The sequence below is a fragment of the Dryobates pubescens genome, chromosome Z, assembly GCF_014839835.1.
Source record: "Dryobates pubescens isolate bDryPub1 chromosome Z, bDryPub1.pri, whole genome shotgun sequence".
Classification (NCBI taxonomy): Eukaryota; Metazoa; Chordata; class Aves; order Piciformes; family Picidae; genus Dryobates; species Dryobates pubescens.
In genome coordinates, this window is record NC_071657.1 from 64,884,868 (window position 1) to 64,995,766 (window position 110,899).

At 47.5% G+C, this 110,899-nt stretch overlaps 2 protein-coding genes across 2 annotated transcripts; one reads left to right on the forward strand and one right to left on the reverse strand.

Moving 5' to 3' along the window:
* Positions 1-6,067: 6,067 nt before the first annotated feature.
* SIGLEC15 (sialic acid binding Ig like lectin 15) lies at positions 6,068-22,187 on the forward strand. The gene is made up of 5 exons (XM_054178850.1): positions 6,068-6,119; positions 11,359-11,742; positions 16,750-17,109; positions 18,062-18,092; positions 22,091-22,187. Exons 1-5 carry the CDS (start codon positions 6,068-6,070, stop codon positions 22,185-22,187), a joined length of 924 nt encoding a protein of 307 aa, XP_054034825.1.
* A 7,091-nt stretch (positions 22,188-29,278) lies between these two features.
* On the reverse strand, positions 29,279-104,736 carry EPG5 (ectopic P-granules 5 autophagy tethering factor). The gene is made up of 44 exons (XM_054178110.1): positions 104,683-104,736; positions 99,182-100,111; positions 97,176-97,419; positions 96,233-96,369; positions 95,590-95,697; positions 94,427-94,500; positions 91,435-91,543; positions 90,024-90,138; positions 89,293-89,443; positions 87,541-87,696; positions 86,070-86,227; positions 80,930-81,084; positions 79,552-79,692; positions 79,199-79,363; positions 77,201-77,320; positions 75,354-75,613; positions 73,359-73,499; positions 72,004-72,148; positions 71,024-71,221; positions 69,495-69,605; positions 68,136-68,255; positions 66,252-66,418; positions 65,825-66,052; positions 59,175-59,298; positions 58,161-58,302; positions 56,732-56,903; positions 54,878-55,040; positions 53,245-53,387; positions 51,020-51,176; positions 49,643-49,837; positions 48,420-48,633; positions 47,166-47,323; positions 46,038-46,245; positions 44,069-44,144; positions 42,692-42,795; positions 41,215-41,390; positions 40,341-40,526; positions 37,449-37,658; positions 37,171-37,315; positions 35,573-35,815; positions 34,917-35,136; positions 31,715-31,930; positions 30,686-30,800; positions 29,279-29,461 (listed from the first exon to the last, which is right to left on the reverse strand). The coding sequence occupies exons 1-44, from the start codon at positions 104,734-104,736 to the stop codon at positions 29,279-29,281; spliced, it is 7,737 nt and encodes a 2,578-aa protein (XP_054034085.1).
* Between the last annotated feature and the right edge of the window lie 6,163 nt (positions 104,737-110,899).

Genomic DNA, 110,899 nt, shown 5'->3' on the forward strand with positions numbered 1-110,899 from the left:
ACTCCAACCTGTCACCACAGACCTCATGACTAGACCATGGCACCAAGTGCCACATCCAATCCCCTCTTGAACTCCTCCAGTGATGGTGACTCCACCACCTCCCTGGGCAGCACATTCCAATGGCCAATCTCGCTGGGAAGAACTTCCTAACCTCCAGCCTAAACCTCCCCTGGCACAGCTTAAGACTGTGCCCTCTTGTTCTGCTGCTGGTTGCCTGGGAGAAGAGACCAACCCCAACCTGGCTACAACCTCCCTTCAGGGAGCTGTAGACAGCAAGAAGGTCTCCCCTGAGCCTCCTCTTCTGCAGGCTAAGCAACCCCAGCTCCCTCAGCCTCTCCTCATAGGGCTGTGCTCCAGATCCCTCCCCAGCTTTGTTCCCCTTCTCTGGACACCTTCAAGTCTCTCAAAGTCCTTCTTAAACTGAGGGGCCCAGAACTGGACACAGGACTCGAGGTGTGGCCTAACCAGTGCTGAGCACAGGGCAGAATGACCTCCCTGCTGCTGCTGGCCACACTGTTCCTGACGCAGGCCAGGATGCTCTTGGCCTTCTTGGCCACCTGGGCACACTGCTGGTGTTCCAGTTGCAGCTCGCTGGATCAGGGCAAGGAAGGCTGCTGCCTTCATCTCTTCTCATTCCTGTCCCAGCTGGAAAGGAGCTGATCTTGCACTGATAGGCTTTGCCAAGAATTCTTTCCATAATATCTGCAGTTCCTGCCCTTCATACTGGTCATGAGCCACCTCCAGAAATTATTTCAGTGGTCCCCTTAAAGGCAAAGGTGTCTATAAAGTCTTTAAAATACATTTCCCTCTGCCTGTGATTCACATGTAGCTTTAGAAAATCCTGGGACAGTAAAATCAAGGCCAAGAATGTTGCTCCTGGGCAAAATTAATTAGAAAGAGTGATCTCTCAGCCTTGCCTTTTCTATTACTTTAACAATTTGGCTTCATGCCTGCAACTCACCTTTCCCCCAACACTTGCCCAGTGTACATGAGAAGGGGATGCAGCTATTCTGCCTTCCCTCACTCCTTCCCCCCACACATGGCAAATTGGTATCTATGTCATATCCCAGTTTTGGAATTCAGTTCAGGAGCAAAAGGATGGAAATAATCTGTGTTAAAGTATAAGTGACATTCTAGGAAGGGACCTCCAGAGATCCATGCCAAAGCAGGATCCCCTAGGGTGGTCCACACAGAAATGCATCCAGATGGGTTCTGACTGTGTCCAGAGGAGACTCCACAACCTCTCTGGGCAGCCTGCTCCAGGGCTCTGTCACCCTCACTGTACAGAAGTTTCTCCTCATGTTGAGCTGAAATCTTCCATGTTCGAGCTTGAACCTGTTGTTCCTTGTCTCACTAGAGCCCAATACTGAAAAGAGCTTGGCCCCCTCCACTTGACACCCACCCCTCAGGTATTGATAGACATTGATCAGATCCCCTCTCAGCCTTCTCTTTTCCAGACACAACAGCCCCAGGGCTCTCAGTCTCTCTTCACAGGGGAGATGCTCAAGTCCCATAAGCATCCTCATGGCTCTCCATTGGATTGTCTCCAGCAGGCCTCTGTCTCTCTGGAACTGGGGAGCCCCAAACTGGACACAGGATTCCAGGTGTGGTCTCAGCAGGGCAGAGCAGAAGGGGAGAAGAACCTCCCCAGCCCTGCTGGCCACACTTTTCTTGCTGCACCCCAGGATGCCATTGGCTCTCTTGGCCACAAGGGCACATTGCTGTCCCATGCAGAACTTGCTGCCCACCAGCACTCCAAGGTCTTTCTCTGTGGAGCTGCTTTCCAGCAGGGCAGCCTCTAACCTGTCCTGGTGCCTGCTGTTATTCCTCCCCAGATGCAGGACCCTGCACTTGTCCTTATTAATAACTCCATGAGGTTTGCTTGCAGCCAGCTCTCAGCCTGTCCAGACCCCACTGGATATCAGCACAGCCTGAGGGGTGTCAGCCACCCCCCAGTTTTGTATCATCAGGGAACTTGCTGAGGGTACTCTCAATCCCCTCACCCAGATCATTGATGAAGACATTGAACAAAACTGGACCCAGTACTGATCCCTGGGGAACACTACACACTATCAGACATTATTATCTTCTTGTTCTCTACAACTACCCAAAAGAAGGTTGTAGAGAGGCAGGCACTTGTCTCTCCTCACAAGTAACTAATGACAGAATACATAGAATACATAGAATAAACCAGGTTGGAAGAGACCTTCAAGATCATCGCGTCCAACCCATCAACCAATCCAACACCACCTAAACAACTAACCCATGGCACCAAGCACCCCATCAAGTCTCCTCCTGAACACCTCCAATGACGGTGACTCCACCACCTCCCCCGGCAGCCCATTCCAAAGGGCAATCACTCTCTCTGTGTAGAACTTCTTCCTAACATCCAACCTAAACCTCCCTGGCACAGCCTGAGACTGTGTCCTCTTGTGCTGGTACTGGCTGCCTAGGAGAAGAGACCAACCTCTGCCTGTCTACAACCTCCCTTCAGGTAGCTGTAGAGAGCAATAAGGTCACCCCTGAGTCTCCTCTTCTCCAGGCTAAGCAATCTCAGCTCCCTCAGTCTCTCCTCACAGGGCTGTGCTCCAAACCCCTCACCAACTTTGTTGCCCTTCTCTGGACTCGTTCCAGCAAGTCAACCTCCTTCCTAAACTGAGGGGCCCAGAACTGGACACAATGGAATTCCCTCTCATTCACTGGAATGAGAGGGAATGGCCTCAAGCTGCACCAGGGGAGGCTTGGTCCAGGCAATAGGGGGAAAAATGCCACAGAAGGGGTTGCCAGGCACTGGGACAGGCTGCCCAGGGAAATGGTTGGTTGATCTGGTGCTTGAGGACATGGTGTAGCAAGAGACTTGGTGAAGTGGGGGAAATGGCTGGACTTGATGACCCCAGAGAATCAGGCTGGATGAATCTGTGATTAGGAAGGACAAAAGACAAGATAATGGTTTGTCTTCTCTTTCTTAGAGACCACAACACAATAAACTTCACCATAGAGAGGCAGGGCTCAGGCAAGACAGGGTGTGAGTGAAAACAGGAGGTAGAGAAAATTCTTTTACAATGAGGGTGGTGAAACATTGGAGCAGGTTGCCCAGAGAAGGTGTGGATGCCCCATCACTGAAAATGTTGAAGGTCAAGTTCACAGAAGCACAGAATTATTGAGGCTGGAGTAGACCTCCCAGATCATCAAGTCCAGCCTGTGGCCTAACCACCAAAACACCACAAGCAAGAAACTGAGCCTGTAGACTTTCAAACTAATCAGCAGGAGGTCAGCACAATGGTGACCACATTCTGCAACACTATCCAATGTCAGGAAGCAGGATCAGGGAGGTCATTGTGCCCTGTACACTGCACTGGTTAGGCCACACCTTGAGTCCTGTGTCCAGTTCTGGGCTCCTCAGTTTAGGAAGGAGGTTGACTTGCTGGAGCATGTCCAGAGAAGGGCAACAAAGCTGGGGAGGGGTCTGGAGCACAGCCCTGTGAGGAGAGGCTGAGGGAGCTGGGGTTGCTTAGCCTGCAGAAGAGGAGGCTCAGGGGAGACCTTCTTGCTCTCTCCAACTCCCTGAAGGGAGGTTGTAGCCAGGTGGGGGTTGGTCTCTTCTCCCAGGCAACCAGCAGCAGAACAAGAGGACACAGTCTCAAGCTGTGCCAGGGGAGGTTTAGGCTGGAGGTTAGAAATAAATTCTTCCCAGCAAGAGAGACTGGCCATTGGGATGTGCTGCCCAGGGAGGTGGTGGAGTCACCATCTCTGGAGGTGTTCAAGAGGAGATTGGACATGGCACTTGGTGCCATGGTCTAGTCATGAGGTCTGTGGTGACAGGTTGGGCTTGATGATCCTTGGGGTCTCTTCCAACCTTAGTTATACTGTGATACTGTGATACTTGGTACCATTGTTAAGGACAGTTTAGAAAGCAGTTAGAGCAGTGATCCTCCTGCTCAAAGAGGACATGCACAGGGGCTGAGCAGGGCTCTGAGTCATTAGCTGAAGTAATGCCACCCTCTGCTGTGCAGCAGGTTCAGGCCAGCATAAATCACAGAATAACCAGGATAAATCAGAGAATTATAGAACCATAGAACACCACATTGGAAAGGAACTCAAAGGCCATCTGGTCCACGTTTCTGGGGTAAAACCATAGTCTAGACAACATAGTCTAGCACCTTGTGCAGCTGAATCTTAACTGTCCAGTGTTGGGGAAATAGGTATCTAGGTACTCTCAGAGCCTCCTGCAAATGGGTTTCTGGGGGTGGGGGGGTGGAGGGGATGGAGGGGAAGGAAGCTGGAAATAATCCCTCCCTTCACAGACACTCTGACCTGACCAAAGCAAGCAGCAAACACACTCAATAACACCAACTCTCCAGCCTCCTTATCTGGGAGCTACTGCACAAGTTAATAGGAGAAGATCATCTTAAACATCATTTAGTTCCAGATGCAGTGGAGAGTTGAAAAAGCAAAAGGGCACACTGGAGCCCTGGCATTTCTGCTGGCTCTTGGCACAGCAAAAGTGGCAGCAATGACTAAACAGCTTGTTCATACATTGGTTCTGGGAGCCCTCCAGTGGCTGCACACCCACTGATGTCTGGAGCAGGATGCCTTGCAGGGTACAGCATCACAGCTGCTGAGATGAGAAGAGGGAGTCAGCTATCAGCCCTCCCTCCACTCTGCAGCAAAAGCAGGGAAACTCAAGCTAGCCCTGATAGGGAATACTCATGTCAAGGTTAAATTCAGCATCATGGGGTTACCAGCAGGAAGATCATAGAACAGAATCAATAAGGTTGGAAAAGACCTCCGAGATCATTAAGTCCAACCTATTACCCAATACCTCCTGACAAATAAACCACGGCTCCAAGTGCCACATCCACTCCCCTCTTGAATACCTCCAGTGATGGTGACTCCACCACCTCCCTGGGCAGCACATTCCAATGGCCAATCTCTCTTGCTGGGAAGAACTTCTTCCTAACCTCCAGCCTAAACCTGCCTGGCTGCTCTCCAGCCACTCTGACCCCAGCCTGTAGCACTGCCTTGGGTTGCTATGGCCAATGTGCAGAACCTGGCACTTGGATGTGTTCAATCTACTGCCCTTGGACTCTGCCCATCTGTCCAGCCTGGCAAGGTCCCTCTGCAGAGCTCTCCTACGCTCTAACAGATCAACTCCTGCCCCCAGCTTGGTGTCACCTGCAAATTTACTGATGATGGACTCAATGCCCTCCTCCAGATCATCAATAAAGACATTGAACAGGATGGGGCCCAGCACTGGTCCCTGGGGGACACCACTAATGCCTGGCTGGCAGTGGCACCATTCACCACCACTCTGTGGTAGGGAGCATGCTCAGCTTGTCCCAAGCCCCATGTTCTCCAGATCAGCAAACTGCACAGCAAGTCTGCTAAAGCTAAACCCAGAAGGAAAGCAAAAGCATTTGGCCAAAAGCTTCCTTTGAATGCAGATTAACAGGAGGAGAACAACTCATGACTTATCAGGTTCATGGGAAACCAGACAAGAACAAGGTGCCATAGGACATCAGAGCCCTGTTCCACTGCTGAACCTTGTGACAAGTACTCATATGATTTCCAAAGAGAAGGGTATTGGGTTTGTTAACACCTAGGGATGACAACAACCAATGAGCACAGGGGGCAAATGTGGTTACCTTGCAAGCTCCAGGTTCAAGAGGAGAAACCTCCTCAAGCCAGGAGAACAAGGGTGCTGCTTGCTGCCTCCTGAAGCAGCTCGCAAGGACTTCCTCTAGAATGATGAGCTGCTAGCACTTGAGAGCCCCATCACACACATGGAGCAGATGTTTAAAGCCCAAATATGCAGTGCCCTTCCTCTAGCTGGAAAATGATAACACTCTGATTCCCTCTGGTATATTCTGCACATGACTGACCACAAATCTATTAATATCTGAATCCAGACATGGCTCAGCCAGACTACTCATTCCCTCCAAAGACAGGAAAACCACAGCTTCTTCCATCCCTGGGAAAATCTTTTGTGACTGCAAGAGCAGAAGCTCAGATGCAGCAGGCACCATTCTGGTTTGATGATACACCTCAGTGGAGATTGCCAATCAGCATGAGGGAGTTCAGCTTGCTGCTTCTGTGCCTCCTTCGCGTGTCCAGGAAGGGTGAGTGCTGAGCTTGCTGCAAATCACTCTCTGACCCAGGATTTTCTTCTCACTCTAGTCAGAGTGCCAGGGGAACTACCTGGCACAGCATATGCTCCAGGAACAGCACCACTCGTTGTGTGCCTCAAAAGGATCTCAAAAAACCCAAAGGTTTGACTCTGCAGTTGTCAGAGAAGTCTTTGGGGGTTTTGGTTGGTTTGGGGTTTTCTTGTTGTTTGGGGGTGGGGGTTGTTTGGTTGGGTTTGGAGTTGAGCTTTTTTCGTTGGGGTTTTTCTTTCTTTGGTTGGTTTGGGTTTTTGCTTCTTTACCTTGTGCAGGAGGACAGGACAACTGCATTGTCAGTTGGACATGGAGTTTCCAGCACCACCCCATTTTGCATTCCTAGGAGGTATTACAAATGAGACACAATTTGCTCCAGCTTCACTGAGCTGTTAAGCTCACATCTTACCTCAAGGATGCACATAATTGCCATGAAGCTCAGTGTGTTTTGTTTAGATACATTGTCAAATTGCTTAGCCTGGAGAAGAGGAGGCTCAGGGGAGACCTTGTGGTCTGCAACTCCCTGAAGGCAGGGTGTAGCCAGGTAGCGGTTGGTCTCTTCTCCCAGGCAACCAGCACCAGAACAAGAGGACACAGTCTCAAGCTGTGCCAGGGGAAGTTCAGGCTGGATGTTAGGAAGACGTTCTTCCCAGCAAGAGAGATTGGCCATTGGGATGTGCTGCCCAGGGAGGTGGTGGAGGCACCATTACTGGAGGTGCTTAGGAAGAGCCTGGGTGAGGCACTTGGTGCCATGGTTTAGTTGATCAGATGGTGTTCGGTGATAGGTTGGACTTGATGATCTCTGAGGTCATTTCCAACCTGGTTACTTCTCTTCTTTTCTATTCTTATTCCTAATCCTATTCTATTCTATTCTAATAACATTTCCTAGAGCAAGGTTAGTGTCTGTGTTGGTCTCCAACTCTTGTTGGTGTTACTTTCATGACCCTTCCATTCACGAGTAGCAGATACCCTGACCTGACAGCTCCTTTCAGGAGTTACCTCGTGTAAGGTGTGTAGGCTACTTGCCTATGACTTTCTGTTTCTTGTGAGAGTTTCCATTCCAGGAACAAATGGAGGCTGGATAACAGCAAAAGACCTACTGTGTTGAAGCTGACATGCTGACCACTCCTGCCACTCATAACATAGGCAAACTGTGTTTGGATCGATATGTGTGGAGCTGGTAACAGTAGAAGAACTTATTTTTAATGTTATTTCTCATGCTGAAAGCAAGATCTTTATATATCATGGAACTGCAGAGTCATTCAGGTTGGAAAAGACTCTTGAGATCATCAGGTCCACCTCCTCAACCAAGTTCACCACTGTGTGCTAAAAAGAATGTGCTTCACTTAGGACTTTTTTTAATGAAAACAAAAAAAGGTAGCAGAGAAAAGCAAATCATGTACTCAAAGGCACGTGATCTGCACTGCTCCAAAAGCAAGGGCTACAGCAAGGTGCTGTAAAACAACCAAAATAACAGGAAAACAACTAGAAAGCAATAGAATTTTCTGTTTTCACTGCCAGGTCCTTGTGCTCAGAGTCCATGAGCTTCCTGTGGCCAGGTAGATTTGTGTATTAGGACAGGACAGGACAGGACAGGACAGGACAGGACAGGACAGGACAGGACAGGATAGAATAGAATAGAATAGAATAGAATAGAATAGAATAGAATAGAATAGAATAGAATAGAATAGAATAGAATAGAATAGAATAGAATAGAATAGAATAGAATAGAATAGAATAGGATAGAAATAGGATAGAAATAGGATAGAAATAGGATAGAAATAGAATAGGGTAGGGAAGGGTAGGGTAGGATAGGATAGAATAGAATAGAAATAGGATAGAAATAGAATAGGGTAGGGTAGGATAGGATAGAATAGAATAGAATAGAATAGAATAGGGAAGGGTAGGATAGGATAGAATAGAATAGAATAGGGTAGGGAAGGGTAGGATAGGATAGGACAGGATAGGATAGGATAGGATAGGATAGGATAGGATAGGATAGGATAGGATAGGATAGATGGAATGGAATGGAATGGAATGGAATGGAATGGAATGAACCAGGTTGGAAGAGACCTTCAAGATCATCGTATCCAACCTATCACCCAGCACCATCTGATCAACTAAACCATGGCACCAATTGCCTCCGCCAGGCTCTTCCTAAACACCTCCAGGGATGGTGACTCCACTACCTCCCTGGGCAGCACATCCCAATGGCCAATCTCTCTTGCTGGGAAGAACTTCTTCCTAACATCCAGCCTGAACCTCCCCTGGCACAGCTTGAGACTGTGTCCTCTTGTTCTGCTGCTGGTTGCCTGGGAGAAGAGACCAACCCCCACCTGTCCACAGAAAGCTACCTAGGCTGCAGAAAGCACTCATACTGTTATAATAAATGACAAGGAGCATGATCTCAGAATACTGTTTTGGCATCACTTCCAGATAAATAATAGTAGAGAACCAGATCTGTGTTGGCCTTTGTCGGTAGTGCAGTGCACAATGGATTAAAGAGCTGCACTGCCACCGAGGTGTTAGTCAAATCTCATGAAGAACAGATACATGAACAGGCAACAAACCTTGTCTTAAAGGCTATATGAGTCACCCCCCAGCTGAATGGCCACAGACCAGAGTGAAGCCTGATACACCAGGAATGGGCAGCAATTACTCAACACAACACCCTCATAATTTTTTGCAGTTATTCTCAGCTATTGAGGGGCAAGTTCCTAATATAATGAAGCTATCAAGCCAGTTTATAAGGCTGGGTTGTAGCCACAGATGTTCCCAAAGCCACAATCTGCTGCTACAGCTGTTGTAATTAACAAGACAGTGGGTAGGCACACATATCTATATGGAAAGAACTGCCTACAGACACTGATGATGCTCTTGGTTCCTGGAGAAGGAAAATGGGTGAGAGATTGAGTTTTCCTCATATAATTCAAAGGTAGGGAACACTCCTTCAGGTGTGAGGAGGTTTTCTTCACTGGGTCTGGTGGCAGTGAGGTTCAGCTCCTCCGACTGCCCTAGGATTTACTGTGACCAATTTTGGCCAAGAGAGCCAAATCCCAATTGTTTGTGACATCTCAGCTGGAGAAGTCCAGATTTTCCCCACCATGACACTGTGACAAGACTTGTTTGAGAAGACACTATCAGCTAGGCTCCACACAGACACAACCTGCTCTGCTCACAGGGAGATGCTTTCGGGAGTGTCAAGGGCATCCTCATTGCTACAGCAGGAGCAGTCAGGGAACTTGCCTGCTCCCACCAGCATTCATAAGATAGAATAGAATGGAATGAATTCACCAGGCTGGAAAAGACCTCAGAGATCATCAAGTCCAACCTACCACCCAACACCATCTCATCAATTAAACCCATGGCACCAAGGGCCTCATCCAGGCTCTTCCTAAACACCTCCAGGGATGGTGACTCCACCACCTCCCTGGGCAGCACATTCCAATGGCCAATCTCTCTTGCTGGGAAGAACTTCTTCCTAACATCCAGCCTGAACCTCCCCTGGCACAGCTTAAGACTGTGTCCTCTTGTTCTGCTGCTGGCTGCCTGGGAGAAGAGAACAACCCCCACCTGGCTACAACCTCCCTTCAGGGAGTTGGAGAGAGCAAGAAGGTCTCCCCTGAGCCTCCTCTTCTGCAGGCTAAGCAACCCCAGCTCCCTCAGCCTCTCCTCACAGGGCTGTACTCCAGACCCCTCCCCAGCTTTGTTGCCCTTCTCTGGACACCTTCCAGCAACTCAACATCTTTCCTAAACTGAGGAGCCCAGAACTGGACACAGTGCTCAAGCTGTGGCCTAATCAGTGCTGAGCACAGGGCACAATGACCTCCCTGCTCCTGCTGGCCACACTATTCCTGATACAGGCCAGGATGCCCTTGGACTTCTTGGCCACCTGGGCACACACATGTTCAGCTGCTGTCACCAGCACCCCCAGGTCCCTCTCTATCTGGCTGCTCTCCAGCCACTCTGACCCCAGCCTGTAGCTCTGCATGGGGTTGCTGTGGCCAATGTGCAGAACCTGGCACTTGGATGTGTTCAATCTCATCTCCTGCCCTTGGACTCTGCCCATCTGTCCAGCCTGTCCAGTATCTTCCAATCTTCAGATCTTGTCAGAGCTTACAAGATGCCTCTTTGTGATAACAGCAGCATTGATCACTAGAAACATCATCTGTTACTACTGTCCCCAGGGGTAGTGCCACCACCAGCTGATGTGTGTAACAAATGCTATAGTGTAGGAGTGCACACAAATGCTGCTACACTGACTGCACTCCAGTGCCTAAAGCCAGAACCATGCATGCAAAACTTTGATTCTTTGCTTTTTCTTTTAATAAGGAAAGGGGAAAAAACTGTTCTGCTCCTCCAAGCAAGTAAATGCCTGTTAACTGCAACGGCCTGCTAAACACAGTTTAACGTGCTATTGTTCACTTGACAAACAAGACGCCTTCTTAGGAGTGAAATCACATTCTGCATGAGCTAGTCCATCCCCTGGGCTCTGCCCCAAACTGCAGCCAAACCCAGCCACAGCAACTGGGCTGCATGATCATCTGCAAGCCCTCAGCAAGATCATCAAGCAGCACAGGCCCCAGCCCAGGAACACAGCACTGGCTTTCTGACCAACAGCAGCACAGATGTGGGAAGGATATCCAGCTCCAGGGAATCACAGAATGGTTTCAGCTGGAAGGGACCCTCGTTTTCACCCCCTAGCCATGAGTAGACATCCTCCATTTGAGCAGGTTGCTCAAAGTCCTGTCCAGCCTGGCCTTGAGCGTGGGTGGGGTATCCACAGCTTCTCTGGGCAGCTGGTTCCAGTGCCTCACCAGCCGCACAGTAAAGGATTTTTTCCAAATACCTAATTTAAATCTCCCCTCTTTCAGTTTACCTCTCACTCTATCACCACACTCCCTGATAAAAAGTCCCTCCCCATCTTTTCTGCAGACCCCCTTCAGATACTGGAAGGCCACAGTAAGGTCTCCCCAGAACCTTCCCTTCTCCAGGCTGAACAACCCCAGCTGCATCAGTCTGTCCTTCCTGGAGAGAGGCTCTGGCTCCTGATCATCTTCATGGTCTCCTCTGGACATGCTTTACTGTGGGGTTTTTAAAGCTGTGGCACCCAGGTCTGAACACAGTGCTCCAGGTGGGGACAAGTTTCCCCCTCAAACGTCCCAGATAACTGAGTCTTGACCATCTCTTTGTGCTGTAGGTGTGCAGTGCAACGGCTGGTCCGTCCATGTCCCGGCTGATGTCACTGGTGAGCTGGGGAAGACGGCTGTCCTGCCCTGCACTTTCACACACCCCTACAAAACGTTTGACCGCGCCCTCACTGCCATCTGGAGGATCAAGGAACCTTACAACGGCACAGTAGTGTTCAAGTGCGTTAGCCAGAGCGCCAGTGAGCTCTGCAAGACTGCCATCAGCCACAAGAACAAGTACAAGCTGCTTGGCAACCCCCGGCACAAGGACCTCTCCATCAGGATCGACAACCTGACCTGGAGTGACAGCGAGAGGTACTTCTGCCGGGTGGAGCTCGCGGGAGACCTCCACGACAAGTACGAGAGCAGGAACGGCATCAAGCTGCACTTGATAGGTGAGAGGGCATGAGAGCCAAAGGAGGTGGGAAGGTCAGAGCCACAAGGTGTGCAAGCTGATGGGATGGTACCAGGGGATGACCCGAGGTGGTCCCCCAAGGGGCTGGCTTTCCCAGTGCTGTATATAAAATAGAATAGAATAGAGTACATACATACGTACATAGAATAAACCAGGTTGGAGGAGACCTTCAAGATCATCGTGTCCAACCCATCAACCAATCCAACACCACCTAAACAACTAACCCATGGCACCAAGCACCCCATCAAGTCTCCTCCTGAACACCTCCAGTGATGGTGACTCCACCACCTCCCCCGGCAGCCCAATCCAATAGGCAATCACTCTCTCTGTGTAGAACTTCTTCCTCACATCCAGAGTAGAGTAGAATAGACTAGAGGTAGAATAGAATAGAATAGAATAGAATAGAGTAGAGTAGAGTAGAGTATCACACACACAGTATCACCAAGGTTGGAAGAGACCTCAAAGATCATCAAGTCCAACCTGTCACCACAGACCTCATGACTAAACCATGGCACCAAGTGCCACAGTAGAATAGAATAGAATAGAATAGAATAGAATAGAATAGAATAGAACATAACAGAATAGAATAGAATAGAATAGAATAGAATAGAATAGAATAGAATAGAATAGAATAGAATAGAATAGAATAGAATAGAATAGAATAGAATAGAATTAACCAGGTTGGAAAAGACTTTCAAGATCATCAAGTCCAACCTATCATCCAATACCATCTAATCAACTAAACCATGGCACCAAGTGCCTCATCCACTCTCTTAGTATCATAGTATCAGTCAGGGTTGGAAGGGACCACAAGGATCAGCTAGTTCAAATCCCCCTGCCATGGGCAGGGACACCCCACACTACATCAGGCTGGCCACAGCCTCATCCAGCCTGCTCTTAAGCACCCCCAGGGATGGGGCCCCAACCACCTCCCTGGACAACCCATTCCAGGGCTTCACCACTCTCATGGGGAAGAACTTCCTCCTCACCTCCAGCCTGAATCTCCCTACCTCCAGCTTCATTCCATTCCCCCTAGTCCTAGCACTACCTGAGAGCCTGAGAAGTCCCTCCCCAGCCTTCTTGTAGCCCCCTTCAGATACTGGAAGGCCACAATGAGGTCACCTCAGAGCCTTCTCTTCTCCAGACTGAACAGCCCCAACTCCTTCAGTCTGTCCTCATAGCAGAGGTGCTCCAGCCCTCTTCCTAAACACCTCCAGTGGTGGTGACTCCACCACCTCCCTGGGCAGCACATCCCAATGGCCAATCTCTCTTGCTGGGAAGAACTTCTTCCTACCATCCAGCCTGAACCTCTCCTGGTATAGCTCATAAGATTCACAGCAGTCACTACATTGCACAGTTTTCCAGCATGAAGTGGTGAGTGCAATGCAAGGAAAAGAGCAGAAACATAACTGGGAAGCTGGGCTAAGAGCCAGCTACATCCTGCACACTCCACCTGGTCCCTCCAGTGCAGGATCACAGACCACAGGATGTTAACAGAGACCTCTGCAGATAATCAAGTCCAACCTCCCTGCCCGAGCAGCACCATATGACCATATAACCTAGTGCAGGTCACAAGGAGTGCATCCAGACAGGTCTTGAAAGTCTCCAGAGAAGAAGGCTCCACAACCTCTCTGGAGAGCTTGTTCTAGTGCTCTGTGACCCTTACAGTAAAGAAGTTCTTCCTCATGTTGAGGTGGAACCTCCTGCGCTGTAGTTTGCTTCCATTGCCCCTTGTCCTATCACAGGGCACAAGTGAGAAGAAGCTGTCCCTTCCTTCCTGACACCCAGCCCTCAGATATTCATTATCATTCATTAGATCCCCTTCTCAGACCTCTTCTCTCCAGACTAAACAGCCCCAGGTCTCTCAGTCTTTCCTCATAAGGCAGTGCTCCAGTCCCTTAATCATCCTTGCAGCCCTCTGTTGGACTCTCTCAATAGATCCTTGTGCCCCTTGAACTGGGGAGCTCAGAACTGGACACAATATTCCAGGTGAGGTCTCAATAAGGCAGAGCAGTGCAGGGAGGAGAACCTCCCTGGAACTGCTGGACACACTCTTCTTAATGCCCCCTAGGATCCCATTCACCCTCTTGGCCACCAGGGCACATTGCTGTCCCATGGATAACTTCTTATCCACCAGGACTCCCAGGTCCTCCATGAGGCTGCTGCCCTCCCATCCTGTACTGCTGCAGTGTATTCTTCCTGCCCAGCTGCAGAACTCTGCACTTGTCCTTGTTGAACCTCATTAGGTTCCTCTCTGCCAAGCTCTCAGACTGTCCAAGTCTCTGAATGGCCTCACAGCCTTCAGGTGTCTCAGCCAAGCCTCTCAGTTTAGTGTCACCAGCAAACCTGCTGAGCAGACTCTGTCTGTCTGTCTGTCCCCTCACCAATGTCACTGATGAAGATATTGAACAGGACTGGGCCCAGAACTGATCCCTCCACTAGTTACAGCTCTCCAGCTGGACCTGGCACCACTGACCACTACTCTTTTGGACTCTATTGTGTAACCAGTTCCTAACCCATCTCACTGTCTGCTCTTCTGTCCCACACCTCCTGAGCTTGCTCACAAGGATGTTATGGGAGACAGTGTCAAAAGCCTTGCTAAGGTCAAAGTAGAGCACATCCACTGCTCTCCCTGCAGCTCCCCATTCAGTTAGGGCATCACAGGATGCTATCAGATTAGTCAGGCAGGATTTCCTCTTGGTGAATCCATGATGACTACCCCATCTGTGCAGAGGCAAGCTGGGGCCAGCAGCCCATGGGGTGGGGTTAAAGACATGATCTTCATCAGAATCTAAACCAGAGAGCCTGGGCACTGAGCACATAGAATCACAGAATGGTAGGGGGGTTGGAAGGAACTTCTGGAGCTCATCCTGTCAAAGCAGGATCACCTAGGGCCAGTCACACAGGAATGCATCCAGACTGGCCTTGACAGCCTCTAAAGAAGGAGATCCAAAAGGTCTCTGGGCAGCCTGTTCCAGTGCTCTGTCACCCTTACAGTAAAAATGGTTTTCCTCATACTGTGGTGGAACTTCCTGTGCTCCCACATGTTAGCCAATGTAAGTGCAAGAGTTCCTGCGTGGTGCCAGGGGATGTTACCCACTTGCCACAGGTCCAAACCCCTCTGGAGCAGGAGACCTCAAGTACAAACAACTTGAAAAACCAACTCAGATCAAGAAATGTCAGATGCTGATCCTGTCTCCCAGGGTGCACTCACAGATCAAGGGAGGGCTATGAGACCCAGGTGGCCTCAGAAACAGGCTCAGGTCTTACCCATGAGGGCAAAGTTGCCATGTGTTGGATGATTTTGCTCGTGAAGCACAGCTGCCTCACACCAGCTGGGCACTGTGCGCATTCAGATGGGACACAAGGATGAGTATTGGTACCTTCTGGGATGCTCCACACAGTCAGAGCTCTCTTTCACTTGGAGAGGCTCCTAAGCACACACACACAGAGCGTGACCAAGGCTCTCTTTCACTTGGAGCAGCTCCTGAACACCCATACTTACAGCATGACCAAGGCAGGATGGCAGCAAGATCTGTCTCTCAGAGGCTGCTTGGATTTCAACACCTGAGGAATCACATACACAGGTATGGCACCCAGGCTGCACCCTGCTTTGGGAAGGGACCTTGGCAGTACAAGCTGGAAGAGTTCAATGGAGAGTGATTGATTGCCCATTGGAATGTGCTGCCCAGGGAGGTGGTGGAGTCACCATCACTGGAGGTGTTCAGAAGGAGACTTGATGGAGTGCTTGGTGCCATGGTTTAGTTGATTAGGTGGTGTTGGATGATAGGTTGGACTCGATGATCTTGAAGGCCTCTTCCAACCTGGTTAATTCTATTCTGTTCTATTCTAATAAAGCTTCAGAGGTTAAACACAGAAGCACACAGACAAATGACACAACTCATGCATCAGTCCTCCAGCCTCAGCCTCCTCCTGCATTACACAGACATGTAGGTGGCTGCAATCTATACAGTTGTTGTCTAGCCTGACAGAGAGTGAAATCAATATTGAACTCCTGCTTTTCCTCTGTGAGGACACTCATATGGTTTTCTTCACCATGCCTTTAGGAACCAAATGCATTAAATAGGTCAACAGGCCTAGGACAAGGAGGACCAATGGCTAAGACAAGATTTGTCATATCAGCTCTGCTTCCCTAGCAGGCTGGGTAGAGGATGACATGTTCCACAGTGCATCTCTTCACTTTTTGCATCCCCCAAGTGATCTTTGCTGTTATTCACTCAGTCACAGAATCCTGTGTGCCACAGCTGCAGAACACAAAATTAGTGACCTTGTCTTGGTATTGGTGTGCAGGAACCTGCACCAGCTGCTGTGTGGTCACTACAAGGTTGGGGAAAGACAGCAGGAAGAGGTGGTGTCAAGGACTGTATATGTTCCCTGACAATATGTTTGCCAAATCTGGCAAGTCTCAGGCACCATGCAAGAGGCTCACACAAATGGATCCATCCTTTCGTGGTCTGGAGGTCAGAGACCACAGGAGACTTGCAGGAGAGCTCTATGGTTGCCTTGTTCTGGACCACATGCACATGCAGCCACACCAGGAAGGTCACTGGCTGCATGCTGCCTACTTTATGGACAGCACTGGGCTGCACTTCATGGTGCAACTGCAGAAGGTAATCCATCTTCACAGTGCCTCTGCCTTCTGCCACTGTGCAAGGTAACAACACCTGAAGCTGACCAAAGCTCAGGAAACTGTGTAAGGTATTACAGGGAACAAGCACAAAGTTCAGGTCCTTGCACCCAGGCTTTCCTGGGTGAATTCTTTGTACTCCTCCATACAACACAGGCAGGGTGGGGAAACCTAGGGAAAGAAAGTGCCAAGAAACATGAGGAAAGGGATGTCTTGTCCCAGCATTACCCTGTTGTTAACACACTGTGGGTCCACCAAGCCCTCATTCCAGGTGCTTTGTGTTAGAACTGCCTTTGAAGCCTGCGGCACTCTCCTCCTCCTCTGTTGTGACCCCTGTAGCTGCCCCCAGGATCATCAACATCACTGTCAGCTCCAATGGGGATCGCACATTCCAGGCCCGCTGCACTGCCGAGGGGGAGCCTGCACCTGCCCTCACCTGGACTGGACCACCCTACAGCAACCTCACCTCCACCACCAGCATGAACCATCGTGTCACCAAGGAGCTCCAGTACCTGACCCATGATGGGAAATACACCTGTACTGCCATCAACAGCCATGGAAGAGCTGAAGGGGCTGTGTACTTCTACAAATTCAAAGCCTCCAGCAGCAACTTCTTCCTGATCCTGATCTTTGTGCCACTAGGAATTAAAGTGCTCATTCTGCTGGTGATGCTGAGCTTCATTGTTTTCTCAAGAGGAGGTGAGCATCACTGCTTGCCTCAGTAGTCTTGCACTACTCAGGCTCATAACCACAGGTAGGATGCAGCAGGTAAAGCCAGGTAGGAAGTGCCGGATTTGGTTTGGGTTTTTTAAACATCATTTTATGGTTTTCCACTGGAGAACTGCATTTCTAGTGGGCATTCTCAGAAGAGGGAAGAGAGTCCTTCTGGCTGGCTGAACACAGCCTGCATACAGAAGGCCTCATTCAGGAAAAGACAGAGAGGGAGGAAAGGTGCTCAAGAGGGCAATCAATGGAGATGCTGCTGCCTACACAACCCAGCTTTTTCTTGTTTTGTTTTTCTTGAAGGGGTCTAATTGCTGCCTCTCCCTCTGTAGCCTATGGGCAGGGGGTTATTTTCATTTCTATTTCATTTATTTCCACACAAAAGTTTGACCTCCTGTGGGTGGGCATCCTCACTTTGCAGGCCATCTCAGTCAGCACCCTGAGCCTGGATACTGAGCCAGGTGCTTCCCCATCATGAGTGCTTCCCCATCACCTCTCAGCCACACCAGCTCCACGAAAGCAGGAAACCCCCAGCTCATAGGCTAGGAGATCAGACCTCCCTAGAAGCCTGCTGGCCACCCCTGCCATGTGATGACATGGGGAGGAGGGAGCTATGAGGGACTCTGGGCTCTGACTCTCGCACTGGAGGACATAGTGAATCACCATGACTCATCTGCAGAGACAGCCTGGTGTCAACACCCCGAGAAAGCCACCACTCAAACTGTAAGAGCTGTAAGAGCTACCAGAAATTATTCATTCCTTGTATTCCAGTGTCTCATTCCCACACCCATGAGGAGGACCACTCCCCAGTCACTGGAGTGTTGTAACCATCCTTTAGCACAGCTTCCCAACAGCTCCAGGTCAGTCCTGGCTCCCCAGCTTGCTCTGACCTCCACTGCTAACCCACATCTTCCTTCTCAATTCACAGGTCCCTCCTCTGCCCCATCCAGCCTGGCTTGGTAAGGATTGCTTGCTTTCTACTCATGTTATCCAGCAGGAGGGTGGCAATGGCTAAGGACAAAAGTGCAGTGTGTCCTTGATCTTGGCAGCAACCTTCTGGCCTGAGAGCAGGCTCATGGAACAGGAACAGGGTTGAGCTGATGTCCTGGAGAGCAAGTGGGAGAGATCAAAGCTTGGGACTGTTGGTAGGAGGCTCTGGCCTGGGTACACTGAAGAAAAGACCCCAGTGATGTGAGGACAAGGAACTGGAGCTGCAGGTTGAAGAGCCCCTGGCACATGATGCTGCAGCTGCACAGGGCTACAAGATGCTTAGGTGGGCTACAGGCCTACCACAGGGTAGGAAGCCTTATTAAAGCAGCAAAACAATCACCCTCCTGGGCTCCCCAGACGAGAGGAACAGGCTGGAATGGGGTCTGTGCCAGGCTGAGGCATGATGGATGTGGGAGGGGAAACTCTGCAGCAGGAACCTCCTCCTCTGTCTGCACACCAGTCCTTACTGGAGCAGAGAAAGTGCCCATACCAAAGCTGATGAACTCTGCCAAGGCTGGCAGAAGGTACAGAGACACCCAGCAGCCCAACTCAGAGCCAGCTCAGGTGTGGCAGGGCCTGATACTTTGGGTGGCATCCACACAATGATCTGATGGTATCCTTGGCACTTACCATTACTCTCTTGGACACTGTTGACAGCTGTGGAGGGCAACCCAGAAAGAGATGGGGGAAAAATGGTCCTCATACTAAGAACCAGAAACAAACCTTAGGCTAAACCTAAACAAGCAGTGTCTGAGGCCAGTGGAACTACCTGTGCATGGGACTGCTCCCTTCCAACCAGTTATCCCTGTGTGATGTTTTTTATAAGAAATACAAATTACTTAAGGGGAAAAGGATACCTAGAGTCAAATGCTGAACTCCATCATACAGAATTAACAAGGTTGGAAAAGATCTTGAGATCACCAAGTCCAACCTATCATCCAACACTACCTAATCAACTAAACCATGGCACCAAGTGCCTCCTCCAGTCTCTCTTTAAATACTTCCAGTGATAGTGACTCTACCACCCCCCCGGGCAGCACATTCCAATGGCCAAGCTCTCTCTCTGTGAAGAATTTCTTCCTAACATCCAGCCTAAACCTCCCCTGGCACAGCTTGAGACTGTGTCCTCTTGTTCTGTCATAGGTTACCTGCGAGAAGAGACCAACCCCCACCCTAAAAAGTCCCTCCCCAGCCTTCTTGTAGCCCCCTTCAGATACTGGAAGGCCACGATGAGGTCTCCCTCAGAGACCTTCTCTTCTCCAGACTGAACAGCCCCAACTCCCTCAGTCTGTCCTCACAGGAGAGGTGCTCCAGCCCTCTGCTCATCCTTGGGGCCCTTCTCTGGACACCTTCCAGCACCTCCAGATCCCTCTGGTAATAGAGGCTCCAGAACTGGAGGCAGTACTCCAGGTGGGGTCTCACCAGAGCTGAGTAGAGGGGGAGAATCACCTCCCTTGACCTGCTGGCCACACTTCTCTTGCTGCAGCCCAGGCTCTGCTTGGCTCTCTGGGCTGCAAGTGCTCACTGCTGGCTCCTGTTGAGCTTCTCCTCCCCCAGCACCCCCAAGTCCTTTTCTTCAGGGCTGCTCTCAAGCCAGTTGCTGCCCAGCCTATATTGGTGCTTGGGATTGCCCCAAACCAGATGCAGGACCTTGCACTTGGTCTTGTTGAAACTCATGAGGTTGGCTTGGGCCCAGCTCTCCAGCCTGTTAAGGTCCCACTGGATGGCCTCCCTTTCCTCCATCTTAAGAAATTATACAGGAGAATCCACTTTTTTCTTCCCTTGCCTTACCCAAGCAAGGTGGCCAGATCAGCAGGACAGTCAAGTGCACAGCATTAGGAGACAGCCAAAGAGGCAACTGGAAATTGAATCCCACAGGTGAATTTGTGTGAAGCATTTGCAAAAGCACAGTCCTGATGATTTATCAGTGTCTAAACCAGACTGCACTCTGGAATGCATTTGTGCAAATACACAGATGAACGTGTACAAACCCAAGATCCTCCACACTCCACAGGAGATCCTTCTCAGAAGAGATCTCTCACACCTTCCTGAGACTCTGAGCAGCAGGACAGTAGTAGCAGGTAATGCTAAATGTGTAGGAGATCATCCTGAATGTTTAAAGGTGTAAAGTGTTTGATGTAAAGCAGACACTGAAAAACTACCTGCTGCAGAGGAGAGGATCTGTACCAAAAACTGTTATGCAGAAAGTGATTCTGACACTCCTTAACTACTAGCTGAAGCCACCTAAGTCCAGATGGTGACAGTGGTGTCCCTCAGGGGTCCATACTGAGACCAGTGCTGTGCAACATCTCTACCAACCACATACAGTAGGATCAAGAGCTCCCTCCCCAGTTTGCAGACAACACCATGCTGAGTGGTGCAGCTGATACATCTGAGGGACAGGATGCCATCCAGAAGGACCTGGACAAGCTGGATCAGTAGGCCTGTGCAAGGTCCTGCACCTGAGTCAGAGCAACAGCAAGGATGTGTACAGGCTGCAGCATCAAGGGCAGCCCTGCCATACAAGACTTGGAGGCAGTGGTGGATAAAAACCTCAACAGGAGCCAGCAGTGTGAAGCTGCAGGCTGCAAGACCAAAGGTATCTTGGGCTTCATCAAAAGCAGCATGGCCAGCAGGCTAAGGGACAGGATTCTCCCCCTCTGCTCCACCTTGGTGAGCAGCTCTGGGGCCCTCACCACATGAAAGACATGGGCCTGTTGGAATGGCTCCAGAGGAAGCCACAATGCAGAGCAGACAGCTGAAACACCTCTCCTGTGAGGACAGGCTGAGAGCTTGGGCTGGTAAACCAGAAGAGAATGAGAGACCTTGCTGGGTCTTTCAACACTTAAAGGGGGTAGATGGGGACAATCTTTGTAGCTGGGCCTCTTGCAACAGGACAAGAGGTGATCAAGACCAAGGGGTTCAACAAGACCAAGTGCAGGGTCCTGCATCTGGGTGGAGGCAATCCCAGGCACAACTCTAGGCTGGGCAGGGACTGGCTGGAAAGCAGCCCTGAGGAGAGAGACTTGGGGATGCTGGGGGAGGAGAAGCTCAACAGGAGCTCTCAGTGTGCACTTGCAGCCCGGAAAGCCAATCAGATCCTGGGCTGCAGCAAGAGAAGTGTGGCCAGCAGGGCAAGGGAGGTGATTCTCCCCCTCTGCTCAGCTCTGCTGAGACCCCACCTGGAGTACTGCCTCCAGTTCTGGAGCCCCTATTACAAGAGGGATCTGGAGGTGCTGGAAGGTGTCCAGAGAAGGGCCACGAGGATGAGCAGAGGGCTGGAGCATCTCTCCTATGAGGACAGACTGAAGGAGTTGGGGCTGTTCAGTCTGGAGAAGAGAAGGCTCTCATTGTGGCCTTCCAGTATCTGAAGGGGGCTACAAGAAGGCTGGGGAGGGACTGCTCAGGCTCTCAGGTAGTGCTAGGACTAGGGGGAATGGAATGAAGCTGGAGGTGGGGAGATTCAGGCTGGAGGTGAGGAGGAAGTTCTTCCCCATGAGAGTGGTGAAGCCCTGGAATGGGTTGTCCAGGGAGGTGGTTGGGGCGCCGTCCCTGGAGGTGTTTAAGCCCAGGCTGGATGAGGCTCTGGCCAGCCTGATCTAGTGTGGGGTGTCCCTGCCCATGGCAGGGGGGTTGGAACTAGGTGATCCTTGTGGTCCCTTCCAACCCTGACTGATACTATGATCATTTGAAGATAAAAGAGGGGAGATTAAGACTAGGCAGAAGGGAGAAATGCTTTATGCTGAGGGTGGTGAAATGCTGGCACAAGTTTCTACCCAGAGAGGTAGAGAGGCTCCATCCCTGGTCATGCTGCACGGGGCTCTGAACTACCTGATCTTGTTAAAGATGTCCCTGCCCACAGCAGTGGGGTTGGACTAGATGGCCATTACAGGTCCCTTCCAACCCAAGCCATTCTGTGATGCTATAAAGTCTGAAAGGTCTTCACCGTACTCACTTCTCCTGCCAGGCCACAGCTGCAAGACTCCACCTACGAGAACTGTGACCGCAGGCACGGCAGCAGCCAGACTTTGCCAGCAGAAAGAAGGGCATCAAGGCACAGCTGAGGGCCTGGGTGATCCCATCTGCACACACTTGCACATCCCAGATGTCTGTCTGCTCTGTACAAGGGTACTTTTTCCCCAGTGATCTGATTGACTGATATTGACTGATCCACAGAAAGCCAAAGAGGCCTTGCAGGAGCAGGACTTCCATTCGTGCTGCTGCTTACAAGCAAGACAAGTCCTTAAAGGTAAAGCAGGAAGAAGGACAAAGCAAAGAAGGATGGAGCTGGAAGAGCAGGAGAGGACCTACATGCTGAACAGCCTTTGCATGGTTAGCCCATACCATAGTGTTTAGCCAGCAGACAGCAGTCTGCCACTGCCTCACATCTTTTTGCTTTGCCTTTTTTCAAGGCTACTTCAAAAAGCTGTTTTGAGCACTCCTCTGGCACACCACATGCAGCCTCTCAGAGCCAGCAAGGGAACTACTTTCATGTTTCCAATACCAGCTGTGGGAGAAAAAAACACTATTGGAATTTCTGCTGGTTTAGGGCTGTGGTGGTTGCTTTGTTTTTTAATTACCACTATTATTATTCCTCAAATTCCAGAAGAGTTTATTTAAGAGTCTAAAGAAAATTTTAACTTTCAAGAATAGACTAGAATAGAATAAACCAGGTTGGCAGAGACCTTCGAGATCATCGAGTCCAACCTATCATCCAACACCACCTAGTCAACTAACCCACGGCACCAAGCACCCCATCAAGTCTCCTCCTGAACACCTCCAGTGCTGGTGACTCCACCACCTCCCCAGGCAGCCCATTCCAATGGGCAATCACTCTGTATAGAATTTCTTCCTCACCTCCAGCCTAAACCTCTCCTGGCACAGCCTGAGACTGTGTCCTCTTGTTCTGGTACTGGCTGCCTGGGAGAAGAGACCAACCCCCACCTGGCTACAACCTCCCTTCAGGGAGTTGCAGAGAGCAATGAGGTCTCCCCTGAGCCTCCTCTTCTCCAGGCTAAGCAACCCCAGCTCCCTCAGCCTCTCCTCACAGGGCTGTGCTCCAGACCCCTCCCCAGCTTTGTTGCCCTTCTCTGGACACCTTCCAGCAACTCAGCCTCCTTCCTAAACTGAGGAGCCCAGAACTGGACACAGGACTCAAGGTGTGGCCTAACCAGGGCTGAGCACAGGACAGAATGACCTCCCTGCTCCTGCTGGCCACACTGTTCCTGATGCAGGCCAGGATGCCATTGGCCTTCTTCGCTGCCTGGACACACTGCTGGCTCATGTTCAGCCTACTCTCAACCAGTACTCCCAGGTCCCTCTCTGCCTGGCTGCTCTCAGCCACTCTGACCCCAGCCTGTAGCACTGCATGGGGTTGTTGTGGCCAATGTGCAGCACCCGGCACTTGGATGTGTTCAATCTCCTGCCCTTGGACTCTGCCCATCTGTCCAGCCTGTTGAGGTCCCTCTGCAGAGCCTCTCTACCCTCCAGCATGACCCGGCCAAAAAGGAAAAGCTTTTCAAAAGCTGCTAGAGCTGAAAGCAAGACAGACAAGAGGTCTGCACTGTAACTCTACTGCAATTCCTAGTGCCCAAGAGCACACTCAAGCATAGTATCAGAGCTCTGTGATAAATATGCTGTGAAAATGTTCCAATAAAACAAATTGTCTGTGGGGAGCTGTGGTTTGGGGTTTTTTTAAGAAAAAAAAAAAGGCCAAGGAAAATTATTCCTGAGCAGTTTCCCTCTCTGTGTTACATGAAGTTCCTCTGATGCTTTTGAGATAAAGTCACCAGTACAAAGTCACTGGCCATCCACTGACAAGTCTCTAACCCAATTATGAACAGGCTCCAAGACCATAGTATCATAGTATCAGTCAGGGTTGGAAGGGACCACAAGGATCATCTAGTTCCAACCCCCCTGCCATGGGCAGGGACACCCCACACTACATCAGGCTGGCCAGAGCCTCATCCAGCCTGGGCTTAAACACCTCCAGGGACAAGGCCTCAACCACCTCCCTGGACAACTCATTCCAGGGCTTCACCACTCTCATGGGTAAGAACTTCCTCCCCACCTCCAGCTTCATTCCATTCCCCCTAGTCCTATCACTCCCTGAGATCCTGAGCAGTCCCTCCCCTGCCGTCTTGTAGCCCCCTTCAGATACTGGAAGGCCACAATGAGGTCACCTCAGAGCCTTCTCTTCTCCACACTGAACAGCCTCAACTCCTTCAGTCTGTCCTCACAGGAGAGGTGCTCCAGCCCTCTGATCATCCTCGTGGCCCTTCTCTGGACACCTTCCAGCACCTCCAGACCCCTCTGGTAATAGGGGCTCCAGAACTGGAGGCAGTACTCCAGGTGGGGTCTCAGCAGAGCTGAGCAGAGGGGGAGAATCACCTCCCTTGCCCTGCTGGCCACACTTCTCTTGCTGCAGCCCAGGATCTGATTGGCTTTCCAGGCTGCAAGTGCACACTGAGAGCTCCTGTTGAGCTTCTTGTCTACCAGCACCCCCAAATCTCTCTCCTCAGGGCTGCTTTCCAGCCAGTCACTGCCCAGAGTAATAGATTCAGCTCATGGTACAGGATACTGCAAGTCAACCTAGAGTCTTTGTCAAGCTCAGGAAAGAGCTGTGGAGAGCAACAGGTTGGCACAGGGGAGGAAAATTAATTAGACAAAGGTGATGAGGAACTACTTTCAGGTTTGTATCACTGGACTGCATGCTCTGTGCAGTCACCCCAATGCAGCAGCTCCAAAACTCTTTCTTTACCAATCCAGCTTCTAGTAACAACATTTGCTGGCAAGGAGTCCAAGCTGCCACTGAACTACCATCAATCCTGTGGCCCTGCTTGCAAGCTCACACCCATCTGTTACCTCTTTGTAACATCCATTCTGGGAAGGTTGAGTATAACTTGCTGTGACTTAGCCGAGTTAACAACACAAAAAGGTGGAGGGTGAGGGAGCAGGGATAGGCAGGAGGGGGAAAAAAGTGAATGGAATGGAATGGAATAGAATGGAACAGAACAAGGTGGGAAGAGACCATCAACCTATCACCCAACACCATCTGATCAGCTCAACCATGGCACCAAGGGCCTCACCCAGGCTCTTCCTAAACTCCTCCAGGGATGGTGACTCCACCACCTCCCTGGCCAGCACATTCCAATAGCCAATCTCTCTTGTTGGGAAGAACTTCTTCCTAACATCCAGTCTGAACCTCCCCTGGCACAACTTGAGACTGTGTCCTCTTGTTCTGGTGCTGGCTGCCTGGGAGAAGAGACCAACCCCCACCTGGCTACAACCTCCCTTCAGGGAGTTGCAGAGAGCAAGGTCTCCCCTGAGCTTCCTCTTCTCCAGGCTAAGCAACCCCAGCTCCCTCAGCCTCTCCTCACAGGGCTGTGCCCCAGACCCCTCCCCAGCTTTGCTGCCCTTCTCTGGACACCTTCCAGCAACTCAACATCTTTCCAAATACCTGAAATACCTGAACCTAGAACAGGACATACATAGTACAAACCCTATTTGGGCCAACTACCATATTCCACCTCCTTCCCTGTCTTCCCCTCCAAGTTTATGCACAGTCAGGGTTTGGGAGCACTTGGCTATTGCTCTGTTGAGCTTTTCAACTTCCAGAGTAAACAGTAATGAATCTCATCACCAGCACAGGCCCTGTGAGAGTCTGTAGCTTCAGGCTGCATAGGAAGTGCTATCCACACATATCAGCTTGCTGCTTGACTTCTAGTTTTCCACTCAACTGATTTAAGGTAGAGCCACACTCAGTAGTTTTGCTCCTTTCCCTATCTGGCCATATTTCCTTAATAAACATGTTAAGATGGCATCCACTGGCAGCAGTCCATCCCAGGGCAACATTCAAACAGCCAGAGATGTTCACTCTCCAACTAAACTGTGCAACTCACTCCAAAGGCACACCTGTCAGGTAGCTGACACTCCAATTTCACCTCTTTCCACTGCAATCTACATTGTCATAAACAACACAAAACTCATTTCTCTTTCTGAGAATTCCTGGTTACATTTGTGATGTCAACAGGAACATTGCTCTTCAGGAGAGGCAGAGTGGAACATGCTTTGAAAGTCTTTGAGAGGCTGAGGGAGCTGGAGTTGCTCAGCCTGGAGAAGGAGGCTCAGGGGAGACCTTCTTGCTCTCTACAACTCCCTGAAGGGAGGTTGTAGCCTGGAGGGGCTTGGTCTCTTCTCCCAGGCACCCAGCACCAGAACAAGAGGACACAGTCTCCAGCTGTGCCAGGGGAGGTTTAGGCTCAAGGTGAGGAGAAAGTTCTTTCCAGAAAAAGAGCTTGGCCATTGGAATGTGCTGCCCAGGGAGGTGGTGGAGTCACCATTGCTGGAGGTGTTCAAGAAAGGCTTGGATGTGGCACTTGAAGCCATGGTTCAGTTAGTCATGAGGTGTTGGGCAACAGGTTAGACTTGGTGTCTGAGGTCTTTTCCAACCTTATTGATTCAATGAAAGCTTATATTGTAATATTTTTTACATGTAGTATTTCCTGGTGGTGCTATCCTCAAGCACCACTGCAACTTGCTTACAAACTGTATTTACAGGTTCTGTTGGGTTGGAACAATGCATTCCACATGTAAAGATAGTTAAATGAACCAAGAAGTTCCAATACATTGATTCAAATTGGAAATAAAGGTTCTGCAGTTTCCCACAAAAGGGGTTTTGCAGCAGGTAAGCTGAGGACTTAAGGCTTGCCCTGTTGTCTGGTACCTTCCCAGATGCTGTGACTGTAGTTCAAGTTGCCCTTGGCTCAACAAGGGCTAGGGAGCCTCTCTCATACCCAGTTCATGGTCTGGAGCTTTCCCTTGGCTTGGAGAGGGCTCTTGGAGAGGGCTCTGTGGCTCTTCTGGGATTCAGTTCTCTTGGAGCTTTCCCCTTTCTGCCTTGGTCCAGGTGCAAGGCCTGGGTGTAGCTGTTAGGATAGGTTCTTCAGCTGCTCCTGTGCCAACATTTGGCTCTTGTTGCTGTCTGGTGAGAACAAGGCAAATTGCCTGACTTCTCACCTGGTTTAAATACTGTCCCAAGACAATTAATGCCCTTTGGTAACAGAAACTTGATAAATGAACCTATGGGATAGGTCACACCCAAACATGGCCAGGGGCACACACAGTTCACAGCCTTCCTAAACTGAGGGGCCCAGAACTGGACACAGGACTCAAGGTGTGGCCTACCCAGTGCTGAGCACAGGGCGGAATGATCTCCCTGCTCCTGCTGGCCACACTGTTCCTGATACAGGCCAGGATGCCACTGGCTTTCTTGGCCACCTGGGCACACTGATGGCTCATGTTCAGTTGCTGTCTACCAGTACCCCCAGATCCCTTTCTGCCTGGCTGCTCTGACCCCAGCCTGCAACACTGCATGGGAAGCCAGAACTGTACACACAAAAACGCCGGCCACCAATCACTTGAGTTTTCATGTTTATTTTGCATGGTCTTTGCAGACTAAGCATGTTATAAATACAAGATCTGTAAAACAAAACAGCTGAAACAATACCCCAGCTCGAAAGTGCATGTCAAACACATCTCTTTCTTCACATTTTTATGCAACTGATCAGTAACATTGCATCTAACAAAAACAGTGCTTTTCAGTCTTATGGGGGGGGGGGGGGGGGGGGGAAGCAACAGAACATATTCTTCCAGACATGAATTTCCCAAAAGTCTGTCAAAAACACATGCTGCACCAACACCTGGCTAATACACAGAGGGATGTACATGTGTGTGTATGTGTTATAGGCTCACAGACAGAGCAAAGAACTGTAAGACCACACTAAGATGAAGGTGATCATATGATCCAGTTGGCACATTCAGCAGACTCTGTCAAGAAGGGAAAGGTGATTTGCTCTGCAGCACTGGAACTGCAGTTAAGAGCAACACTTCAAAGCACTATTGGCCAAACAGTAGGTAGCACATTTCCTTCCCCTAGTGACCAGAACTAATGCTTTAATATGTAACCATGTTTGAAACAAAGGCACAATTATGGAGGAAGAAAAGAAGTGATTATTGTTCCTTCATAGAGGTGTACAGATTGGGACTGCAGGACCTTGGGCCACCTCAAACAGATGGGTGATAAAAGGGACAGCATTAGACTAGCAACTGGCAAGACTCGCCTCCTGTCTCCCTGAACAAAGGTGCATCAGACAAGGCAACGAGAATAGTGATCACTAAGCTGAAACAACAGATTTACAGGCTCCAGGTCATGCTTTGGCAATAGAACTGTAACAAGGGATCACCAAATTTAACACAAGGAATATCTTTTCACAGTGCAGAAAAGATTGAACTTCAGAAGTGGGTGTCCAGTATCTCCTAAACAAAGAGCTTTCCAAAACTAAGGAATCCTAAGTGAGATGGACACAAATGACTGCCCCCCTTCCCAGGCACTGGGGATCCAGGAAATCCATCTCTGGATTCAAATCACCTGAAAAGAACTTGACTAGAAGTTACTTGTGTGCAATCAAGCAATGCTGATGCAGACCCACTAGTATTTAGAAAGCAGGAAAATCCAAGGTGGTTTTTTAACTCAGATTTCAGTTTGCATTTACAGCAGTGGGGAAAAGATTGCAGGTGAGTCTTCCACCTGCCAACTTCTGTGGGACAGTAATAATAATAATTTTAAAAAAGTAATCAAAATATATTCTCATTCCAAACAGAGACTTCCCAAGTCTGCAGACACATGCTCACCAAAGATCCAGAGGTATCTTGATTAAGAGAAGCAAAACATCATCTACACACAGCCCTCCGCTCACTTCGAACTGGCCTGAGTGACAACACACTGGAACACAAAAAAGGCACAAAGCAGAAACCTAGGACGCTACAGGATGAACTCTGCTGTGTGATGATTTGTATGTACAATTATCCCCAGGTATCTCCTCTCAGATGTGCACCACACATAGGAAGAGATTCAAGTGTTTTCAATTAACAAGAACTAAGCAACTTCACAGACCTCAAAAAAAAACCCAAAAAAATCAAAAGAACAGAAAGAAAAGCTCAGAGAGGAGAAGAACTTGTCAGTGTGCAGTTCCCATTCACACTTCTAACTTAATTAAAGCAGAACTCCAAGGGTAAAAATTACTTGTGCAATAACAACATCATTTGTAAACCAGAGTGATCAGCCTTGCTCGGTGATCCTGCAAGCTCAGTGGTGCTACCGGATGATGTCCAAATAATGCACTTCCGGGTAGAGAGTGTTAATAAGCAGAGCCAGGAGGTTATTGCCGTCTCGAAGACAGTGCTCTGGGTGCTGGATGAACAGAGAAGCCTGGGACAGCTGCCCTTGATAATCCATGTATTGTTTGTTTGATGCCATAGCCTCAAGAGCGTTCAGTGCCTACAGATACAAGGAACAATTCTGTTAGCTGAGGGCACTTTGGTCTGTGACAAACCAGTTCATCAGCCACCATGTGTGCAATTCTACTAGGAGACTATGATCCACTAGAGAACCCAGAGTGTTTGGAACAAAGTATTTGTACAACACAATCCTCTAAGAGCAATTCCAGTCAACTGATCTATTTCAAGCTTGTTCTCTCCCCAAGATCAACAACAACTGTCCTGTCAAGGTTTGCTAGGACTCTGTGACTCAAATATTTACTTGGTGAAGTCCAGGTAAGGTTTCAAGGAGATTATCCTGAACTACAAACTGCAGCACATGTAACTATTCACTTGTTCTTACAAATAATCTTGGCTATCTTAAACGCATTATTTTGATTATTATTGAGTATTATTTGACTTATTTAATATCCTATTAATAACATTACAGAGAAAATGTCAAGTTAGAAATTACACATAGAAAAGTCTATGCTGATCAGTTTCATTCATTTCTTCAACATAAAAAAGTTGTACTAAGTAAGTTACTTTGCTGTGGTTTCTAATCAACTCCTCCTTCCTCTTCTCATACACTTAATGAAACATGGTCCATGCACACACTACAGAAGGAATGTTTGTCACAGGGCCTTTAAACCCTGGTCTCGTACAAACAAACATTTACCACTCAAAAGCAGAGCAGTTACAGCAGCATTATTTTCTCCTGTTTGTTTTGAAGTCCTTCTATTATAGGACTGCTACATTCTGAAGGTTCTGAACTCAGGGTGTGCAGATGTACATTCATCTGCACCTTTTCAGTGTGTAAGACTAGAAACTGATACCCATGCAGAAAGCTGCATGAGCAGTTTTACAGAGGATCACTTTAGGCTGGGCTCAGACACACAGTCTGAGTGCCACGGTTCAGCAAACTCTCATCACCACTTGGCCTGTGCTGCACCTGGCCTTATCTCCAGCAGATTCCAAGGTGGTGTTCTGATGCACAGCAAAAGAGTGAGGAGACAAATGGGAGCAACAAGCTACTTCTGAAATTCAGAACCTGGAGCCAAATTAAAGCAGGAGCAACAAAGCTTTGAGAGCACTCAACACTGAATGGGAAAAAAGTCAACAAGTTAAGAGCAGGATTTGTTTTGAAGAAATGCTTGCAGGGACTCTTTCAAATAAGCTGCACCCCACAAGCTGAGCAGGCATGCAAGGAGGGCAGGTCAAACAGGAAGCAAGTGGCAGACACTACCTGCTGGGCCCTCTGTGACAGCTTGGGCTCTGCCCCTGCTTTCAGGCGGACTTGACCCTCCGCAGGAATCTGCACCAGGAGGAAGGCAGACAGGCTGCGGGCAACCACTCGAAACCTGGCACGGGGAGAAGGACACAGAGAAGGTGACAGCAAATTTACAAGTCCTCAACAGCAGCTAAACAGAACTTCTGTGTCTCCTGCACCTCACGAGGAACGCAGTGAAGGATTTAGAGAACCCGTTCCAATGAAATGGATCACTGCAGTACACAGCTAATAGGACACCACACACAGCAGAGGGTGATGTCACACCTTGCCGGTGAGATGCTGCATCTGTTCCAAGCTAAGCCAAAACCTTGAGGTCGTACCTGCAATGCTGTTTAATTGCACAGCCATTGAAATATGGCCCCAAAGCATGAGCTGAACAAAAGTAAGATTTCAGGGCAGCAATCCTTCGACAGCATTACACTCCAGGTGGTCTTTAGAGGCACGTTTAGGTGCTTTGTTAAATTGGGGTTCCAACACAAACATTTATCTTTTTTTTTTTCCCCCTTGGCTTTCTTTCCATGATGAGCTTTATTTTAGTATCTAACAACCAAACCTGGCATCTCTCTTTAGAAGGCAAAGGGAGCAACAAGCAAACAAATACTTCTTGGAGCTTCTTTTAACACTTCCAACACACTAACAACGTTGAAATGGAGAAGGCAATGTCCATGTGATCACATAACACTCTTGTGAGGTCAGATGGAACAGTCTTCCACAGACCAGGTCAAAGGATTTTCCTCTAAGAGTCTCCCTTCAAACTGCATTTTCTTTCAGCACGAGAAACTGTGCAGAAGTTCCCCTTCACATCTTAGCCAGATTAAAACACTTGATGCTTCTTTTGCCATAATGGGTCCAAACAACATTACAGATCTGGTAACAGCATGGATTCAAAACATCTTTCCACACTGCACTGTACAGTCTGGATCCAGGCTGCACTTTGTTTAAACAGGATGACTCCAATTGATTTACTGCCGTTTCAATCCTTACCTGGGTGACAAAGACGACCTCCTGCCTAGCCCAATAGCACCAAGTATTCCAGAAGTCAATCTCTCTTCAGCCAGTTGACTCTGCCTGCTCTGGATTGACAGCAGTGTCCGACTGACAGATTCGACCAGCACAGCGTCATCTTGCTCCATCTGAACCAAGGATAACTGCATGGCTTTATGCCACCACAGGAACAGCTTTGCCTCCTCCTTTGCTGAGCTTTAGACAAGATTTACAGAAAACATCAAAGTGTCAGATGAGTAGGTTCAGAAGTTTGTATCCCTCCCCATTAGCCCCATGAAGAACTCAGAGAGGTAATTAATGACAGCTGATCTTACTATACAAGAACAGCACAACCACACTACCCCACCAGCTATCACACCCCTGTAACTGCTGCAACTGTTACGGATTTGATGCAGACAGCAGCAGGCAGTTTTCAGGGGTCTCTGTAAGAGGATCAACAATGCTTCCTTTAAAGCTCTATACCTAAGAATAAATGATACTGCAGCTCTAACAATGAAAATATTCAAACTTGTCTAAGACTTTGTATGAAAGGCATTAAGTTGTACCTCTCTTTCTTCCCCCCTCTCTTTACTCACCCACAGAACACCTCAGGTAGTGCTAGCTGTTGTTTCCACAACCATTTGGACTTTCAATATGATTTTATAGAAAAGGAAACATTGTGCTTTGCTCAACAAAAAGCTCAAGAGTGCAGTTCCCTCTGGGATATTTTCAATCTCCCCTCAAACAGTTTGCAGTTCAAGTCAACAAGCTCAGATTTTCCACATGAAGCACGAGCACGAGCTTCCTGCATCAGACTACTCCGCTCAGTCACTTCCCACCCCAGGCACCTTCCGCTTTGATGTTTAGAGCCAGGTTTAATTTGCTTTGCATGGCAGCTTTGCTGTCTCCTTCACACTCTGGCAATCAAATTACCAAGACACCTACAACAGTGGAAGTATTCTTTCCACATCAAAACCAGCCTGAGTGTCCATTTCCCCAAAGCATCGTTTCACAGCAAACAGGAGCACATTAGCACAGAACAAGCAGTCACCAGATCTGCTACACCATGAACATTCCAGCACCCACTTTAAGTGCAGTTGTTAGATACTTAAAGCACAAAGTATTGCCATTTTAACCCCAAAGTTGTCAGTTTTTCTCCCCAGAATGCTGTTATTCAGTAAGTTGCTTTACAGTGATACAGGCTCCCAGACATGGGCACGCTAGGTTCAGGTTTGGTTTAAAGCTACAGAGCAGTCCCCACTAAGCAGCTTGGCAGAACAGGTCCCTCAAGAGTGTCAAACATAACTCATTCCACCTAGTGGACATTCTGGGAAGTGGAATCCACAGCCATTTAGGGTTTGCCTGGAGTAATGTCAACTGAGCACAAATCCAGGCTGCCAATAAAATCAAGACTCCCTGGCTAAAACCTGACTAAAAGTGCAGCTGAAGCGTTCAATTCAATAAAATTCCTCCTTCTGTTTAACCCTATGTGCTGGGTTGAGGCAGCCCCCTCTCCCCACCACGGGCAGGAATAAAACACTCAGACAAACGGATTGCAAAAGTGATGAAAGTTTAAATAGAAAGCAGTGAATGTTACAGAAAACCCAAAGCAAAGTGACAAAGAAAGATCCCAAAGCGAACCCAGAGGCATCCCATTCCCACCTGAGGGGGTCTGCCTAAGGCCACGGGGGGATGGGTATGCTCGGGCTGCGGCGGCTGAGGGCCGGGCCGTGCCGTGCGCTCGGGCTGCGGCGGCGGCTCGGGCCGTGCACTCGGAGCGGCGGCGGGGCCAGCCCTGTTCTCTTCCCCGACGTTTTCGGACGAGTTCCGAAAATGGCGCCTAGCACCTGGCTCCACCTTCCTTCTGCCACATCTGCGGTACGCGAACGCCCAGTGGAGGGGCGGTGTACCTGTGGCATGCGTCTGTGGAGCCTCGGGCCGCGGCTGAAAGCGGTCAGCACTGGGCTTGGGATAGGTCCGTGCAGTGGTGAGAGAGGCTCAGCGTGCTATTTCCTGGAGGGGTGGAGAAGCAGCAGAGCCTGATTGTTCTGACTGGCTTGCCCCAGGGGTGGAAATATGCCGCTGAGTGGATAGAAATGGGAATAAAGGTTTGCTTGAGAAGTTGTGAGGTTCTTTCCAGGTGACCGGGATGTCCAACGGATCCATGAAGAGCTTGCACCGCAGAAGAGTGAACTCTGCATCGCGGGAGGCTCCGTTAAATGAGAGGAGAAGGACTGGAATGGACTGACACTTGAGCCTGAATGAGAGACTGTTTGAGTGGACGCCCAGATGAAGATGTGGACTTCGCTGGACATGTCATCAGAAGATTTCTGATTTGATGATGTGTTTAGGTGCAAGGATTATGGTATGAAATAAGGGGTGGCGTGTTGCAGTTTGAGCTGGGTGCCCCCCTGGTGTGTTCACTTCCTGTGTCCAGAAGTCCAGCCCAGAGGGATGGACACAGGAAATTGTGTATTTCCTACCATAATTCTTTGCACCACTATAAGATCCAGTACGGGGTCTAGCACTTTCTCTCTTTTCTTCCTCCTCCACCAGCCGGTAACTGGGGGAGATGTCTCCTGGCTTTGGGCCTGGCTAGGCCCAAGGCCACGGGGGGATGGGCAGTCTCAGACCTGGCCAGCTGAGACTAGCCCAGCAAAGGGAGGGGGAAGAAGGAGCCCTGAGGGTCTCGGGTGTACCCTCAGGTGGGAATGGGATGCCTCTGGGTTTGCTTTGGGATCTTTCTTTGTCACTGCGCTTTGGGTTCTCTGTAACATTCACTGCTTTCTATTTAAACTTTCATCACTTTTGCAATCCGTTTGTCTGAGTGTTTTATTCCTGCCCATGGTGGGGAGAGGGGGCTGCCTCAACCCAGCACACCCTAACTACCATCAGTGTTGGCAGCACAACTGGGCAGACTGCCTAACAGCGGATACAGAGGGACTGTCCAGTTCATCCAGCAGCCTGGTGAAATGAGCCTAATCACAGAATATACCTGACTGGAAGAGACCTCAAATACCATCAAGGCCAAGCCTCAACCCAGCACGGAAGGGTCATGTCCATCAGCACCAGGTCCATGTGCTGTTTGAACACTCCCAGGAATGGGGACTCCACCACTGTCCTGGCCACCTAATTACACTACCTAAATAACTACAATCTCACTTGAAAGTCAAGGCATACTCAGAACCCTTGACTTCAATACCTTGGGTAAACTTGCTCCAGCCATTTGCTTATGGTTAACAGGACTTTCATTTCATTGCTAAGAGTTTGGTCAGTGTTCAGGCATTGCAGCAAGTAGACATAGAGGGTCAAGTAGCTTCCTAATGACAGACACTCCTGCAAGAATTCTTCCATAGTTAGCTCAGGAACCTGGAGAGAAGCAAGTATAGGCCCCCAGCCTAAATTCTGGTTGTGAGGATAATCTATAAAAGAAAACAAAAGGAAAAGGAAAAGAGTGAGAAAGCAGCACTCAAATAGAATAGAATTAACCAGGTTGGAAAAGACTTCTCTGCTCCTTTCTCTTGTCCCTTTTGTACAGGGGGCTAAGGGGAGAGGCAGGGAGGGGGAAGCTGGTAGCTTCCCCTGGTCCTTGGCTGGGGGTGGGTGGTGGGGTGGTGGTGTCCTTCTGCTGTTTGTTAATGTAAATAGCTGTATAATACTGTAACTCCTGTATATTTGGTACAGATTTATTGCATTCCATTGCAGAGTGCAGACTGTGCTTGTAAATACAGCTTCATTTGCTTCTAACTGAGTTGGTCTGGCAAAAAGTGAATGTTGGGGGTGAAACTTTAACACACCACAATATCCAAGACTGAGCTGAGTTTTTGAGACAAGCAGCAGCAGGTGAGAGGCTCCTACCTTCATTGAAGTAAGCAGTGATACAGGCTTCTGTGGTCTCTGCCATGTGTCGCACAGAGGCCAGGCTCTGGCAGGCCGCGGTCAGAAGGGGCATTGCCAGCACCCCATGCACTTTGCTGTCAATCCACTGCCGCAGGCTCCCCTGCAGGGACTCGGCTGTGGTAACACTGGAATTGTTCATCATCATCAGTGTTTCTGTGAAGAGGCTGCTGAGGGCCATATGACGTGTTTGCAGATCCATATCTGACAGTCAGAAGCAAGAGAAACATTTCAGTAATGAGACACAGAACCCAGATTCAGCTTCAGAATGCAGAAATAACCAGGCTGGAAGAGACCTCTGAGAGTCCAACCTATCACCCAACACCATCTGATCAACTCAACCATGGCACCAAGGGCCTCACCCAGGCTCTTCCTAAACATCCCCAGTGATGGTGACTCCACTACCTCCCTGGGCAGCACATTCCAGGGGCCAATCTCTCTTTCTATGAAGAACTTCTTCCTAACATCCAGGCTGAACCTCCCCTGGCACAGCTAGAGACTATGTCCTCTTGTTCTGGTGCTAGGCTCCACACAGACACAACCTGCTCTGCTCACAGGGAGATGCTTTCGGGAGTGTCAAGGGCATCCTCTTTGCTACAGCAGGAGCAGTCAGGGAACTTGCCTGCTCCCACCAGCATTCATAAGATAGAATAGAATGGAATGAATTCACCAGGCTGGAAAAGACCTCAGAGATCATCAAGTCCAACCTACCACCCAACACCATCTCATCAATTAAACCCATGGCACCAAGGGCCTCATCCAGGCTCTTCCTAAACACCTCCAATGATGGTGACTCCACCACCTCCCTGGGCAGCACATTCCAGGGGCCAATCTCTCTTTCTATGAAGAACTTCTTCCTAACATCCAGGCTGAACCTCCCCTGGCACAGCTGGAGACTATGTCCTCTTGTTCTGGTGCTGGGTGCCTGGGAGAAGAGACCAACCCCCACCTGGCTACAACCTCCCTTCAGGGAGTTGTAGATAGCAAGAAGGTCTCCCCTGAGCCTCCTCTTCTCCAGGCTAAGCAACCCCAGCTCCCTCAGCCTCTCCTCACAGGGCTGTGGGTATGGAGATACTATGCTACTAGTGCACGAGTGTAATTCCCCTACTTCAACAGTCAAGTTTTCCCATCTGCAGAGCAGTTTGGAACCCCTTCTTAGAATCCAATCTCTCAAGACCAAGGGAGTGTATTTGTCTAACCCTTTCTGTTAAAAAAAGCTGCAAGTGACAAAATCTTTAAAGGGATTAAAAACACTAGGCAGTAAAAAGAAGAACTCCTTGAGCTCCTGTACACCAGCCAGACTTACAACACAGACCCTCTTCCTTCTGTTGCCCCTTTCACTCTTGACAGCTCTTCAGAGGAATGTTCCTTGTTTAGTGCTAATATACCACCTATATATCTATACCTATCACCAAAGCTAAGCAATGTGCCCTTCTACCCATACAGGAGACATTACAATAACACAAGTAATTGCATAGTCTCAGACGTTTGATGATCTATGCAGTATAATAAAGGATCTTGACAGCTTTAAAGTAGTTTTCCACTTCTTTCATACAAACCTGGAGGATTAAAGATGACTACATCATCTAGCAAGTTGGACATTTCTTGTTCCAAAGCTGCAAGGGTAATCTTTCCACTTTGTTCTAAGGTGCTGAGAAATTGAACCACCTGGCGAATGTAAGCTTGGCATTTCAGCGTCACATCCTGGTGATCAAGATTAAAATGACACCTTTCAGAATCATACCTAGGACCCCTTCCACACCCTGCAACACACAACAGCAGAGCTCTGCCCATGACAAGACCAGATCAGAGACACTGCGAAGCCATTTTGACTTACAAGGTGGATGTGACTATCTGAAGATGCACCAAAGCCTGCTGAGATCTTCAGGAGCTTCATTATCAGTTCAGCTGCAGCACCCTTAGCAAGGATAACAGAGGGAGAGTAGTGACTGTTGCAGTAGCTGACGATGCTCTGATAAGACGCAATGCCCACAAGCTGCCAGGGAAGGGAGCTGGTCTGTCCAAGAAGATTTATAAGTGGCGACTCCTGAAGATTTAAAAGACATCAGTCTAAGCTCCAGCTTCTCTGCTGTTTTAGACTAACATTCACAAGTACTCAGTATTGGAAGGAAGTCTAGACTCTGAGCAGGAACTCCATAGAAAACAGAGGATCAGTGGGGGTCTGGCTGCTCTTTCAACCAGCAAGCCAACATACATATTTCACTTCTAACATTCACGTAACAGTACTCCGATAGCTGCAGTAGCTGTAACCAAGGACAGAAGTCAACAACAGACATTAAAGTTTGACATACAGGCATGTAAAGACAGCTGGAAAGAAATGGAAACCTAGAAGGTAAAGTCACTTCAGCAGAGGCTTGAAAAAAGGCATTAAAAAATAGTAACACAAAAAGGTTATCCAAGTTCACAGCTGAACCAGAGGCAGAAGCCCTGTCCCTCAAATTTCCACTCAGTGAATCTTCTCAAGTGCTTACTCTCATCAATACCATCCTCAACAGCACAACAGCCTACAGTGTCCACAAGTCACACAGGCAATGCAAGCATCTAGATGGAAGTCTCTGTCTAGAAGCAGCAGCCTAGGCTCAGCTATTACCACCCTCCTCTCTGGGATTCGTACACATCTGCCAATACAAAAAGGACCCCCAAGCCCTGAGAAGCCCGAGATTTCTACATGTCATAGAATGAACACATGCTGCAATTGTGCTGATGGCCATCACAACCTCAAGATTATAAGGATCCAGAACTAACCCCAATTAGACTACACCAACAAGAATGTGACACTTGTACATCAAGTACTCCTCTAGTTGCTCATGCTCTGGAACACAGGGCTGAGCAAGTCTGAGATTTAGGTCAAGGTGTCACAAGTGCATTCTGGGAGGTAAAAATCAAGGGATGGCATGTCAGTTTAACACACTGCTGGAGGCTAAGTGGGAATTCCTGAGCTTGACTCATACAGTGTACAAACAGGTATGTTTTGAAGCCTGAGAAGCTTCTGATAAGCAAACACATTCAGGTCAAAGCAGTGAACTCCAGTAATTTTCCTGAACTGGAATACAGTGTTGATCAAAGTCTGCTGATGAGATGCTAGCACAGCATCTCCTAATGCCTGAGAGGAAATGGAAGATGGAAGATGCTGCAAGTGGAAGAAAGTTGGCAGATGTGAAGTGGGTCTCCTGAAGATTACCCAGCCCCTTTGGGAGTCCTCCAGAAGCAATGGACCAAATGACACTGTGCTAGACTTACCCACAAGCTCTTAGCAAAAGCAGGGTCCTGAAAGTTCATCCTAACACCCAGTGTTTCTCTTTCTTATTCCAACAGTTCACAAAAATTAGAACACAACCATAAATGAGAAAAGCACTGAGAATCAGAGATGATCAAATCCCCCTTCAGAGCACAACAAAACTCAACCTAAGAATCAACAGGTGAAGCAATCTGTCACCAGTAACTCAAAAGCAGACAGCACCAAGCTTCTTGAAGATATAGCTGGCTTTTGACATGCTGTTACATTATTGTGACGTGTCATCACATGATATGAAGTTAAGAAGGGAGCAATTACAGTTAAGAAATAAAGTTTGCAAAAGCAGTTCTGAGTAAGGAATGAACAACACTTAGTTGTAACTCCTGAGAACACATGTGCAAGCAGACAAACATGTTCCATTTAGACAGCTATGACAAAGTACAGTCAGGTCAAGCTGTTCTGCTGACTTCACAAGGACTAATTCCACTGCTGAGCTGTACTTAATCAACCTGAAGTGTGACTAGTGCTGAAGACCTGAAAGCTGGAAAACATCAAATGCATGCACAGTACAACACAGTTAGACATAAGCTTTTCATACATGAATGATTCCTTACCACCCTCCCTAGATGCTGCCACTCAAGAAAGCAGCAAGGCACACCAGAGAGCTACATGATTTGCTATGACAGAGCTAATGGGACTCAGCAAGCCTCCCAATTCTCCTCACAGCACCACAGGTGCTGCAGGTTCAAAAGCCAGAGTCATAGCTGTTTCTGCTCTCATGGCAGCAGAGTGCCTGAATTAAACAGAGCAAATGCCAGACACCCATAAATATGTGTATGTACACAGAGGCATGCACAATACATATGCACTTACACTTAAGTGCACATAACTGGTACATAAACATATATGCACATACTATAGGTGCACACAAATTGTTTTTAATAGTACCTCTACTTTGCATGTGCTCATAGCTAAAGCTCTCCAAAACCAAGAGAGAGAAAAGGAAACAAGCATTTTTAACTAAGGGCTGCCTCAAGAGTCAGGAAATCTGAACCTAAATGAAAAACAACTGTGCAGCAGCTTTATGTATACAAATCAATAGTGTTTTAAACACTGATTAAACATACAAACATATCTGCCCCTTCCAATACCCAGAGGGCCAGTCTGTAACTCCAGGAAACTGACTGTATTTGTTTGCTTACTACTTACACCAATGCTGGATCAAAGGACCTACACAAGTTTCTTACAGTGGGTAGCAGCTGGGTTTTTTCCACACGAATTAGATAAAATGCCTCACATAAGGAATTAGTCTTGGCCATCTCTGGGTAACTACTTGGGGTATTCTGCCTATGCAAAACACAATTCTGAGCTCCTTGTTCAGCAAATGAGAAAGAAGCCATAGCCTGTGCCCTTGCTAGCCAAGGCTTAGTCATCTTCTAAGACAGACTGGTAGGAATCTCCCAAAAAAATTACCTCTTTGCCTACAAGTTGCTCCTCCTTTGCCAACAGGACCATCATATACAGCAAGCAGACAATCATGTTGTGAGTCTGAGGATGAGGGTTGGGACTCCAGGCATCAGAAAGGACACTGACCCAGTTTATTTCACACAGAACATAACCCAAGAATAAGAAACAACTCTTGGGGCTGCCTCTTTCAATCTAGGAAGAAAGGAAAAATGACAGACACATCAAACAATGACAGAGAAGTTCCTTAGCAACTATGAATCCATCTTAGGTCAGCAGAGGAGGAAGCAGATGCCACTTCATTATTTTGCCCTCCCACCATTAGACCTGCACATAACCTTTCTAAACCTCTCAACCAACCAGCATAGAACAGGAAAATATTGTGAATTAGAACAAACAAAACACCGAAAAACAACCCCAACCACCACACCCCCCAACCACCACCCCAGGTCATTACAAACTCTTAGCTGCATGATTGCCTCCATTTCTCTTCACTCTAAGAAAATCTGAACCTGTTTAGACCTGCAAGAACTCATCCTACACAGGTAAGCAGTACATCCTGAAGCGTTTCCACACCAGTCTGCAGCTTCACATTGTCTCAGACAGCGTGGAAGTGAGAACATGGTAACAGTAAAATACACTACCTGTAACTAAACATCTATGTAATAAGCAATAAAGCAATGAATAGAAAGGCTGTCAGTTTTACCATTCCCCACAAATTTGTCTGAAGTTCAGTAATGCTCACAGACAAGAATCAGTCTGCTGTGAATGCTACAAACTAACTTGAAAAGCTTGCTTCTTAAAAGGACTGTCTCCAGCTTTCCAGTTGCTTTCAAGGATAACACTGATTGTGAGCTTAGTTCAACAGATGCTGTACACTCACCTTAAAGAACTCTTCCATAAGCATTTGGTCTGGATGCATTTCCTTCCACGGGAGCTTTCTGAACTCCGTGTGGAAAGTATAGAGAATAAACTCTGGCATTTTGGGGGCTGTGCAACACTCACAGTAATGCATTAAATGTAACCAGAGAGCCCCATGGTGACTTGGCAACAGCTTATCTAGATTCAAAGAAAAACAGCTGAATTAACAACAGGAAATAAATATTTGGGAAAAGCCTGATTACAGAAGGAAGTCTAATTCTGAAGATGAAAACCCATAAATGAAAAGTTAAGCTAGAATAAATTCAAAGAAAAAAACATGCCCCTTAAAGACTTTATTCTCCACATCAGCAAGTGGAAGAGCTTATCTGGATGAGGGCATTGAGTCCATCACCAGTAAAGTTGCAGATGGCACCAAGCTGGGGGCAGGAGTTGGATCTGCTGGAGGGTAGAGAGGCTCTGCAGAGGGACCTCGACAGGCTGGGCAGATGGGCAGAGTCCAAGGGCAGGAGACTGAACACATCCAAGTGCCAGGTTCTGCACATTGGCCACAACAACCCCATGCAGAGCTACAGGCTGGGGTCAGAGGGGCTGAGAGCAGCCAGGAAGAGAGGGACCTGGGGTTGCTGGTTGATGGTAGGCTGAACATGAGCCTGCAGTGTGCCCAGGTGGCCAAGAGGGCCAATGGCATCCTGGCCTGCATCAGGAACAGTGTGGCCAGCAGGAGCAGGGAGGTCATTCTGCCCCTGTACACTGCACTGGTTAGGCCGCACCTCGAGTCCTGTGTCCAGTTCTGGGCTCCTCAGTTTAGGAAAGATGTTGAGTTGCTGGAAGGTGTCCAGAGAAGGGCAACAAAGCTGGGGAGGGGTCTGGAGTACAGCCCTGTGAGGAGAAGCTGAGGGAGCTGGGGTTGCTTAGCCTGGAGAGGAGGCGGCTCAGGGGAGACCTTCTTGCTCTCTCCAACTCGCTGAAGGGAGGTTAGAGCCAGGTGGGGGTTGCTCTCTTCTCCCAGGCAGCCAGCAGCAGAACAAGAGGACACAGTCTCAAGCTGTGCCAGGGGAGGTTTAGACTGGAGGAGAGGAGAAAGTTCTTCCCAGAAAGAGCTGTTAGCCATTGGAATGTGCTGCCCAGGGAGGTGGTGGAGTCACCATCCCAGGAGGTGCTCAGAAAAGGACTGGATGAGGCACTTGGTGCCATGGTTTAGTTGTCATGAGGCATTAAGTAATAGGTTGGACTTGATGGTCTCTGAGGTCTTTTCCAACCATACTGATTCTGTGATTCTATGATTATCCATCCCTGACAGGGTGAAATGCTGCCTTTAATAATGGAATCAATTCTCCCAGTGCAATGATCATCTTGGCTCAAAGTTAACAACAAACCAAATCCCCTCACATCCCACATCTCAGTCAAAATACAAAACCTCTTTTAGTCTGACAGAACAGGAAGTGTCACTATGTTATAACAGCATAGATTTCACCTACCTTTAAAGCTTTCATGCAAAAGCTTGATGCAATCTGTGAAGAGGTGGACCATGGTGGATGCTACAGGAGTGTCACTCTCTAACCAAGGGTAACAGGGCTGGCTACTTAAGAGAAATGAAACAACACAAACTTCAGTGCTGAGTTACGGGATCATAACCACACCATAAATATGCAGAGCCTCAAAAATGATTAAGGGAGCATCTTCCTTACAAGGAGAGACTGAGGGTGCTGGGTATCTTTAGTTTGGAGAGGAGGAGACTAAGGAGTGATGTCATTAATGTTTATAAATACATAAGAGGTGAGTGCCAAGAGGCTGGAGCAGGTTCTGCTGGGTGACACCCAATGACAGGACAAGGGGCAGTGGTGGAAGCTGAGGCATAAGAAGTTCCATGGAAACAGGAGGCAAAATTTTTTCACTGTGAGGGTGACAGAACACTGGAACAGGCTGCCCAGGGGGGTTGTGGAGGGTCCCTCCCTCAAGCTATTCAACACCTGCCTGGTTGCATTCCTGTGTGACCTGTTATAGGTGATCCTGCTCTGGCAGAGGGGTTGGACTGGATCTTTTGAGGTCCCTTCCAGCCCCTAACATTCTGTGATACATTCTGTAGTAAGCCAATATCACAGGGAGCATCCAGCAAACCAACACTGCAGGTACCAGCAGTCCTTTCATTCTAACTCAGCTCTCCAAGACTGCCTGTTCCTTCCTCACATGTGTATTTTAATGCCACACTATCACTGAGTAAACAGAGATTGTTTGGTATTCATAAGTAAGTTAAATACCATGACACAGGTATTGCTGAATCACAGCACATACCCCCTGCCAGCAGCCTTCTAGTTAAGTGCTGGAGATGTGCTCACAGCTCCAAAAGCTTTTGGCTTTGAAAGAAGGTAAAACCTGCATCTCTATCATGACAACTAACACTCCCTATGAAGACACTACGGGACTGATTTGTCCCAAGGCTGCTTCACGTGCCACTAGCACATAGGTTGCACTTGTTTGGCTTTGATGTTTTGTTTCACAGAGTTTTCAGTATAATGGAGACTCAAAAAAAGGGGCATCCAAAATTCAAATTTGAGTGCTTCCAAAACTGAGTGCAACCCATATTTTTCTCATTTCTACCTCTTGAACAGATCTTGGTTACATTTCTTGTATCTGAAATTCAAATCTTCCAAGACTTGGATTGAGTAATTATTTCCATGGACTCCTGAATGAGCTCTGTAACTGAAGGATATTACATCAGTACAGTTGTTTAATGGAAGGTCACAATACAGTCAGGAATTAGGGGAGAAAGAAAGGTCAAGTAACAATAAAACTTTAACCCTGTATGGATGGCTTTTAGGACAACAATTAATTTACTTTTAAAATGCTATATATACCTTGCATCTTCCTTCTCCAGGACTAGTATCCATGGCTTAAAGAGTCCAACAATAACTGAATACAAAGACTGCAATGCTAGAACAAAACAAAACAAAGAAGTTGTTTGGGGTTTTGTTTTCCCTTCAAATCAGCAACAGTGAATGCAATACACATTTTCCAGCCTTGAATGCAACACCCTCACATATTCCAACATTCAAACAGCTCTTCCTAGTCGAATGGACAAGTACAATGTGCTTAGTAGTGCTTCTGGTTACCAATATGGTTGTTTTAGCAGCAGCCACAAGCACTCTGCATTGTTTATATCTGTTTAAATTGGTATTAATAAAACATCTGAGATCATGGCTGAGACTACTCACACTTTAAACCTGCATGGACTAAAATAAAAGGTGTTTGGGGTGATTTCCCCTAAACCAAAATTACACCATGATGAAACTCACTAGTATCTCACCTACAAACCCCTGCTCAGTGCAGAAGACTGCATGTTTCTGAAGAAAGCTGGACTGCTTCCCAAAATAATTTTAAAGCAAGCTCAAACATAAAACAAGCTTCCTTCAAAAAGGAAGAGCTGGAGCTCCTCTCCTATGAGGACAGACTGAGGGAGTTTGGGCTATTAAGTCTGGAGAAGAGAAGGCTCTGAGGAGACCTAATTGTGGCCTTCCAGTATCTGAAGGGGCCTACAAGAAAGCTGGGGAGGGACTTTTGAGGGTGACAGGGAGGAATAGGGACTGGGGGGATGGAAAAAAAATAGAAATAGGTAGATTCAGATTGGCTGTTAGGAAGAAGTTGTTCCCCAGGAGGGTGGTGAGAGACTGGCACAGGTTGCCCAGGAAGGTGGTAGAAGCCACATGCCTCGAGGTTTTTGCAGCCAGGCTGGATGTGGCTCTGGGCAACCTGCTGTAGTGTGAGGTGTCCCTGGCCATGGTAGGGGGTTGGAACTGGCTGAGCCTTGAGGTCCCTTCCAACCCTGACAATTCTATGAACCACAGAGCACATGGCCACAAAGTAGCATCAACGTGTCTCATTCGTATTTTAATGTTCTCATCACTGCACAAAGGCAGAGTGAATATATTTTGCTGTGTATTTAAATAGTCTTTAACAAGGGGAAATGAGAGAAACAAAATGCTTCTTCCAAAGTCTGCAAGTTCTAAAGTCTGTTATGGTGTGCTCCAAAGTCTCCTTCCCCCACCTCCAACAGCAGAGGCTGGAATAGACAAATGCACCAAACTGCCTTCCCCTTCACCTGAGGACAGGTAAGTAGTATCCATTCTCCTGCCAGGGCAGTGGGGAAAGTCCCCCTCGGTTTGGGAGCTATGATTAGCAGGGTGCTCTGTGCCCCTTGCACATTGACCTGGGACACACTGTCTAGAAATGCCTTAGAGTAGCCAGAAAGTGATCAGGGCTACTGCTCTCACTCCTGCCCTCGCTCTTGCCCCCACCTTCACACTGCTCACTCCATTCAGACCTGGCTTCTCCCCAGGTCCAGCCTGCCTGAGGTCCTGCTGCACAGGAGTTTCCCCTCGTAGCAGCCCTGTCTGTGGGCAGTGGTTCTGGCAGGTCCTTTCCTTTGGATCATGCTGCATCATCCACACATTGGATTGTAAAACCTGCAGTTCTGGAGCCTGTCACAGGAGAGAGACCTGGGCACTGATGCCAAATTCCTGCTCCTTTCTCCTGAGCACAACCTAGCGTTCCCATCGGCTTGCCCTAAGGCCCTGGCTTGCCTCTGATTATCAGTGGGGTGAAGCTATTCTGTGCCTTAGCCTCTTCCATTTTCTGAAGTCTCCACATTGTGCTAAAGTTGCCCAGAAGCATTCTGGCAGCACTGGCGACCGAACGGAACCTGCCAAGAGCTCGGTGAGTTTTGATGCCTAACCTGGGGGGGAGGCTTTCAAGGAAAAATGAAGTTAATTATATTTTGCTAATTCCTGCCTCGTTAGTTCAACCCCTATCAAATCAAAGGCACATTACCTGCTAGCACTCTTCTACTGCCAAGAGGCTCTAGGGCTAAAGCAGCAGCTTCGGTGTTGATACATCTGTGAACAAGGTACTCCAGCAGTGTGTTCACCTGAGCCACGTAAGGACTCCACTTGGAGAACAGGCCGAAAGTCCTGAAGTCCACCGACGCCAGTCGCAGCTTGCAGAACGATGTGGAAAGCCATTCTATTGTCTCTCTAACCTGTGAGCAGGAGGAAACTATTCATCAGCTACAGAGAGACTGTACAGCAACGCTGTCGCTGCTGGGAGTCTGTTGCAGAAGAAGAATATAATGGGCACAAGCCAACCTCATGAGGTTCAACAAGAACAAGGGCAGGCTCCTGCAGCTGGGTCGAGGCAATCCCAGGCACAAATCCAGGCTGGGCAGTGACTGGCTGGAAAGCAGCCCTGAGGAGAGAGACTTGGGGGTGCTGGTGGAGAAGAAGCTCAACAGGAGCTCTCAGTGTGCACTTGCAGCCTGGAAAGCCAATCAGATCCTGGGCTGCAGCAAGAGAAGTGTGGCCAGCAGGGCAAGGGAGGTGATTCTCCCCCTCTACTCAGCTCTGGTGAGACCCCACCTGGAGTACTGCCTCCAGTTCTGGAGCCCCTATTACAAGAGGGATCTGGAAGTGCTGGAAGGTGTCCAGAGAAGGGCCACGAGGATGATCAGAGGGCTGGAGCACCTCTCCTATGAGGACAGACTGAAGGAGTTGGGGCTTTTCAGTCTGGAGAAGAGAAGGCTCTGAGGTGACCTCATTGTGGCCTTCCAGTATCTAAAGGGGGCTACAAGAAGGCTGGGGAGGGACTGCTCAGGATCTCAGGTAGCGCTAGGACTAGGGGGAATGGAATGAAGCTGGAGGTGGGGAGATTCAGGCTGGAGGTGAGGAGGAAGTTCTTCCCCATGAGAGTGGTGAAGCCCTGGAATGGGTTGTCCAGGGAAGTGGTTGGGGTGCCGTCCCTGGGGGTGCTTAAGAGCAGGCTGGATAAGGCTCTGGCCAGCCTGATGTAGTGTGGGGTGTCCCTGCCTATGGCAGGGGTGTTGGAACTAGATGATCCTTGTGGTCCCTTCCAACCCTGACTGATACTGTGATACTACAATAAACAGGGCAAAGCGGGACCCACCTGCTCTGCGGAGAGGAGCGTCTCTGTGGCATCTCGCAGCACAGAGCTGTCAGCAGAATCACTTTTCTTGAAGCTTCCCTGTTCAGCCACCAGTGAACATCCCAAAGCTTTAAGTGATGCCTTCCAACAGTCAGGGCTTAGAAGCTGCTCTGATGAGCCTTAAGAGAAAGAGAAGGCAATGCATTTGTGAGGAGAAAGATATTACTCCCTTTCTCAAAAACAATCAGAAAAGGTTGAAATTAGAGCTCCCTACCACATGAAAAAAAAGTCAGGTAGGGCATGAGTTCGAAAGCCCCAAGTTTAAGGGTGAAAGGTACCTCTAGCCCCCAAACATAAGTTAACATTCCCTGCTGGCATCCACAGGCTCTCATCCTACAGTTTAAGCATTTAGTAGATCCTTAACAACAAACACATTAAGACACCACATATGGTTTGACAGAAAAAGTACTTTTCTCTCTCATTTTAGAGGCACAGTAGATTATGGGCAGCATCTGAAGTCAATCAGGACATTTTCAGCAGATTTCCATATCCTAGGTCAGCATAAATACAATTGTCAGCCTGACACTGAAGGGTGCTCAAGGACAAGGTTACTACATTACAGACTGTGGCATAATTACAATTAAGTGTTTCCTTGTCCCCTAACATGGGCTGAAAACCTGTTGTCACTGATGTGTGTGCTTGCATCTGGAGAAGAATATTTCTTTTTAGTAGAGCTAAAATACATCAAATGTCAACACATCACATAATATGCAGACAAAAGTGCATATAGAAGCACAGAGCAGTTTAAATCATTCCACTGACAGGCTGAGGGAGCTGGTATTGTTTAGCCTGGAGAAAAGGAGGCTCAGGGGAGACCTTATTGCTGTCTACAACTACCTGAAGGGTGGTTGGTCTCTTCTCCCATGCACCCAGCACCAGAACAAGAGGACACAGTCTCAAGCTGTGCCAGGGGAGGTTTAGGCTGGAGGTGAGAAGAAAGTTCTCAGAGAGAGTTGTTAGATGCTGGAATGTGCTGCCCAGGGAGGTGGTGGAGTCACTGTCCCTAGACAGTGTTCAAGAGGGGATTGCATGTGTGGTGCCATGGTCTAGTAAGCATGAGGTGTTGGGTGACAGGTTGGACTTGATCTTTGAGGTCTTTTCCAACCTTGTTGATTCTATGATATTTGTGGCTATTTAACTCTACCACACACAGTTCACTTCAGGCTGGAAGAGATCTGGTCAAAAGGCTTAGTATGCATCGACTCATACACTCACTTTGCACAAACAGTCTTAGGAAATCATTGTAGTGATCTGGGAACTGATACTGCAGAAGGTTAGTCCAATGTTTGCAGAAGATATTAAATGGCATCAAAATATCCTCTTCAGGTTCAAGGCCACATGCACTGAGAGCCAAGTGAATAGACTCCAGAAGCTGGGTACGTTCAGACAGAAGTGGCTTAGCAGCGCTCAACCACTGTGTAAGGTCAAACTGGAACACAGGACAGGAAGCATGTGTAAGCAGAAAATCTAACAACAATCACAATACCTTTAGGAGGAGGAAGAAATCAAGGGCAGGGGGTCAGATTTTTATACTTAAGAGAAACCTAAGTTTGCAGCTGATTAGACCTAACTCAAAACCAAGGTAACTGTTCCCAAAGGCTATGGCTTAGCATATTCCAGAAGTCCCTGAATTTATGAAACAACCCTTGGTAGGGGGTCTCAGATTCATGAAGATGGGTATGGATTTCCACACTTCAGTACCACAACCACACACTTACAAGGGCTACACTGAACTCATCTCTGCAGTCCATAGATTTTCAGGCGGAGGTACAAAGCTTTTTTTAGCCTCTGGGCCATCTGTTCAGAATTAGGTCAGCAGGGACAATGCTGATCTGCCACTAAGGACAGCTCAGTCGTGCCCAACACAGCCTGCCTGCTGCTCACAGTTCTTTGTGTCATTAATTAAGAGAATCAGAGTGCTAGCAAGGCCCAGCAGTAATTTCTCCACCAACAATGCTGGCAGACAGCCCTCAAAGAAGAGATGTGGAAATCACCTGCTCTAGGTCTCTATGTTTTAAGATAGGCAAGAAGAACATAGGTGCCAGAGATGAGTCAGACATTGTTTCACATTTTTGAGGGCTTTTATTTTCAGTATACCTGGGATTCACTGGCTATTTTGATGAATGCCTCTGGAGAGAGGCAGAACAAGAGACTGAGTGCCTGCTTCCATTTTTAAGATTGCACTGAAGAATAAGCCCTATGAAATATATACTATCTAGACTAAGAAAAGGTAGGTTAAGCTTCCTATTTGCTTTTGCCTCCAGCCTGTTGAGCTGGAATACAACAAATACTATTGGGGATGAGCAAGACAGATCTACAGACCCTGTCTATGTTGTTTTAAAGTACCAGATTTGCACCTCTTCCTTAGCCCAAACTCACTCTCTTCACGGAAAGAACACAAAAAATCAACACAGACACAGTATTCATGAGAACTCTACCTTTGTAAGCAGCATGAAGACAACATCACTGGTATCCTCACTCAGAAAGGCCACAACTTGCTCATATAAAGTCACAAAGTCGTTGGGAGAGGCAGCAGGAGTGAAGTAAGGAGAGAGAAGAGTGCAGAGCCTTCGATTCTGCAGGACAGTTTGGAGGAGACGTTTGCATTCTGATTTGGTCCCGCTGATGAACACCTGAGAAGAGTGGGAATGGTGAGAAAAAAGGTGCAGCATGAATCCACTGGAAAAATACACCTTTGAGAGACTTTTGTCAAGACAAGCACCATTTGGGTCCTCTTTTGTAAAGGAAAGCTTTCTCCAAAACTAAGTCTGTAGGAGCTCAACAGCAATGAAACACTACTGCTACACAAGACATCATGTGTAAGTGTTGCCCTGGCACAATTAAGAACAGCACTTGTGACCACACACTCTCTAAAAATACCTGGCAATACAATTCCTCTTAAGGGATAGCAAAAGAAAACGCATCTAAAGCTCAGCTGCCCTGCCTGATATTAGGAAAAGTTCAAACAAAACTATAGCTATGAAGACCTTCCAACACTTCAGTGGTTAAGAGGTGCTTAAGGATATCTGTGCAAGGAAACAAACTGCTTCTAAGAGATGAAAATAAACATAGACCCAAAGCAGAGCCCAACACTTTTGTCAGAGTACCCAAGTACATTACTGCCAAAAAGCACTTCAAAATACTAGCGAACTCCTGGCACTCCTCTCTACACAGAGGCTGTAGAAGAGCAGTGGCTAAACAAGAAGCTGACAAGCTATACATGAAAGTGATCAGTAACAGCAAAATAAATACAAAATACTCTATTACACACTGCAATTACCCAAACTTTAGTTACTAGCCCAAAAATCCAGACTAACTTTGCATTTAACTAACACTGTAAGCATTTATCAGTACTAAGCAGGCATCTCAGAGCAACCATTTTTGTTTTGCTTATATGCAAGTTCACACTTTCCTAAAGACTGCACACACTGTAAGATTAATTGAAAGGAAAATGGAAGCTTAGAAGTCAGTTCTCAGGCCTCTGAGTATTTTAGACCCCATTATCAGCAGCCAATTGGAATAAGCTTTATCATAGAGTAGTTTACATTGGAAGGGACCTTAAAGACCATCTAGTTTCATTCCCCCTGCCACAGGCAGGGACACCTTTAGTAAACCAGGCTGCTCAATGCCCCATCAAACCTGGCCCTGAACACTTCCAGGGATGGGGCATCTACAACTTATGTGGGCTACCTGTTCCAGTGCCTCACCACTCTCACAGTGAAGAGCTGCTTCCTTGCACTCAGTCTGAATTCACCCTCCTTGAAGCAAAGCACACAAAAAATGTCTTAGGCATGCAGGAATCAGAGTAATCTCACCTGGCCTAGAATTTCAATGCAGGATGTGAAGAACTGCCTGGTAGGAGGGTTGCGTTGAGTTTCGTCACACACGTACTCCACTAGTGTGAAGAACAAACCAATTCCAACCTTCTTAATTGCAGGCATAGGCTGCACTTTGTAGATATTTATTAAGGCTCTGCAAAGAGAAAAAAAGCAGATTATATTATACATGGAAAATAATCTGTGACAATAAAGGAAGGTTTCTTGCCAACATATGGCCTTGAGATGGTTATCTATGGCTTACATGATGCTCAAGCATGGGTTCACAGAATCACAGCACAGCTGAAGTCAGGAGGGACCTCTGGAGGACATCTCTACCACCTGCTCCCCAGTCAAGCTACCCGCCCAGGACTACATCCAGATGGCTTCTGAATATCTCCAAGGATGGAGTCTCCACAGCCTCTCCAAAGAGCCTGTGCCATCCCTCACACTAAAAGCTGTTTCCTGACATTCAGAGGGAACCTCCGGTGTTTTAGTTTGTGCCCAGTGCCTCCGCTCCTGTCACTGGGTGAAAAGAGCCTGCCTCTCTCTTTCTTCAGCTATTTCTATACATTTAGGCTCAACAGATCCCAGTTTAATTCAAATAATTTTGCTGCCTGAAATGGGCACCTCCAAACCTCAGAAAGTTTCCATAATCAGTCAGAAAGTGATCACCACAAGATTTTTCAGAGCACAGTTCAAACAGATCATTTCTCCCTCAAATTATGTGTTTGTCATGTTCTTGGGCCAGCTCTCAATTACATTTGTGCTGCAAGAAAATTTCCTTTGTTTTTCTTAACAAGCTCAGCAATAGAAGAATTCAAATAGAACCAGCATTTTCATGAGCATTCCCTAATACATGTTTTACTGATCTTACACTCCCATCATCACTGATGTTGAACTAAAACACCTGAAGAACATGCAGTTCAACTGATTCAAATCCCAAGATTCACCTAATCCACAGAATTTTTCAAACTAATGATCAAGAATGAATATGCAGAAACAGGAACCAAGTATTTTCACTTGTAGGATGAGTACAGTGTAGGCAACCAACCACATTAAAAGAAGCCCAGCACAAACCTACAAGATTAAGAATGATGTTGCACAACTTAACCACTGGGACAAACTATGAAAGATCTTCAAGAAAAAGAGTGCCTTGTATAAATGCATTTATTCACACATCCCCCCAAAAGCAGCATTACATTGTCCTCTTCCACTGCATGATTTTGTTTCACATGTTGAAAAGCTACTTCAGTTGTAACTCTCTATTAAATTACTATGTCCTGTGCTATCACAGGGAAAAACCTAGAGATGTTAAAACAACATAATTTAGCCCACATCTGAGACAGCTACAACACAAGTTTGTCATTTTCTGAAGTTTAACATAGCATTTCTGTCATCATCTAGTCAGCTTTCAAAGGGTTATAAGCTATTCTAACACAGTATGAAGTAGAAAACAGTCCTGGGTGCCCTGTTACACAGAATCACAGAATTGGCAGGGTTGGAAGGGACCTCAAGGACCATCCAGTTCCAACCCCCCTGCCATGGGCAGGGACACCTCACACTACAGCAGGTTGCTCACAGACACAGCCACAGCCAGCCTGGCCTTCAAACCCTCCAGGGATGAGGCTTCCACCACCTCCCTGGGCAACCTGTGCCAGGCTCTCACCACCCTCATGGAGAAGAACTACTTCCTAACATCCAATCTAACTCTACCTTCCTCCAGCTTGGATCCACTCCCCCTAGTCCTGTCACTACCCAACTTTCACCAGCTGTTGAGGGTGAGTAACCTTCAGATAAGAAGACACAGTCTCAAGCTGTGCCAGGGGAAGTTTAGGCTGGAGGTGAGGAGCAAGTTCTTCACAGAAAGAGTTGTAGGCTCTTGGAATGTGCTGCCCAGGGAGGTGGAGTCACCATCCCTGGAGGTCTTCAAGAGGGGATTGGATGTGGCTCTTGAAGCCATGGTTTAGTCATGAGATGTTGGGTGATAGGTTGGACTTGATTATCTCTGAGGTCATTTCCAACCTTATTGATTCTATAATGGAGTTACTCCTTTAGAGGTCTGTGTCACAAGCCTGCAGGTCTCAGGATTCCAGCTCTGTTACTAGCCCAGGCTGGGATTATTGCCACAAAACAAAGACAAGAAAGTGTCACATTTTAACTCCAAACACACAGAACAAGAAATACAAAACACCACTACCTAAAGCAGTGTCTTAACAACCTACGTTATAAAGTTCTCCACGTGTACTGCTGCTTCCACAACGCCCAGGGAAGGTGGCTTCATAGCTTCTGCCTGCAGCTGCCTCACCTCCTTATGCAAAGCATGAAGCTGCTGGCTCACTGCTTCGTTTTTGTGTTTCCCTTCAAACTAAAAGACAAAAAGACACATTCATTTCAGATTATTTTGCTATAACTCTTTGATGTTGCACCTATTTGTGAAAATGAAGCAAAGCCCAGTAAGAGAAATAGGAATGTAGATGGCTTTCCTTTGAAATCTTTGACCAGATGTGGTACCCCTTGCCCAAGCACACATCCTTCGTCATGTTCCCACTTATGTATCACAGAGGAAGATAGAATAGAATAATAGAATAAACCAGGTTGGAAGAGACCTTCAAGATCATCGTGTCCAGCCTATCATCCAACACCACCTAATCAACTAACCCATGGCACCAAGCACCCCATCAAGTCTTCTCCTGAACACCTCCCATGATGGTGACTCCACCACCTCCCCGGGCAGCACATTCCAATGGGCAATCACTCTCCCTATGTAGAACTTCTTCCTAACCTCCAGTCTAAACCTCCCCTGACGCAGCTTGAGACTGTGTCCTCTTGTTCTGGTGCTGGTTGCATGGGAGAAGAGACCAACCTCCGCCTGTCTACAGCTTCCCTTCAGGTAGTTGTAGAGAGCAATAAGGTCACCCCTGAGCCTCCTCTTCTCCAGGCTAAGCAACCCCAGCTCCCTCAGTCTCTCCTCATAGGGCTTGTGTTCCAAACCCCTCACCAACTTCGTTGCCCTTCTCTGGACACGCTCCAGCAACTCACCATCCCTCCCAGCACTGACCCTGGGGCACACCACTAGTGCCTGGCAGCCAGCTGGATGTGGCCCCATTCACTACACTCTCTGGGCTCGGCCCTCCAGCCAGTTCCTAACCCAATGCAGTGTTCATGCCTTGTATGTAAGACTAATTCACAGGGACTGAAACTTAGAGAGGATCAACAAATTCACATACCAAGCACAACTGGAATAGTTCTACAAATATTTTCATGCTTCTGGGACTACCAGTGAATATATTCACACATTGAGAAGTAGGTCAGAACGGATGCTGTGAGCAGAACAAACTTCATGCAATGTGTTTTTCAGCTGCTGATCTCTACCTCCTTCTGAGCACTGCTTATGAGGTATGACGAGCAATTAGGTGTGCACAGATTTATTTGGTCAGCTGCTACCATTCTGGTAACCATTCAGCCATTTCATTTTCCTTATCCATGTCCAAGAGTCATAATATCATAGTATCAGTCAAGGTTGGAAGGGACCACAAGGATCATCTAGTTCCAACCCCCCTGCCATGGGCAGGGACACCCCACACTACATCAGGCTGGCCACAGCCTCATCCAGCCTGGCCTTAAACACCTCCAGGGACGGGGCCCCAACCACCTCCCTGGACAACCCATTCCAGGGCTTCACCACTCTCATGGGGAAGAACTTCCTCCTCACCTCCAGCCTGAATCTCCCCACCTCCAGCTTCATTCCATTCCCCCTAGTCCTAGCACTACCTGAGAGCCTGAGAAGTCCCTCCCCAGCCTTCTTGTAGCCCCCTTCAGATACTGTCAAGAAACAGAAGTGATGCAAAGTCTGACCTGTACGGTTAGGAGAGCTGCTCCCTGACAGCCTTTACTTGACGTTCCCCGGCACTCCAAGTGGAGTGTGATCTGCTCTTCCCGATTGACGTACAGCTTAGGTACTGTGTCCAGTATTTCATTATTGAGAGCAACATGCTGAGACTCCCAGAGAGCTGCAGTCCTGAAAAGCATTTATTACTAAAGTTACAAAAACCTTCATCAAAAACAGTAATGCTAAAATTTCCTAAGCAAGAGATGAGATTAAGTTTCATGTGCTGTACAATGCCTTGTGGCACTTGCTTAGAAAGTGAAGAAGGTTACTAAAGGAAGTTAAAACTTCAAATAAAAAAAGAGGTTCATAAGAACAAAAAAATACTGAAGTCTGCATGAGTTCCTTTAATTACTCTCTCAGACAACCTCAAAAGGAAAATAACTAGATCACCCTCTGCAGGAAATACAATTTTCTGCCAGATGAAAAAGAGTTTGACCAAGGGACAACTCAGTCAGCAAAGCAAAGCCCACCTAAAATTGATGCTGAAATGGTTTAGACACATTCTCTCTTGGGCTTAGCAAGTTTTGGTCTGAATTATAATATTGTCCTTTAACAGCTACATTGGGTGAGAACAGCTATAGATTCATCAGCTGCTTGAAAGTAACTCAGCTGGATTCTCCTAACAGCAATATTTAAATCAGAAACTCTTCTGTTCACAAAGCTAATAGCCCAGAAATCAATTTTCTCTCTTGAGAGTTCCACTGGTTCCTATTGTAGATACTACCTTAGTGCAAAAAAGCTTAACTTACTGTCAACAAATCTAGGCTAAAGAGAGGTTATATTCTAAGAAGCATGTCAAATGGAACTAGAAGTTGGATGCTGCCTGACGTAATTTCAGTCATTGGATAAGGCTTGCATAGTCTTAGTATCATAGTATTAGTCAGGGTTGGAAGGGACCACAAGGATCAGCTAGTTCCAACCCCCCTGCCATGGGCAGGGACACCCCACACTACATCAGAGCCTAATGAGGCCAGAGCCTCATCCAGCCTGGCCTTAAACACCTCCAGGGACGGGGCCCCAACCACTTCCCTGGACAACCTATTCCAGGGCTTCACCACTCTCATGGTGAACAACTTCCTCCTCACCTCCAGCCTCAATCTCCCCACCTCCAGCTTCATTCCATTCCCCCTAGTCCTAGCACTACCTGACACCCTGAGAAGTCCCTCCCCAGCCTTCTTGTAGCCCCCTTCAGATACTGGAAGGCCACAATGAGGTCACCTCAGAGCCTTCTCTTCTCCAGACTGAACAGCCCCAACTCCTTCAGTCTGTCCTCACAGGAGAGGTGCGCCAGCCCTCTGATCACCCTCGTGGCCCTTCTCTGGACACCTTCCAGCACTTCCAGATCCCTCTTGTAATAGGGGCTCCAGAACTGGAGGCATTACTCCAGGTGGGGTCTCCCCAGAGCTGAGTAGAGGGGGAGAATCACCTCCCTTGCCCTGCTGACCACACTTCTCTTGCTGCAGCCCAGGATCTGATTGGCTTTCCAGGCTGCAAGTGCACACTGAGAGCTCCTGTTGAGCTTCTCGTCCACCAGCACCCCCAAGTCTCTCTCCTCAGGGCTGCTTTCCAGCCAGTCACTGCCCAGCCTGGATTTGTACCTGGGATTGCCTCGACCCAGATGCAGGACCCTGCACTTGGTCTTGCATAGCTAAAGGAGTGGAATAATTTCATTATAGCCAGTAAGAAAGAAAAACAAAGGGACAAGAAGCAGAATTCAAGTACTGACAGTCTTGTGCCAACACCACAAAAGAGGATGCTCCAAAGGGCAGCCACAGACATGCTAGACACCTAGTGAGGCAGAAGGAAAAGTTGTGTCTTACTTGGCATGTCGCTGCAAGATGTTAAGGTCGATGCACATGAGCTGATTTGCTTCTTTCTGACTTACTAGGCTGGCAGAGGAAATAACTGGCACAGGAGCTTTCACTGTCTGGAGTGGAAGAGGGGGCTTGGGAGTATCAAACTTCTTCAAATTATTTATTATCCTCTCTTTGGCTAGAAAAGAAAGTACAAGCAAGTTTTGTCAACAAGAAAAGCTTATGAGAAACTGAGCAAAAACGTCATTTTTTGGCATGAAACATTTTTAGCAGCAAATATTTCAGAGGATTCTTCTCTTAAATATATGTATCCCTTAAATCTTTCTGTTTTTGTTGACCTCAGTTTATTTCATACAGATAATTTCATGGCCAGCTCCATTATGCTAGGATCCAAGGCTCCGCTGCCTTCTTTGTTCCCCTAGCCACTCCCTCCTGAACTTCTTAGCATGCCATTTATTCCCCTCATGTGACAGAGGCTCCTAGACCCAATCTAAGTTAAATTCATCTTCCCCACAATTCATCCTTACCTATAGTCTCAACAGCTCCAATTCCTTCCCAGAGCACAGCCTCATCTTATGTCAGCTCTCCTCCTCCTGATTCACATTCACTTGCTTTGCCCAAAGAGTGGCAACTACTCCAGTTTCTTTGTATTCCCTTTATTCCTTTCTTCCTCTTTATTAATCAGCACCCCATAAAAATAAAATCTCACCATATCTTTAATACACCTGACTGCTATCCCCTTCTGAACTAGAAGACCATGTCATGAACCTTTCACCATGCCAAAATTCCAGGGAAATGCATTGGGAACACCACCAAAAAGCATTCAACAGACACCTTTATGTTTTCAGTTACAGTGGGTTTTGCCTATGCTTGCAGATGTATCTGTTTAAACCCTGGGGAAACCCAGCCTCTCTGGAGTATGCTCTAGGCAGAGGAACCCCCAGAGATCTCATCCATGAAGCACATGACCTGCTGTTCTGTGATGTGGCAAACCTGGAGCCAAACACAGGGATGCCAGTCTTTCACATGAGCACCTTACTGGAAACACCATGAAAACTTCATGCATGGGAATGAAGAAATAGGACAAGGCATAATGGATTTAAACTGAAAGAGAGTAGGCTTAGAGTAGATGCAAGGAAAACATTCCTCAGTGTGAGGGTGGTGAGACACCGGAACAGGCTACCCAAAGGAGGCCAGGTTGGCTGGGCTTTGAGCAAGCTGTTCCAAGCAAGAGGCGTCTCTGCCCATGGAACTAGATGCTCTTTATGGTCCCTTCCAAGCCAAACTACTCTATGAAAATGCTCTAGACATACTAAACAAACTGTATTAACATCTTTATTCTGTATTCTTTACTCACAGGCATCACTGTTTCTAGAGAAATCAGACCATGGTAAGTTCTTTCTGGCCTACTTTCATTAACAATCTCATCTCTTACCCGATAAGTGGCTGGTAGAATCTGTTTGCCCTGCAGAAATACAGGTGCTATGTGACTCCAGCTGAACCTGCATCCAAAGGTTTAGAGCCTCCTGAAACTCGTGGTGCACAAGCTCAATGTTGACATACTCCATCCACAAATCCTAAAGCACAAAAGAACTGCATTATCATTTCCACTTGGGGCAGCACCATACACTGTGCCTCCACTCCAGCAGCTGGAGAACTGCAGTAAAACCCTGCAGTTTAAAGTCACAGGAAAAATTACTACTAGGGAAAGAAGTCCAACTGAAGAAAAAAGCTGCACCCATTTTTATCACATACACAGGCAAGCCACTCAAAAGCATTTGTGACACTAAAAGAAGAAATCTGACAAGCACAGTGCATAACTCCTAACAAATCAGAGAGGAAGGGTGTAGATTATTACAACTTTGCTCCTAAAAAAACCACAGACATGGTGGCATCATTAGCCACATCATCAAGCTAAGGCAGGCTGTATTTCCACTGCTTGCAAACAGTGGGGGACACAAACAAGAAAACAAAGCAAACCGGAGAAAACGTCCTTCCAAAATCTCCCCCCTCACAGGTTTTTAAACTGTGTTAGTACTGCAGGCTCAGTGGACAGAGTAATATACATTCCCCACTACTTTATATTTGAACCTGACACATTATAGGCTGCCCATATGACCAGATCTTAGCTTCCAGCCTTGTCATTTTAAGTTCCAACTTCAGTAATTCTCTAAAACCACCTTAGAACATAAAGAGAATTACAGAAACACAGAATAAAGGACTGCGTTCTCATCAAGACAGGCAAGAACTCTACTAATGGGTCCTCACTCAAACACAAAGGAAAGTTTGGGTATCACCATACTCCTAGGGGGGGAAAGCGAGCTGTGAAGTTATCATGCACACTACACACATTGAGACCAGGGGCATCAAGTATCTCACTAATTCAGAGGACCCATTTTATCAAGTGACATGGATCCTAGATCGCCAGAGGGCCAGATCAGGACTTCACCTGTTGATTCTGCATGACTTTAGCAAGTCTATGTGCATCATATTGCTTTGGTAAAGAAGGAATGTAAGTGTCTCCTCTCTGGAAACTCTCTTCTTCCAGCCATAAGACAAACACATTGCAAAGCCTGAAAAGAAGCAAAAAAAATGGGGAGGAGAGAAATTACATCAATGTCTCCTTTAATTATATGCACAACATGTATTACATATCAGTCTCATTCTAAGGCTTAGAGTGAAGGCATTAAATAGTGCTACAAGGTGACACAGCTCAAACAGCAGATGTTTGAGACGCTTTGTGATTAGTTTGCTAAGTGCCAAAGACCAGCAGTGGAAACAATCTATTTAGAAAGATATGAAAAGCAGTAACAAAAACCAACAGGGCAGATTTTGAAAAGGGAAGACATTTATGTAAATCAGCAGATGATCCAGGCCTGGAACAGTCTCGTGTATCAGGCAATCCTCATCCATAAACCCAATCAAAACATCAAAGGGATATACTTTGAGATTTCTTTCCAGGGTCCAATTTGCTGCTACTTTATGCTCATTTCCTCCTCTGCTAACACTACTTTAAAAGAAATGTTATCTTTCCTCAACTGGCATCATTCTGTAATGATTCTATTTAAGCTTTTCCAACATGGAAGAACTAGAATGCCATCAAATCTTCACACTGTGTGGTATTTAGTATCACTAGGCAACTTCAATCTTCTGTATCAGTGTCACAGATGAAAACATTGAAGTACTTTATTTAGTTCCATGAACTCTTATCAGTACTTCCCCCCCTTTCTAGATGGCCATTGAACTCCCTGATTTACTTGGCTGTGCAGCAGTGTGGTTTTATGTTGGATGGGGGAATGCCTCTGAATGAAAAACTGAAAGCATTTATTGTTACACTCATGGCACGTTCATGAATTGTTTTTCATAGTGGTAGTGGTGAATGAAGTCAAATCCAGGTGGTGCTTGGTCACAAGTGGTGTTCCCAGGGCTCAAAACTGGGGCCAGTTCTATTTAACATCTTTGCTGATGACCAGGACAAGGGAATCAAGTGGCCCCACAGTAAGTCTGCAGATGACACCAATATGGGTGGAAATGTTGATGTGCTGGAGACAAGGAAGGCTCTGCAGAGGAATATGAACAGGCTGTATTGATAAGCTGGGGCCAAGTGCTCAGTCCAGCACTTTGAATAGAGTTAACCAGGTTGGAAAAGGCCTCAGAGATCAATTCCAACCTATCACCCAACACCATCTAATCAACTAAACCATGGCACCAAGTGCCACATCCAGGCTCTTCCTAAACACCTCCAGTGATGGTGACTCCACCACCTCCCTGGGCAGCACATCCCAAAGGCCAATCTCTCTTGCTGGGAAACACTTCTTCACTTCCAGCCTCAAACCTCCCCTGGCACAGCTTGAGACTGTGTCCTCTTGTTCTGGTGCTGGTTGCCTGGGAGGAGAGACCAACCCCCACCTGCCTACAACCTCCCTTCAGGGAGCTGGAGAGAGCAAGAAGGTCTCCCCTGAGCCTCCTCTTCTCCAGGTTAAGCAACCCCAACTCCCTCAGCCTCTCCTCATAGGGCTGTGCTCCAGACCCCTCCCCAGCTTTGTTGCCCTTCTCTAGACACCTTCCAGCAACTCAAATCTGAGGAGCCCAGAACTGGATACAGGACTCAAGGTGTGGCCTGAGCAGTGCTGAGTACTTGGTCACAACCACCACATGCACTGCCATGGGCATGGGGCTGAGTGGCTGGAAATTTGCTTAGCAGAAATGGCTCTGGGTACTGGTCAACAGCCAGTTGAACATGTATGCTCAGTATGAAGCAGTATGCTCAGGTGGCCAGGAAGGCCAACACCATCCAGACCTATAGCAACAAAAGCATGGCCAGCAGGACCAGGGAAGTGATCATGCTCATGTACTCAGCACTGGTGAGGCCACATCTTGAGATCTGTGTTCAGTTTTGGGCCACTCCACAGGGCGGGCACTGGGGTGCTGAAGCATGTTCAAAAAAGGCAATGAGGCTGGTGAGGCTTCTTGAGCCCAAGTCCTGTGAGGACCAGATGAGTGCACTGGGGTTGTTCAGCCTGAAGAAAAGGAGGCTGAGGGGAGACCTCATCACTCAACTACCTGAAAGGAGGTTGTAGGGAGGTGGTGACTGGCCTTTTCTCCCAGGTAACAAGTGATAGGACAAGAGGAATTGGACTTCAGTTGCACCAGGAGAGGTTTAGATTAGATACGAGGGAAAATTTCTTCACCAAAAGGATCATCAGGCATTGGAATAGGTTGCCCAGGGAAGTAGTAGAGCCACCTTCCCTGAAGGTGTTTAAAAGACATCTGGATGAGGTAGTTAGGGACATGGTGTAAGAGCTGTGCACAGCAAGATGCTAGGTAATGGTTGGACTTGAAGACAGGATCTCCCTTGTTTGATTGCATTGTACCTACTGATTGCTGGGCAGGTTGTTAAAGCTCATACATCTTATGGCCAAATCCTCTGAACAAGGGATTCTTTCCAAATAATCCTTTTCACTAGATACTTTAATACTGTAAACACTTAAGGCAGGTGTTGTAGTTTGAGCTGGGTGCCCCCCTGGTGCATTCACTTCCTGTGTCCAGAAGTCCAGCCCAGAGGGATGGACACAGGAAATTGTGTATTTCCTACCATAATTCTTTGCACCACTCTAAGATCCAGTGGGGAGTCTGGCACTTCCTCTTTCCTTCCCTCTCCGAGACTTGGTAACTGGGGGAGAGATCTCCCGGCCATGGGCCTGATTGGGCCCAAGGCCACAGGGGGATGGGCAGTCTCAGGCCTGGCCAGCTGAGACTAGCCCAGCAGAGGGAGGGGGAAGAAGGAGCCCTGGGGGTTTTGGATGCACCCTCAGGTGCATGCTTTCTATACAGAAAGAGTGATTGCCCATTGGAATGGGCTGCCTGGGGAGGTGGTGGAGTCGCCATCACTGGAGGTTTTTAGGAGAAGACTTGACGGGGTACTTGGTGCTGTGGGTTAGTTGCTTGGGCGGTGTTGGATTGGTTGATGGGTTGGACGCGATGATCTTGAAGGTCTCTTCCAACCTGGTTTATTCTATGTATTCTATGTATTCTTGTTGGTGCCCTTGGGAGAGAAAAATATGTATTTGCCCTTGTTTTGGCTTCACTTGCTTCCAGCAAACTCTAATTGTGATCACTTTAATTTTTTTTAGGTGAGGAACAATATTTTTTTGAAAAGGCAGCCAGAGCTGTGGGGCAGGTATAGACCAAAAATGATCACATAGCTTGAATAAGAGGAAAAGTTTTACTCTTGCCATTTGAGAAGTCACAACTAAAATATCTACCACCTCTGGAGTATTTATTTCAGGCAGCCTTTACTTATGTTAGGAGTTCTTTAGTTTAAAGGTATATTATTGATGTGTGACAAAATTCTGTTTTCCTTAAATCTCAGTGTTCTGAACACAACATATTTAATCTTTGTTATCTCCAAATTGCCAGATACTAATTTACACCACATTTCTTTCTGATCTTCAGTACCACTGGGTATGCCATTCTTCCTCCAGATGGAGTAATGACTTGAAAAACAAGAATAGAGTTATTCCTGGGTCCTTTATATATCTGTGATCTTGTGAAAAATGTGATAATGGTTCTTGCCTTCAGAATTTATGTTTTTTTTTTCCACAATTCAGAGGTCTAACATGAACTAGTCCACTCACTGCAGCAGAGGCATCTAAAATATATTTACACTGTCTGACTTTACCTCCATCTGGCCTGACTAGCAGATTGGACTGTATGTTACACACATGCTTTTCCATAGGGTAATTCCAGTGATCCTTTCCACAGGAAGAGGAGAGCCTAGGAAGACTGAATTCCTAAGTTGGTTTTGCACATGTTGGCGTTGTGAATACATTAAGACATACGCAGAGGATAGAATATAACAGGTTTTCATTCCTGTTTCTATCAGGTTTATCTATAAATGATTACTTGACTGTTCTTACATTCAAACTGTTTCAAGTTTCAAAATGTTTTACACTGAGGGTGGTGGGATGTTGGAACAGGTTGCCCAGGGAGGTTGTGGCCAGGTTAGGCCCTTGAGCAACCCAGTCTGGTGGAAGGTGTCCTTGCCCATGCTAGCGGGGGTTGGACTAGATGATCGTTAAGGTCCCTTCCAACCCAAACCATTCTGTGATTCTGTGGGGATGGGATCTTTCTTTGTCACTGTGCTTTGAGTTTTCTGTAACATTCACTGCTTTCTATTTAAACTTTCATCACTTTTGCAATCCGTTTGCCTGAGTCGTTATTTCTGCCTGTGGTGGGGAGGGGATCTGCCTCAACCCATTACATTTTGGCGCCCAACGTGGGGCCAACTGCAGCTCGGATTGCAAAAGATGGAGAGTTTAAATTTAGTTCTGAGCGTCGGTTTGGGTTTGAGAAGCTGGGGCTCAGGTGTTGTTGTCGGGGCGACTGTGTGAACTCCTGTGGACTGCAGAAGGATGGCTGGTGCGTGGCTGATGGCATGGAAGTCCCTCCTTTTGTTTGGGAACAGCGAGGGGTGGTTCTTTCTGTGACTTTCTGTCCAGGGTGGCTTAAGAATGCTCGAGTAGCCTAAGAAGGCGAGACCTGCCTTCTCCTCGTTCTCTGCGGAGCGGCAGGGAGCGGAGGAGGGGCAGCGGCAAGCAGAGCGTGGTCGGCCCGCGGCCGCTGCGGGGGCGGACACCCGCGGCGAGCGGGCAAGCGACTGCTGGAGGTGACTCGGACTCTGCATCACGGCGACAGAGACGGCGGGGGCCGGGCCGGGCCGCGTTCAAGCGGCGGCGGCGGCACCGCCCGAGCCGGGCTGCGTTCAGGCGGCGGCGGCAGCTGTAAATCTTTCCCTGGTGTTTTCGGACGTGCTCCGAAAATGGCGCCGAGCACCTGGCTCCGCCTCCCTGCTTCTTCAGTGGGCTGTGGCGCAGCTCCTCCCTCTGCCGGGGGTGGAGGTTGTGCAGCCGGATGCTGTCCTGCCTCGGTACGCGAGCGCCCAGCCGGGGGGTGCGGAGTGCCTCTGACATGCATCCGTGTAGCTTTGGGCCGCGTGAAAGCGGTTGGCTGCGGCACCCTGGATGGATTGAAAAAGGCAGTCGTGGAGCCGGATTGTTCCGACTGGCCTGCCCCAGGGGTGGAGAATTTGCTGCTGAATAGGAGAGTAAAGGCTTGGCTGAGAAGTTATGAGGTATTTCCAGGTGACCAGGATGTCCCAAGGAGCCCACAAGGAATTCACACTGCAGGAGAAGGACTGCGTCACTGGGAGGTTCCATCACATGAGGAAGAACAACTGGAATGGACTGATGCTTGAGCCTGAATGAGAGACTGTTTGAGTGGACGCCCAGATGAAGATATGGACTCTGCCGGACATGTCATCAGAAGTTTTCTGATCTGATGATGTGTTTGGGTGCAAAGATTATGGTATGAAATACAGGGGTGGCATGTTGTAGTTTGAGCTGGGTGCCCCCCTGGTGCATTCACTTCCTGTGTCCAGAAGTCCAGCCCAGAGGGATGGACACAGGAAATTGTGTGTATTTCCTACCATAATTCTTTGCACCACTCTAAGATCCAGTGCGGGGTCTGGCACTTCCTCTTTCCTTCCCTCTCCGAGACTTGGTAACTGGGGGAGAGATCTCCCGGCCATGGGCCTGATTGGGCCCAAGGCCACAGGGGGATGGGCAGTCTCAGGCCTGGCCAGCTGAGACTAGCCCAGCAGAGGGAGGGGGAAGAAGGAGCCCTGGGGGTTTTGGATGCACCCTCAGGTGGGGATGGGATGCCTCTGGGTTTGCTTTGGGATCTTTCTTTGTCACTGCGCTTTGGGTTTTCTGTAACATTCACTGCTTTCTATTTAAACTTTCATCACTTTTGCAATCCGTTTGCCTGAGTCGTTATTTCTGCCTGTGGTGGGGAGGGGGTCTGCCCCAACCCATTACAGGCAGGCTTCTCAGATAAAGGCTCCATGTAACAGGGCAGAGTTGGGAACAGCACAGTTACAGTTTCAGGGTGCAAAAGGTGTGCTGCTCTTGGAACTTACCATCCCTTACCAAAGGGAGCATTGATGAGCTGCACTCATCAGCTGAGGTACAGTGAGTGACCATCCCCATCTCCTTACCCTACTCCAACACAAGGCAACAGTCTTGTGCTAAGGCTTTGGTTAAGCAGACACAGCAGCTTCCACAATGGCACAGAACACATTTGGCACAGCTCAGCTTTAGTATGCTAACTGCATAAACTGAGCTAATTGAAGCATGTGTTGGTGACCTCAGTAAATCCCCTGATGAAGTAATCTTATTGAGACATGGATCCAGGCCTTGGTCTGTGGTACACAAAGCAGCATGTAACATTTGTATGCTAATGATGTAAATACCAGTAGCAGATACATCTGAACAAGAAGTGTTTTAGCAGCATGGGGATACCATTACTTAAAGAACACAAAGGCTCTTCCCTAAGGGGAGCAGCATGTCTATCAGCAATGTTTCAGTAGCAAAAGCAGCCCCCTCTCAAACAGAACAAGTTGTATCAACAGAGAAAGAGGCCTGACCACAACTGAGCACATATCAAGTCCCTGCAGTTCATCCAGGTCAGCCAAGGGTCACATCCCTTCATGTGTCCCACGGCCAAGACCATGCTGTGTACTGGGCAAGCTTTCTTTACCTGACAAGTTCCTTATGCAGTTCTGGTGAAGTCAGGTAGTCTGGTGAGCAGTTTGCCTTCTCTGGTGATGTGTCTCTGCCCTCTGCAGGACTCTCTACTCTTAGTGCTTTACTGGCAGCATGGTGGAAGTCTGCTACCTCTACCAAGCGCTGCTTCATCTCATTTAATAAGGTAGCATGAGCTGCACTCTGGAAAAAATATCTTCCAATACAGCCATCCACAGGTAATCTAAAAGTGAACAGAAAAGCACAACAAAGCCTTGTTGCACATGTCAAACCAGCACCTCTGCACATAAACTGACTGGTCAGATAAATGGCTGGTACCCGCTGCTTTCAGGTGCAGTCTTCATGTAAGACAGCCAGCCTTACTGACAGTGGAAGCTAGTTAGTACTGACTAGTCCATTAGAGCCCTTGCAATCAGACTCACCCATACTGTGGTCCTGGTCGGTGAAGGTAAAGGAGGAAGAACTTCTGCCAGATCAGCGGCATGAGAGGGTGATCAGCAGGGGTGGCAAGAGCCTGGTGAGCCCAGCGGTAAATCATGAGCCTCTGAAGAGAAGGCACAATGGGCAGCTTCAGCTGGGTCTGTGCTTTCTGCAAGAGGAACAGTCTCAGACAAGTGCTCTGCTGCAGGTCCCTGTAACAAGCTATCACAGGTTAACTTCACAGATCAACACAGCATGAAAACCCAGCAGATACTGAGCAGGAAACTTGGGAAACAAACAGTCATCTGTTACAGGTCCCAGAGGAGAGCTGCCCAGGTCACAGCAGCTGGACAGCTGTTAGAAACCAGTGGTACACAGTCAACACTTCAAAAAACCACAGAAAAGTAAATTTCAAGAATTAAAATAACACTACAGCATGAAGGCTCCAATGCAAGCCTAACACAACCACAGAAAGGTCTGAACTGGAAGGGACCTTGAAGATCATTTCGTTTCAACCCTCCTGCCACAGGCAGGGAGGACTTCCATGAAGTCAGGTTGCTCCAACCTGGCCTACACCACTTCCACAATCCCACAAATGAGGTATTGGTGCTAATCACAGTTAATTGCTGCTCTTCCTCACAGAGGCAGAGGTTCCTGGTTAACTTCCACAAGACCAGTGTTGAGAACAAAGCTGCAATAGTGAAGCACACAGCCAGTAAAAGCAAGCCTTAAGCCATGGGAGGATACAGGGTGCTACAACACGCTACTTTGAGCATTTTTCACACTATATTCCATAGAGCCCTACTTAAATCTGAAAACATCACATGAACCGAACGTGAAGACAGACCACAGAAGGGAATCTTGTTTTTCTTTTTGCAAAAGCAGAGCAAAGCCAAAGCAACAAATAAGCAGCAGGACTCTACTAGCAACATGGAACACTGCAGCATGGACCCACTAAATCATTCAAAAGCTCCAAGCCAATTTCCCATGGGCTGTCTGAAGAACAGGAGCTGAAGGCAGCTGGGCATAGAAGATGCAACCTATTGTCATGGAGCTTCTAGAATGCCTTCTTTCGTTAAAACACATTGAAACTGTTGAGATGAAGGATGAGTGAAAAGTTATCCTTAAAACTTGCACAGCTTTGGTTTCCACTTCCTTTGGTCCACAATTCCTAACTGAATTTGGGCAAAGAACCTAAAAAGTGCTGCATCGTGGCTTTTGGCCTCTTCTCCCAGGCAACCAGAACAAGAGGACACAGTCTCAAGCTGTGCCAGGGGAGGCTTGAGGTGAGGAAGAAATTCTTCCTAGAAAGAGAGATTGGCCATTGGGATGTGCTGCCCAGTGAGGTGGTGGAGTCACCATCACTGGATGTGCTTAGGAAGAGCCTGGATGAGGCACTTGCTGCCATGGTTTAGTTGATTAGATGGTGCTGGGTGATAGGTTGGACTTGATGATGTCTGAGGTCTTTTCCAACCTGGTTAATTCTAAAGCACACCTGACTAAGGGCCTTGTTAAGGGAGTGACCTAAACAGTTCTGAAAGTCCTGGAAAATTATTCAGAAAATCCCAAGGAAGCCAGCCTTCTACAAAATTCAGACCATTGGAGAAACACTCTTTGAAATGCAGACACATTTTCCCCACTTGTAAAATTGAGACTATCTGCACTCTCCAACTCAATGGTATAGAAAAAAATCCACCAAAGCTTGTGAGGCATACAGATGACTGAGACAATCATGTGGGAGAGCCCAATAGTGACTGATTCCTTTGTAGAAAGAACATTGTATTGAAAAGCACATAGTTGCATGGTAGGCTAAGTGTTCCACTCCAAATGCAGAACACTTTGCCCTGAGTCACTTTAACAGGGATGCAGACCAACAGATCTCTCACCTTCAAAGCCTGATCAGGAGTCACAGCATTAACCACCAGCTCTGCCTCCACCACCCTGCGAAGCTGAGAATCTTCTTCAAACATTGACTCCATATTTAACACCACCCATGAAAACCAGACCTGCACAACACATTAGCAACAGATGAGACAAAAAATGGCAGGATGGGGACCAGGAAGCCTGCTGTCTTCTTAGGAGAATTGTGTCTTTGTCAGATTCTCAATGCAAAGTTGCAAAAGCAGTGTCACACCTCAACATGAAAACTGGAAACCAGTTTCATCCTTATCTACATTCAATTTCCCCCTTTTTATCTTGTGCAGTCTTGGGAAAGAAGGGGAAAACCAGGAACAACTGACAGAATTATCCAGAGTGCTGCAGGAAACAACCCCCCATTCAAAACCAGTAAAGTAAGATTGCCTTTCTCCCATCCACACTACACCTCTCCAGTGCCCTGCAGGGTACTGAGTGGTTTTGGTTTTCCCCTTGCTTAAGGAGACAGAAAGCAACTGGTAATTCAAAATATTTATCAGATAAAGACTGATCTAACAGACATGTCAGGCTTCGCATATTCTCTCATTTACTATATTGAGAACCATCAAAGATTAAAAGAAACCTGATTAAATCCTATCCTATGAATTCTTGGACACAGGTCAGGCACACTCTCTCTGTGAAATGTCCCTGTTTCCTTTAGTGTAACAAGCTCTTAGAATGGTTTAGGTTGGAAGGGACCACCAAAGGTCATCCAGTCCAAGCCCCTCGTGTCATAAAAAGATCATCTGCATACACAGGGAAGCAGCATGAAGAAACAACTGCAGGTGGGGGAATCCAAATAACATCCTGCCTCCCATCATTATTTCCAGGCTATCAAAGACATGTCCTTGAACACAAAGAACAGAACAATGGCAGGCAAGGGAGCAGATTATGGACTCCCATGTCTCTCTTAGGGTATCCACAAGGATGTCAATGGGAGCCATTCTCTGGAGCTCCATTCAGAGGAAGAATGGGAGCATGGTGCTACTGCAGAACAATTCAGGACTACCCACGACTAGGATGTTTATGAATGCTACCAAAAGAAAGAAAAGGGAGAGAAATAGCTGATTTGGCGAGGATCAAGTCTAGGAAAAAGGAGGTGTGAGAGGATAAAAAGGGCCACCTACTTGTAAAGAGGTAAATGGTCAGCAGACAAGTCTTGTCATGTCTGACACCAAATCAGAGGAAAACAGAGTCTTATCCTAAACCAGGGATTTATTTAAGTATAATTCAAACACTATGATAGAAAAATGAGGGGAAAAAACAAAAGAGGAGGAAAAAAAAAAACCAAAAAGACAGGGTTGTTGATATAACATCATCATACCACTTACCTGAGAGGAATTGGCATTGCCCTCAACAAAGGAAGGAGTCACATTGCCTGCCACAATCCAGCTAACAAGTGAGGACAGCAGACTTTTGTCACAATGGTAGCCCAAAGCATTCTGCACAGAAACAAAAACCATTTGTGGTTTTCATGGAAGTTGCCCAAGAGATGATTTATAAGCTACAGGTATGCCATTCTACCTTCATCCAGGCACCTTTCTGTCTGACACTGGTATTTCCCAACCTTAGCTCAGCCACCACTGAAATGCCTGCTGGTACTGCATGTCTTTTTTTTGCCAAATAGAATCAATAAGGTTGGAAAAGACCTCAGAGATCAAGTCCAACCTACCACCCAACACCTCATGACTAACTAAACCACGGCTTCAAGTGCCACATCCAATCCTTTTTTGAACACCTCCAGGGATGGTGACTCCACCACCTCCCTGAGCAGCACATTCCCATGAAAAATTACTTTGGGAAGAACTACCTCCAGCCTAAACCTCCCCTGGCACAGCTTGAGACTGTGTCCTCTTGTTCTGGTGCTCGGTGCCTGGGAGAAGAGACCAACCCCCACCCAGCTACAACCTCCCTTCAGGGAGTTGTAGAGAGCAAGGTGGTCTCCCCTGAGCCTCCTTTTCTTTGGGCTAAGCAACCACAGCTCCCTCAGCCTCTCCTCACAGGGCTGTGCTCCAGACCCCTCCCCTTCTCTGTTGCTTTTCTCTGGATACCTTCCAGCAACTCAACATCTTTCCTAAACAGAGGGGCCCAGAGCTGGACACAGGACTCAAGGTGTGGCCTAACCAGTGCTGAGCACAGGGCAGAATGACCTCCCTGCTCCTGCTGGCCACACCAGTCCTGTTCCAGGCCAGGATGCCATGGGCTTTCTTGGCCACCTGGGCACACTGCTGGCTCATGTTCAGCCAAGTACTCCCAGGTTCCTCTCTGCCTGGCTGCTCTCCAGCCCCTCTGACCCCAGCCTGTAGCTCTGCATGGGGTTGTTGTGAGCAAAGAGCAGCACCTGGCAGTTGGATTTGTTAAATGCCATCCAGTTGGCCTCTGCCCATCAGAAGAGATTCTGTTACAGTGACAGTGTCTGGCTTTTCAGGACAGAAAGCTCTATTTTTGTTCTAAACACACTACCAAGCATCTGAAATGCAAAACCCACAAACTAAAATACTATGACAGAACTCTCATAAATTAAACCTGTGCACCAAAAGAGTTGTTCATTATTCTCCTTATTAAAATATCAGACATTTCATTTATATTGACCTACTCAGAAACAAATCAGATCACCCCATCATCAGGACTGTTCTTGTTGCATTCAGAAATTAAAATCATAATGAGCAACACATGGTATCATAGCATCAGTCAGGGTTGGAAGGGACCACAAGGATCATCTAGTTCCAACCCCCCTGCCATGGGCAGGGACACCCCACACTAGATCAGGCTGGCCAGAGCCTCATCCAGCCTGCTCCTAAACACCTCCAGGAAACATGAACTGATTCAGTAGCCACACCAATGCACCACACCTATTTACCTTGTGTTGTTGGTAAAGCAGCTTCTGCACACAGTCCTCTTGACTGTAGTGAAAAGCTGCCTTACACAAATCATCCAGCAAGGACAGCGTTGCCCGGTCCCTGTGCCACAGCTGCTGGCTGGTGAGGACTTGGACCCAGAACTCCAGTACTGCAGCTGGCCCCACTCCAGTTGGCTGGTCACTTATTAAAATGTGAGTCTAACAAATTAAAGGGTAAAGTTATTCAAGAGATAACAGCTTCAGTTAAAGCTCAAGAATTTACTGAAGAACTGTCTAACTTAGCTTTAAGTAATTCACAATGATGTTCTCCATTGCCTCCATAAAAACAGCTTTATCATCTCCCATCTCCAGATTCCCACAAACTCTACAGCCTGGGAAGCTGAACATCTTGCACAATCAGCAAAACCCACACACAGAAGCAATAAGCAGGACCCCTGTGACTCTGCAGGCATGAACTTCACCTGTTTCTGAAGTGCAGCCTGATGGTCCTGCAAAAGGACTTCCCAGAGCAGGTCTGTTTTTCTTTACTCCCTACCCTCTCTAACATTAGTCAGGGCCCTGGTTCCTGGGCTCTCTGCACTTAGAAGAAATACCACTGTTCCCCAACACAGGTACATTTTTTTCCTTACCACAGCCATGAACTAGCAAAGCTCTCAAGCATGAATGTACCTGCTGCTTTCCTCAACTAATACACGTGAGAGCAGTGCTGCAAATTAAACTCCCTTCTTCAGGCAGTTTTGAAGCAGTCATTTCCCAAGATGTCTGGAAGGCACACACTGCTGTGTTCAGTGCCACATGCATTGCTAGGTTTCAGCAAGTTTAACAGCTATTTCAGGAAGCCAGACCCAACTGCTCGTGCCTGACGCAGGGTACTCCACAGCTGTAAAGCTGCCACATTCAGTGTTCCTTCTGACCTAAAAAGTCAGTCAAATAAAAGCTTCACAGGTTTTAATGGTTGCTTTTTCAAACAGTCTTCTTACCTGTATCATACTACTGAGCAGCTTAACATTTTCCCCATAGCTCACTCCTGTCAAGTGCTGTGTTACTTTATGGGTAACCTGCTGGGTCACGCCTTGAGGCACTCCACTATCCAGGTGAAGGAACAGTTGGACATAGGATAAAAACCTAGGGATGTGAAGAAATACCATTCAGCCCAAAATTTCCCCTAACAAACAGGAAAAACTGTTTCTAGAGAATTTAAAGACAGCTCAACAGCATGCACACACAAGGATTTTGAGTCACAACCATGCTGCAGGTTTAAGTGCTCCATTCTAACCACACCACAGACACCTTGTGAGCAGTTGGGGTGGTTTTAGGCTATGCCTTTAAATTTTAGTTGCAGATTTTGAGCAGAGAAGTAGCAAAATATAAATAAACCACTACTGGTGTAGAAAAGGAAAACAAAAGATTATTCTAAACTAATTCATTGGATTAGTATCCAGGATGAGTTGCACAAAAACAACTCTCTCTTCTTTCCTGATCTCTGCTGGTTTTGCTTTGCTCAGGAGCGATTAACCTGCTTGTCAAATGGCCTTGGCTGAGCTGTTTAGTTAACTCTAACCCACTGCTTTCTCTGCTTCTCTCCCTCTTGGGACAAGGGGGTGGGGGGCAGTGGAATGGCTTCCCTGGTCTTTTTGACCAGGGGGATTTTTGTGTCGATAGCTGATTTTAAATAGCTGTATAATATTGTAACTCCTGTACATTTTTTGTACACATTCATTGCATTCCACTGTAGAGTGCAGTTTTTGCTTGCAAATTCATTTGCTGCTAACTGACTTGGTCTGGCTTAAAACTTAATGCTAGGAGGGAAACTTCAACTCACCACAGCAGTTCACATCAGAACGTAATTCAAGGCAGGTCATCAGAACAGAACACAGTTTGACTCCTATCAGCACCAAAATCAAGCCCAGAAATTGTCTGGGAGCCTGCCAGGTAGTCCAGGTCAAAAGCACCCTAGGGAGCACGTTTCTAACTGACCAGGACACACTCCCAGCTGCTGCTCAGCTTACCAGTAGGTACACAGTTGAATTGGTTGGTCCTCCTCATGTATCTAAACACAACAGCTCTGAGCAAATACAGCTGACTGAAGACCATTTCTGTGGCAGAGCAGCAGGGACAACTTTAGACATGATGTCAGCAGGACACACTTCCACACCTACTTTCTCAACCAGGCACTGTCAAAAGTATCCAGGCAAATAAACCAGATGTACTTTCCTACCATCTGCATCATTCTCAGCAGATACAAAACCCAGAATGAAGCCTGGTAAATTTAACAGTTAGTGTTCACTTTGCTTGTTCTTTGTCAAGAAATGCACTAGGAACACATAATGCTTACTGTTCATTCTTCAGGAGGTAATACTGGCAAGAATAAAACAAGGGTAAGATTTTATCCAGCACATGGACTACTGTCCTCAGGTATCTAGACTTGACGAGTACACCCAGAAGAGGGATCCCTTCTGCACAGAACTTCTCAATGCTGCCAAAAAAAAACACACCAACACAACAATAAAGAAAAACACATTGGCAATCAGTACAGAGACAAGGTGCTTAAGTGTTGTTGTCAGCCAAGACATTGCTACCATTTCACCTCCGACATCATAAACAACTACATTCACAGAGCTTTTAAACCCAGCCGTAGAAGTCATTCAATTGCTGACAGATATGGTAAGAATTTCCTGCCCTTCTAGGGGTTTGGGAGCCAGCAGTGTGCCCAGGTGGCCAAGAGGGCCAATGGCATCCTGGCCTGTACCCAGAATAGCATGGCCCGCAGGAGCAGGGAAGTCATTGTGCCCCTGGACTCTGCACTGGTTAGGCCACACCTTGAGTCCTGTGTCCAGTTCTGGGCCCCTCAGTTTAAGAAGGGCATTGAGACACTTGAAGGTGTCCAGAGAAGGGCAACAAGGCTGGGGAGAGGCCTTGAGCACAGCCCTGTGAGGAGAGACTGAGGGAGCTGGGGTTGTTTAGCCAGGACAAGAGGATGCTCAGGGGAGACCTCATTGCTGTCTGCAACTACCTGAAGGGTGGCTGTAGCCAGGAGGGGGTTGGTCTCTTCTCTCAGGCAACCAGCACCAGAACAAGAAGACACAGTCTCAAGCTGTGCCAGGGGAGGTTTAGGCTCAAGGTGATGAGAAAGTTCTTCACTGACAGAGCTGTTAGCCATTGGAATGTGCTACCCAGGGAGGTGGTGGAGTCACCATCCCTGAAGGGGTTCAAGAGGGTAGTGGTGGTGCCACGGTCTAGTCATGAGGTCTGTGGTGAAAGGTTGGACTCGATGATCCTTGAGGTCTCTTCCAACCTTGGTGATACTGTGATCTTCCAAAACAGTCACTGGAGATGTGGGGGTCTTCATACACCAAGTTTCAATTAATCAATTTAAAGCTCTGTGCTCTTGCCTAACCTTGCCAACAAGCCTCTCTCTTCAGGCAAAGAAGTGCCAGCAGAGTGATTGTCATATCAGCTACTTTTAGTATCTCCTCAGGATAGATGTTCTGAAAAATCTCTCTGCTACTTAGAGCTCAGAGAGTTTCCTCACAGTAAGTACTTAGATGGTTGCAGTTAGCTGAGATCAGTCCCATCTTACTGTCCAGGAATCTCATTTGGTACCTTCCTCTGCATGAGATTTTGCAAACAGAGGAAGGTTGCATATTAGGAGAAGATGTAAAATATTAAGGCTATGTCCACTCTGAGATCAGGAAACGCTGTGTTCATTATCATGGCTATAAAGCTAACTATTTATCATTACCAGCATGAATCATTTTCCTCTCCCCTACTATTTTCCAGATGCTCTCTGTGGCTCTGATGAGAAAAAAAGTACTTGTACAACAATAATCCTTTCAGTATGTGTGGTTAAAAGTTATTCTTGTCCATAGCAACAGTGCTAATCCCTCCATTTCAATACTATAATTACTCTGTTGACCCTAACAAGCAGAAGGCAAAAGAATGGAATTACCAAGAACCATGGGAACCACGCACTGCTTGAAACTGCCATCTCTGAAAGACTGCTCAATCCCTTGCACCAAAAGTCACCTATTCTTTAAACAGGTATAGAGAGATTAGTAGCCCTCAGCTCATGATTAAATGGGCTGCTCAGTCACTGGGGCCTTCCACCCAAGACAACCATCAAAAAGCATACCAAAAAGGCACACAAGAAGGGTGACAGAGTACTGGAACAGCTGCCTAGAGAGATCATGGAGCCTGCTTCTCTGAAGATATTACTAAACTCTCTGGACAAAAATGCTACAAAAACTACTCCAGCTGACCCTGCTTTAGCAGGGGGAGTTGGCCTAGAGGTCCCTTCAAAGTCCTACTGTTCAGTGACTCTGTGACTTACCTGTGACCCACTGTGGTCATTGCCAGTGCCAAGTAACAGCCGATAGGGATGTTTGTTTTAACGGCCTTCAGGAGGGGATGAAGCGTGACTGCCTCCGTCATGTCGAGCACGCTGCTAGGCATGGGGCCTGCAGGCCAGCCCTGCTGCATGCCACGGTCATTCCTGTGCAGCTTCAACCTCAGAACCAAGCTCCAAGCCCACTGGTTGAAAGAGGTCTCTGGTGTTTCGCCGTACCGAACAATGCTGGCTAGGTAGGAGACCTGCAACGAGGCAGCAGGACAGGAATGAGGCAAAGCACAGCTGTACTGCAGCACACGTGGCACCAGTCTAGGACTTGGATCAGCTTGCATCAATCTCCTCTATCAGAATACTACAACAGGAGATCAAGGGACAGGCTGAGGGAGTTGGGGTTGCTTAGCCTGCAGAAGAGGAGGCTCAGGGGAGACCTTCTTGCTGTCTACAACTCCCTGGAGGGAGGCTGTAGCCAGGTGGGGGTTGGTCTCTTCCCCCAGGCACCCAGCACCAGAACAAGAGGACACAGTCTCAAGCTGTGCCAGGGGAGGTTTAGGCTGGAGGTGAGGAGAAAGTTCTTAACAGCAAGAGAGATTGGCCACTAGAATGTGCTGCCCAGGGAGGTGGTGGAGTCACAATCACTGGAGGCTGCTTAGGAAGAGCCTGGATGAGGCACTTGGTGCCATGGTTTAGTTGATCAGATGGTGTTGGGTGATAGGTTGGACTTGATCTCTGAGGTCTTTTCCAACCTGGTTAATTCTATTCTTCAGGCACACTATGTAGCACCACCAGTTGAATCTATCTGAAAACTGTTTCTGTGGCTTTGATTTCCACCACTTCTTTCCCCTCACTCATCCCTTTTGATAGAGCTTATCTAAGTATACGTCACAGCTGATGTTTTCAAGACTAGTTATTGGTATCAGATGAAGTTTTGGTTTCACTATCTAAAAATACTGGGGGCACAAGAACCTAAGCATTATCTACTCTCAAATGTCAATTACAAGATCCCATCAGTCCACACAGATTCACCAACACCAGTGGCAACCAAGGTTGGAATAGGCATAAAAAAAAGAACTCATCAGCTAGCACAACACAACAGATTGCGATTAAGTGGTGCAGAGAAGCAGGTCAGAAAAGGGCAGAGACAATAAGGGACATTCAAAGAGGGGGAAGAAAAGACTGGGGGGAAAGGTGCAGGGCAGGAGAACACATCATATAAGAAATGCTGTGAAGACAAAGCACAAAACAATGCTAAAAGCTCTGAGTAAATAAGTGGAAACATCTTGGATTCACAGGACTTTTAACCTTGATCTTACTATCGTTCCACTCCCCTTCTATCCCTTGGAGCCATACCTTCCTCAGTCACCAGTGTGCTGGAAAAAAATCCATGTAATAAATGTTTGTAGGGTGTTCAGGTGACACAGTACTGCACACTAATGACAAGATCCTAAAACTGAGTCTTTAAACAGGAGCAAGAGCTGCAGACACAAGAAGGGTGTCTCTTAAGTTCACCAGTAAGTAGACTTTCATTAAACAACTCCACTTGAGCAGAGAATAGTTTGCAGGAACAGGGTGCAATTACCAAGCTACAGGCTGGACAATAATGCAAACCTGCAAGTGGAATAAGTTCAGAATTTCCATTTCCCCTATAGAGTTTCAACAGAAGTCTAACAGTCCTGTCAAGTAGGTCTGTAGGTACAAAGACAGGCTGAGAGTTGGTCTGTTGTGCTGTTCCAGTAGTATCAAGACAGCATGGCTTTTGAAGAGAGAAAGACAACAAGAGTTTTCCTATAAGTATCAATAAACTATTTCCTTTAATTCTGAAGAAGAAATACCTGTTTTATGCTTTCAGAAAGTAGCCCAGCATATGGTTTCTGGGAGAGGTATTTCTGATATGCTTCCAGGACCATCAAGGCAATTTCAGAATGGACAGCTGGATCCAGATGAAGAGCATCCTGCTAAAACCAGAATCATATGATAAAGCCTTGCCTCATCTGGAAGGTCTCTACAACAACAGTTGCACTACAGAGAAATAAAGCTTAATTTGAACAGTCAGAAAGACATTCTGTCATAATAACAAGGCAGTATCTTGACCAGTAAGGAAGTTTTGGCCCAGCTTTGAAGAACAATGAGCTCACAGTGGGCAACACAAAGCTCACCAGTAGATTGCATCCAGAAGAAAAGTGCCCATAATCACTTCTCATGTGCATTTGGAAGATCTACAGCTATTAATCCAAAGAACTGTAGAAGGCATTTTAAATTACACAGAACAGAAACTGAAAGTCTTTCCTTTAAAAAGCAAAGCCAACCCCCCCAAAAAAATATCACACTTCTATTACCAAACTACAGCAAGGCCTCTTAGCCACTAAAGACCTATCTTTCCCCATATCAAATGGTTCAGACACGACACTGGTGCTGCACAGCAAAGATCTCTCAATTTTGCCTGCTCTATAGCTTTATTTTCAACCATCACCAAGAAACAGGGTAATCTTCACAACAAATACCAGCACAAAGAGCAGAGTTCAGTATGATCAAGTGCACAGATGGCAATGCTAAAATGGATCACTGAACACAGGCAACAGGGCTTCTCCCCAAATCCACTTTTGCTTCTCTCTGAAAAAAAACACTCTTCACCTGTGACTGGACACTGATCTGCTGGAGCTCTTGCAGTAATCCATTCTATAGAATATATTACAGTATCACCAGCATGGAAGAGACCTCAAAGATCATCGAGTCCAACCTGTCACCACAGACCTCATGACTAGACCATGGCACCAAGTGCCACATCCAATCCCCTCTTGAACACCTCCAGGGATTTAAACAGCATGCAGGACTTCAAATTTTGATCATTAGTTTTCTTGGCCTGCATCAAGATCAGTGTAGCCAGCAGGAGCAGGGAAGTCATTCTGCCCTGTGCTCAGCACTGGTTAGGCCACACCTTGAGTCCTGTGTCCAGTTCTGGGCCCCTCAGTTTAGGAAAGATGTTGAGTTGCTGGAAGGGGTCCAGAGAAGGGCAACAAAGAAGGGGAGGGGTCTGGAGCACAGCCCTGTGAGGAGAGGCTGAGGGAGCTGGGGTTGCTTAGCCTGGAGAAGAGGAGGCTCAGAGGAGACCTTCTTGCTCTCTCCAACTCCCTGGAGGTAGGTTGTAGCCAGGAGGAGGTTGGTCTCTTCTCCCAGGCAGGCACCCAGCACCAGAACAAGAGGACACAGTCTCAAGCTGTGCCAGGGGAGGTTTAGGCTGGATGCTAGGAAGAAGTTCTTCCCAGCAAGAGAGATTGGCCACTGGAATGTGCTGCCCAGGGAGGTGGTGGAGTTCCTGTCCCTGGAGGTGTTTAGGAAGAGCCTGGATGAGGCACTTGGTGCCATGGTGTAGTTGATTAGATGGTGCTGGGTGGTAGGTTGGACTGGATCTCAAAGGTCTTTTCCAACCTGGTTAATTTTGTATTCTGTATTCTTGCATTGTGAAAAATATACCTGGGTAGCAGCTGCAAGCTGCAGTCACACCAGCCTCATACACACTTCTTGCAGGACTTTCTCTACTCCTGCAGCCATAAATATTTTAATCAAGTGAAAACTGTCCTGTCAGTTGTTTCCTCTTGTTTAGAGAGACTCCTGCTTAAGTGTACCTTTTAATCTCAGCTGCAGCAGTACAAGAAAGCAACACAAGCAAATCCTCAGGCAGAATGCTGCAAGACTGTACTGAGTTTCTCATCCTATGCCATTAGGTGTTCAGCCATCACATACAAGCATGTAATTAAATGTTACAGCCCAGGGTTGAGTAACACTTTCCCTGTGTAAAACTGCAAGTTCAGGCCTCTGTTTTCCATACTTACATGCTCACCAAATCCCCAGTTTAGCCCTTCCAAGATAATGCAGGCTAGTTTATTCTCCACTGTGGTTAGACTGTAATTTAACAACCAGTCACGAATCACTGCTATCTCGGACGAAGAAGGCTTCCACAGGTACAAGGGCAGTTCTTTAAACAGATATAAAGAAACCTTCAAGGGCAGAAAAGAAAAAGGTTAATCAATAATTGGTATGGAACAGTAACCAACTGGAACAGTTATGCCCCTCCACTGCGAAGAATAATGTGACCAAAGATGTTGGTAGCAAGCTGTACCGTGATGCAGTCTGCACAGCCTCCAGCTGGAACTGGGCCCTGCACAGGGTGAAGACAGACACTTACCATCCCAACTTTCTCAATGGTCTCTCTGACTCGATCCAGCAAGACAGAAATCATCTGTGTGTGGATGCTGGCAATTGCTCCCAAGAGCTCTCGGCCCACTTTGGAAAAAGTCTCTCTGGTGGAAAGGCTAAGGTAGGAAACCTGAGAGGAGAAGCAGAGACCAGTTACTAGCTGTGGCTGACCTTCAACCAGTGCAACAAAACATCTACTGCAAAAGGAAGAGCTAGATTGCTCTTGCTGACCCTGGGCAAAGTTACTAAATACCAGTACCAAAACTGAAACTGATTGCCCTGGAAAAGATTAGGAAATGACACAACAGCACCGAAACCAAAAGTCTGGAGTTACACACAGGAGCAACACTACCAGCTGCAAGTTACATACAATCTGCACACCCCAACAGCAGAAGAGTAACACACAAGGAACTGCAGGGGTACAAGTAAGATGTGTGTAAGAAAAACAAAGCAAAACAAAGGTACTGGCTGGGGTCAGAGCAGCCAGGAAGAGAGGGACCTGGGGGTGCTGGTTGAGAGTAGGCTGAACATGAGCCAGCAGTGTGCCCACGTGGCCAAAAAGGCCAATGGCATCCTGGCCTGCATCAGGAACAGTGTGGCCAGCAGGAGCAGGGAGGTCATTGTGCCCTGTGCTCAGCACTGGTTAGGCCACACCTTGAGTCCTGTGTCTAATTCTGGGCCCCTCAATTCAAGGACATTGAGATACTTGAACATGTCCAGAGAAGGGCAGCAAAGCTGGGGAGAGGTCTGGAGCACAGCCCTGTGAGAAGAGGCTGAGGGAGCTGGGGCTGCTTAGCCTGGAGAAGAGGAGGCTCAGACCTTACTGCTCTCTACAGCTCCCTAAAGGGAGGTTGTAGCCAGGTGGGGGTTGGTCTCTTCTCCCAGGCACCCAGCACCAGAACAAGAGGACCCAGTCTCAAGCTGTGCCAGGGGAGGTTTAGGCTGGAGGTGAGGAGAAAGTTCTTCCCAGCAAGAGAGATTTGGCATTGGAATGTGCTGCCCAGGGAGGTGGTGGAGTCACCATCCCTGGAGGTGTTTAGGAAGAGCCTGGCTGAGGTACTTGGTGCCATGGTGTAGTTGATCAGATGGTGCTAGGTGACAGTTTGGACTTGATGATCTCTTGGTTAATTCTATTCTACTTTGTACATTTCATTCTGGCTTGGTCCACCCAAGATCTGTTGGTTCTTCCAGAAAACCATGCAGCTCACAATTTTTTGACTCAGCACTGTATTATAAACCTCAGGAGCAGCACTTCATCAGTCCCATGGCAGAACAAACTACAGAAGCCACAGGTGTTTCACACCTTCCACTGCTAGAAGAGAGCAAATTGATCTTGTTCCCCAGAATGGACCAGTCATTTTACTCACTTCATATATCTCCAGAACAATGATTTTTATGAAATCCTCATCAACATCAGCCCTCTTTGTTTGTGCCATCTGAGCAAATGTGGTAAGCAGACAGATTTCCTCTGAGCAGTTCATTGATTTGAGATACTCCTCAAAATTTTCAAGGTGCTCTGGGTCTAGGGGGAAAAAGAAAATCATATTAAAAAGCAGCATAGTAAGAGAAGTGTTACAGAACATGTCATGAATATTTGTGTGTTTATTGACATTCCAGTCCCAGAGAAGGAATCCATGACAAAGGAATTACCATCTCCAGATTAGTGTCCTCTCCTCAGAAGAGGCTGGTACCAGCTGCTTCAAAGTCAGGTGCAAGAAGCACCATACCATGCAGTGTGTCTATACAATCCTGCAAACATGCTAGCAATTCATAGTGAAAGCCATAGCTCCTTCAAGAACAACTTTAACATAATTTTAAGTATGCAATGTCAACCACCCACAGGAACAACTGCTTCCATCTTTCTGCTTCTAAACAATGCTGCCATGTCTTTGGTTTCCATGACATATTGGAGCAATTAACTCTACAGATATGGCAGTTTGGGCTGGGTGCCTCCTGCTGCTGTCACATGAGATACACCCTCGGTGCCCCAGGTGTGCAGCCCAGTGGGTGGGCACAGGGAGCTGTGTATTCCATTCTCATCATGTCCTGCTCCCTGTAAATCTATCAGCAAGGTCTCACACTTCCTCTTTCTTCCCTCGCTGCTCCCATGGGAGATGCTCCCTATCTGGTTATGGAAGGGGAGTTATCTCAAGGCCTCTTAGGCCTGGCCAGGCCTAATGCCAGGAGGAAAAGGGGGAAGGGCAACCTCAAATCTGGCCAGTTGAGACTAGCCTAACAGTTGGGGGGGGGGGGGGGGGGGAAGGGGGGCCGATAAAAACCCCTGGGGGTTTTGGGTGTACCCTCAGGTGGGAAGAGGGGAGTGCTGGGAGGCTTCTGGGTATGCTGTGAGGGACTCTGTATGCTTTGGGATCTCTTCTGCCACTGTGCTTGTAGCTCTCTGTAAAACACTCACTGCTTTCCCATTTAAACTTTCCATCACTTCTGCAATCCATTTGTCTGGGTCTCATCATTTTCCTGCCCCGGTGGGAGGCAAGGGAGGATCTGCCTCAACCTGGGACAACAGATTAAATCCAAATTACATGAGAACATTCTAGTTTTAAAGCAGCACACAGTCAAGAGAATATTAAAAATAAGTCCATTCAAGCACAGCAGAGGTTGTGATAAAGTTGAGAGATTGCCTATGCCATGTACCATCATCTCAAGCAGCAGTTACACTGGGGAGATCATTCTATGCCAGTTACAAAGAAAAACACTTCAAGTATCTCATCCTGGGCCCAGATTATATCCAAGAGTTACAAGGAAAGGTCAGGCTCAGTTTCTCCAACTGCATACAATAAGATACCTGAATGCACTTGCAGGGATAGTATCTCTGAAAACAGAGAACTGAAATCACCTCAGACAGGAAGCCCAAGAGAAACTTTAACTTGAATCCAAAGATGGTTTCCTCTTGAAACCCAGGAGTGGCACATTACCAATTGCAAACATTTTGTTCCTCAGGGTGGGGGACAACAAGAAGGGAAGGGTACAAGGAAGCCTGAACAGGACATTAGGTTGGTTGGTTTTCCAAATAACTTTGCACAGTGCCTGTGCAGCAAAACAAGAACAGAAAGCTACATATGAGCGATAAAATGGTTTGGAGAGTGGTGAGCTTCCTGTGACCTTGCCACAGCAGTTGAATATACTCAGAAACACTCTCTGGTGCACTCAGTTACTAAATCTGCACAGGCATGTGCTCAGTATGCTTGATTAGAACACTTCCACTCAGGTTGCATTCTATTTTAAGGGCTTTCAACCATTTTGCAACTGTACTTCAACTTGAGAAGGTCAGACTTGGCCAGCCAAAAACACCTCCTGAGCACCATGCTAGAGGACTGTGCAATTTAAGTCAAGAGGTTTTCCATACAGTAAAACAAGCTACACTCCTGACAGATACAGCCTACATACAGGGGATGCCTCTTCCATTCATCTGTTTCCCAGTATTAACTTCTGTCCTTGCAGCAAAAGTTACAGAGCACTCTGGGTTTGATGTTGTTTGGGTTTATTTTTTAAGACAATACAGAAGGATTTATGAAAAAGAAAAGAAGGCTATGCCATTAGATGAAGGCATTGAAGAATCACAGCCATGGAAGGTTTTGGGTTGGAAGGGATCTAGTTCAACCCCTATAGGCTGACACCCCATGTGAGGTAGAACATGTAAGTAAGAAATGGCTATGAGAGCATTTATCATATCAGCACCATTCATTAGGCACAGAAGAGAGAGAAAACAGAGAAGGGATGAGGAAAGAAAAATGGGATCTGGTAAAGCTAAGGACAAAGACAACAAATGGAAGGAGGAAACCTGGTGCCAGCTGCTAAGCACATGTACACTGGATCATCTCTGCTACAAGTCACAACTCTAATCTCCCAGCTTCCTGCTTCAGTTACATCTTTCTCTTCTCTGTGCTTGGGGACATCTGTGGGCTCCACGTGTTGCAGACACATCAACCTCAAATCCACACAAAGCTGTATCTTGAGAATAAAGGATGAGAGCAAAGGAAAATGGGAGGTGATGGACTCCATTAAAACCCTATTGTCTCACAGGGGAGCAATCTTCACTACACAGCTGCTACTTGAGACAATTTCCATGTTCCTCTGTGCATCTGATCATACTGAAAGTTCAGAGAGAGACTCTAAAACTCAGTTGCTCCCCAACTCTTGGTATTGGCAATAAAGAAACTGTAACCAGAAATGTTATTCAGCACATTCTTATGGGCAGCTGTAAAGGAAGCAAAGACAATTTTGTTGATCCTGTGGTTTTAAGACTTGGAGAACATACACTTGCACTCAAACAGGCATTAAACATCAAGCAGAAACTACTAGGCCATTGCTTGTCAGGGAGAAGGTGTGCTCCAAGTAAGCTTATTAACATTTGATCCAAAGGAAAATACCTTAAGTCACCAAACTTCCTGTATTTCCCTGGTGAGGGGCCTGGAGCACAGCCCTGTGAGGAGAAGCTGAGGGAGCTGGGGTTGCTTAGCCTGGAGAAGAGGAGGCTCAGGGGAGACCTTACTGCTCTCCACAGCTCCCTGAAGGGAGGTTGGAGACAGACGGATGTTGGTCTCTTCTCCCAGGCACCCAGCACCAGAACAAGAGGACACAGTCTCAAGCTGTGCCAGGGGAGGTTTAGGCTGGAGGTGAGGAGAGAGTTCTTCCCAGAGAGACTGGCCACTGGAATGTGCTGCCCAGGGAGTTGGTGGAGTCACCATCCCTGGAAGTGTTTAGGAAGAGCCTGGATGAGGCACTTGGTGCCATGGTTTAGTTGATCAGATGGTGCTGGGTGATAGGTTGGACTCGATGATCTCAAAGGTCTTTTCCAACCTGTTTTATCCTATTCTACCTAGCAGCTCTCCTAGTCCAGGTCACCCCTCTAAGTGCAGCTCCACCACTGCACTCTACTTCATGCTCTTTCTACCTATCCCTCAAAGGCAACTATGCTCCCACTTCTATCTGCAAGCCTAAAACTCCCATCAATTACCAAGGCTTGCTACCACCTAACAGTTCTCAACCTTTATTTATGAAGGTAAATCAATATTAGGGTCTTCTAGGGTATGAATTACAGAAAATCAAGTCAGCATTATATTAGTGACAGTCAAAAGAAGCTATTTCAGAAGATCAGATGGATTTCCATGGAAGAATTGTTGATATTCCCTGTCTAGACACTTGTGAAGAATTATGCTGACATAACCCATTGAGGAGAAAGATGAGGATAGAAATATCCTGCATCAGCACACACAGGGATTTTCAAACACAACAGCTATGCTGAACAAAACAGGGTTTGTTTCTGTTACAGCTGCAGCCCACCACATCAGATTACACATTCTCTGTGTGAGGTGCAGCAAAAAGTTCTTGCAAAAGTGAAAATAAGGAAGTCCTGTTCAAACACTGTAACTGTTACTGTTTTGGATGGCAAGTGCTCATCAGCATTTCCAAAGTGGAAATCATCAAGCCTACAGCCTTGATTCTTCCCCACTCTGGGAGCCAAGCTTGCAGAGAGTCAAGACATTCAGTAACCTCTTGAGATCACAGCATGTCAGGGGTTGGAAGGGACCCAAAAGGATCATCAAGTCCAGCCCCTCTTCCAGAGCAGGGCCATGTAACCTAGCTCAGGTCACAGATGAACCTGATCATCAAGTCTCTTCCCCATCAGAAGACTTGGCTGATGTGGAAACAGCTATGTGGGCTACCAGCTAGCTGGAAACTAGAATTGACAGAGTGAGTTTTGCACTCTGAGGACAGCAAAGATGCTGTGAAGTAGAGAGGCTAGTGGGGTGTTTACCTGTATCCCTGTCAATCAAGTCCTGAAATACTTTCCATGAAGACAGCAGCAAAGGGAAAGCAGAATTCCAGGTGACCTCTAAATAACTCTGCTGTATCAGAAGCCACCACAGTCATTGTGGAGACCAACAAGGGAAGAAGTCAAGGGGAAACAGGAAGAGAAGGTGGCATATAGGACACAAAAAGCATCAAAATAAGAACTGACAGAAGGAAAAAAATCTGCAGTTGTGGAAGATAAGCAGATCTCCCACAATGTCAGTTACTGAAGCCAAAACTAGCAAGTTTAGGGCAGGAGGCAGCAGGAAAAGGATGACTGGAGTATATCTAGATCACAAGAAAAACAAACCACAAAACCACCAACAAACAAAACAAATAAGCAACAAGCCCCAACCTTAGGTAACACAAAATTCTGTACTTCAGCATTTAAACCTCACTTTCCAAATGCTGTCAAAGGTCAGGATGGGACAAGATGTATCTACTGCATGGCACTGGCAGCTCTCTCAAGGCATCAGTAGCAGTCACTGTCAGAGAGGAAATTGAAAGGATCCAACAATTTCCATTAAGATGATTTTGGGCAAACAAACACTGGAAGACCATCAACTGCCCAAGACACTTCTAAGACCTCTGCTGCTGAAGGTATTTTTAACAATGGCATCTGCAAGAACCTGAACCTGTAACTGATGAAGTAGTAGCCAAGCCAACTATAATTAGTTCTGAGTGTAGGAATTCTACCTTTCAGTCTTTGTTTGCAGTCAGCAGGTTGTAGAGTAGAGCAGAGTTTCTCTAGGTGTTCACTGTCTGCACAGTGCATGACAAAGAAGAGCCTCCAAAGCATGTTGCTTGACAGGGTTCCATAAGGCATCTCAGACATGAACAACCAGACTCCCAACCTGTTGGATTTGAAAAGAGACAGAAGCACCTGATACACTCTAATATCTGAGAAAGAGACACAGAATCATAGAATTGTTAGGGTTGGAAGAGACATCAAGGCTCAGCCAGTTCCAACCCCCCTGCCATGGGCAGGGACACCTCACACTACAGCAGGTTGCTCACAGCCACATCCAACCTGGCTGCAAACACCTCCAGGCAGGAAGCTTCCACCACCTCCCTGGGCAACCTGTGCCAGTCTCTCACCACCCTCCTGGGGAACAACTTCTTCCTCACAGCCAAGCTGAATCTACCCATGTCTAGTTTTGCTCCATCCCCCCAGTCCTATCACTCCCTGACACCCTCAGAAGTCCCTCCCCAGCTTTCTTGGAGCCCCCTTCAGATACTGGAAGGCCACAATGAGGTCTCCTGGGAGCCTTCTCCCCTCCAGACTGCACAACCCCAACTCCCTCAGTCTATCCTCATAGCAGAGCAGCTCCAGCTCTCTGCTCATCCTTGTGGCCCTTCTCTGGACACCTTCCAGCACCTCCAGATCCTGCCTGTAATAAAGGCTCCAGATCTGGTCACAGTACTCCAGGTGTGGTCTCACCAGAGCAGGGGGGCAGAATCCCCTCCCTGGCCCTGCTGGCCACACTTCTCTTGCTGCAGCCCAGAGAATCAAGCAGAGCCTGGGCTGCAAGTGCTCACTGCTGGCTCCTGTTGAGCTTCCCCTCCACCAGCACCCCCAGGTCCTTTTCTTCAGGGCTGCTTTCCAGCCAGTCACTGCCCAGCCTGGATTTGTGCCTGGGATTGCCTTGACCCAGATGCAGGACTCTGCCCTTGTCTTGTTGAACCTCATGAGGTTGGCTTGTGCCCTCCTCTCCAGCCTGTCCAGGTCCCTCTGGATGTATCCCTTCCCTCCAGTGTGTCTGCTGCACCACACAGCTTAGTGTCATCAGCAAACTTGCTGAGGGTGCACTCAATGCCACTGCCCATGGCACCCACAAAGATGTTGAACAAGCCTGGTCCCAGGACTGATCCCTGAGGGACTCCACTTATCACATATGCCCACCTCTCTACTATGACACAGAATGAGGAATGTGAGGATGTGTCTTAGCATCTCAGATTCCAAGTTAACTTCTTTGTGAACTGAAGAAGTCCCCAGAGCTGCTGTCAGCTGCTAGAATACAAGGAACAATTCCTGCTTGTCTTAATACTGGCAATATGCTGAGAAACCCAGTGTATTGTGGTCTTGTTTAAACCATAAAGTACTGAAAGCTGCTTCAAATAACTCAGTCCAAGATGAAACCAGTATTAATCACATGTGACAGCCTACCTTTTTGCCTTCAGAACATGTAGAACAGCTCTGAAAAACAGCTCATCAAACTCCAGCTGCAGTTTTTCCACCGAGTAGGGATGTGCTACTGATCCATATTCTTTATTGCCACTAACATACTGGGCCCAGTGGTCACTCACATGACAAAGTGTCATCCTGCAGGGCACAACAAGCAAGTTGAAGGATCATTAGGTACATCACCATATGAAAAGACAGACAAGTGCAAATAGATCAGCCTAGACACAAGAGACACTATCAACCCTTGGCCTGTGGTTCCCAGAGATTTCAATATAAATAGCACTCCTTTCACTCTTCAGATAAGGTCACTTTAAAACTCCTCTCATCCTTCCTTGGTTTGGCAAGCAATGCATAGTGCACCAAACTACTTTTTGTGACAACTTGGAAGCCACAAAGTAATCCTGCATGATGAAACAGCAATACATGCAAAAACCTTGGGAAGAATAACCAGATTGAGAAAGTTATTGCTCTAATAAGACCAAGGAAAATATGGATTGCTTCTGATTGAACTGTATGTCCCTGCCTTGACACTCATAGAAGTCATAAACTGACTGCTGGAGATTTGAAAACAAAGACCAACTTTTAGGTTATATTTGTGTACTGCAACAATGTGCAATTATCAAGGACCAAATTAAAAACCCTACAACAATTTTAGTTAACAAGAGAATGAAAGCAGTAACACTGGTTATAAACAGGGTCGACCTGAGAAACTGTTTGTTGGATTTCAGTGACTTTACAAGACAAGGCCAAGCACATCCCTGATGGAAGTGAGCCTGCAGGCATCCTGGCCTGCATCAGGAACAGTGTGGCCAGCAGGAGCAGGGAGGTCATTGTGCCCTGTGCTCAGCACTGGTTAGGCCACACCTTGAGTCCTGTGTCCAGTTCTGGGCTCCTCAGTTTAGGAAAGAGGTTGAGTTGCTGGAAGGTGTCCAGAGAAGGGCAACAAAGCTGGGGAGGGGTCTGGAGCACAGCCCTGTGAGGAGAGGCTGAGGGAGCTGGGGTTGCTTAGCCTGAAGAAGAGGAGGCTCAGGGGAGACCTTCCTGCTCTCTACAACTCCCTGAAGGGAGGTTGTAGCCAGGTGGGGGTTGGTCTCTCCTCCCAGGCAACCAGCAGCAGAACAAGAGGACACAGTCTCAAGCTGTGCCAGGGGAGGTTTAGATGGGACGTTAGGAGGAAATTCTACACAGAGAGAGCGATTGCCCATTGGAATGTGCTGCCCAGGGAGGTGGTAGAGTCACCATCACTGGAAGCATTCAGGAGGAGACTTGATGGGGTGCTTGGTGCCATGGTTTAGTTGATTAGGTGGTGTTGGATGATAGGTTGGACTTGATAATCTTGAAGGTCTCTTCCAGCCTGGTTTATTCTATTCTATTCTGATGCTCCATAGCTCATCTGGCTCCTTTGTACACACAGCATTCAGCTTCTGCAGCTGCCTCCTTCACGGGCAGCTTTAGAGTCAAAGACCCTAGGATTTCAGATTCCCAGACTGGCTAACCCTAAACCTACCAATTCTCAGAGCAAAATCTACCTAAGAACTGCTTGGATTTTTGTTTTGCTTTGGTTGTTGGTGTTGGGGTTTTGGGGGGGGGGGGGGGGGGGGGGGGGGGGCGGGTAGGGGTTTTCCTCTTTGGCCTTTTTTTTTTTTGTCATTGTTTGGTTTTAGAAGCTCTGAACTTTAAACCAGACTGCATGAAAAAGCTTGAATCATATCACAGAAGAGAAAATCCTCTTACTTGATTAGCTGACCAATTCGCTTCACAAACTGTCGGTACCGTGCTCTGTTAAAGGTTTCCAGCCCTGCAGACAGAAGCTCCACTAAGGAGTTGGCAAAAGCAAAAATCTTCATCATCTCCTGGGGAGCTGTGTTTTCAGGAAAATAAGCACCTTCAGAGCAAGATAAAAAAAAAAACAAAAAACAAGTCTCCATAAAGAAAAGTAACTTCACTACACACAGCAATAATTCACCATACAGCTGGCAAACAGTTCGTTTGCCATCTACACAGTGAACTGAAATTCATGTTTTATTTAGGAGTAACAAACCCCTATCAAGTATGAAGGTATAAAGAAATATCTATTCAGGCTATAAGACCTCTAACAAGCAATTATCTTAAATGTCCTTGTCCAGAGATTGCACATAAATGACAATGAATAACTCATTGGAGAAAAATCCAGCAAAGAAAGGAAGGGGAAAGATTTGTTCTGGAAGCACACCCATGAGTATAGCTACCAAGCAGATCAAAGATGAGAAAGGACCCTTAATTATGCTGGTACTGCTAATAAATTCAAGTTATCCCACACACACAGCATGCAATTCCATCTCTTCCATTTAGTCTGCAAGCTGCTACACAGGTTCATTATCACTTTGCTCAGAGACTCTCATGATGCAGCAACATTCTTAGCAGGTTTAGTCATTAATACAATGAGTTAGAGAAGATGGGGAATAACTCCTTAGAAGCTGATTTACCTCCAGACTTAAACCCAAGGAACTGCTGAAAGAGTTCTTGGAATGGAAACTGTGACAACAGGGCAATCAAGTCATCTTCCAAAAGCAGAATCCAGCTTGTTTCAGGATCCTCATCCTATAGACAAAGAGGGTCACTTTCAGCAGCTTTACAGTAATACACATGGTGAAAGGTCTCCACTACCATCCTCATTACAGTTTGTTTGTAACAGGAAAACAAAGAATGTACAAACTCATCTGCACACACAAGCTCCTAGACAATTCTGTTATGTCTTTCTACATAAGAGCTCTGTCCTGAAGGGTCACACCCCCAGACATGCCCTAGCCCAGGCAATAGGCTAAGCACCTGAGAATGTGCAAACCTGGACACTTCCTGGGGTCCAGATGAACATGCACCACGTGTAATTAACTTGGTAACACAGCTGTGAACTGTGTGTGTGCCCCTGGCCATGTGTGGATATGCCCCATCCTACTAGCCCAGTTATCAGGGTTCTGTGTTACCAAAGGGCATTAATTGTCTTGGGGCAGTATTTAAACCAGCCAAGAAGTCAGGCACCTTGCCTTGTTCTCACCAGACAGCAACATGAGCCGAATGCTGCCCAAGTAGCAGCTGAAGAACCTGCCCTAGCAGAGCAACAGCTTCACCCAGGCCTTGCCCCTAGACCAAGGCAGAGAGGGGAAAAGGTCCAAGGAAACTAAATCCCAGAGGGGGCTACAGACTGTGAACTGGGCACAAAGTGAGGCTCCTCAGCCCTCTCTGAGCCAGGGACTACTCAAATTACAGCCACAGCATCTGGGAAGACAGCAGACAGAGGAGCAAGCTGGGAGTCCCTGGCTAATCTGCCACTGAATCCCATTTGTGAGAAACCCACAGATCACAGCACCTGCATTTCCAATGTGAACTGCTGTATTGGAAATGTTGGATCTGTGCTTAAATCATTTAACTGTTTTTATATGTGCAGTGTAAAACCCACAGCTGAATAATTGGTCCTGTGAAGACCTGCTGTAAATGAGTCATGGTGGTGTTTGAAGATACCACCACCAGGAAATACTAATGATAAAATATATAAGCACACACATTTATTACAGCCCTTATCAGAAAACAGAAGCAAAGACAATATTGTGTTAGTCCAGCCCAGCTTCTGAAGAGAAGCACCTTTTCAAACACACACATCTACTTCTGTGCTCCTTTTGCCAGCAATAGATCATGCATCTCAATGCTGTTCCTGGAAGTCCCCATGTCTACAGTTATACCAGAGATAAGAGAGATCAAAGATTTGAATGATCCTTTAACTAAACAATTTGGCTTTTTCTTCTTCCATTTCACACACACACAAAAAAAAAATCAATACAGTAATTCTGAACAAGATTATAAAGGAAAAAAACAAAGAGAAAAAGAAATCATTTGCTGTACCTCTTCTCCTCCTTCATCCACCAGGGTCCAGTTTCCAGATTCCTTCCCAGATGAAGAGGAACTTCTCCTTCCACTTGGTTTCATGTGGCACATGAACTCAGCCCTATTTCTGATATGCAGTGAAAAATCAAATGCACAAAAAAGTAGAAAATTAGAAATTCTGTATTAAGAGAAGATATTGGGGCGGGGGACGGGGAACAAACCAGATACAAGAACAAGAAGTTATCATGTCAGAAGGCTGAATGGCAGAAAAGGACTTGTCAGGTTTTGGTCAACAGCTAGCTGAATATAAGCCAGTATCCAGGTGGCCAAGAGGGCCAACAGCATTCTGGCCTGGATCAGAAGCAGTGCTGTCAACAGGACTAGGGGAGAGATCATCCCACTTTACTCAGCACTGGTGGGGCTGCATCTTAAACACTGTGTTCAGTTTTGGGGCCCTCACTACTATAAAAAAACATTTTGGTGCTGGAGCCTGGCCAAAGGAGAGCAGTGAAGCTGATGGAAGGTCTAGAGCACAAACTTCGGAGGAGTGGTCACAGGACTTGGATTTGTTTAACCTGGTGAAAAGGAGGCTGAGGGAAGACCCTGTCACTCTCTCTGACTACCTGACTGAAGGTTGCAGCAAGGTGGGGATTGGTTTCTTTTCCCAAGTAACAGGCAGTAGGACAAAAGGAAATGGCCTCAAGTTGCACCAGGGGAAGTTAATACAGGACCTAAGGAAAAACTTCTTCACCAAAAGCTTTGTCAAGCCCTGCAACAGGCTGCCAGGAAAGTGGTAGAGTCACCATCCCTGGAGGTATTTAAGAGAGATGTAGATGTAGTGCTTAGGGAGACAGTGGTGGATTTGACAGTGTTAGTCTATGGCTGGTCTCACTGCCTTTTCCAATGCAAACAATTATGATTCTAAACCAGTAGATATCCTGCAAGAGTTGTACCAATCTGCTCTTTTCAGCAAGTGATCTTCCAAGGAATATTCTTAACCATGTGAAATGTTACTGATGCTGTATAGCAAGTGTATTTAAATACTCAAGAAACAGCATCATTCTTGATCACAGGTGAGGCAAATCCTTCAAGAAAAAAAAGGTATACAGTTCAGAACAGGTACTTTACAAACATTTGTAAGACTGTCACCTGGTGATCAACAACAAGCAGGATGAGTGTAGGGCAGCTCCAGTATACCACTTTCATAGTGGCATTAGCTGGACACCTCATCAGACTAGCCTTACATAAGCTAAGCTACTAAAACTAAAGACCTTCCAGAAAAGAGTTGTCTCAAATCAAGCCAGGTCCAGTTTCATGTATTAGACCACCTTAAACTGGCCTAATCCACCACTGGAATACTAGTTTTCAGACCCTATAGTGTCTAAATCCTTAGTTAAGACATACCAGCAAGTTAAACAGGAAAATGGCTGTGGGGATTTTGAGTTTGTATAAAGCCTTTTTCCTTATAACTTGAAATGAAGTAGCAGAACCCTGCACACAGTGCCACAAACCTGCCAGCACATTATTATGCTCCTGATCTCCTTGCACTTATGCTGTGATAATATGAACACCAAAATACAAGTTTTAAGATCTGGATTTCACAAACCAAATGGGGAATTCATACTGCTTTCTCATATGCAGCAGCTGCAGCAGACAAGCCTCAAGCAAGTACAGCCACTGTGGAGGCTGTGAGCATCACTCCAGGCACCTTAAATTAGCCCATGTTCCAAACAAGCATCAAAACACACCCCCCACAGGATACACTTGTTTCTCCAGGCAGATTTTGACAGGATATGTGGAAGCAAAATGCTTTGGAGTAACAGCCTCCAACAAACAGGACTCACACTCAACCCAGACTATCAAGATCACAATGACAACTCTAAATACCAGCTGCTTGATTCTTTGATATTAACAGTTAAGCAGAGTGGGAGGCAAGTTATACATTTAATCTGAAGCATGTTAACAGCTTTCACTAATGACTGATGTCTTTAACTCGTCTCACCAAGCACCATGCATCCCTCCTAGGTAACAAAAAGGATAAAAAGATAAATTAAGAAGCCCAACCAGCATACACTAGCTGAGCAAGCCCTTTACCCAAGGGCTTCTGTTACAGCAAGGGCATAATGAAAAGGCCATCATGCACAGTAAGAATGCTTTTTTCACAAGCCACAGTAACAAAACATGGCAGTCTATTAGTCTTCACAAGAGAAGACAAGATCAAGAGAAGTGTGGCCAGCAGGTCAAGGGAGGTGATTCTCCCCCTCTGCTCAGGTCTGCTGAGACCCCACCTGGAGTACTGCCTCCAGTTCTGGAGCCCCTATTACAAGAGGGATCTGGAGGTGCTGGAAGGTGTCCACAAGGATGAGCAGAGGGCTGGAGCACCTCTCCTATGAGGACAGACTGAAGGAGTTGGGGCTGTTCAGTCTGGAGAAGAGAAGGTTCCCAGGTGACCTCATTGTGGCCTTCCAGTATCTGAAGGGGGCCTCCAAGAAGGCTGGGGAGGGACTGCTCAGGATCTCAGGTAGTGCTAGGATTAGGGGGAATGGAATGAAGCTGGAGGTGGGGAGATTCAGGCTGGAGGTGAGGAGGAAGTTCTTCCCCATGAGAGTGGTGAAGCCCTGGAATGGGTTGTCCAGGGAGGTGGTTGATGCCCCGTCCCTGGAGGTGTTTAAGGCCAGGCTGGATGAGGCTCTGGCCAGCCTGATGTAGTGTGGGGTGTCCCTGCCCATGGCAGGGGGGTTGGAACTAGATGATCCTTGTGGTCCCCTCCAACCCTACTGATACTATGATACAAGCTAGCTGACAGCAAGCTGCAGCATTACTGTGCACTGCAGAAGGTACTGCCAAGGCTGCATTTTGAAATTGAAAGAGCAAAGAGTTTGAATTAAATTCTGATTACTTTATTTACCCCTGCTTTTATGACTGTGCCTGCAATAAACTTGCAGAAGCAGATCATGTGTCATGTTTTCTAGTCTCCAGAATACATTTATAAAATCCTACTCATACTTACTTGACAGGAGACATCAGCAAGGCAAGAGACTGCATGAAATGAAAGATACCTGATGGGTTATCCAAGACTTTGATCTGAAATTAAATGCACAAGTATAAGTAAGTAAAGCACAGAACATATCAGTTTTATCACAGAAATGCAGCTTCCAAAATTGCACATTTTTCACTGGTCTGTTTTCAGACTACACAGTGTCCCTAAAAGATAGCACCCATACCCTGGAGGAAGTATTGCCTTGGCAAAATATGAAGAGCTGTCCAAATGAGTATGTGCTGAAATCAAAGGAGGAGGGAGGAAACGGTAATAAAAAAAGATAATCTCTCTTTCTCATGTACTTCTGGGCACCAGAGGGAACTGGTATGTTGAGCACAGGAGAAGTTAGGCTCCTGCCACGTTAGTTTAATGGTTGGGCTCAATCTTAAGGGTCTTCTCCAAGAGAAATGATTCCATGATTCTGTTCTATGGTTTTACCTCATTGCTTGCCTTTCCCATCAGTAACTGAAATCTTTTTACCTACAGCTAGAGTTCTACCATCTGAGGAGTAAAATGCTCTTTGGAAGAACACTCTGGTGCCTTTGGAGATATTTCTGCACTCCTCCTGATCTACACAATTTCAGAGGGGATTGGACGTGGCACTTGGTGCCGTGGTCTAGTCATGGGGTCTGTAGTGACAGGTTGGACTTGATGATCTTTGAGGTCTCTTCCAACCTTGTTGATTCTGTGGTACTTTCCCTTGCCCTTGAAATTACCCAAATGACAACCATACTTTCCAGGGACACTAGCCCCCTGTCAACATGCAGAATATAAAAATCTGCTCTTCCTCATGCCTTAAACATCACAGAGCTGCCTCCAATCTCACTTTTATCATATACAGTTGCTGCTTCAGGTCTAAATATACTGTTTCTTGGAGAGCACTCCCAAAATCTGCTGCTCCATGAGGCCTTGAGGCACACCACGAGTGAAGAACGAGAAAGGCGTTACCCAGTTAACCAATCTGTGTTTGTGCTAACATGAATAAATGCATCCCTTTAAAGAACCCTTGCTGTTATCATGATTCCATGCACCTGGAAACATGGTGCAGGTCATGCAGGATTGAGTAGCTGCAAGACACTCTTCTCCTCCCCTCTCCACTCCCCACTTCCTGATAAAGAATTAAAAATTCACACCTGAATGAACGGACAAGCCCACTCACTGATGCCAGCTGGACACCGAAGGATGTGGTTCAACAGGAAGAGATGGTCACCTGGGCAGCCAATTCTCTGCAACACTGACACCTAGAAAAGGGAAACACATTGGGATCTTGTAAATAATTCCAAGGTTCACTCCTTTAGTTACTTTTCCTAACACTTGAGTGTTTTCGGTTTCTCTTCCCATGCTAACAAACTTCAGTTTTCACAGCAAGTTACAGGAGAAAAATATTCAGTAGTCAGCTTGCTTGGCTTATGAGCCACAAACTGTTTTCTCTGGTGGAGAAAAGCCAGTTAGTTCACAACTGCATTAAAAATTAGTTTATGAATCAGTATGAACAGAATCTTCTCAAAAATGCCAAAATAAGCAAAAGCATAATGAATACTAAGAACCACCCTGAGCAGTGTTGGGTGCTCAGGTGCCAGTTCTCATTAACACTGCTGACCTCCAATGACTTCAGAAGACATGGAATTCATTCTGAAGATTCACTAGCAGATTCTGCTCAAGAAGAGCAAACCCAAAAGCTTATTACACACAAGAAGCAAAATAAACAGCAATACTTTCAGCAAAGACTCCAGAATTGGTCCCATGTGTTGGATCAAACACTGCTTAGTCCCTCACCAGTCTCTGCAGCCACATGAGAAGGTCACTCTGAAACCGAGGATCTTCTATAACCCTGCGAGTAAAGCTGAAAAGGACACTGATGCACTCCTTTAAGTGGCCCAAGTCTGAAGAAAGGTTTTCTGACTGCTTTGAAACTGTAAATTAAAAACAGAATTAAGAAACTTTGATGAGCACCTCTCAAAGTAGTAGGGTGAGCAGCAGCTTCGGGGCCACACAAAAAACTTGCTCTCTGTACCTATAGGTACTAAGATATGTCCCAGACAGCTGCTTGCTAATTTACAAAGAATAGCACTTAGACCACTTTATTTAACCTGATCATTACAATAATAATATGCTATGGTCACTCTCATTAAAGGCCTTCCCTCAACAAACTTAGTTTGTATGCATACTAAGTGATGGTTCATACAATCTGGGAGGTAGCGGGCAAAGGGTCCTAACAAGGATAAATACCTGGGGCAGAAGGGGAAAGAATACCTCACCTAAAGGACTGTATTGACACAAACCCAAGTAAGTAATACAGCTAGGATGAAACCCAAGAAGATTCCAAGTATTAGAGCTGAGAAATTTAAAATGGCCTTCCAAGAGGAAGTAAAGCAGGAAAAACACCCAGCTGGCTTTGTAATTGTGCTGGAAAGGGACTGTCTCATACACTGCCTTTGACAATGAAAGATTGGGAGCCCAGATGTTCCATCCCACCTGGTGCTCCTCTACATTCATCAGTGGCAGTATGCAGCTCATACAGAAGGCAACACTCCTGCATCCAGCTTCCACTTTCTAGGGAGCTTTCCCTGTAAGAGAAGCTTCACCAATCCCTTCACAAGAATAGCAGGCTTTATTACACTCCAGCACACAAACTCCACCACAAGACCCCAGCACTGCAGGTGAGCAAGGAAGCGGGCACCCTAAACAACATGGTGAGCAGTTCAGACCAGCAACACACCTTGTTCTTGCTGCTGCAGAGCCACTGATCTCAGCAGGGACGAGCTGCTGAGCAGCCTGTAGACATATGACTCCACTTGCAAGCGGGACAACACTGAAGTGTAGGAGTGCAGGGCCAGTGTCTGATGCACATGCTCTGCTTTGGCCTCAAACAGCTTTTTCAGCTCGCCCAGCACGCCCTCCTTCAGCTCCACTGTCTGGTACCGGTGGTGGCCAGTCACTCTGCACTGATCTGCACAGACACCCTGGAAAGAAAGCAATGATGGCATTTCAGTGGCTTGGTCACTTTCCTGGATTGAAGGTACTTACAGAAATGAACTCTGAGGTAACTCTCCCTCCCATAGGTTTCAAAGCTTTCACAAAGGGGGACACTTCACAGGTGGAAGTCACAAGCATGTCAGAACACCCTGCCTACTTTGAGCTGCTGATTACTGAAGCTTTATATCCAACTTCCCAAAGAATTCCTCTGTAAACACTCAGCAGCTCAGATTCAGAAATGTACATGGAATTGCTTGTCTGCATCACTGACAGATGCAAACAAAACCATGTCTCTCTGCTCCCACAGGGCACAACTGCTTCTCAGTTTGCAGTTCTGCACAAACATTTGTGTCTGCTATTTTAAAGCTAAAATACATGCTGAAAAAAGGATAAATATTTTTCTAAGCTCCTAGAACTGAACATTTAGAGCAACCTCCCATTTTACACTTAAAATTTTCAGAAGTTCAGTGTACTCTGCTTTACCCTCATCTGGAATTAAAAGCTGAGGCCAGTCTTCCTCTGCCCTATCTCTAATCCTTCATGACAAGAAAACCACAATACACAACATTTCTGTTGTTCTTTTATGCAACCAAGAAACATGCTTTGGAGCCAGCACTTTGGAAGCTCAGCCTCAAAGTGTTGCTGTGTTTCCCAAGTTAGTAGAGTTAAGAACTTCTCATCGGGGTAAAGGTAACAATTATTCTAAGCTAACAATAACCAGGATGGAATAAAGCAAGCAGGAAGTTCAGCCAACTGTATGATGTCTACTGGGAATGCAAGAGGAAAGCCAAAACTGCTTTCAGTGTAGAAAGTGATCAATAGAAAGCCAAGAGTTCTGTGAGGTTCAGAGTCATTCTGCAGGAAACAAAGACAAGGCTCAAATCTACTTAGTGGATGTCTGTCTCAGCGCTCATGGAATGCACACACTCACAGAAGAGCAGTAAAATTCACAACATGCACAAGTACCCTTGCACAGTTGTGATGATGTGCTGGCCATAAACAGCATTTGAGTGCCAGAACAGTTTCATTCACTCCCGCTGTAATGTTCAGCTCCAGAAGCAAGTGATAGGAATGAGTCTGAGGGAAAGCTCTTCTGATGTGTACCCCAAAGAGCCCCCCATACCATTCTAGTGGGCAGACAGAAATGCTACAGAGAACCATGATCACTCTAAGTAGCTAAAGGCACAGCTCCACTTATGGAGCAACAGTTCCTGGAAGTGGATGGACCTCACACTCCCTCTCCTTTGAGGAACACGGTCACCCACAAGCATGACTCGAGCTCTTCTGAAGCCGTCACCTCCGACGGTAGGACAGTCAGCAATGATGTCAGTGAAAACTGTCACTACAGGCAGCAGGCCAGATGGGAGGGACATCACCACTAGGCATTCTGAAGTCCTCCTCCACCACATATCCCTTGCCTTTACTTGGGAGTACCGTGACATAAACTTCACTTGACGCTAGAGGCAGAACTGAGGGTACACAGCTCATTTGGACTGACTACAGACACAAGTCTGACTCCAAAAGAGATGACTAACAAACCCCACTTTGCTACACTCACCAGAGCTTAAAAATCAAACCACTAACTGTCTTAAATCTCAACAGTATGGGTGTCAGTGTCGAGTCAGAAAGCAGAGGCTATCACCTCTTTTGGAAGAAAACCACCTATATATGGTAAACCTGACAGCAAGTAAAATAAATGTCTGGAATTACATCCAGTTTGGGTTCAAAAAGTAGCTTCAGCAACAGCACCTGCACAGTTTTCTGTTCTTCTTTAAAAGTCCATAATCTCCCCTTCACATTTTGGCAGTCTGTGGTCATAGCCTGCAGCTCTGTCTCAGCCAACAGCAGCTGCTTCCTGCAGCGCATGTAGTTCAGGAGCAGCTCGTAGAATTCATGCCTGTCTTGGTGAGCAATGCTTTCAAATTCCTCTGTGTAGGAGTCAACGTTCTCCAGCCATGAATAGGGCTCAAAAATTTTCAGCTGTTCCCTGGTAAATGGCACCAGTTCTGGCTCAGTTGAGAGCTCTGGGTACAGCCCCTCGCTGTGCAAGAGTGGTTTCACCGCTATAACAGTTGGTCTCTCACAGGACACCTCGGCTGACAGGTCTCGGTGAGACGGTTTCAACCCCAGCCGCTGAACACACGCTTTGGATTTCTCGGAGAGCTGTGAGACACTAACAGGAAGTCTCTCTGAAGGGCAGACAAGAGGATTTTTAACATCTTGTACACCTCCAGTTCCTCTGTCCTGTATCAAGCCCACTGCTGCCTGAGAGCCAGCAGCACTGGAACAAAAGGTACTCGATAAATCAGAGTTTCTTGACGTGCTAGCAACTGCCTCCACAGGCTGGTGAGATACGTCCAACCCGCTCTGTCCACCCGTCCCAGCACCCCCCTCACACCCTTCGTGGGAAGGAGCAGCTTTGAACTCTTCTGCCTCTGTGGGAGGCTCCAGAGACACTGTCAAAGACCCTTGATTAGCTGAAGGTGAATTACTCCGGGGGACATTATACACATCAGTTCCTCCATCCCCCGCTTCATCACCGAGCCAAATCTCTGTAAACTCTCCGTGATGTTCCGGTTGCACTTCACTGGCTTGCGCAGACACTTCTTCCACAGGAGGGAGGAAGACATCATCAGACTCCTGGGTCTGGGACTCCTCACTACCTTTTTTCTTTTTTTCCTGGAAAAAACAAAACAAAACAAATAAATATATATATGTACTTATATAACTAGTGGCACTTCCAAGCCAATCTCTCCCCCAACCTTGCATCCCAAATACTAGCATCACCAAAACTAGTGTGTAGCAACAAAACCAGTATTCTCCCCAAAATGGCACGTGAACTTTCACAATATGAAAAGGTAGACACAAATGTACAACACACATCAGCTGCCCTCAGAGAGCATCTGAGTAACACTGAAGAGCACAGCCTATCAGTGCCCGTTTTCTTGATCAACTCTTGAACACTGCTTCAATATTTCCATGTAAAAAGCTATCAATATCACAGGTCAGAATGTTTCATTGGCATGTAAAATAATCATAGTATAGTATCACAGTATCAGTCAGGGTTGGAAGGGACCACAAGGATCACCTAGTTCCAACCCCCCTGCCATGGACAGGGACACCCCACACTACATCAGGCTGGCCACAGCCTCATCCAGCCTGGCCCTACACACCTCCAGGGACAGGGCTTCAACCACCTCCCTGGACAACCCATTCCAGGGCTTCACCACTCTCATGGGGAAGAACTTCCTCCTCACCTCCAGCCTGAATCTCCCTACCTCCAGCTTCATTCCATTCCCCCTAGTCCTAGCACTACCTGAGAGCCTGAGAAGTCCCTCCCCAGCCTTCTTGGAGGCCACCTTCAGATACTGGAAGGCCACAATGAGGTCAACTCAGACTACCAAGACTCTGGCCTCTAAAAACAGTCACCAGGTTTTACCACATGACCAATACGGGGGGGGGGGGGGGGGGGGGAAAGAAAAAAAAAAAAAAAATGCTTTGTTGAATGGAAAAACATTTTCAGAAAAAGTAGTTTCAGGACAAAGCCAGTCCTGAATGCAGCCACTGGCTGCCTTCTACAACCACAGCAACATCTGTACGATCAGGGGAACGATTGGCTTCAATAGCTATTACACACTAGAGTTGTAGAATCACAGAATTGTCAGGGTTGGAAGGGACCTCAAGGCTCAGCCAGTTCCAACCCCCCTGCCATGGGCAGGGACACCTCACACTACAGCAGGTTGCTCACAGCCACAGCCAGCCTGGCCTTCAAAACCTCTGGGGATGAGGCTGCCACCACCTCCCTGGGCAACCTGTGCCAGTCTCTCACCAGCCTCATGGGGAACAACTTCTTCCTCACAGCCAACCTCAATCTACCCATGTCTAGTTCTGCTCCATCCCCCCCAGTCCTATCACTCCCTGACACCCTCAAAAGTCCCTCCCCAGCTTACTTGCAGCCCCATTCAGGTATTGGAAGGCCACACAAAGGTCTCCTCAGAACCTTCTCTTCTCCAGACTGAACAGCCCCAACTCTCTCAGTCTGTCCTCACAGCAGAGCAGCTCCAGCCCGCTGCTCATCCTCGTGGCCCTTCTCTGGACACCTTCCAGCACCTCCAGATCCTTCCTGGAACAGAGGCTCCAGAACTGGATGCAGACCTCCAGCTGTGGTATCAGCAAAGGGGAGTACAGAGGGAGAATCACCTCCCTCAACCTGTTGGCTATGCCTCTCTTGATGGAGCCCAGGATGGGATTGACTTTCTGGCCTGCAAGTGCTCTCTGCTGGCAGGGGGGTTGGAACTGGATGATCCTTGAGGTCCTTTCCAACCTTAAAAATTCTACGATTCCCATCCTCCAGCACCCCCTGCTCCTTTTCTCCAGGGCTGCTCTCAAGCCAGTCCCTGCCCACCCTATATCAGTGCTTGGGATTGCCCTGACCCAGCTGCAGGACCTTGCACCTGGTCTTGTTGAACCTCATGAGGCTGTCATGGGCCCAACCTAGAAAGTCTCAGCCATGGCATTAAAACTGTAAACCAATTGCCCATTTTTAAAATGAAAACCTTTTGGGGCTAAGCACTTCCCACAAAGCTAGCCAAAGGTTCAGACTAGCTTCCTTCCCAAGATTCAGCATGGGAAACTATGTTGCACAGAAAAATCAAAGATTTTGTCAATTTGCAAACCATTTACCAATTTTTAAATAATAATAAAAGCCTGGCAAAGTGTTTTACCACTTTGGTCTGCACCCAACAGTTTATCAGGAGCAAAACTGAGAACAGTTAGGTTACAGTGCTCCAGTTTGACTGACCCAGAAAACATAACACAGAACACAACTGAAATTAGGAGAAGTTCTCAGTATTCCTCCATGACTGGGGAAAAGATGATCGCTTTTGAAAGCAGCTGACAGTATCACATACACTTTCACTAAACATCTGACACAGCTTTGCCTTATGAGCAGCCACCCATGAAAACAGCTCCAATTCAGGCCCTAGCTAACCTTGTTCTCAAACCTAATTCTACTTCCTGTACTCACAGCTCCTTCACAAACCAGCAGTGCACTAGCTTTACTCTCAGACTCTGTTTCACATCACAAATCGTAAATGCTTCCTGTGCTCAGCACTGGTTAGGCCACACCTTGAGTCCTGTGTCCAGTTCTGGGCTCCTCAGTTTAGGAAAGATGTTGAGTTGCTGGAAGGTGTCCAGAGAAGGGCAACAAAGCTGGAGAGGGGTCTGGAGCACAGCCCTGTGAGGAGAGGCTGAGGGAGCTGGGGTTGCTTAGCCTGGAGAAGAGGAGGCTCAGGGGAGACCTTAATGCTGTCTACAACTACCTGAAGGGAGGTTGTAGCCAGGTGGGGGTTGGTCTCTTCTCCCAGGCAGCCAGTGCCAGAACAAGAAGACACAGTCTCAAGCTGTGCCAGGGGAGGTTTAGGCTGGAGGTGAAGAAGTAGTTCACAGAAAGAGAGATTGGCCATTGGAATGTGCTGCCCAGGGAGGTGGTGGAGTCACCATCACTGGAAGTATTTTGGAAGAGCCTGGATGAGGCACTTGGTGTCATGGTTTAGTTGATCAGGTGGTGTTGGGTGATAGGTTGGACTCAATGATCTCTGAGGTCTTTTACAACCTGGTTAATTCTATTCTGTTCATCAGTCCCAGGGTCACCTGTTTTGCCACCTGAGCCTGAACAAGCCTGGTGCTACCAATGCTGCGCAAGCTCAACTCTAGGGCCATTATTTTCAAAGAGCTTTAGGCTCCATTTCACTACTTGGCAGCTCTACAATTGAGCAGCCTTTCCCAGCTCACAAGAATTGCCTATTTCCAAGGGATTATGGCTGTTTCCGAGGCAGGGGAACAGAAGTCCTTAGTGTGACTGAGCCCCAGCCTGCATACTCAAACTCTCTACGCATTAACAGAGGTGAACATAATAATAGCAACAAAAACATCAGGAATGGGTAATGTGTAACACCGAAGGATTCTGGACCCTCACATGTGACATCACCAGTGAATTGTTTCATGGTTAATTACACCTGGAAGAGACACCCAAAGGCAGCAGCCACTGGAGTCACTGTACACATGTCACTAATGACCTGCCCGGTGTCACCTGTGACTCACTGCCTTCCTGCAGGGAACTGATCCTCTTAAGCAACAGTGTTGACACCTGACTGCCATGTGCATACTATGGGGCTGAATCAAAACAAAAACAATGACACATACACTCTTCTGGGGTTGGTTTTCCCTCCAATTTTTACTTGCCTTGAACTCAAGAAGCACTGCCATTGCTGACACTTAGCTCCAACCCTTTTTTTACAGAACAGCAGTCAACTAATTCATCAATTCATTTTCCAAGGGCTTCTAAAGCAGTGACTTCAATGCCCTGGCTCTACATGGTGCAGTTTACAACATGCAGAGGTTAAGCATGGAAGGAAACATTTCCATTTTGACTCAACTCTGAGGCAAGACATTTCAGTTCAGATCATTCCCACACACTACTGAAATGCTGTGTAGCACAGCTGCAAGGAAAGCAAAACCTTCAGAAAGCTGTCAGTACTAACATAATGAACCAGGACCACACCCCAGAATTAAAACCTGGAAAGCATGAGAGGTGGCAAATAATGAAGAACAAATATTGTCATTTGCTCTGGGTGTCACAAATCCACACCTATACATGTGATATGTAGTAAGACTCAACCCACACTGCCCTAAAACTCTGCTAAACGCTGGTAGGTTCTACTGCTCTACATCTGCCCCAGAGAGGCAAAGCCAGCTACTCACTGTGCAAAGCTATGTGGAAAGGCCATGAGCTGGAACTAAGAGCCTGTTTACACCTTCCTACAGCACAGGAACTACCACACTTTTCATAGGGCAGCCAGTTACTCTAAACGTTACATGGCCTCGGAAAAGCGCTGACATTCAGAGTTCTTTTAAGACGAACACCCTTTCTCCGACCTAACTGCTCTCAACAAAGCTGAACACAAACACGGCCTAGAGCACATGCCTGTTCCACGGCCTCAAAAACAAACAGACCTGAACAAGATAAAAGAGTAACGCAAACACGAGTCAAAGTCCCTGACAGTAACACTCTCCCACACCTACCCATCGCACTAAAGCCCCCTGCCTGCGGCCACTGCCGCCTGTAGCCGCCACAAACGGAGGCGGCACCGACAGCCCCACCGCTGGGCCGAGGCCCGCCGCTCCGGGACGGCGGAACGACACCGCGAACCACTCCTCCTGTCACCCACTGCGGCCCCGGTGCCCCCTACCTTAGGCCTGCTTTTGGCGCGACTCTTGCGGGACCCTCTCACAGCCTCAGCCATGGTCGCCGTCTGTCGCACCACCCGCCGTGGCGGAGGCGCCCCTAGATGCCCGGGCAGAGGCGGAAGAAGCGGGGACTGGCCCCGCCCCCGCGCGCTCCCGGCCAATCAGCAGTGCGGCAGGTACGGGTGGGACGGAGGGACACGCCGAGACGCAATGCGTGTGTTCGCTAGCGGCTTGGGGGAGGCCAGGCTCTGCTGTGCGTGCGTGTGGCTGTCCCACGCTGCGCTATAGCGGCCTGGAAGGAGGTCAGGCTCCTTTGTAAGGCCTGCAAGGAGGCCAGCTTTGTCCAGAGGGGCCAGGGTGCCCTGTCAACACTGGTGCGGAGGCGAAGCGGCCTCTGGAGCTCCTGTGGAGTGAGCAGTGTGACAGGCAGTGTGAGGCATCTTCCACCGGCCCCCTGGCAGGACCTGAAGTGCCCCCGCAGCGGCGCACCCTGTCCTGCAGCACCTGAGGCTTCTCCAGGCACCCCTGGCACCCGGCTGTCCCCAGGCAGCAGTCCCTGGAGCTCAGTACCAGTCCCACTGGGGCAGAAATTACTTCTTCCAATCCCCAAACAGATGAGCCCCCACGGAGCTCGGCCCCCACGGAGCTCGGCCCCACCTTGCAGCAGACAGCACAGTGGAGGAGTTACTGATTGAACAAAGTCCACGCCATTGGACCTTGTCCTTGGGGCTTGGGAAGCTTCTGTTTCATTAATGTAATCTGTAATTCATGATCTGTGCAAAAGGTAAACTCTGCGCAGCAGGGATGTGTTGCTCCTGACTGGCAGCCTATGGCACATGCAAGAGGCAGTGATCCCCCGGGGGCAGGGCTCTGCTGTGCTGCAGAAGCCCCTTTGCCAAGGGATCAGCTCAGCCAGTTGACAGCAATGGAAGACCTGCAGGCAGCTCCTCTGTCTGGCCCTGCCTGTATCTGGCAATGCACAAAGTTCTCATGTGAACCTGCTTGTAGAGTCTCCTCCTCTGGAGACATGCAAAATCTGCCTGGATCCAATTCTTTGTGGCCTGCCCTAGGTGGTCCTGCTTTCAGGGATTTTGAACTAATGATCTCTAGAGGTCCCTTTCAAGCCCTAACATGCTGCAGTTCTTTGAACTTCCTTCATAGGTAGAGCTGTTTTCTTGTGGTAATATATGTACAGATGTATATCCTTTTGCAGGATCAAAAAGGGAGAGCTCTGTCCAGTTCTGCCCATCAGTGAGGTACCCAGCATCTGAACGTACACAGGATTTTACTAGCCATTTGTATTCCTCTCTTACTCTGCCTTTCTGAAGCAGCTGTCTTGCTCAGGCATGTGTCGCCTCTCTCCCTAGGGGGCACCTCGGGGAGGGAAGGCAGCAGCTGTACAGGTTCTGTAGGGAGGCAAGGGACTGCTATAGGGGTCTGGAAGAAGGCCTTCTACAGATGTCTGTGAGGAAGCCTAACCTCATTGTAAAGGATCAAGAGGCCTGAGAGGAAACACTGCTTGGAAGACAGCCAGGCAAATGAATATACTAAGATGAAATGTGACTTCACTGCTCATGGGCACACAGACTTGCATTCCAGTAGCTCCATGCCTGGACTCTTCTCTTCCAAGTCAGGGCACGCTTGGGTTTAGATCTGTTCAAACAGTTGGTATATTCAGAACCAGCACCCCTATTTTGGGATTATTTCTATGCATTTAGAGAATGTGCAAAGTTTCAGCATCACTGCGACCTCTGCATCCAGAAAAGCCTAACACCGTTTACTGTGCTCAGTCAGCTGAAAAATCCCAATGCAGAATCCATGTGAGGTATTGTAGAGCACACAGCCCTCTGTTAGGAACTGGCTGGAGGCTGAACCCAGAGAGTGGTGGTGAATGGTGCCACATCCAGCTGGCAGCCAGGCACCAGTGGTGTGCCCCAAGGATCAGTGCTGGGCCCCATTCTGTTCAATACCTTTACTGGTGATCTGGAGGAGGGGATAGAGTCCATCATCAGTAAATTGCAGATGACAGCAAGCTGGGGGCAGGAGTTGATCTGTTAGAGGGTTAGAGAGGCTCTGCAGAGGGACCTTGCCAGGCTGGACAGATGGGCAGAGTCCAAGGGCAGGAGATTGAACACATCCAAGTGCCAGGTTCTGCACACTGGCCACAACAACCCCATGCAGGGCTACAGGCTGGGGTCAGAGTGGCTGGAGAGCAGCCAGGCAGAGAGGGACCTGGGGGTGCTGGTTGATGGTAGGCTGAACATGAGCCTGCAGTGTGCCCAGGTGGCCAAGAAGGCCAATGGCATCCTGGCCTGCATCGTGTGGCCAGCAGGAGCAGGGAGGTCATTCTGCCCTGTGCTCAGCACTGGTTAGGCCACACCTTGAGTCCTGTGTCCAGTTCTGGGCTCCTCAGTTTAGGAAAGAGGTTGAGTTGCTGGAAGGTGTCCAGAGAAGGGCAACAAAGCTGGGGAGGGGTCTGGAGCACAGCCCTGTGAGGAGAGGCTGAGGGAGCTGGGGTTGCTTAACCTGGAGGAGGCTCAGGAGAGACCTTCTTGCTCTCTGCAACTCCCTGAAGGGAGGTTGTAGCCAGGTGGGGGTTGGTCTCTTCTCCCAAGCAGGACCAGAACAAGAGGACACAGTCTCAAGCTGTGCCAGGGGAGGTTTAGGCTGGAGGTGAGGAAGAAATTCTTCGTAGAGAGATTGGCCATTGGAATGTGCTGCCCAGGGAGGTGGTGGAGTCACCACCACCCAAGCAACTCACACCACCCAAGCATCTTGGGATGCCTCAAAGGTGTACCAGCCCCAACAGAAAGTGAATTTGATAACCTTAAAAAACCCCAAACAGACAAACCCCCCAAAAAACATATCCAGCACACAAGTGACAAGACTCCTTTTTAACATATGCATTTAATGAAGTAAGACTACAGCAGGCCTGCTCAGAACAGTATTTGTATGCTTGGTCTTTCAGAAGTAGAAGAGAAGAGCTGATTGCTTGATGTGCACTTTGCACAGGCCATTGTATTGCAGCAGGACAGGTGTCACAGCACACCATGCATGGTCTTCTCCACAGGTGGAAACAAAGCAAAAGCCCCAGGGACTGTAAGGGACTTAAATTATGCATATTGAAATTTAAGAACATCATAGAACTAGCAACTCCTTTCCCTCCAGAGTTAGTCACCTGGCTCAAGGTTTAGAGAGCTAAATGGTGTGCTGGTCCCCATGCCCTGTGTGCCTGTGTCCAATGAAACACTGAGGAGCTGTTAAGCAACACTGCACACAGGGACTCCAGAAAGACCTGAGGCACCTGAGCTTCTGAATCTTAGATACAGTAACAAAAAGGGCACGGACTTCGAGGAGACCTGATCAGAAAACCAGTTTCATGGCTCCAGCCCAACATTACTCTGTTTCCAGGGATGTCTGTAGTCAGAACAAACCCAAAGTTTAGGGATTCCCAGGAGTTAATCAAATGGGGACCCTCCAGATCCTACCAGGGACAAGGTCTGCCATGAACCTCAAAAAGTGCAAGCCCCTCACTGGAGGGGTGGTTGGAAGAGAGGACCAACTTCCTTCAGATCCCCAGTGCTGCAGGGCGTGGGACTTCCCAGCAGGTTTGTGGCAGCACAGCCTCTCCCTAGGTAGCTCCACGGCAGGCTGCTGTACTGGGTAAGATGCAAATCAGCTTGCAGCAGCAGCTCTAAAGCCTGGAGCACATCTGCAGCTAAGCCAGACACACAGTGCAACCATTGGTGCTCCTCTAAGCAAGCTCCCTGAGGGACAACACAGTAAACCTAAACTACAAGGTTAATCACTATTGATGCAGGACTTCAGAAACAGGCAAAAGCACAGCCTGAGTTCTGAATGGGATACATATGCCCTGAACACAAGCCAGCATAAAGTCACAGTGCAGAGATCCCCTTGGCACTTAAAACTTAGTAGTTATCTGGAAAGTGGGAGGTTTCAGCTTCTCCCAGATAGCTGCACTTTGAAAGAGCTTCAAATCAAGAACTTCTCACACTGACCCACTGCTTACATTCCTTTCCATCCCATGGGTGTGAAGACAGGGTATCCAGCTAAGGAGTTTGCTGATCAAAGGCGCAGATTTTTTTGTAGGCACTTTCTTGAATGTACAAATAATTACCGGAGTCCTCAAATACTTTCTTTAAGCACTTCAGCTCCGTGTGGCCAGGAATGACTGCAAACACCACCTCTGCCATGCTGGCCACACCAACAGCGTCTTCTGTCTGGAGAACCTACAGAACAGGATCAACAGTGACTCAGCCACAGCTCCAGTTCAGACAAGTGATGGGAGGGCTGACATGATCATCATGTCCCATGGCCCCATTTGTCGGCCAGACCCATCTCATAGGGAACTCTGTTGTCTCCCTGGAGCCCAAATTAATGATGTTACTAGAAGGCTACCCAGGCTGGTACAGCCTTCTGACTATTATCCCTTGCTACTTATGCAGATAGGGAATGATGATGTTGTAGTCAGAACTCCCAGGGCTATCAAAAATGATTTCAGGGCCCTGGGAGATCTGGTTGAGGGGACAGGTGCTCAAATAATTTTTTCCTCAATACCCTTAGTTGCAGGAGGGAATACCACAAGGAACAGGACAGCAGCCATAATCAACAAGTGGCTTAGAGGCTGGTGCAGACAAAAGAATTTTGGGTTTTTTGATCTTGGTAAAATTTCTACTGCACCAGGCCACCTGGCAACAGATGGAGTACATCTGTCCCAAAGAAGGGGAAAGGTCACAGTATATGAGAATGGCCTGTCCCCCAAAGGTAAAAAGATTCTGGGGAGGGAACTGGCAGCTCTCATCGACAGGGCTTTAAACTAGTTTCGAAGGGGGGAGGGGCTGAAACTAGTCCCCTCAGGCAAGAGTCTGGGGGCAGTAAGCTAGGGTCAGAGGCCAAACCAGCAGCCCAGCTGAGGTGCATGTACACTAATGCACGAAGCATGGGAAACAAACAAGAGGAGCTGGAAGCCTTGTTGCAGCAGGAAAGTTATGACGTAGTTGCCATCACGGAGACGTGGTGGGATAGCTCACATGACTGGAGTGCTGCAATTGATGGCTACAGGCTTTTCAGGAGAGATAGACAAGGAAGAAGGGGTGGAGGGGTGGCCATGTACATCAGGGAGGCACTAGATGCCATTGAGCTAGAGATCAGGGACAATCAGGTTGAATGCTTGTGGGCAAGAATTAGAGGGAAGACCGGTAGGGCAGACATCCTGGTTGGAGTCTGTTATAGACCACCCAACCAGGAGGATGATGTCGACGAAGCATTCTATAGACAGCTTAAGGCTGTCTCAAGATCTCCTGACCTTGTCCTTATGGGCGACTTCAACCTGCCTGACATCTGCTGGGATCTCAACACAGCAGAGAGGAGGCAGTCTAGGAGGTTCTTAGACTGCATAGAGGACAGCTTCTTATCCCAGGTGCTGCGTGAGCCTACCAGGGGCAAGGCTATGCTTGACCTCCTCTTCACCAACAGGGAAGGGCTGGTGGGTGATGTGGTGGTCGGAGGCTGTTTAGGGGCCAGTGACCATGAAATAATAGAATTTTCAGTATTCAGTCAAACTAAGAGGGGCAGCAAGAAGACCTCCACTCTGGACTTCCGGAGGGCGGACTTCAGGTTGCTCAAGGAAATAATTCAGAGGGTTCCTTGGGAGAAAGCCCTTAAAAATAAAGGGGTCCAGGAGGGCTGGACCTGCTTCAAGAAAGAGCTGATGAAGGCTCAGGAGCAGGCTGTGCCAGTGTGCCGGAAGAGGAGCCGCCGGGGCAGACGGCCAGCCTGGCTGTGTAATGAACTTTTAATTGAACTAAGGGAAAAAAAGAGGGTGTATAATCTTTGGAAGAAAGGTGAGGCAACCCATGGAATGTTTAAAGAGGTTGCTAGGGCATGTAGGAGGAAAATTAGGGAGGCAAAAGCATATTTGGAACTTAAACTGGCCTCTGATGTGAAGGACAACAAAAAGTCCTTCTATAAATATATTAATAGCAAGAGGAAGGGCAGGGACAACCTCCACTCCTTGGTTGACATGGAAGGAAATGTTGTAACACAGGATGAGGAAAAGGCAGAGGTACTTAACACCTTCTTTACCTCAGTTTTTACTACCTGGAAAGAACGTCTACCAGACAGCTGGCCTGCAGAACTGGCAGAGGGAGCCAGGGAGCTGCATGGTTTCCCTGTGTTCCATGAGCAAGTGATAGGAGC

Excerpts from the sequence above, each read along its gene's own strand:
- SIGLEC15 (XM_054178850.1), top strand. The coding sequence starts at position 6,068 with ATGAGGGAGTTCAGCTTGCTGCTTCTGTGCCTCCTTCGCGTGTCCAGG. Across the intron at positions 17,110-18,061 it reads CATTGTTTTCTCAAGAGGAG|GTCCCTCCTCTGCCCCATCC; the intron begins GTGAGCATCACT and ends CTCAATTCACAG. Across the intron at positions 18,093-22,090 it reads GCCCCATCCAGCCTGGCTTG|GCCACAGCTGCAAGACTCCA; the intron begins GTAAGGATTGCT and ends TTCTCCTGCCAG.
- EPG5 (XM_054178110.1), bottom strand. The coding sequence starts at position 104,736 with ATGGCTGAGGCTGTGAGAGGGTCCCGCAAGAGTCGCGCCAAAAGCAGG. Across the intron at positions 51,177-53,244 it reads CACGTGGAGAACTTTATAAC|AGCCTTAATAAATATCTACA; the intron begins GTAGGTTGTTAA and ends TTCTCTTTGCAG. Across the intron at positions 35,816-37,170 it reads AGTCATCTTTAATCCTCCAG|ATATGGATCTGCAAACACGT; the intron begins GTTTGTATGAAA and ends TCTGACTGTCAG.